Raw genomic sequence first — 132,388 nt, 5'->3', positions numbered from 1 at the left:
CGAAAAGGCTGCATCTTTCGAGAATAACTCATACACCACATACATCACATATACACCATATACATCACAGAACACACCATGTACACAGATACACCAAATACAGAGTAACCACAACATAACAGCGTATATAGACCATATACATCACAGAACACACCATGTACACAGATACACCAAATACAGAGTAACCACAACATAACAGCGTATATAGACCATATACATCACAGAACACACCATGTACACAGATACACCAAATACAGAGTAACCACAACATAACAGCGTATATAGACCATATACATCACAGAACACACCATGTACACAGATACACCAAATACAGAGTAACCACAACATAACAGCGTATATAGACCATATACATCACAGAACACACCATGTACACAGATACACCAAATACAGAGTAACCACAACATAACAGCGTATATAGACCATATACATCACAGAACACACCATGTACACAGATACACCAAATACAGAGTAACCACAACATAACAGCGTATATAGACCATATACATCACAGAACACACCATGTACACAGATACACCAAATACAGAGTAACCACAACATAACAGCGTATATAGACCATATACATCACAGATCACACCATGTACACAGATACACCAAATACAGAGTAACCACAACATAACAGCGTATATAGACCATATACATCACAGAACACACCATGTACACAGATACACCAAATACAGAGTAACCATAACATAACAGCATATATACACCATATACATCACACATAGACCATATACATCACATATAGACCATATACATAGCATATACACTATATACATCACATATACACTATATACATCCCATATAGACCATATACATCGCATATACTCCATATACCACACATAGACCATAGACATCGCATACACACGATATACATCACATATAGACAATATGCATCACAAATACACGATATACATCACATACAGAGCATGTACATCACATATGCACCATACACATCACATATAGACCATATACGTCACACATACACCATACACATGACATGTACACCACACACATCACATATACATCATATACATCACATATACAGAAACACAGGTATCACTAACACAGTTGTTGTACCCCATTAACAAGCATAGAATTAGCATCACATACTAGTACTTCTTTGAGCAATACAACATACAGTTACAACACAATGATTTTACGTAATCATGATTCTCAAATACGTATTGTATTGTAAGCGGGGTCTTGCGTTGGTTGGTTGGATTTACAGTTTTAGGGCGACATGAGCCTGTAAGAGGCCTATTTGCGCCCAACACATTGACTTGATTTAGTTAAAAATAATATGTTATCTCATAATATCTCTCGATCCATTTGCACCATCTTTTATAGCTTTAATTGCTGTCATGGAATTTGTAAAGATAATTACTTCATGTTCATCTACCCATCTCAATGCTTGCTAAATGAACAAAAGTTCATCTGCAAAAAAAACCAGAAAAATAATCAGGAACTCTGAACACCTAAGTGATCGATAAATAGGGTTTCCGAAAAGCACCTACAGTACGATCATTGGATGTGTATATATGTGCATCAGTGTGTATATGTGTGAAATTAGAATATGTTTCAGAAAGAAAGTCTTGAGTTATCACTTTAATCATGTTTTGGTCCATTCCCTTACTCACTATTAAATTCAATCCAGACTTCAGGCCTCACGGTGGTATGACAGGCGGAGCAGAAGGGTCAACTAGGTTACAGTTGTAGAGACCATGTTGGTCAGCTAATCTCTGTATATTTAAGCCAAAGGGTAATTTGCCATGAGTCCAGTCATACAGTCATTAACGATCTCAGTGACTACATGGTGTTTGTTCCTGGTTTTCAAGAAAACTAAGGCCACGTGGTACAGGAAATCAACACGACACGACACGACCGACACGACCGACACGACACGACACGACACGACACGACACGACACAACACACAAATATGGCAAAAACAAGCCATTATGTGACCCTGGGTAACCGACAGACACTTAATTCAATGACAGTTCAGAGTTATAAGCAAAACGCAGTAATGAATAATACATTCTAAACCCAACACAGACGGCTGACAAGCACGCGCGACCCTGTCAAGTCTAAGGCCCCAGGGTATTGCACTATCATCCACAGCTGTGTCCCTTTGGCGTCACAAGGAAAGAGTGACTGAGTGAGTTTAGTTTTACGCCACACTCAGCAATATTCAAGCTATATGTCGGGGCGGTCTGTAAATAATCGAATCTGGACCAGACAATCCACTGATCAACAGCATGAGCATCGATCTGCACATTTGGGAACCGATGACATGTGTCAGCAAATGGGATGCGATGACATCTTTGCGATGACATCAACCCAGTCAATGAGTCTGACCACCCAGTTCCGTTAGTCGCCTCTTACTACGAGCATATATCGCATACACACCAATTCCAGTTCTGATCCCTATCATCGCAGCTAAGTACTAGTGATGGTGGTGGTTTGTGGTGCTGGTGGTAGTTATTTGTACTTTGTTTTTGATCACCTGCAAGCAGAGCACATGTCCCATTTATGATTTGAGCATACTCTTTAAGCACGAAGACCTTCCAGTTTTGTCAACCCGAGCTGACATGATACTGTTGGAAGTGGCATAAAATCACTCCGTCTCCCCTTCGTCGTTAGAGGGATTGTTAGCTTTATTCGTTTAATGGCGCACAGGGCGATCAGTCGCCACTACTACTACTACTACTACCACTACTGCTGCTGCTGCTGCTGCTGCTGTAGCCATGCTTGTAGTAGTAGTAGTAGTAGTAGTAGTAGTAGTAGTAGTAGTAGTAGTAGTAGTAGTAGTAAGAAATAGTTATGTACGTTTAAATCACCAGCAATTAGAGTACATTTATAGTCAATGTCAGAGCCAGATGATCTGAACCTATGTAAACACCTGTACCTGCGGGTCTCCCATTCCTGGTCCCACCACCTGGGCTGACTCTGATACTGACCCACCCCCACATCTCTGACTGCATACAACCTGCAGCTGCACATTCACTAATGACTTTAAATAGATGACTTACAGCCCCATCAATGTCAGGTTCTCCACAAATACGTTTTGTAGCTACTGGTTTTAGTTGCTGATATATACTTGACCTAAGTGTGGTTTCCACTTGAATCTATCCCATGGTCCCAACTGCTGTCCTGTCGTATTGTGACAGTCTAAAGTAAACGTACATGGCGATGGTAGGTGGTCATGTTCTGGCATGGCACGTATGTTAAAGGCAGAGACGCTTTTGTTCAAACTCGTGGGAACGAAGACAAAGGCATTGGCACTCTTCCAGTGTGTGAAAGAACTGTCCAGTTTCCATCTTTAACGTTTCCTGTTCGACCGTATAGCATACGTAAACCCATCACTCGACGTAACGATAATAGTGATCGTCCAAATGAATTCACTGTATTGTCTTTAGACTCTGTACGTAAGGTCATCATCGACAATAAAAATCAAGCTCGAATCTGGCCCAAGCATTCAAGTCGCTTTTAACAACGAACTGGACGTTGCCACTACATTAAATATGATCTCTATTTGTCTCCTCGGGCTCTCGTTTACAGTTCTATAGTAAGTGGAGTTTACTGGAGGCATGTAGCTGAAGAACATCACTGTGCTTGAATCAAATGTATGAGTATTCTCATCAAGTGTCAGGAATATAGCCCATTTCTTACATATTTACATATACAAAATGGACCTGAACATTTTCACAACCATTAAACAACTGACAACCATTATCGGTAAAATTGCTCCTATTGCAGACTGCTATGTGAGGTTTCAGAAATTGCCTTCAACCGTGTTGCCCAGTTACACCGACGAGGAACAGTTCACTACATGCTCTCAAAACAGAGTCGTCATTAGATTGTTCGAATCTCCGGAAATGTGGTCGTCAAATTTAGTACAACTCCATTGTTATTAATGCGCAGTTTATTGCATTGTACTCTGATGTACATTGTACGCATATATGTAATCTCAAACGTCCACGCACACACTCAATCACTCACACAATCACTCACTCACTCACACACACACAAATGCACTCGCGCCTGCACGCACTCATGTGCGATCGGGTTTGTAAACAAATTCATTGTATGTGCTCTGTTACATCACATTATATCAATATGGGAACCGAATGATATGGCCGTGAACAGGAGTACGAACAGTGTGAGTAGGCAAACAGTCAGTTTGTGAGGTGACTTAACTAGAATCAATAGGTCAATGTTAATGTGAGATGGTTTTGTCAATTAACATTTGTGTCTGCAGAAACCTGATTATTGACTGATACTGATCATACCGGTTACTCGCTGAGTTCTACCAACGTAATTCGATAAATCAATCAATCAGTCAATAAAACAATTCACCAATAGATAAATCAATGAATTCACAAATAATTGACATCTTAGAGTTCGAAGAAAAGTACAAACGTAACTGATAGTACGTTAAGATACTCTGAAGAGATCAAGGAGCATGTACCTGCATGTACATGAAAGTTTGACCACTGCATCATTATGTGCACACCCATGTCTTCTTTACGTTGTAGACAACCCATTCCCTGGTCCAATATTTACAGAAACAAAAACAAACAACAAACACCAAAAACAAAACAAAAACAAAAACCCAAAACAACCAAACAATAGAAACATACCATTTAATTACGTATGTCAAGAATATGACATGTGTCAAATTTACAAGACTACGAAACAAGACAAACACAAACAGTGGGAAAACATCTTAGCAAAAGCCATGAAACTGTCACAAAGGAAATAACTTTTGTATAAATCTTGAAGCTGCCTGTCAGAAAGGACCTCAAAAATAGTAAATAACAAAGCATACGTTCATGCACACTCGATATTAGAGCAACATTTTAAAAAAGAAGTCAAATGAGACGAAACTACTACTCCAAATACAATTTTGACAAGATTGTCGTGTTGCTCTACAACGTTGTCCATAGAACGAGCATATTATGAGCGCTGGCGTGACCTATAAACCACGACTCGCTCACCCTCCTGACACTCGCAAAGGTTTCAGTCATTACTTCGTCTCGAACTCCTGACTAAGAATTATCAGTCCAGCGCTCTACTAATTCAGCCACAGAGTGCCCCTTCTCAATATTCTCCAGGGTATACGCTACGATAGGTCTCCACTATACCCTAGTTGCCTCCCTTTGCGCACAGTATAGCCAACTAGCTTAGCCACCGTTACAGCTTACCAGTATCAACAAAGATAGCAATGGCAGCCGGAAAGGTTTGTTTGTTTTGGTGGAAATCAAACAGACAAACTGACAAGAGCTCCTTCTACTCTTTTCAGAGTCCCTCTGCTTCAATTGTGTTGCCAAGTTTAATCGTTTAGATAATTTAAGAAGCGAAAGTGAGTTGTGATTGGTCCGCTCAACTTCCCAGCGTAGACATCTGATTGGATAAAGAGCCACCCAAGGGAGGTAATAAAATCATCGGTTCGAGCCTCTTCTACTACTGACTCAGTGCGTATATAACTACAAACGCCACTGACATTATGTTTTGATACTTCACATACATTATGGAGCTTCTACCTGCAAGCACATCAAGTTCTGTCTCAATATCAACAACCCCTGCATCATTACAAAACCCTGTCCTCTGATCACACGCTACACAATCCCCACTGCATGTATGCTGACAGTGACTCCCGTATGCCCCGTCCTTACACCCACGACTACAGCTACCGTCTACATCACATACACCATCCAAACACGACCCACAAGCCTTATCACATCTCTCTCCGAACCACCCATCACTACACGCTGAACACCGTCCATGGTGGTCACACACATTGTCTCTACAATGGAAACATTTCTTGTGGCAGTGTTTTCCACTGTACCCAGGAACACAGCCCTCCACACACGATCCATCATGGCCGTAACACAGGGATGACTTGCAGGAGGCACTACACGGGGTCTTACAGTGTGGTCCGTGCCACCCAGTCGCACATCCTTCTAGACAAACTGCAGTATCCCTGTTACAGTGCTTGTGTCCATCTCTTCCTGTGTAGCACTTCTCGGGGCACGTGCTACTGCAGTGGTGTCCATGGTAACCAGGTTGACACTGTTCACATACCCCAGTTTCCCTGTCACAGCCTGTGGTCCAGCAATGAGGACATCTGACCTCACACTTCTGTCCATAGAAACCTGCTTCACATCCAAGTAGACAGTACCCGGTGTTGCTGCACCTTCCCATCAGACAGTTGTCACATGACATGTTACAGAAGTCCCCTGCCCATCTTCCATTACACCCATCAAGACAATGTCCTGTATGTTTCTGACAGACTGATGATTTGCATTTGTCAGGACATCGTTCATCACAGTGTGACCCAGTCCATCCTCCACCACAAGATTCAGAACAAGCACCTGTATGTCGGTCACAGTAGACAGCGCCACCTACCGTACTACCGGAACATCGTGGTGGACAAGGTTTGTCACATTGTCGTCCGTAGAACCCCGGCCTACATCTGAAACATTCTCCAGTGTACCTGTCACATCCGTCTCCATCACAATGTCCATGACAAGTAGAACTGCAGTTTGATCCGTGACACCCGGTGTTACATGACTGACATCTAAGAAGACCATTTCCATGTCTGCACCCATTTGTGCTACATGAGTCTTGACTTGGATGTTCTGAAAAACAAGTATATTTCCTGTTGTTTTACGATAAGTTAGGAGTGTCAGACACAAATATACGGCATTGTTGTCAAGAATCTACATGAATTTGACTTTCCTTTAATGTTTAATCCAGTAACCATGGTGAATATAATTTCATTGTAAAATTATATACGTGTGTTTACCAAGAGAGTATGTCAGCGGCAATAGGGCAGGAAACAGCACCACAAGAGTCAGGGTCTTTCCGCTGTTCATTGTTCCTGGGAGTACGTGGTCTAGTGATGAAAACAGGTATGTACGAATTAAAAGATAAGTGGATAAGCTGAAGACAAAGCAAGTTCCTAGCAAGCAATAGTAGTGGAGAAGAACGCTACACTAGAAGCTCCAGCTACATAAGCAAACGTCACTTATGTAAACATGGTTTATCATGTCTACACGGAGGTGATGAAATAGAAGTCGGAATACAAACTTGATAACGGTGTGAAAAAAGTAGTATATGTTAGTAACAGACTCTTAGAAAGGAATGTCATGGTCGGGGACAAATGCTGATCCCATATAAACATCAATCATCGGGGTGCTAGAATCGATCACTGCATACTTATCGCACTGCGTGAACTGTACCGAAGTTAATGCATGCACGTTACTTTTCTAAAAGTAAACATTTGGCAAGAGAAATAAGAAAATACCGATTAAAGATCACATATACTCTAGGGGTGCAAATACATAAATCACTCATTGGCATCGTTTAAATGAAACCCCGTCTTTAAAACTACTCATTTCGATCTTTAAATCCACCTTTTTGACAACAGTGCACAGTTCTCCGCAGCGAGCGAAATTTCAACCAATCAGAGCGGAGCGTCTCCGTGACGTAATATGAGGGCCTGTGCGGAATTCATCTACATTTCAGGGGGTAAACTATTTCGTTTACAGGTTTGTACAAACCTGAAATCGCGACAGCTGTTGTGAAAAATAAAAGCTATATGTTCTCACAATCTACATTCATTTATTTTTGTCCCCTGCTTTGCCTAGTTTTCGAGTTACAACCCTTGTTTTCATAGACGCTTCTGTCAAAATCGCTTGTTGTCGCGAGGTTGTACTCCGTGTTAGGTGGTTTTAAACCTACACGTTATTTGTCATCGTTCACTTGATGATGCTCAGTTAAAGGTGTAATTAGTGGTAATGCCACTTAGATTATCCGACAAAGGTCCCCAATCGTCATTTCTTGTGTCTGGATCGACCAAAGGTTTAACCGATAAGACGCTGTACACAGATAGCAATGGGAAAACCCATACCAAAGTTGCTGACAAATCAATCATTGTGAAATGAGTCATGGTTTGTATGTTTGACACGATCAACATATCACTGGTTTGCTTGTTGAGACTATATGTAGGCGTATCCGTCGAGTCTATTTACGTGTGTGCCTGCCTTGCCGATCTATATGCCTCGACACATAGACTGTTACTGGGGACACTTAAACAGGCACGGCGGACACACAGACAGTCACGCTGGACATGCAGATTGTCACGGCGGACATGCAGACTGTCACGGTGAGCACACGGGCAGGCACGGCGGACACACAGACAGGCAAGGCGGACACGCAGGCAGACACGGTGGACACGTGACAGTGGCGGTGCGCCGTGCTTGCCTGTCTGTCTGTCTGTCTGTCTGTGTATGTGCATGTGCATGTGTACGACAGTGTTCACAGGGGCAGAAGCAAGGATTTAGAAAGACTCCATTGATATGCCTGCCTCTACAAAGCACGGTTCGATGTGTAAACCACTCCAGTCTGTCAAATGGCAAAACATTGTAGAAAAGGAAAAATCACGAAAATGCGAGAAAAAGCTTACATTTTCTCTTGTGCAATGTGTTCTTTCGAATGTAGGACAAAAACCCTGTGAACAAAAGCTTCCTGGGACATTAAGTACTTGGACAAAAGCCCCCTAGGACAAAAACGCATAAGGACAAAAAAACACAAACAAAAACAACAACAAAAACGAAAACGAAATGAAGACCTCTGGACAAAACCCCCAAATCTGTTCTTAACACCAACAAAAAATGAGCTTGTTGTCGCGAGGTTGTACTCCGTGTTAGGTGGTTTTAAACCTACACGTTATTTGTCATCGTTCACTTGATGATGCTCAGTTAAAGGTGTAATTAGTGGTAATGCCACTTAGATTATCCGACAAAGGTCCCCAATCGTCATTTCTTGTGTCTGGATCGACCAAAGGTTTAACCGATAAGACGCTGTACACAGATAGCAATGGGAAAACCCATACCAAAGTTGCTGACAAATCAATCATTGTGAAATGAGTCATGGTTTGTATGTTTGACACGATCAACATATCACTGGTTTGCTTGTTGAGACTATATGTAGGCGTATCCGTCGAGTCTATTTACGTGTGTGCCTGCCTTGCCGATCTATATGCCTCGACACATAGACTGTTACTGGGGACACTTAAACAGGCACGGCGGACACACAGACAGTCACGCTGGACATGCAGATTGTCACGGCGGACATGCAGACTGTCACGGTGAGCACACGGGCAGGCACGGCGGACACACAGACAGGCAAGGCGGACACGCAGGCAGACACGGTGGACACGTGACAGTGGCGGTGCGCCGTGCTTGCCTGTCTGTCTGTCTGTCTGTCTGTGTATGTGCATGTGCATGTGTACGACAGTGTTCACAGGGGCAGAAGCAAGGATTTAGAAAGACTCCATTGATATGCCTGCCTCTACAAAGCACGGTTCGATGTGTAAACCACTCCAGTCTGTCAAATGGCAAAACATTGTAGAAAAGGAAAAATCACGAAAATGCGAGAAAAAGCTTACATTTTCTCTTGTGCAATGTGTTCTTTCGAATGTAGGACAAAAACCCTGTGAACAAAAGCTTCCTGGGACATTAAGTACTTGGACAAAAGCCCCCTAGGACAAAAACGCATAAGGACAAAAAAACACAAACAAAAACAACAACAAAAACGAAAACGAAATGAAGACCTCTGGACAAAACCCCCAAATCTGTTCTTAACACCAACAAAAAATGAGATTGGGGACTTCTAATAATGGGATACTCACCATTCAGTTGAACTGAATATTCACCAGATTCTGTTCATAAACCGGTGTCCACAACTCAAATACAAAGAGTGAAACAACTTATCGAGTGTACTAAAAGGGGGCATGAATTGTTCATAATGGTGACGTAATACATATACATATATCAACACAGATGTCAACACTACACATTAATAAGGCTTATCTCTGACAAATGGGATAAAACATAAGCGAGAAATCTTACCACTTGCACTTGGAAGGTGACCTAAGGTACATACAGTGCTATATTTTATCAGAGTGGCACTCAGAGTACACCGAGTTGCTATGAAAAAGGTAGATACAAGAATGATGGAAAATACCACCATAACAACTGATCTTGCTGTCGGATCAACAAAACAGGGTATTATAGCTTATACTAAGGTAATGGGGGAGTGTTACGCAAGAACAAACAAATTCATGTACATGAATATGAAGAAAAATGTGGCGTCATAAAGTATCACTTAATGCAGGACTATCTCTTTACATGCGAGGTCATACATTGCTGACATATCACATGCGTTTGAACATAGCAGTTTTATACCCTGAACACAGAGCAGCCTTACAGTTATGTTTGAACATTTCATCACGAAATAAAGTCTCCAAAGAATGTTTGCTTTGTAACAAGCACGCTAATGACTATGGCTACCATGTGATACTACATTGTGAAAAAATATTATCTCTCCGAAATAAGACCTTCTGAAATCTGATTGATCTACTTGATGTTGAAACCTACCCCTTCCTCCCTCTCTCTCTCTCTCCCCCTCACTCTCTCTCTCTCTCTCTCTCTCTCTCTCTCTCTCTCTCTCTCTCCCGCACTTGATAAAGCGTACACAACCCGAAAACAAAAATTTGACCAAGGTTATCATGCCATAACTATCATATACCGATCAAAAGTATAAATGTGGCCATTATTCCAGCATATGAAAAAAGAACCGGATTCCAACTGTAATCGACGCAGCTGACCTTGCTGTAGCATGTTCCTAAACATACAAGTGCAAGCCAGATACAAAAGCGAGACAGGTCTAAATACCGTGTGTCTGCTAACTTGGAAAAACCATCAGTGTGTCAGAAATCGCACAACGCAATGCTTATGAAAACAAAAAGCTCAGTGCAAAATTGCTTCGTGGTGATAAGTCAACATGTTACAGATTTTGAGATAGCTGTTCTCACACACACACGCCGTATACATACCACACAAATCTCATGTACACCACACACATCAAATATACACCATATACATCACATACACACCATGCAGTCACACATACACCATACACATCACATATACGCCACACACATTACATATACACCAAACACACATATATATATATATATATATCTCATATACACCACACATATCACATATACACAACACACCACATATACACCACACACATCACATATAGAGCAAAACAGATGTACACCATATACATCACATACACACCATACAGTCACACATACACCATACACATCACATATACGCCACACACATTACATATACACCAAACACATCACATATATACCTTACACATCACATACACACCACAAACATCACATATATATAATACACATCACATATACACCACACATATCACATATACACAACACACCACATATACACCACACACATCACATATAGAGCAAAACAGATGTCACTAACACAATTGTTGTACCACCACCCCTGACTAGTATAGAATTAGCATCACATACGACATATGTAACTCCACTGCAGTTTCAAAGGGAATCGTTTTAATTAAAATAAAAGAAACGTCAACATTATTAAATTAATTTGGATAGATAAATACACATATCGAGTAACTTCTGCTTAGTGTTACAGATTAAAAACCTTAAGTAACCACTCCCATTTTTGAAACATGAGATACTTATTCATAAAAAAGGCAGTAGGTTCAGATTACAGGGAGTTAAAATGTTTCAAAACCGTAGAACTACATCTGTCTAAGCCATTCGAAAGTCTGTCTAAGATGACATCATATTTTCCAGATGACGAGACATAATATAAAACTGCCCGTTGCACAGACCGATACATGATATTTTTTGGCCCTAAACTGTTTTTAATGAAAATACATCATCAACCTCAAGTACGGCACTTCTGAGATTATGTCTTACGTTATGTCAAGAGCGGGCATTTAGACAATGTTCGATATTTTCAGGCGTCTGCAAATTGCAATGGCCACATTTAGAAGAGACCGTCTTATCTATAATACTCTTGTAAGGATTTAGCCCACAGCGTCCAAGCCTGAGACGTGAAGCAATAAACTCATCCAACCTTTTACGTCGACCAATTTTATGACCAGCTTTTAAAGATGATCTAAGTTTGTACATATGTCGTACGGTAGTACCTGTATCCCACATCTGTTGCCCACTCCTTGTAACAGATTTCGTCTGCCCATCTCAATGCTTGCAAAATGGACAAAAGTTCAGCTGCAAAAACAGAAAGATAATCAGGGAATCTGAAAACCTTAGCGATCGATGAATTGGGTATCCGAAAAGCCCCAGCAGTACCATCGTTGGATGCCTGTTTCGATGCATCAGTCAATACGTGCGTGAAATTAGAATAATGTTCAGAAAGAAAGTCATGAGTCATATCTTTTATTATGTTTTGGTCCATTCTCTTACTCACTATTGAATTCAACCCACGCTTCTGCAGGAGTCACGTTGGTATGACAGACGAAGGAGAAGGGTCAACTAAGTTACAGTTGTAAAGACCATGCTGATCAGCTAATCTCTGTATATTTAAGCCAAAGGGTAATTTGCCATGAGCCCAGTCATACATGACATATTCAACACAGTCATTAACAATCTCAGTGACTGCACGGTGTTTGTTCCTGGTTTTCAAGAAAACTAAGGCCACGTGGTACGGGAAATCAACACGACACGACAAGACACAACACACAAATATGGCCAAACAAGCCATTATTTGACCCTAGGTAACCGACAGACACTTACTTCTATGACAACAGACAGTATGACAATACAGAAGTATAAGCAAAACGCAGTAATGAATAACACATTCTAAACCCAACACAGGCCCTTACAGTGGTGCGGCTGACAAGCACGTCCGACCCTGACAACAGTCTAAGGTCCCGGGGTATTGCACTATCATCCACAACTGTGTCCCTTTGGTGTCACAAGGAAAGAGTGACTTAGTGAGTTTAGTTTTACGCCACACTCGGCAATATTCAAGCTATATGTAAATAATCGAGTCTGGACCAGACAATCCACTGACCACTGATATCGAATACACACCAATTCCAGTTCTGATCCCTATCTGACGACCCGATCAGTCTCCATTTACTACTGCTGCTGCTGCTGCTGCTACTACTACTACTACTACTACTGCTGCTGCTGCTACGGCTGCTACTACAACTACTACTGTTGCTACTGCGGCTGCTACTTGTACTACCACCACGCTTGTAGTAGTGGTGGTGGTGGTAATAGTAGTTAGAACTAGTCTTTTACGTTTGAATCACTGGCATGTACGGTACATTTATAGTCAGCGTCAGAGCCAGATGATCTGAACACATGTATCTGCGGGTCTCACATTCCTGGTCCTATACCACCTGGGCTGACTCTGCCCCACACCCCACACCTCTGAGGGACATACATTTTAAACTTGTTATGAAAGGGGAACGAGTATCCTGTCTATTACCCACGTTCTAAATAATGAAAATATCGTTAAAATAAAGCAAAATTTTCCTTTCTATATGGAACCGTATAACGCGGATTAATACATCATATTTGTGATTGGAATGTCAACCGCTTCACTCCAGGAAAACGTACGTTGCGTAGAGGTAATGTAGTTCCTATAACTAATCAAGAAAGAAAAATTAAGACAGAATAAAGTCGGAATCAAATTTAATTCTTTTCAATTGAGGATTGGGTTTCATACGCAATAGCCTAATTCATTAAAACACTTGTGAGGAGTAAATATTCCCACAGACTTTATACAGACTCTGGGGAGGCATGTATGGCAATGCAACATGTTGTGGGGGAGGACGCAAATGGATGCGGCCGACAGTGGCAGTGATCGAGATGCAAGAGCGCCGCTCATCTCTTGATGTTGTGAGTTACTGTGCAGTCCTGACAACATAGACGCTGAAAGTATTCAATCTCCTGAATATATTCACAACTCTTCCAACCAATTGTCCGTCAATTTCGACCAAATCAATAACTTTTACTGGCGATGTCATATTCGTTTACACTGACGACAGACCTACTAGACGTATTTGTTTACACATTTAGATTGTTTTATTTTCTTATTAAGATTGTTTTATTTTGTTCTTATTACAGAAACCACAGTTATTATAGGATTGAAAATAATGCTTGTAACCTCATTAAATGAAATATTTTTGTTATTCAGTTCCGTAGTAGTGTTTTCACTTTACAGGCTCTCAGAAGGTGTGAAAACTTCTAAATGAAAATCATGAATAGAATGAGTGATGAAAGTAGTTCAAAGTTCACGTATTAGCCATTCACATCACTGGAAAGTTTTATGATACATAACAGTTTGTTATAAAACCTCTTTACGAATTACCACGTGGGTAATGAGTCCCTTTTCGATCTTCCCTGTTGCGTGGTTATATTTACAAACAGACGTAACAGGCCACTAAATCATGCGACCTTCCAGACAACCAGTCAAGTAAAGGGCGTATCACTAACAACGCACCATGAGCCCCTCTTTTAGCCCACTGAGTAAATCATACTTATCCAGCTCAGCCTGTCATACCACCGTGACTCCTGCTGAAGTCTGGATTGAATTTAATTGTGAGTAAGAGAATGGACCAAAACATAATAAACGTTATGACTCAAGACTTGTTGACCGTCAACGGCAGCTCTTCCAACAGTACAACCCCATCCCCACAGTGGACTGACTACCTGGCCAATAACAACATCAATACCCTCTCCTGACCCTCTAGATCCCCGGATCTAAACCCAATCGAACACCTTTGGTATCAGATGGATAGACGAGTACGTCAACGTCGTAATCCACCACAGAATCCACAACAGCTGTTCCACATGCTACAGGAGGAATGGAGAAGGATTCCACAACAAAATATCCAACGACTGATTCGATCTGTGTCCAGGAGGTGTCGGGCAGTGGCAGCCGCTGGAGGTGGTCATACGAGGTACTGACTTCAACACCACCTGGTGGACAGCAGTAATGAATGTTATTCTCATGCCATATGGACAAGAGAGCAATGCATTGCGCCACAAAATTTCATTCATGTATCTTTGTTTTTCGCTGATCTACACGTCCTTAAACAACACAACATTTTCATTGATATTTCGGTTTTGCGTTTCTTTTCTTTTCTTTTTTATTTTTTGAAGAGTGTAGTAATGCAACTCTCATGTTCCTTCTTTCTTACAGTGAAGGTAACTCTTATTCGCTCAGCATTTTGTTGACATATCCTGGTGTCCTGGATTTATAGTCACTTGTGAGATCGTGAACAATGATTAACGACACCGGACTACGTAGGATTTAGTCCCATTTTTTGCAGTGAGATTATCACACCTTTCAATTAGTCCTGCGTTTTGTCCCATATCTGGTAGTGTGCTGTTCATACCGTTTAACTGACAGCTAATAAATTGCTAACTGGACTTGAGTAGACTACTTTCATCGATTAACGTAATCGATCAATGATACCTTACCAACCCCCTAATTACGTCAAGTAGAGACTGCCAAATTTGGGACTAAACCTTACGAAGACAGGGCAACCATCAGCCATGATCCCATCAGAGTTTCTGAATATGGTATATATTAACAGGGTTCATAAATGATAATGAATGATTGAAGTAGTGCTCAAAATTTACGATCTTTTTATCACGCACACAGACTTCAAACAGTGGCAAAGGAAGTTTCAAACTTCAGAACTAAAGTATTACTAAATGCAAAACCCAAACCCACTACTAAATACAAAACACACACACGCGCGCGCGCGCACGCACACACGCACACACCTAACACTGCGAACACTTCTAAGGACAGTCAATAACAAGAAAACCTTCAAAACAAAAAAATAAAAATAGATAAATCATCAGGCATATTTCTTATTGAAATCGGTCATGGCGTTCCAGGTCGCATATAACCCGACATAACAAGCTAAATAAAACATATAACAACAAAACAAGCGACAAACAAACCATTTGATTCGCAACCCACCCACCCCACATTTACCAACACGGCCAACATCCAACACATATACATCACAAACACGTCGCATACAACACAGCTTTGGTGAGAATCCACAATGACAAGTTTGTCAATACGGGCCAGATATTATATAAGTGTCGCTTTGACACCGGCATGGTGAGGGATCCATATACATGTTACCTTTATGGCTAAGACTAGATATATTCCAGCTATATGGCGGCTGTCTGTAAATAATCTAGCCTGGACCAGACAGTCCAGTGATCAACAGCGTGGTACTGGTGATTGTGGTGGTTTGTGGTGCTGGTGGTAGTGACGGGGTACGGATTGGTACTTGTTTTTTTTATCACCTGCAAGCAGAGTGCATGTCTCATACCCTTTCAGCTCGAAACCTTCGGGTTTTGTCACCAACCCCGAGCCGGCATAATAGTGTTGGAAGTGGCATAAATCACTCCGTCTCCCTTTAATCGTTTAGAATGATTGTTAGCTTTACTCGTTTAATGGCGCACAGAGCAATACTCCAGCCATATGACGGTAGTCTGTAGATATTCGTGCCTGGACCAGGCAAGCCGGTGATTGACATCATGAACATCGATCTAATCAGTTAATGACACATGTCAACCAAACTAGCGACCCTGACGACCCGATCAGTCTCCATTTACTACTACTACTACTGCTACTGCTGCTGCTGCAGCTGCTCGTTCTACAACCATGTTTGTAGTAGTAGTGGTGGTGGTAGTAGTCGTTAGAAATAGTCATGTACGTTTAAATCACGAGCAGTTAGAGTACATTTATAGTCAATGTCAGAGCCAGTTGATCTGAACCTACGTAAACACCTGTGTCTGCGGGTCTCACATTCCTGGTCCCACCACCTGGGCTGACTCTGATACTGACCCACCCTTACATCTCTGCTGCATACAGCCTGCAGCTGTACATTCACTAATGACTTTAGATAGACTGTTTTGTCACGTCAATGTCAGGTTCTCCACAAATACGTTTTGTAGCTACTGATTTTACTTGCTGGTATATACTTGAATTGAATAAGTGTGGCTTCCTCTTGAATCTATTCCATGGTCCCAAGTGCTGTCCTGTCGTATTGCGTAGTTTGACCTGATAGCGTGAAGTAAATGTGCATGGGGATGGTAGGTGGTCAGGTCCAGGCATTGTAAGTATATTAAACTCAGAGATGCTTTTTCTACAAACTCGTGGGTCGAAGACAAAGGCAGCGACACTCTTCCAGTGTGTGAAGGAACTGTCCAATTTCCATATTTGTCACTTCCTGATCGACCGCACAGCATATGTAAACCCATCACTCGACAAAACGATAATAGTGATCGTCCAAATGAATTCACTATATTGTCTTGAGACTCTCCAGGTAATGTTCTCATCGACAATGAAATCCCGCTCGAGTCTGGCCCAAACATTCAAGTCGCTTTTAACAACAAACTGGACGTTGTCACTACATTAAACATGATGATCTCTACTTGGCTCCTCGTGCTGTCTGCACCATTTGTCTCGTTTACAGTTCTATAATAAGTGGAGTTTACGGGAGGGTATTCTGATCAAGCTGTAGGATTATATGATTTACATATTCTCTCAAAGAACTGGGCCTGGATATTTTCACAACCATAAAACAACTGACAACCATTATCGGTAAAATTACTCATATTGCAGATTGCCATGCAAGGCTTCGGAAATTGCCTTCAATTGTGTTGCCCAGTACATCGACGCGGAACAGTTCACTATACGCTGTCAAAATAGCGTCGTCATCAGACTGTTCAAATCTCCGGAAATGTGGTCATGAAATTAAATACAATTTGATCATCATTGTTATTAATGCACAGTTTATTGCTTTGTTCTCTGATGTACACTGTACGCATATATGTAATCTCAAACGTCCACACACAGACGCACTCACGCATGCACACACTCGCGTGATAGGATTTGTAAACAAATTCATTGTATGTGCTCTAATACATCACATTATATCAATATGGAAACCGAATGATATGGTCGTTAACAGGAGTACGAACAGCCCTTGAAGAGAAAGTGTGAACAGGCAAACAATCAGAGTGTGTGGTGACTTAACTAGAACCAACAGGTCAATGTTAATTTGAATAAACAAATAAATTTCATTTTAGAGTTCGAAAAAAAGTGCAAACATGACTGACAGTACGTAAAGATACTCTGAATAGATCAAGGAGCATGTACATCCATGTATATGAAAGGTTGACCACAGTATCATTATGTACAAACCTGTGTCCTCTGATCACACACCACACAACCGCCTCTTCATTACGTTGTACCACTGGGAACTACCATTCCCAAGTTCAATACAGTCGCACCCCGTTTACTCGGACCACACATATCCGGAAACCCCGCCTTCCGGACGATTTTTATGTGAAACGAAACTTACGTTCATTAATTGTGCTCGGTTAACCCGGACCCAGCGCTTCCGGACCTGGACTGCGAATTTTCAAACCATTCCCATAGATTTCCATTGAAAAATGATCCAGTTATCCGGACGGAGAGATGTGTGCAACGTGCATGTGTATGTGTCAAGTCGATACCGTTTACCGCACGACTATGTGATTTAATTCTTAATCTATCGCAAAGCATTTGGTGTGAATTGATTAATTAGCCATCAAAACACTAGTGACGCGTGTCACTCATTAGGATTTGGCGCGTGTGAGAACATCGTATAAGTAACGAAAACACATGTTAAGTAGGATTAAGGTAAACTACACTGTAATTGTATTGTATATAACACTTATAAATCGACGCCTGCACGACGTCTGTCGTGATGCAAGTTAAAAATAGTCTCCCACATGATCTAAGTCATGTGATCCCGTCCGGAAGTTAATTTTCTGAGATGCCATATCCCAGTGTATTTATAGAAACAAAAACACATACAAAAAAAACCCAAAACAATACAAACATAACATTTACTTACGTGTGTCAAAAATATGACAAGTGCAAAATTTACAAGATGACGAAAGCGTTTTGTCGACAAATAAGATTCAGGAGGCATCTGAGACTGGTTTCTGATAACTTTGCACTACCGTGCTTGGACAATTTGGTCGGAGAGGCTGGAGGTAAATATAGGGCCGAAGTTAACATGTCTAAGTAACGAGTGGTGACAGGTTAAAACATTGTTGATTTGACGCACAAAATTAACCAGTAAAAGTGTTTTACGGGTTCACTATGCGGATACGTACGTGTTTCATTAGTTTCTGGACTCTTGTTCAGTTATGACCAAGACAATATACTTTGGACAACGTCATCAATATCCCCTACAATGGCAAACTACTCTCATGAATATGTCTGCTAGTAATCATGTGACAAATTAGGTGAAGAAATATTGAAATGTTTTTAAGTTTTGCTCCGGAAAGGAACACTATCACCAATTTGAGTCATAAGTCAAACTTGTTGCCATAGAAACGCTAAAAATATTTGATATTCAGAATACCAAAACTACCAAAAGGCACCAGTACATCAGCAGAGCTACATATGAGCAAAGTGTGGTGAAGAATGGTTGAAACATTGAATGGTTTTAGAGTTCTGCTCCTGAAAAAAAACACTACCATCAATTTGAGTCAAAGTCAAACTTGTTTCCATGGAAAAGCCAAAAATATTTGATTCAGAGTTCCATGGAAAAAATACTAAATATGTGTATTTACAATTATTATTCACATCTTTGAGTCAGCAGTAGTAATAGAAGTGTACATTTTGGACCAGGTTCCCTCTAAGGCTTATTTGTTTCAAAACTACCTGTTCCTAAAGGTTTTGTTAAAATCAAGTTAACTGGTTTTCCTGAATGGGACAGCTTAAGGTGCCCAGAAACATTTCAAGGCCTACGCCAAGAATACCACCACCAGACTGGTGGATTTACCAAATGCCATCCAGCGATACCAAGACTCTTAACAATACGCCTAATCGAAAGTCGACTACGTGTTCGGCGTTGGGGCGGGCATTAAACGTTAGGCATCAACCACGATATCAACGTGAGTCACGTCGAACCACCCAAACGTACTGATGAAACGTGAATCATGGCGCTACCCACGACATCGGAAGTCGTTAACCCACGACAGCAGCAGTCTCAGCCTCCATACATGCAGGCAAACAATCAGCAACATGTCGGTCGTACACCGGTGGTAGTGGGTGGGTTGTGCCTCATTTGGTTAAACATTCCAGAACAATATTTGGATCCTGTCAATCAAGGTTGTGTCCTCGTTCAAGACTCGATTGATGGTCACCGGCACGCGGATGATCTGGGATCGAAGCGCTTCTTGGTTGGAGGCAGCGGCTTCCAGTCTGGTCAGTCGCTCATCTTCAAAGTGATGAAGCCTTTCCTTATTGCGGCATCCGCTGATCTCGTTGTCGTCCGCTTGTTCGAGTAAGGTGATGTGACCATCAATTTCGTTGAGTTTACCCATGTTGTTCACGCGTTGTTTCAAGACTTTGTCGAGGCTACAAAGTTCCTTGATGGGAAATTGGAGACTACGCAAGGGCTTGTCCCAGTACGTGCCCAATATTTTTTCGATGCTGTCCAGTGCTGGCACGTTGGGGTACGTGGTCGCTCGATACAACCGACAAATGAACGCTCCTGCGATCTTCCGAGGTCCCAATGCAGCTTAAAGATTTCTCACGTCCTTACAACAAGAAGAGAATGCCATCAGGGAAAAGCTGTACACCAATGTAACCATACTCGTGACCTCGGACGATTGGTGAGCTCACAACACATGTGCGATGAACCCTGGAACGGAGACGTCGTGTGCAACCCCAGGCTTAAAATCAATCCCGAAACCATCAAAATTCATTGGTGTTTCACAACCATCGCGGGTTCGATGCTTACCTGATTATGCAGGCCATCGTAATGGCAACCTCATGTGCAGCTATTACATCATGAAAAAGAACATTCTAAGATTTCAATTTCAAATTGGCAAAGTAAAATTACGAGGATTCGCAATCTTCATTTCACTTTACTTGAGTTACGTTTTGTTTAAGTTGAAATTCATCAGTACGTTTTCACCACAAACAGACCATAGCGACAAGCGACTTTGACAAAACCTGTACAAGGTGATTGATGAACAACTTGATGTTGGCAAGACGATGGAGAATCTGAGAAAAAAAGGGTCAACGTCAAATTTGTCCGATCTCACAAGGAAAACAAAATGAGAAAACTCATAGTGAGTCCGGTTCTGAGCCTTTTCGAGCACGATTTGGCAGCGCTGCACATGTCTAAAAGCCATATCAAGGTCAACCGACCGGTCTACGTCGGGATGTGTATTCTCGACTTATCCAAAGCGTTGATGTACCACTTCTACTATTGGTAATTGAAACTACAGTACGGCAACAGGTGTGAACTCTTGTACACCGACTCATTGTTATTTAATATACAAACTGAGGACGTGTACGAGGACATGCTCATCATAGCCATTTGTGTGACACCAGAGACTACCCGAAAGAGCATCCTTTACACAGTCCAGTCTACAAAAAAGCGCTCAGCAAGAAGACCAACTGTGCGGGGACACTGATAGTGGAATACATCAAGAAACATCCCACCGGCAATATCAGGAAGGCAACAGGCGTTAAAAACAACAGGACCTACGGGATCACTATCGACAATACGTCACTGTTGCCCATGTACACAAAACGATGGATTGTCATCGATGGTGTCCACACTTACGCGTACGAACACCGTTATATTAAAATAAAGAACCTAAGTACATGAAATGCATGGACAAAAAGAATTACAGGCCATACGGATACAGAAAAGGTGCGGTCACCATCCCGAAACTGGAAGGGCCTCTCGAGAGAAAGCCAGAGCCTGGCTTCAAAGACAAGCTCTGTGGCAAGTTGACCAGACTGTGGCTCAGACCATTCGCAGGAAAAAATGCGACATTACGACACCGAATCACTTCCATCAAACCAACCTCCTGTTTCAACCACACGACAGGGTCAGGTGTAAAAGATACAGGTATGCCCTGACAGTCGCCAGTCGCTACAAGGAAAGCCGAACAGTGCACAACCAAAGATCGAACGAAGTCGTCAAAGCCTTCGAACGTATCTCCAAATGCACTCGTTTGACCTGGCATGCCGTCTTGCAAATCGATCCCAATTGCAAGTTCATGGCAGCCAAGTCGCAGCTGCTGACTGAGCACCAAGTCCAGGAGAGGCTGAGAGAGAGGAGATTTTTCAGTTGCACCCTAGCCGAACGTCTGTTCTCGCATCCGTACCCGCAGAAAGCCATTCGAAATCGGCTGCGAGCTGCCAATCTCCTTTTTCGACGTCCATATCGTGGGTCAATATTGACGCCGTTTCATCAACGTCAAAGTTTGCTGTGGCTCCAGAGAGACTGGAATCGAGTTGTCTTTAGCGATGAATCCAGGTTTACCCTCAGATTCGCGGACGGCAGGCATAGACGTCGTGAATGGTATGCCCAATGTTGTGTACAGGAAGTCGACAGATTCGGGGGCGAAAGTGTGGTGCTTTCCGTGGGAACAACTGTTCCCGACTTCTGGTCATCCGTGGAAACGTCACAGCTATCGCTTACCGCGACAAGGTGTTCACCCCTGAAATCGTTCCTTTCCTGGCGGCTCATGGCCCAAATCTACAGTTCCAGCATGATAATGCTCGACCGCAATGTTGACACGAAATTTCCTTCAATACGCTGGAATCAACGTCATGGACTGGCCATCGATGCCCCCTGACCTTAATCCAATAGAGCACTTGGGAGAAGGCTTCGTGGTCTTAGGAACCAACCTCAGAATTTGCAGGAATTTAAAATTGGCGCAATGGCGCAGAATCCCCAACCACGTTTTCACAAGCATCAGGCAGTCGATGAGGAGACGGTGTTTGGCAGTGGTGAGTGCGCGGGACCTCCATGCTCAATATTGGAGTGAGAAATTTCGACTTGGCATACTGTATACCCATGTTTTGGAATGGCGGCGTAGCCTAATGGAACTAATTGTGACACTGTCAGTGTATCGAGTACATCACACAGATCTCAGCAATGAAATAATAACAGTTTGACTATCTTACCATCTCTTGTTCCTTTATAACACCAGGAAGAAAGAACGTGAAGTTTCTTTTTTGACTCAGTATAGCTATTTTCGTTTTAATCACCAGCATGTAGAGAACAATGTCAGAGTCAGATGATATTAACTGATTTAAACACATTTCTCACGCTGGCGAGTCTCAACTCCCTGGTCCCACCTCTTTGCCCGACGCTGATACTGCCCCACAGTTCACAGCTCTGCATCTGCACACTCACATATGACTTTAGATTGCTTACAGCCTCATTAATGTCATAATTAGCCAGGTTCTCCACAAAAATGTTTTGTAGCTACTGATTGTACCTGCTAGCTTGCAGTCTGGTGTCAACTTGAGTCTGTCCTATGGTCTCAACTGCTGTCCTCGGTGTTGTTACCGCTAAGGTTTTGTACCTCGACGCCCTGTTTCTTTGTGAAGTTTGACCATTCAGATGTGCCTGCCAATGGTAGGTGGTTAGATCTGTCACGGCAAGTATGTTATGAAGTCTGACACACTTTCTTTACAAACTCAGATTAGGAGATTAGGGCATAGGCAATGACACATTTCCAGAGCGTTAAAAAACGCAAAATTTCCACATTTATGGTTTCCTGTTCGACCTCTTAGCATATGTAAACCCATCATTCGACGTAACGATAATAGTGGCCGTCCAAATGAATTCACTTCATTGTCTTTAGACTCTTTTAATGTTAAAGGAGTCACCGTCATTTTCAACATCCGGGCAGGTAATGTCATCATCGACAATAAAACTCCCGCTCGAGTCTGGCCCAAGCATTCAAGTCGCTTTTAACAACGAACTGGACGTTGCCAGTACATTAAATATGATGATCTCTATTTGGCTCTTCGAGCTCTCTGCGCCATTTGTCTCGCTTACATTTCTGTGATAAGAGGAGTTTACTGAAGGTATTTAGCGAAGAACATTACTGTGCTCGTATCAAATGTATGGGTATTCTCATCAAGCAGCAGGAATATGCCATCTACATATTCTCTTAAAGAAATGAATATTTTCACAACCATAAAAACAACTGATAACCATAATCGGTAAAATTGCTCCTATTGCAGGTTGCCATGCAAGGGTTCGGAAATTGCCTTCAAATTTGTTACCCAGTTACATCGACGTGGAACAATTCACTATACGCTGTCAAAATAGCGTCGTCATCGGATTGTTCGAATCTCCGGAAATGTGGTCATGGAAATAAGTACAACTCGATCATCATTGTTATTAATGCACAGTTTATTGCGTTGCTCTCTGATGTACATTGTACACCTATATGTAATCTCATACGTCAAACGTCCACACACACACACACGCGATCGGGTTTGTAAACAAATTCATTGTATGTGCTCTATTACATCACATTATATCAATATGGACACCGAATGATATAGTCGTGAACAAGAGTGCGAACAGAGAAAGTGTCAGAGTGTGAGGTGACTTAAGTAGAATCAACAGGTCAATGTTAATGTGAGAGGGTTTTGTCAATTAACGTTTGTGTCTGCAGAAACCTGATTATTAACTGATACTGATCATACCGGTTACTCGCTGAGTTCTAGCAATGTAATTAGATAAATGAATCAATCAGTCAATAAAACAATTCACCAATACATAAATCAATGAATTAGCAAATAAATTACATCTTAGAGTGTGAAGAAAAGTACAAACGTAACTGATAGTACTTTAATATACTCTGAATACACGTACCTGCATGTATATGAAAGTTTGACCAAAGTATCATTATGTACATATGTACAAACCCCTGTCCTCTTAGCATACACTACACAAACGCCTCTTCATTACGTTGTAGACGACCCATTCCCTAGTTCAATATTTACAGAAACAAAAATAAATCAAACACACACACACACACACACACACAAGAAAAAGAAAAAAAAACAAACAAACCAAAACAATACAAACATAACAATTACTTACATGTGTCGAGAATATGACGTGTCAAAGTTTAAAAGATGACGAAACAATATACTAGGGGGAATCTGCCCTCCCCTAAAAAATGCCAACCAAATCATCGGTCCGAGCCTGTACTACTACTGACTGAGTGCGTATATAACTACAAACGCCACTGACATGATGTTTTGGTACTTTGGATACATTAAGGAGCTTGTACCAGCAAGCATATCAAGTTTGATCACGGCGTCAACAACCCCTACGTCATTACAAGCCCCTGTCATCTGATCACACGCTACACAATCCCCGCTGCATGTATGCTGACAGTAACTCCCGTATGCCCCGTCCTTACACCCACGACTACAACTACCGTCTACATCACATACACCATCCAAACACGACCCACAAACCACATCACATCTCTCTCCGAACCACCCATCACTACACGCTGAACACCGTCCATGATGGTCACACCCATTGTCTCTACAATGGAGACATTTCCTGTGGCAGTGTTTGCCATAGTACCCAGGAACACAACCCTCCACACACGATCCATCATGGCCGTAACACAGGGATGACTTGCAGGAGGCACTACACGGGGTCTTACAGTGTGGTCCGTGCCACCCAGTCGCACACCCTTCTACACAAACTGCAGTATCCCTGTTGCAATGCTTGTGCCCATCTCTTCCTGTGTAGCACTTCTCGGGGCACGTGTTACTGCAGCGGTGTCCATGGTAACCTGGTTGACACTGTTCACATACCCCAGTTTCCCTGTCACAGCCTGTGGTCCAGCAATGAGGACATCTGATCTCACACTTCTGTCCATAGAAACCTGCTTCACACCCAAGTAGACAGTACCCGGTGTTGCTTCACCTTCCCATCAGACAGCTGTCACATGACATGTTACAGAAGTCCCCTGCCCATCTTCCATCACACCCATCAAGACAATGTCCTGTATCTTTGTGACAGACTGATGCTTTGCAGTTGTCAGGACATCGTTGATGACAGTCTGACCCAGTCCATCCTCCACCACAAGATTCAGAACAAGCACCCGTATATCGGTCACAGTAGACAGCGCCACCTACCGTACTTCTGGAACATCGTGGTGGACAGGGTGTGTCGCAGTATCGTCTGTAGAACCCCGGCCTACATCTGAAACATTCTCCAGTGTACCTGTCACATCCGTCTCCATCACAATGTCCTTGGCATGAAGAGCTGCAGTCTGATCCGTGACACCCGGTGTTACATGATTGACATCTAAGAAGACCATTTCCATGTCTGCACCCATTTGTGCTACATGAGTCTTGACTTGGGTTCGCTGAAAAACAAGTATATTTTCTGTTGTTTTACGATAATTGTTAGACACAAATATACGGCATTGTTTTCAAGAATCTATACATGAATTTGACTTTCCTTTAAAGTTTAATCCAGTAACCATGGTGAATATAATTTCATTGTACGATTATATACGTGTGTTTACCAAGAGAGTATGTCAGCGGCAACAGGGCAGGAAACAGCACCACAAGAGTCAGGGTCTTTCTGCTGTTCATTGTTCCTGGGAGTACGTGGTCTACTGCTGAAAACAGATATATACGGATTAAAAAATAAGTGGATAAGCTGAAGACAAAGCAAGTACTTGTAGTGGAGAAGAACGCTACATTAGAAGCTCCAGCTACATAAGCAAACGTCACTTATGTAAACATGGTTTGTCACATCTACACGGAAGTGATGAAATAGGTCGGAGTACAAACTTGATAACGGTGTGAAAAAAGTAGTATATGTTAGTAACAGACTCTTAGAAAGGAATCGCATGGTCGGGGACAGATGCTGATCCCATATAAACATCAATCATCGGGGTGCTAGAATCGATCACTGCATACTTATCGAACTGCGTGAACTGTACTCAAGTTAATGCATGCACGTTACTTTTCTAAAAGTAAACATTTGGCAAGAGAAATAAGAAAATACCGATTAAAGATCACATATACTCTAGGGGGTACAAATACATAAATCACTCATTGGCATCGTTATAAATGAAACCCCGTCTTTAAAACTGCTCATTTCGACCTTTAAATCGACCTCTTTGACAACAGTGCACAATTCTCCGCAGCGAGCGAAATTTCAACCAATCAAAGCGGAGCGTCTCCTTGACGTAATATGAAGGCCTGTGCGAAATTCATCTACATTTCAGGTGGTAAACTATTTCGTTTATAGGTTTGTACAAACCTGAAATCGCGACAGCTGTTGTGAAAAATGAAAGCTATATGTTCTCACAATCTTCATTCATTTATTTTTGTCTCCTGCTTTGCCTAGTTTTCGAGTTACAACCCTTGTTTTCATAGACGCTTCTGTCAAAACCGCTTGTTGTCGCTAGGTTGTAATCCGTGTTAGGTGGTTTAAACCTACACGTTATTTGTCATCGTTCACTTGATGATGCTCAGTTAATGAATTTATAACAGGTATAATTAGTGGTAACGCCACTTCGATTATCCGACAAAAGTCCCCAGTTGTCATTTCTTATGTCTGGATCGGTCAAAGGTTTAACCGAAAACACGCTGTACACAGATAGCAATGGGAAAACGTATACCAAAATTGATGACAAACCAGTCATTATGCAATGGGTCATGGTTAGTATGTTTGACATGATCAATATACTGGCCTGCTTGTGGTGGCTATATAATACATTAACGTGCCTGCCCGTCTCTCTCTCTGTCTGTCTGTCTGTCTGTCTGTCTGTCTGTCTGTCTGTCTGTCTGTCTGTCTGTCTGTCTGTCTGTCTGTCTGTCTGTCTGCCTGCCTGCCTGCCTGCCTGCCTGTCTGTCTGTCTGTCTGTCTGTCTGTCTGTCTGTCTGTCTCCACGATTGAAGATTACAGGTTATTGAAAAACATTAAATATGGACACAAATATGATTTATATAGCAGCAAGAGGTATGCACATGATATCTACACGATGAAGTGAGGTTGCAAGAGATGATATAATGTCTTAAAAAGCGTGCTGTAAGGAACATACAGTCTCTCCACGTTTCAAATGGAGCATCCGAGAAACACTCAGGTACACATCCGATCATGAAAGACATAATGACATCGTCATCATTAGACCACCAGTCAACAAACGTATTCACATCAATGACATCACACATGTTGTCAAATAGATCGTTTCGTTCATGCATTGTGATAGGACAGAACATAAGGATGTGCTTGACAATGTCATTTTCTATTCTTCCACACTTACATCCACCAGATTTGATTTTGCTGACACCAAGTTTTGCAACTGTTGATAAGTCTCTGATTCTATCGGGAGCATATGTAGCTAGTTTCCATATACTCAGTGTACCATGTCCGGTCAATGAATATCTACTCAAATCCTGTCTGACAGATATTTGCCTCTGTAATGACTTAGTCTCCACTTGCTTTATCCGCTCAGTGATGAAGCGATTCGTAGCTAGTTTTGATGGTATGACAGAATAATCAATGTAGTTGTCCAGCAGGTCACGCATATCATATTTCTAAATGAGTCGGAGCATATTGAAGAGTGGAGATTTTTTATTTTACATTTAGTGTTGTCCGTGCGATCACTTTGATACTGAACAAGACGATATGTGAATAACTTCTTAATATACATGTCACAGTGCGATCTACAGAGTTTTCCAAACATAAGCAGAGCCTGCTTATCTATGTAGCCTTGCACAGACAGGCACGTCTGTAGGTTTAAGGGCCGCACACACGTCGGACACGCAGATTGTCACGGCGGACACGCAGACTGTCCTGGTGAACACACGGGCAGGCACGGCGGACACACAGACAGGCAAGGTGGACACGCAGGCAGACACGGCGGACACGTGACAGTGGCGGTACGCCGTGCTTGTCTGTCTGTCTGTCTGTCTGTCTGTCTGTCTGTCTGTCTGTCTGTGTATGTGCATGTGCATGTGCATGTGTACGACAGTGTTCACAGGGTTGTAGAAGCAAGGATTTAGAAAGACGCCATTGATATGCCTGCCTCTACAAAGCACGGTTCGATGTGTAAAACACCCCAAGTCGACGTGAAACCTCTAAAGGAACTAAGAAACATTATTCCTTGAATGTAACGCAATTATGTTCACTGGCATAGAGAGAATATAGTATTATACATAGCGATTAAATTATGTTACTGTGACGCAAAATTGCGACAGTTTATCTCATAGTATGATATTATTAATTTCATTACCTAAATAGGAGAAAATAACTTGAACGTTTCTCACCTGTAAGGAAAAGTCCTCCCCAACACGACCGTTCATGCGGAAGTGGAATGCAAGTGAAGAAAGGAGCTCTAAAAAGTATTACCAAAGATGAAGGGCATACTGACACCAGGGCGCACCATGACAAAATAAATATCAGGTCTAACGGACTCACTCAACGATCTGTCAGCAATACCTCTAATAATAAACCAGTAATTTAAAAAACGATATACTCATGAGCACCCGGGAAAGAGTCGTGATTTATCATAGTAATAAAATGGATGCTTAAATGGATCCCTCGCCATGTCAGTGTCAAACTGAAACTTGAACACCCAGACATACCTTGAGTACCCGCTAAAAGCCCCTCGATAATTTGAGCACCCCCGCTTCTTGTATTTCATAAATAGAGATTGACTGAATGTTGTGAAGTTTGTATTTAGGAAATGTACACAGTGCCATCATCAACAATGAAAGCAAGACCGACATCACCTGCGAGACAGGAACAATTATTGTAGAACTCTTGTAGTTATCCGTTCTACTGAGGACATTTTTTTCTGCCAAAGCCTATCTATTCTATATTTTATTTCTGGTACTGAAAGGCCACAGGCCTGTAGTACAACACATTTAAAAATCACTATTTACACACACATGTAATATACATAAAGAAAGGGAAATAGTCAGCTCTCGATTACAATGTGTTTTGACATATATTCTGTCCTATACAACATAGCATGATCGGTAAACATGGACAAGTTTTGCAGTATAGTGTGGTTTGTGTTATTCAACAATGCAAAGAATTTATAGAGGTTTGGATGGACTTGATAATATTTCTTAATATACAACTTTCTGATGGAATTATATGCTGGGCAAATTAAAAGAAAATGATATTCATCTTCTATTTGGTTAAGATCACATAGCTTGCAAGTTCTGTTTTCTTTCGTTGACATTTTTAAATCTTCCACTTTCGATAAGTAAATCATGTGAAGAACATCTCAGTCTGCTTAAGGCTATCCTATACTTTTTTACGTTTAGACACGAAAGATACGTTTCGGCGACAAAAGTACATTTAAACATCTTATAATACAAACATTTACTGGAAAGGGACATCTTTTCAGACCATTCTTGCAAATAGATATCTTTTGTACGAACTAATGCATTCTAATTCTTTATCTTTATACAACCATTTCTCGGTTTTTGACAAACGTCCCCCCTTTTTAAAGACTATTGCTTTCGTTTTATTTCTGTTTACAGTTAATTTGTATTTGTCGCAATAACTCTCAAGTTCTTGTATGATTTTCTGAAGACCCGCAACGGTGCTTGAAAATAGCACGATGTCGTCTGCAAAAAGCAGGAGGAATATATGTACTAGGTCCGGGTGCAGTTGTATTCCATACTCACAATTGCTTTCAATTTGGGTTGCTAATTCATTTATGAAAAATGAGAATAAAAATGGGCTAAGTCTGCAGCCTTGTCTTACCCCAAGTTGTAGTTCAAAAGAATCTGACAATTCATCGTTATTTTTAACACAAGCTTTGACATTTTCGTACATATTATGAAGCATTTTTTTCATTTTAGGACTTAGGCCGTGGCTATTGAAAATAGACCATAATTTTTGTCTGTCGACTGAATCAAATGCTTTTTCGAAATCCACAAAAAGTGTACACAGTTTACCCCCTTTGGTATTAATATATCTCTGTATAATACTTTGTAATATAAACATATTGTCGGTAGTCGTATAACCATGTCTAAATCCTGCCTGAGATTCAGTTATTTTATTCAATGCCTCTTCCCATATTACTAATCTTCTGTTGACGATAGAAGTAAAAACCTTGCTAAAACTACTCAAAAGTGTAATGCCTCTGTAATTGTTTGGATTACTGATACTGCCTTGTTTATGCAGCGGGACAATAATACCGATTGTCCAACTATTTGGAAATATACCATTTTCTAATATTACATTGAACAATAATTCTAAATATGGTGCTAAAATATCCGCCGAATTCTTAATTAACTCGGGTGTTATGTCATCGATGCCTGGTGATTTATTGGCTTGTAAACATTTAATGCTGTCCAAAATCTCCTGCCTACTAATAGGAGAATCTAACATATCTTTTGTCAGCTCAAGATTAGAGTCAGGTGATGTTGATCAATTTGCACCGTCAGCAAAGTTATCAGTGTTATCATCCGTTTCTAAATTGAAAACATTTCTAAAATGTCGATGCCAATCATTCACACTAATATTGTTTTTTGCTACGGTAGAAGTGTTCAAGGTTTTCAGTTTCAGCCAAAACATTTTTGGGTCTGATATGCTATTTTCTATGTCTACCCGCTTTTCTTTAAAGTAATCAAGTCGCTATTGTTTACACACTGCATTATACTTGTTTCTTATCTGACAATATTCTTCTAATGCCTTCTTATCTTTCGATTTTCTAAATTTATTTAACAGCTTATACCGTTTAGTTTTAAGGTTCTCACATGCCCTATTATACCATTTGTTTGATATTTTCTTTGATGCACAAATCTTTCTTTTCATATTTCCCGCAGCTAAACAGAGAGCATTAGTGACGTATTTAATGCTGTCATCAATATTTGTGAATGCGCTATCAACGGATTTATCAACTGTGGACTGAACATGATCTGACAACAGATTCTCTCTAAATCGTTCTGCTTTATCATTTTCCCAGAAAAACTTATAAGCATTATTTAGATTTTCGTCAAACCCTTCAGAATATCTAACATGACCTGTCTTTATTGACAGTGTTATTGGTAAATGGTCTGACTCGATACGAGATGGTATAGTGAAATCACCAACAAAATCAAATAGTATTGATGATGAAATAATATAGTCTATTAGGCCACATCGCCCATTCATTATATGGATATTCAAAGTAGAACATAACTCTAGTAAAGTTTTACCGAAATTTACCAAAGCCTATCAAAATCTTAGAAATTTATCATTACCTTTTAACAGGAGTAACATATGCAACAGATATTCAGACTGTGTTGCCTGTTGTGTCACGTGTATTTGATCACAACGCAACAGACGAACTAATGGTTTGTATTTACACACGCCATAAACTTCACATTTCACGCACGCGCGCACACACACACACACACACACACACACACACACACACACACACACACACACACACGTGAATCAGTCAATTTCGAGACCCGTCTGTCAAATGGAAAAAAACATGGTATACTTGCAAAATCACTAAAAATGGGAGGAAAGCTTACATTTATTTCTGTGCCATGCATTCTTTCGGTTGTAGGGCAAAACCCCTGGGACAAAAACCCCGTGGACAAAAGCACCAAAACCCCTAATGAAGACCTGTGGACAAAACCCGAAACATGTTTTAACTACTGAGTGATTGGCTTAAGTGACATGTTTTGCTTATGCTTTGGTGTAGAGCCCACAACCTTTGTTAGACTTTGAATGGCTGTTCTGCAAGCTGTTAAGAGTGTTTTAGGTGAGCATGTGATCTCTCAGGGCTGTATTTATCACCAGAAACAAAGTACTTATCGCAAAGTACAAGACTTTGGTCTGGTTCATTCTTACAAAGAAGATAGCATTGTTTTTGTTTGTTTGGGTTTTTTTTTTTCATTTTTCGTGGAACATATTTTTATTCCAGCACAAGAGGGTACAAGAAGTGCATACATAGCTAATGGATAAACAAGAGCGGTGAATGACCATCTCTGAGTTCAAACAATCAAGGGTGATGTTCTTATATAAAAGGACGTTAACACCGTAGGCCTTGCAAAAAAGATAAAGTTAAGATTGGCAAACCAATCACTGTCAAGGGTTATGAATAATAATACAGGGATATGCATTATGTGTTCTAAGTGAATGATACAGACATCGTGGAATGAAAGTAAGATTTACTTAAAATGTTTTGAAAGATAAAGTCAAGAGACTCCTCATACATATCTGCCAGAGGAAGCTATGGGGTTTTTCTCAAAAGCAGTCACATTATTATTCTTGCGGGCAATGAATTTTTCAATAGAGTGTGTCTGTTGGATTTTTCTTTTTTACATTTTCAACTGAAAGGGTTGTGTTTTTAAGACTGATTAAAATAACATGTCTTTTACAAAAGAAAATGTCGCTAGTGTCCATATTTGTTCTAAACATACTCTCGTTTAGTTTCAAGAAGAATTTTCCTCTCTATGTCCATTATTACTCAGTAGTGATGTATTGAATTTCCAGTAGCCCTTTCCTCTAGTCTTACATTGAGAGTTAGAAAGGGTTGGTGTGATGGCTGAATGATCAGATTTGTGTCCTGGAAAGATGACAGAGGACACAGTAAGATTTACAGTATCTCTAGAAACTAGGAAATAACAGAGAGTCTTGATTGTTGTCTAGGATGTTTGTTCGACCAAGTACATTTCTTGGAAGAGGGATTACGTTCTCTCAAGACATCCACTAAGTCGGCCATCCCAACATTGTGTTATGTGGTGAGTATATCTGGTGTAATTGGAATTTACTTGAGGTGAGGGGCCTTCACTTATGTAACTTAAGGTACACGTTGGGATGTGATGAAGTAAGCTTTTGTCAGTTGATTGAATGTGGCCAGCCAGCTTATAGGGCGAAGCTGAGTTTTGCGCTAGACTGGCTGGGACGTTGTTTGGGGACTGGACATTATTGCCGGTTGATAGTATACCCGTGATGTGAATGCTCAGCGTTGATTCATGAACTTGTACCCACGTGGGGACTGGACATTATTGCCGGTTGATAGTATACCCGTGATGTGAATGCTCAGCGTTGATTCATGAACTTGTACCCACGTGGGGACTATGACAACGTGAAACTAGGAAGTCATGATGTATACAGTTTTGGAAGGATTTAATAATGAGGTGACTATGCCGTATTGCTTGCACAGAATATGATTGCTAAGAGTATGCCCTGTACACTTGTTGAACTTGTAAAGTAGAATCAGCCTCCCTTCTGTGTTAGGATGGTATTAATAAATCATCTCCTAGATTAGTCAGACTGTTGTGTGATCCATTTCCTTGCACGAGTGTATCTGTTATAAACCACTTTATCACACTTTCACTCGTGACAATTGTCAAGTACTTCCTTACGGGCTTTAGGGTTATTGGTGGATTTATAGTTCTCAGTCATAACATACCAACGTTGATATGAGATATGGCGCGTGTGTAGAGCCCTTAAACGACTTAAGACCTGAAGAGGGTGAGTTGACAGAAGCCAGAGTGAGATGAGTGGATTAATTGGTGGAAGCCAGGGTGGGTTGAGTGGATAAATTAAGACTGGGGGCCAGAGTGGGTTGAGTGGATTAATTAGTGTTAATGATGCAGTTGAATGCCGGAGAGACAAAGACGCCTTGATCCCTGTTGATTGTTGGGTTGTGTCTGCGGATTTGTACTGCTTCGGCAAGTTTGCGTTGTTTGAAGTCATGTTTGTTGCTAGCAAGTGTTGTGACAGTGTCCCAGTTGATGTTGTGGTCAGGAAATTTGGTGATGTGTTCCGAAATGGCTGATTTTGTGTCACCTTTGTTTGTGGAGGTTTTGTGTTCTTTAATGCGTATGTTGAGTGGTCTGGATGTTTCCCCAATGTAGTTGCTGCCGCAGCTGCAGCTGATGTTGTAGATGACGCCTTTAGGGTGTTGTTGTTGTGTACTGTGTTTCCTACCGTTAGCCTTAATGATTGTTTTGAGGGGTGTTCCTGTTGTAAAGTAGGTGTCAATGCCTGCTTGTTGCTTGAGTAGACGACTGATGTGGTGTGATGTTTTGCCGGTGTATGGTAGTGAGATGCGTATGGGAGCGGGATCAGGCTTGGTAGTAGTGGGTTTGGGAGGTGGGTTGACAGTGGAGTTAATGACACGGTTAACAAGTTGGGGAGGGTAGTTGTTTAGTTGGGTGAAGACATGCTTGAGATGGTTTAGTTCGGGTTGAGGAGAGACAGAGGATAGGTTTAGGGCACGGCGGGTGAGGGTAGAGATGATGCCCGTTTTAGTTCGGAGTGAGTGGTTTGAGTCAAAGTGGAGGTATTGGTCAGTGTGAGTGGGTTTACGATAGAAAGAGGTTTGGATGGTGTTGTCAGTAGTGCGGGTGACGAGAACGTCAAGGAAGGGGAGTTGTGAGTTGCTTTCAGTCTCAAACGTGAACTGAATGCGGGGGTGTTGCTGGTTAAGGTGCTGAAGGAGAGCGGAGGGGTCGTTAGCTTGGGGCAGAATGACAAAGGTGTCGTCAACCTTCCTGAACCAGCAGGTTGGTTTAATTAGTGAGGAACTGAGGGCTTGGTGCTCAAAGGAGGTCATGTAGATTTCAGAGAGGATGGGAGAGAGAGGGGATCCCATGGGCAGACATGACTTCAAACAACGCAAACTTGCCGAAGCAGTACAAATCCGCAGACACAACCCAACAATCAACAGGGATCAAGGCGTCTTTGTCTCTCCGGCATTCAACTGCATCATTAACACTAATTAATCCACTCAACCCACTCTGGCCCCCAGTCTTAATTTATCCACTCAACTCACCCTGGCTTCCACCAATTAATCCACTCATCTCACTCTGGCTTCTGTCAACTCACCCTCTTACCCCCCCCCAGCTGGCTTCAGTCCTTAATCAGCTTACCTCAACACTTCTCTAATGTATTGTTACCTCAAATAGTTATTGTTAATCCTGTTATTGTTGTATTGTCATCACATGCTCATCTCTGCTGTATATATATTGTACTCCCCCTGCCATTCCCCACACGCTTGAAAACGGTATAAGAATCTATACCGAAACGTCGCTACCCTGGAATAAAGAAGTTGATCATCCATAAAAATTCTTGTCATCTGAATTGAAAAGATCAATATTCATCAGAACCTGTTCATAAACCGGTGTACATAAACCGGAGTGGTATAACAGTATGGCCCAGTTTGTACACCCTTAAAAGGCTTATTAAGGATAAGACTTGCACAACAGAACTGAGTGTAAGGTCAACTGACATCTCTGATAATAATGGGAGAATTCACATATCAGTATGATGAAAAATTGTTCAAGTCATCAAGGCCTGTACATACATAGGCGTGCACCAGCCAAATACACAGCGAGACAATTCTTCTCCCCTGCACTGGAAAAGTGACGCATCTTACTTACAATACGAGAAGAATGTCACAATGGCGCACACTATACAGTGAATTGGATATCGAGAGCACTTACCCCGTACAAAATTGCTTGAAGATGTTACCAGCACGATCGGCATGTTTGCGGGACCAACACAACTTAATACGGCCTATATCTGGTAATAAAACGATTCATACAGCCAGCATGAATGGAAAAGGTTTATAACAGAGTGGTCTACACCTACAAAGTACATAATCGAGACATTTTACCACTTGCACTTGGAATGTGGCCTAAGTTACATACAATGATATATTTTATCAGGGGGACACTCAGAGTACACTTAGTTGCTATAAAAAGCAGGTACAACATTGATGGAAAATACCCCCAACACAACTGACCTTGTTGTCGGATCAACAAAACAGGGTACTATCGCTTATACTAAGGTAATGGGGAGTGTTAAGCATGAAAGTAATTGAAATGAGGATATAGTCAGCATAAACAAACACATACATGAACGTGAAGAAAAGTGTGGCGTCATAAAGTATCGCTTAATGCATGACTATCTCGTTACATGCGAGCTCATATATTACTGACATATCACATGCTTTTGAACTTAGCATCTTTATGCCCTGAACACAGAGCAGCCTTACAATTATGTTTGAAAATTTCATAACGAAGTCTCAAAAGAATGTTTGCTTTGTAACAAGCACGCTTATGACTATGACGACCATGTGATACTCCACTGTGAAAAATATTACCTCTCCGAATAAGTTTTTCTCATCTCTGATGTGCTTGATGTTGAACCTATGTAAAGTTTGAAATGTTGGAAGACGACGAAATGTTGTCAACACTCCGATACACAGTTCACACGATCCCTCGTCCGGGACACAGATCATGTTGTCAACATTCCAAGGTGCCGATACACAGTTCACACGATCCCTTGTCCTAGAATCATATCGTACTGTAATGATAAACTTTGCAGCATATGTCTACCATTTGAAACCATATCTTGAGTTTGTATTTTAAAGTGTGCTATATGTCTGACTGAATTCATGTATCAATAATCTTCGGATTGATTTCTGGAGGAAAAGGAAATAATAACCTGGATTAAAATCTGGTAAAAAGTTGCAGCCTCTTCATAAACATACAATCGCAAGCCAGATAAAAAAAGGAGACAAGTCTAAATACCGTGCACCTGCTATCTTTGAAAACAAATAGCTGAGTGTAAAATTGCTTCGTGGTGATAAGTCAACATGTTCCAGACTTTGATGGCTGTTGTGACACACGCATCACATATATACCACACACATAACATATACACCACACACATCACATATACACCATACACATCACATACATACCACACACATCACATGCACACCATACACATCACATATATACCACACACATACACCACACACATCACATGTATACACCATACACATCACATACACACCACACATATCACATGTACACCATAAACATCACATATATACCACTCATATAGACCGCACACGTCACATACACACCATACACATCACATATACACATCACATATACACATTACATGTATACCTCACACATCACATATACACCATACACATCACACACACACCATACACATCACATATACACATCACATATACATCGCACACATCACATATACACCATACACATCGCATATACACATCACATATACATCGCACACATCACATATACACCATACACATCACATATACACATCACATATACATCGCACACATCACATGTACACCACACACATCGCATGTACAGATATCACAGATATCATTAACACAATTTTTGTACCCCTCTGACAAATATAGAATTCGGTTTACATACTTCATTGAGCAATACAACATACAGCTGCAGCACATAAATCTTACGTAATCATGATTTTCAAATACATATTCTATATTAGGCGCATTACATTGTTTGGGTTGGTTGGTTTTACAGTTTTAGGGCGACATGAGCCAGTAAGAGGCCTATTTGCGCCCTAATTTTGACTTGATTTAATTAACAATCATATGTAATTTCATTACAATTTCAAAGGGAATCGTTTAATTAGAATAAAAGAAACGACGATTTTGGAATTCATACTGCTTTATTTTTCAACATAGTCCCCTTCGAACTTCACACACTTCTCCCATCTGGTTTGCCAATTGCTGATTCCTGATGTGAAGAACTCCACATCTTGGTCCCCTAAAAAACCCTCCACAGCGGCGATAAGCTCATCATCATCCTGACATTTCTGGCCCCGGATGTGTTTTTTCAGTCGAGAAAAGAGGTGGAAGGGGGCTAGGTCTGGTGAATAGGAGGGGTGAGGTAAAATTTCGTACCCGCACTCGCTCGCAGTTTTCATTGCAGCTCGACTAGTGTGGACTGGCGCATTGTCCTGGTGAAGAAGAATCCCTCGCCGGATCTTTCCTCGCCGCTTCACGTTAAGTATTCTGACTGCTTCGGAAGGTTAGCATAGTACTCTCCATTTATTGTCGTACCATGAGGCAAGTAGTCGATGTGGAAGACACCTTTACTGTCCCAAAAATAGTAGCCATAACCTTCTTTGGGGACCTGGTCGATTTGAACTTCTTTGTCCTTGGAGAGGTGACATGTTTCCATTCCATTGACTCCTGCTTGCTCTCAGGGTCATAATGATGAAGCCAGGTTTCATCATAGGCTACAATTCCAAAGTGAAAATCTTCTGGGTTGGCATGGTAACGAGTCAGCATCGCGCCACTGATGTTGACCCGAGAAAGCTTCACGTCATCAGAAAGCATTCTTGGGACCCGTCTTGCATACACCTTGGACATGTGGAGATTGTCATGGAGTATGCTGTGAATGGATCCATATGAGAGCCCGGTTGCATCTTCTAACTCGTGCAGGGTGATACAACGATTTCCCATCACTAGTTGATGCACAGTGTCAATGTTTTCCTGGGTGGTACTGGTTGAGGGTCGTCCTGGACGGGGGTCATCATCTAAGCTCTCTCTTCCTCGCTGAAACTCTTTCACCCAACGTTTGATGGTTGCAACAAAACGGGAAAACTCCTTGTAAACAGCAATGAGTCGCCCTTCAACCTGCATAGGTATAAAGTACGGATGGCAGTCACAAATCAGGGAGGTGGTTGTCTATTAAATTTTACCTATTGTATTACGATGTTAATGCTGTACTGTTTTGTAACTATGTACTTTGTAGATTGTGAAAACGCCATCTGGCTTGTTGTGTAGAGTATTTAACAATGACATAGCGTTGTATACGTTTGAATGTGTGTCGTGTTTAATATAGTATGTATAACGAATCAACGTATGATGCTTTTATTCTTTGAAAGCTGATTGATCGCTATAATAATTGTACCCATACTATTTTCGAATGATTATGTAACAGACTATCCTGCGACTGCTGTGTATTAAACTCCTTGTTTGTTTTATTCAGGTGTTGTGTTGTGTGTGGGTTGGTATAGTAGAAGCGAGCAATTCCCCAATCTCGCGATTTAACAGAATTAACAATAGCAACGGCTTCATCTTCATCATAATGAATCTTTACTGCGTTAGCCTCATACACTGATAGACCCGTGAAGGTCCCGGGGTAGAATAGGCCTTCAGCAACCCATGCTTGCCATAAAAGGTGACTATGCTTGTCGTAAGAGCCGACTAACGGGATCGGGTGGTCAGACTAGCTGACTTGGTTGACACATGTCATCGGTTCCCAATTGCGCAGATCGATGCTCATGTTGTTGATCACTGGATTGTTTGGTCCAGACTTGATTATTTACAGACCGTCGCCATATAGCTGGAATATTGCTAAGTGCGACGTAAAACTAAACTCACTCACTCACTCATACACTGATACGACAAATCAGTCTTCATAAATATAGCACAACCACCTCTTCGAGAATTTAGTATTCGGATTGCTGGTTAGTCTGCCCTGACGGAGACCAAGGTAGCCATTAATTCTAAAATGAATCTCTGGCCAAAGAAATCTTTCCTGTTCACAAATAGTATATGGCCGGTGACCTATTTAACAGAAAATGGTATAAATTATACCCATGGACAATAACACTATGTGCATTCCATTGCATTATGGTCAGGAATACTAAAGCCTCATCCATCATTCATCTCAACAAATCACTAGGAACATCGATGTGAAGATGTATTTTTGGCGCCGACATAAGACGATTCATCTGTTCCTCCTTGGTTGTTGCATTAAAGCATCCTGAAACCACTTCGAAGAAGACACTAAAATGTTTGAGAAGAAGCTCTAATGAATGGATAGGCTACCTGTCAAGAGCTAACTTGAGTTATATCCTGTGTATTTGATACACCCGGGTTTAAATCTGTCTCTCTTGACAGAGCTTTACAATTCAGTTAGGGTCGGACCCAGATCTAGGTGTAAAAGGACGGATTTCAACTGTTGATTTCGAGACTTGTACAGACACAGTTCGGGATATCTGAGCGGCGGTTACAGAAGCTGCATCAAACTGAGGTGAAGTGGACTTGACTATTCGAGTTGCTTCAGCATAAGACAGTTTACTCTCTACTCGTACCCTTTGCACAGATACAGCCTCCTAGTATTTCTCACATCCCTTGTAAGCAACGCTGTGGCTACCACCACAACTGTAAGACTTGGATACTTTTTCTGAACAGTTTTCTACTTTGTGCACCTTGGACCTTTTACTTTTACATCCGGTTGAAACATAGCCAAACTTCAGACAATTTTAGCATCTAACAGCTGGTGGGATATACAGACGCCCACGAAACGACTGATAATGCATCCTAACACGTTCAGGTAAATATGGGGGTTGAGATAGTAAGTACGGTGGCTGATAAGGGCCATCGCTTTCTCGCGCAGTGATATCGCTTTCTCGTCTCGCGTCATCGCTTTCTCGTCTTGAGCTATCGCTTTCTCGTCTCGCGATATTGCTTTCTCGCCTCCAGAATGTAAGACGAGAAAGGGATGGCCCTAATCAGCCACCATAAGTAAGAAGTAGTTAGTCCTTTTCTTTACCACGCACAAATCTTGGGCACATTTTACCTTTTGACTCTTCTGTTGTTCAACTATCTCATCCTCAGGTACGTCTGTGTATACATTGTATATACATAACTCCCTTGGATTCATTAAGAGACTTTGGGACAGAACTCTGAGCACGAACGTCGCAGATACACGCTACATTCATTGCAAGGTTAAGTTGCTTAGCAGTCCTACACTAAATCTCCCCTTTCCGGGTTTTTCATATGCTCCACATCGTATTGTTTTTAATGAATAACCAGAGGCAAAGCAATTGAAGTTTGTCAAACGTCATCTTGGGTCAACAGAAGTGAAAATGACAAATTTAAACAACTTTAATTACATTTAGTGATTAACACTAAATGCGGTTATCAAAACCATTCTTCCCCGGCTTTCGCATTTACTTCCCTGTTCTCATGTTTATTTCCGCATTCTGTTATATGCCGCCAAATCACTTCGCTTGGTTACCAGTGACGTCATATATTATACGCGCGCCGTTTACGTCACTTTCTGAATGTCATTCGCGCCGGTATCATCGTACGGTAAACATCATCCTGTTAAATCGGCCTGTTCTCCATCTCATCATGCTCGGGAAAAGAAAGACTGTTATCAATCACCAGCAGGTGAGGACGGGGAAGGGTTCCAAGCAGCCCAAGAAGAAACCAGGTGTTGCTGTGGCTTCAAACAATAAGGATTCGGAGAACGGTGAGTCTTTCCATAATTATCTTAATCCATTGCCCCGATCTGCATCGGTGGAGATTTTGGATTTCACATCACCGGCGCCCAACGCAATTCCTGGTATTTCTGGTCAGCTAGAGGCAATTCTGAAATTGCTTTCGAATAAAGGTAACGTGCAGAACCAAGTTGTGTCTTCCCGTCGTGAATGACAATTCAGTCACCTATCCCGCCCCTCCACCATTAATGGATGACGCTCAGGAAGGACGCTCAGGACGCTTGGAGCACACGTGAAGCAAGCCACCCGTGAAAAAAATCTACAACGGTGAGTACGTTGATCATTCAACTTTGCTTCCTAATGTGAATTCGGGTATTGAGAACCAAGCAAAAATGGAACTAGTTGCTGATAGAGACGGTAGAGTCGCTCTCACTTCCCGCCAGGGTAAGCCAATCACTCTTGGTGCATGGACACCGGCATTTCATATCTTTATGTCGATTTACATGTCAAAACATTCTTCACCTAGTGTGTTACAGGGAATGTTGTCCTACACTGAGTCCATACGCAATACTGCCTGGCGCTTCGGCGGAGATGGTTGGAGGGCGTATGATCAACAATTCCGTCATAGAATGGCAAGTGATCCCACTCGACAGTTGGGATGCGTCGACGGTGAGCTCTGGTTACAGCACATGCTTACACCCCAACAGATCAAATCCCGCACCAATACTGGGGTAAGTTTTTCCAAGAATATTCCTCCCGATTCACCATTCAATATCTTTTTGGATTTCAACAAAGGGAACTGTCAGCGTCAATTCGGTAAATACCCCCACAAGTGTGGAAACTGGAGAGCCTGGTCACAGCGACCAGAGTTCTGTCCATTCGTCCGTCAGAACGTCAGCTGCCACCGGTACAAATTACCAGCCCCGTTCATCCCAGCAATGTAGACAAAACGTCTCGAGCACCAACCCCCCCTCAGCGTAAGTAACATGTTGGAGTCTCTTCATTCGTATTCATTGGTTAACCCCGCGGATGCACATTCATTGTATGATGGCTTTCTGCATAGTTTTAAGCTTAAGTTTCAGGGAACCCGGGTCTTCAGAGTGTCGAAAAATCTGTCATCAGCGACAGACACGATGAGTGAGGAGGCTGTTATTGAAAAACTGAAAAAGAGGTCTACCTAGGTTGAATGGCTGGTCCCTTTGATAATCCACCGTTTCCTGCATTATAGGTATCACCGATCGAACTACTACTTTGATAAATATCTACCATTTGGGTGCTCTATTTCATGCGCTATTTTTGAAAGATGCAGCACGTTTTTGCAATGGTGCATTCTCCACAATCTCCCAAACAGTTGATGCATTACCTGGACGACTTCCTCACAGGGGGCGTTGCCGGCACCAGTGACTGTGCCCATAATTTGCAATCTTGTATGCAAGTACTGAATCACTTCAATGCTGCAGTGGCACCTGAGAAAACTGTTCAACCTACGACTAAAATTACTTTTCTGGGCCGGGAGCTGGACACAGTTGTCAGACATGTTCGAATCCCACAAGACAAAATTGTTGAGACGACCACGCAGATCAGAGGGTGGCTGAGTGCGGATCGTAAGAAGGTAACCAAACGGGACCTCCAGTCTTTTGTGGGTAAACTCAATTTCATGTGCCGTGCCATTCCCAGGGGACGGGCATTTTGTCGACGGCTCATTGACGAGACGTGCAAGTTGAAGTCTCCATTTCACAGATGCCGACTCACGACGGGCATCAAGGACGACTTGGCATTATGGTTACAGTTTCTTGAACATTTTAATGGAATATCCTTTTTTCAGAGTCCAGTGTGGACATCAAACACGGCCATGCAGCTTATCACTGACGCAGCAGGCGGTGTAGGTTTTGGTGCTTACAACGAGGGCAAGTGGACATGTGGGCATTGGCCGCAGCAGTGGGTAGAGGAAGGTGTGACGAAAGATATGACGCTGTTGGAGTTGTTCCCTATTGTACTGTCAGTCCAAATTTGGGGTGAGTCGTTGTCCAACAAACAGATACTTTTTAACTGCGACAATCAAGCGGTCGTTCATATTATCAATAAACAGTCTTGCCGTGTCCCTCGTACCATGTCACTTGTACGTCGCTTAGTTCTGTATTGCCTGCAGTATATAATATCGCATTCAAAGCTGTATATATCAGTTCCCATGACAACGTTATAGCTGACTCTCTGTCGAGATTTCAGTGGGACCAGTTCCGCAAATGTGCACCAGCCGCGGACCTGACACCAACACGTGTGTACGATGTGTTACCTTTTCGCAAGTTAGACTGTTATTTATTTACCAGCTTGGAATATTGTTCTTTTATGTGGATATTAATGGATACATTCCTGAACAAGGTAGTATCCTGACATTGTTGCTATAGAATTAGTCTGTTTTGCATTCATTATTTGCATTTTGTTTTAATTTATTTGTTGTAGCTTTCAGCATAATCTATATGACAGAAAACACACACACTAGATCGCGTATGTGTGTGAAACAGGATCCACATTGGCAGTCTCTTTTGCATTCATTATTTGCATTTTGTTTTAATTCATTTGTTGTAGCTTTCAGCAGAATCTATATGACAGAAACATACACTAGATCGCGTATGTGTGTGAAATAGGATCCACATTGGCACTCTATGCAATGTTTAAATGTTACAGTCATGTTGGAAATTTACTATAAGTATAAGTCGACCCTGTGTTCTTTTATCAATTTTCAAAATCATACAAATATGATAATAAACTAATTAAGATTATGAGACAAAATATAGGGACGTACACTGGCTTCGTTATTTTTCCATCCTAATATTTGTTACCATTTCTACCACTGGCAGATGATTAACCTTCAAAGTGTTTCATTTGTTTTCATAATACATTTGTAATGAAGTAAAAATGATTTCACCTTAGTTGATCTGTCTATATGGTTACTGCAAAACACTTGACTACAATAGTCACATTCTGACAGAGGACGTGGTCTCTTCACATCATCCTCCCATTTCCTTTTAAGTTCGGGTATTCCAGGAGGGCCGACTTGGGACTTTTCGGGACACCAGTTTCGCCTGTGTTTTTCCAAATCAGAAGGATCTTGAAACATGAGTCCGCAGTCATCACAAGATGGCATGACTGAGAACGGTTCTTCTCACGTCTGCTCACGATGAACGTCGAAGTCTGACTGAATCGTCCTAGCTTGGAGGTTTCCTTTTAAACTGAACGCATTAGGACAAAGTCGCAAATGGGGAGGTGTTTGGGGTTTTAGATCAACCAGCAAGTGTCCATAAGGCTTCTGGGTAGCCCTTTGAAACTGGTCCATAAAATGGCCGGTGTTACCCGGATACATTTGCCTCGCCAAAGTCATGATGGGTTGTGTATCAATAGGATTATTGAACAGAAGTAGACAATGACAATTTCTTCGTTGTGTGGGATCCTTACTGTAATACAAGTTTTGGTTCAAGGCAATGACTGAGAGGTTACGATGATGACTTCCTTCCGTAAACAGATCGGTAGTGCGTGGATCTTTACTCGCTGTGGACATTAAATCGTCAAGCACAACGACATTCACCACATGAGGGTTCAGAAACTCATCCCTTTCCAGGTCAGTAGGAATGCCTTGATGAAATTCAACGTAGGGATAAACACGACTTTGAATGATATTATACAAGGGCTGCCAACGTTTGTAGAGCCATAAAATACGTTCGGGATAAGGTTTAATGTTCAATCTTTCTAGAAGCTGCTTCACCAAGTAGGTTTTTCCACAGGAGGTCGGCCCAGAAACAATCATGGTAAAGGGGTGTAAGAGTCTAAATTCTTCCTGGGTATTACTTTCCGATGAATGTGGTTGCACTGGTGATGGCAATTGCGGCGACGGCGCTGGCTGCTGCTGCTGCTGCTGCTGCTGCTGCTGAACGGGAGCAACTTGAGGTGATGTGTCACTGTCACTGGTCCACGACTAAATGAAGCAAGATTGTCCTCGTGGTGATTTATACCCATGGCTTGGTATGGTATCATTGTTAGTCATATGAAGCCATACTATTGAATAACCAGGCATTTTGAATGGTCTCATCTCTAAGTGCATTGACAAACTGTGGTTTCAAAACAAATGCTACGATAGGCATGTTACTGGAGAAAAGACTCTTCCAAAAGCTGTGTGTCGTCCATAGAGGGTGAACTAATCTTCGTAACACGGCTAGATAGTTATTTCTATCATTTTTCCTTAGGAAAGGACGTCTTTCATATCAAGTCACGGGTAATCTTCCTTTTAATAACCTATTGATAATACCATTGACGTCAAGAATCTGTTCTCTGTTCATGTCTAAGATGTCGTGTCGAATTTCCTCAACGTCTTGAAATATTAATATGGACCTTAAAAATGCGTAATGTTTCAACACGTACCTGGCCATCATTCTAGTCTGATGTCTGATCTCAATGAGTAAACCTCTATTTATACGCAGACAACAAATATACTCTCATATTCATTTATTCTCAGACAGTATTTTACATTACAAAGCCACATGACTACCCCAACGGACCATCTCTGTCCGAGGGACTCCCACCAGGGTCAAATAGGGACAGTCTGGAGACCACTTTTCATGTTCGACCCAGGGATCATCATCGACTTCCCAGTTCTGGAGAATGACACCACACTGAACACACTTGCAAGCGTCTCCTCTGAGCAAGTATACAAATCCTGCCTGGGCCATGTGACTAGGACTCTGTTTCATCTGCACTGGCCAAGACTGAAAAGAATTCAGCCGTTCTTGGAACCGAGGTTTGAGAGGGATACTGTCCATACATAGGTACCCATCATCATATTCGGTCTTGTCTGTCTCAAGTCCCAGTAATGTTAGGGCCTGTATCTCCCCGCATTCCTCTAGGGCTTTACAAAACAGGGTGTATGCTTGAGGCCCTCGTCTAGGTAACATTTGGAGTAACTCTCTGGCCCGGTCAAAGGACAGTTTCTCCATAATCTCCGCTTTCATGAGGCAGGTAAGGACGTTAAACTGCACGAGTTTGTCGACCACCTCTTCTACACGCTGTATAGCCTGCACGAGGCCAGAACAATTCTTCCTTAGGGTCTCCCGGTGAACCGTTTCCATTTTCTGTCTTCAAAGTAAACAGCTACCAGAACCAGTAGAGTCAAGAACATAGACTGGAGAGGTTACGTTCTCTTTGGCAAGTGAAGTCGGAATGATCTGGAAGGCTGTTTGGGGGACCTTATGTTACCCAGCTGAATCTAAAAATAAGCTGTGGGGAATTCCATGTGACTCATACTCTAAATATAGACACACCTTGTGTTGACACAATAGATCTCAATATACAATAGAGAGGAGTGACTCATGGTCTAAAAATACACACACCAGGTGTCCAGGTGTCGAAATCCAAGATGGCGGATCTGGTCCTCCAACAACATCTATTAAAACAAATCCCCAAGCCGTAGCTGTGCGACTTTACAAATTGCATTTACGCTTTGTTCATTGTATATTCCACCTTCATCCACTGTCCAGTTAACTGATCTACAAGCTCTTTACAGTGAACTTCCTGAACCTTGTACAATCAAGGGCGATTTAAATGGCCACAGCCCACTCTGGTGTGGTACGACTACGAACACCAAAGGTAAATTACTTGAGGATTTTCTTTCAAATAATGATCTCCGTCTACACAATGACGGGTTACATACATATTTACGTCCTGGCACAGGAACATATTCAGCTCTTGATTTATCAGTTATTGACTTTAATCTGTTAAATGAATGGTTGGTTCTCGATGACCTGTGTGGGAGCGACCATTTCTCTACAACACTAAAGCCTGTGACACTATATGATGTACCTCCATCATCACGATGGAATTTTGAAAGGCCAACTGGACTCTATATGAATCTCTCTGTACTGGCAAACTTAATCCCGAACGTTTTATTACTGTTCTTGATGCTATTGAATGTTTTCAAGATGTAGTCAGTGACATTGCTGACGATTGTATCCCAAAGTCTCCTGCAGTTCCACACATAAGAAAACCATGGTTCACTGATGGATGCAAACAGGCTAGGAAGGCAAGGAAAAAAAGCAGAACATTATTTCCGTCGCCATCCTATTGTGCATAATTTAAATTTCCTTCTTCATGGCGGTACGCAATAGTAGTGGTACCAATACCCAAACCTGGACGTGACCATGCGGATCCTTCCAATTACCGACCAATTTCATTAACTAGCTATGTTTGCAAGGCCACGGAACGCATAATAAATTATCGACTTGTTTGGTACTTGGAAACAAATAATCTCATAACAGACATACAGTGTGGTTTCCGTAAAAACAGAAGCACAGTCGACCACGTAGTGTGTTTAGAATCCTTTGTTAAAAACGCACTAATTAATAAACAACACGCTGTGTCTATCTTTTTTGATCTAGAAAAAGCATATGACACAACCTGGAAATATGGCATTTTAAGAGACTTACATGACTTCGGCTTGCGAGGTCGTTTGCCTCAATTTACAGCCAACTTTTTAAATGAGTTTCAAGTTCGAGTGGGTTCTACCCTGTCTGATCATTACAATGAGGATCAGGGTGTTCCACAAGACAGTATTTTGTCTGTCACACTTTTAGCATAAAGATAAACAGTTTATCAAAAGTTTTAAACAATTCATTTCATGGATCGTTATTTGTGTTTGATTTTAATATTTCTTGTCGTGGGAAAATATGCATACCATTGAACGACAACTGCAAATGGTGTCTGGAAAACGGGTTTACATTTTCTAAATCTAAATCTTTTTGTCGTAAATACAAACTACATAAAGACCCTGAACTATCTCTTGATGGCACGCCAGTTAAAGTTGTGAAGGAAGGTATGTTCTTGAGTCTAATCTTTGATTCCCACTTAACGTTTTTAGCGCATATTAAATCCCTTGAAACTAAAATCCTGAAAGCAGCCCCAGTCCAGATTTGAAGATGTTATTTTACGACGATGTCGTATTGGCGACGTGTTAAAGGGTGAGGATCCTCCGTTTTGTATCCCTGATGAGAGAGTCACGGTCAAGCATATTCTGCTTGACTGTGTTGAATTCTCCATCACAAGGGATAAGTATTTTACAGTTAAAACAATAAAAGATATTTTCCACTGTTAGTTCTCATTTAATTATTGTTTTTGGTTGAATTTTGACTGGTGTGCTCTGTGGATGGATGTATTTTAATGATTGGTAGTTTTGATTAGTAACTTGAATTGTTGGTGGCTGTACCTTCAAAAGCGGTTGAAGTATTGTAAAAGTATTGTCCTCCTGGGAGGGTACGTAAGTCCAAAAACTTGCAGGTCTGTGTGAACTTACCAGCCTTTTTAAAAGTAGAATTCCTGTTGTTTTATTTTGGCTAACTTTTCCTGCAATCGCCAGCAGGCGAAGGGATGGTGTCAATCCAACTGCGGTCCATGTAGGTAGTAGAGGTACTGTAAGTCCTCATGGTCCCTAGTATGGTGATCTACCTTCTGTTGTTGGAGATCTACCTCCAGTCTTTATATTGTACTGTCCAAAGAGTGATACTATTATTTTTTATGTTTCCGCGCTCTAGTTTTAATACTAACTGTGACAGTCATGTGGTTTTACTTTCCTTCGTCGACAGGTTCTTCATAATATGAATATATGTTTCTTTTTTTATGTCGTTCTCGTCATAATATGACTGCAATATTGCCGATGTGACGTTAAATATTAACTCACTCACTGTCTATTATTTTAGTTTAGAATTTTTTGGTGCTTACTAAGCTAATTTTTTAAGTCTTAAATGATCTTTGTTCGCTACTTCAGTCATTCATTATCATTTATATACCCTATTATATCATATTCACAAACACTGATGATTTCATGGCTGATATGTGTCCTGTCATCGTAGGGTATAGTCCCAAAATTGGCAGTCTCAAGATGACGTGATTAGGGAGGTGGTAAGGTTTAATTGATCAAAGTAGTCTACTCAAGTCCAGTTAGTAATTTATTGTCTATCAATTAAGAGGTGTGAACAGCACACTACCAGAAATGGGACAAAAAGCAGGGCCAATTAAAAGGTGTGATAATCTCACTGCCCGAAATGGGACTAAATCCTTCGTAGTCCAACGTCGTTAATCCTTGTTCTCGATCTCACTATAAATCCATGACACCAGGATCTATCACCAAGATACTGAGCGAATTAGAGCACCTTCACTGCAATAAAGAAGAGAGAGCATCAGACTTTAAAAAAAGGTCATTATTATAGAGGGTATACTACCAGTCAGCCAATACCGACAAGGAAACAAGGCTGACAGACACGAGGGACACCACCAACATCGCTGAAAGATCCGCCTGCCACAAGACGGCAGCTTTCCAGCTACCCTGTAACACTCAGTGATAAGGGAACCATTCTCTTTATTATTCTCCCATTGAAGATATAACTGCTTAATAATTTTACAGTGTTATTTTGTTTCGCTTGTTCGATACCAGACCATTCACTCGTCTCATAAATATAGTATTACACGGGACATCGGATCGTGTACTGTTCTATGTGTTGGGTGGTGGTGGGGGTGGTGGTGTAGTCAACTAGGCAAAAACTCATACGGGCCAAAATGAAAATTCGAAAGGACCGAAAGTCTGATGGTATGGTCCTTGTTCTTGAGGACATGTTCTAGCAGTAAACGCGGGTCTTGAATTCACGGTCTGTGAATTGATTGTAGGGAGGCATCTAAGAAGGGAAATTGGTGGTCGGTCTCTGTTTTCATGGTGAACTTGATTCTAGGATGCTGAGCGTTGACATGTTGTAGCAGGTGGTTGGGGTCGTTATGGCGAGCAATGGTGATGAGGCTGGGATGGGGCAGTTGAGATAACTCATTCTTCAAAGGATATCATGAAGATCTCTGTGATGAGGGGAGGCAGAGGGGAACGCATGGAGAGTCCGTGAATCTGTTTGTAGCACTTTTCACCTGATGAAGGAGCAAGCATACGCCCCAAAACGTGGTGTTATCCACAATAAAGAAGTTGACATCCATAAATCTGGCTTTTCTCATGTTGTTTTTGTTGGTGTAAATTTTTAATTCAAATTTGATTAAGACATAGGAGGTTTGGGGGTCTTATTTTTTGTTGTAAGTTTTTAATCCAAACGTGATTAAAACATGGGGTGTTGTTCTTGTTGTTGAAAGTTTTTAACCCAAGCCTAAACATAACCACAGCCATACAGCAGAGGTAGGCAAACTTGTTTCAGTCCAGGTAAGAGCTCAGATGAGTGGTACGTCCCATTGATTCCTAATTAGAAGTATTCAAATTGTTAGCTGAACTTCCTGATTTGTTATTTGGAGATCGAATTGGTTCTTAATTAATCATTGTTATAGGCGAAGACTTTGCTGCGCACTTGGCTATTAGCATTACAATACTATTAACGTTGTAATGATATTATGTTTCAGGGTTATATGTGTCAATAAATAATGGAAAACCTTTCTAGATTTTTTTTCTGTTCGGCCCATATAGAAACAAGGCCCTTTTGACTTTTTGTCACGGCCTGTTTGACTTTCACCTCGGCCCTTCTGACGTTTTCCATCAGAAGTTTTCCATTCCATCGTTTTCCAGCCCCTTTGACTTAATTAAAACTTTCCGGCCCTTTCGTCCTTCCCTGGACTAACAGCTAGTCTCTGAAATGAACATATTTCACTGAAAAAACGTTCATAGCGAAAAAAAATAATATAATGAAATGGAGCCCTGAGACTTTCTTCATTTTCAGAGACTAAACAAATCTGCAGAGCAATAATTTCTTGGAATTTCTCAACACATGCAAAGATTCTTATCACCCATTACTGACACGCCACTGAAGGTGTATGTGACAGGACTTTTTATTGCCCCCAACATCACCCTACCCAGTACGACCCCTACTCCCTCTCAGTGTGGTGTGGGCAGCTCAGGGGAAGTATCAAGTGTCGCAACCACATAGCTTAGGGGTAACATCTCTTGAGACTAACGCAATGGCTGGAAAACTGGATGTATCCAAAACTCCAACAAAGATATCAAATATAATTTTTCTGTCAAATCAAAATACTATGTCTGCATTATATACGGCAGTTTGATTGAAACCACCTGGAATAGGAGAAAACTGTTTATTGGAAGTAGTAAGACAGAGCCATATCTTTGATTGAAATGTTTTACAAGTAACAGTTAACAGGAAATGTTCAACACACACAGTGTGTAGAAAATGTTCACATGACGTCACTCATATGGACAATACTTTGTGCCGTCTTGTAAAACCCTTTGAAAAGACTGTCATCTATTTGTACCAGTCCTGTGGAACTGAAGTCACAAAACAACTGATCAATGATATGCGATGTTGTACAGATCCTGAAGCAAATATATCCAAGAAAGCCCATGCAAGTCTAGAGAGTAAGGCAAGTCTAGATTCCCTTAGCTTCTGAAAGTGAAGAAAGTCTCAGTCTACATTTTATCATGTTATTCTTATTTCTTTTACAATGACCTGTTCCCAGTGAAATATGTTCATTTCAGGTAGTAGTTGTTAGTCTGTCGAAGACATTGTGAGTCGAGGGACTCGCTCAGGAAGTCAGTATTCCAGGAAGGAAGATCGGGAATCTTGGATAAAACCTGATACATGTTGCCTCCTGGTGAGAGGACAGGGCAGGAGGTCTTAACCAAGTGTGGGGCCATGGGGGAGCTGTAGGGGAGCCTACCCATGAATTTATACTAAACACCAGTGACAGTCTAGAGATCAACTGATAATTACTAGCCATATACTGGCTATGGATTCAGCAGATTGGTACAGACCCTGAAGCTAGGGAAAGCTAGACTTGCCACATTTTCTAGACTTGCGTGGGCTTTCTTGGATATATATACTTCAGGGTCTGTACGACAGATTAGTCCTTCCCCTACACGAATAATGAATCAGATTCAGATCCATCACTGGGCTGTGTGGTCCAGACTACTCTTGTTACTATATGTTATATATTATTAGGCTTATGTTATTGAGTGCAAATTAATTTGTTGAGAAACAGGGTGCCATAACAATCCGTGATCATTTTACGCAATCAAAATTCATTTGTTATTTTCGTTTAGTCCGTAATCGTAATTCGTTTTAGTGCATACTTTTACACTAGTCAAGATGGCGACCCTAGTGAAATGCATCTTTGGACCGAGACTGTACCGTGTTCACCAGGCGAGCGTAGGAGAGGTAATACTGTGTGATTTGACAAGCAGACTCATTTTTTTGCATTTGTATTTTGTTTCTTGAAAAAATAGCCTATTACTTTTGCCGAAAGTTAGAAGCCAAGACGTTTCCTCGTCGCGATTCCTTTGCCTCAGTTTTCGTGCACTACGAGTTTGCTTTAGGTTATGTATAACTGGTTTGTTTTGACAACGCGTTTTTTGGCTGTTTCATTTTTTATGACAACAAGATCAACGATCAACTATCATGTTTCATTATGTTTATGTTTACTTCGTATTGCTGTCAACCGATGCAGTCTCGTTCGAATGTGTATACGATAAGAGAGACGTGTAATTATCGAGTCTTGGATAAGGTTATTCGCTTAGCCATGGAAACTTACATAATATTGTGATATGATTATTATGAGACCGTTAAAGCAGCTGCTGATTTAATTTATGTCAAATACTCAATCGTTTACTTTCATAATGCCTCTGACGGACATAGAATATTTGTATATGTTCACCAACAAGGCTGAAAAAGAAAGAAAGAGAAATAGAGAAAAGGGAAAATAAGGTGGTGAACACATTCTGTATTTGCATACACCTGCATGTTCCATTCAGTCATCATGATCATATTAATTTATATTGATGGATCTGCAGTCTTGACTCTACTCAACATGAATCCAGTATTGATTCACTATGTATGTATGTATGTATGTATGTATGTATGTATGTATGTATGTATGTATGTATGTATGTATGTATGTATGTATGTATGTATGTATACCATAAACATTCCTTAAGACTGGATATTTATTTGATTCTAACCATAGAACTACTTGTTATATTATACTTATAAATTATCAAATGGAAATAACAGTGCAACTTTCTGTTGGGCCTACCTTTAGCATGTTTAGAATACAGGACCACAAATTTTACGTGTGACGTAAGTTGTGACACTTTCCTGGCAGTGAACTGACAGTGAACTGATTGCTTGTCCTAAAGTCTTGTGACCTATGACAGAGACTGTCAGCAAAAGAAGTGTTTATTCTAAATGTGCTCCCTCTGTCTCTCTGTGTGTGTGTGTGTGCACATGTGTGTGTGTGTGAGAGAGAGAGACTGTTTTTAGCAACCCATGCTTGTCATAAGACATAACTAACAGTAATCGGTAGGTCATTGTATCCCAACTGGATAGATCAGTGTAGATGATGTTGATCACTGGATTGAGTCTACCAAACTTGATTATTTACAGACTGCTACCATATAGCTGAAATATTTCTGAGTGTGGTGCTAAACATCAAACAAACAATGATATTAAACTGTCCAATGTTGTCATCAGAAACAGAGCATAAAATTCTCAAAACCCTATGCAAACTGTAATATGACAAAAGACAGCCTGAGAAGAGTGGTTTCCATCTGTTCAACATGTACATATTGTTTTCGCAAATGTTCAGTTCATATTCAAAGCACTTATTTTTCAGTCAAACTGTTACTTCCTTCTATTCATCCATTTTTTCTGGTACAAACTTGCACCTGTGCATCTGTGGTCATTCAGTTATGTGTAGGATATGACATGACCTGCAGGCATTATAGAAAAGTAAATGCCCAAGGGCCGAAGGCCAAGCTAGTAAGCGAAAAGATGCGGGTTCAGAACTGGGTGTTGGAAGTACTTGTTGGATATTGTCAACAGTGTCATATTTTGTAATCATATTCAGAGATGGCAAGACAAAGTCTTATCAGTTTTCAAAACAAGTATGGTCCAACTACCGAAACCATGTATTATCATGGGAGATTTAAATGGGCCCAACTTACTCTGGGGTGGTGCCACTACAAACACTATATTTAGGCTACTGGAGGATTTTGTCCAGATAATGATTTATGTATTTGTAATGATGGTTCGAAATCTCCGACTCACTCTTAATGTTTCTGCCTCATATTAAGTCACTTCAAACTAAATGCCTGAAGGCTCTTGACTTGTGGAAAGTGGGGAGGTGGTCATGATACCCTCTTACACCTATATTGATCACTGGTCCATTCAAAACTTGATTATGGCTCCATCGTATATGGTGGAACCTTCAAAAGCATCCTTAAACTTCTTGATTCTGTCCACCACCAAGGTTTAAGACTTTGTCTTGGGTCTTCACCGTATTGACAGTCTCTACATTGAGGCCGATGAAGCATCTCTTACACAAAGTCGTACAAAATTGTCTTGACAATACATTACTAAATTATACTCAAATGAATCTGACCCTGCCTACAACTCTGTCTTCAATCCCTTTTATGAGGATTAGTACATCAAGAAGTCCTCTCTTGTTCCACCTCTAGAGCATAGAATTAAACCATTTATTTCTTCTGCCAGCATTGAGCTGGAAAGTATATTGCCCTCCTGTCTTCATTCTTCTTTTCCTTGGCAATTGGTTAGGCCACAAGTTGGCCTAACATTAGCCACATTTAAAAGGTCAGAAATGAATGACTTACACAGTATGAGCAAGAATAGAATCAATTAAAAAACAAATAGAACAATTACAAATCCTCATTTACAGATGGGGCCAAGGCCGGTGGTGCAGTAGCTTGTGCCACGGTCACTGGATCCAAAAAATATCTGCTAGACTACTAGATTGCAGCTCTATTTTCACAGTGGATTCAAGTGCCATATTAACAGCTCCTAGATATATTCAAAGACGGCTCTAGGACAATTCCCACCCAGATAATTCCCACTCGGACAATTCCCATCTAGGGCAATTCCTACCTAGGGCAGTTCCCACCCAGACAATTCCCACCCCAAAATAAAAGTAGCATGAAGAACATAGTTCAGTTCCATATGTTATTCATTTTAACATATGTACCATATAACAATATTCCATATAAAACAAACGTGAACTATTGCCTTCTTCTTGACATACTGATATTATGTTTGCCATGTTTGCCATGATATTGCCATGTTTGCAGGTAGCGTGGCCTCAAGTTCTCTACATTGTAATATTGTGGGCAACACTTCACAAGAAGTCTAGACACCGTCTGTTGGGGTACTCTGTGGTGATTGACTGCAGACACTGCTGGCAGGCGCGATTCCGTTTCCTCGATCGGGCAATGTTCTAGCCAGATTGCATCTGGGTTATGACCTGGTCGTTGAGGGCCTGCTCTCGCCTGAGAACATCCAGGAACCTCCAGAGGGGTGACAGCCTGACATGTTGGTCAACAGGCGGCGATGCCACCCCTCCAGATGGTTATTAGTTCTGGGCAGGCCATCCAATGTCCTCTGGTATTGGTTCCAGGATCCAGTGGGGAACATTGGAGGGCGTCGACCTCAGTGTTGTGGACAACCGATGTAGATGCCTTCAAAGTAGTCGATGACAGGCTGTAGTCCTTCAGGCAGATGCTCTGTCAGCGCCTCAAATGCGTCCACAACCTCGTCTTCTGGGATGAACGCTAAGGCTGGAATCATTCTTGACAGAGTTTGGAGTTCAGTTGATGTTGAATACTCTGCTTGCAGATGCAGATCCATCTGTAGACATTCTGGCTCAAATGGTTAAAACATCCCTTGATGTCAACATTCGGAAACTCTGTGACAGCTGCATTCCAGATGACTCTCTCATAGTCCAGCAAGAACAAAATAGGAGTACAATCCCTCAGGTCCTTCACTCGGGAAAACACTTCCCTGTACGTCACCTCCTGCTTGTTTGGCAAAAGCGCAAACACACATGGTATAACAGTATCAGCTGTCAGGCAGTGGATCGTGAAGAGCTGATAATACAATTCAGGTACAGTCTCTGACGTCATACATTCCGACGCAGTTCAGGTACAGCTGACATCATGGCACTGGCACCGTCTGATGTTGACATGGCTGCTGCAGTCAGGATCTGTTGTGCAGTTTCCTCTGAAGTCTCTGCCTTCTCCTTGATGAACGCCCTGGTTTTCTGCACCTAAAATAACAAAATGATAAAGTATAACTGTATTGTAAATGTAAATTCCATGAAAAATTGAAGATGTGTGTATTTTATTTATTTATTTTATTTATTTTTTATCACTTAGGTGTGTGTGTACACAATACAATACACTGATAAGATCTGGTCAGGCGTGTGTGTGTGTGTTCATGCAGGACACCAACGCACTGGTCGTTGAGAACTTTGATGGACACACTGCACTGTCCATTCTGTCTCAGCTCACAGTGGTAGGTGACAACTCCATTCTTCACAACTTTGTGTCTCATGTATCAATACCCCCTGAAATGAACCTTCTTGACACCTCTCTGCAACATAATATACTCTACTTGGTTATCCATGGTGGAAGTGAGGTGCATGTGGAATGCAGACCATTTTATGTACAACTCTCTAATTTACTACAAACACTACTAAATTAGTTGCTGAAAAACAAAAGGATAAAACCTGTAGAATGCTACTGTTTTTCTAGCAAAGTATGTATGCTCACCTTATAAGAACATTCACGCTAAGATTCATCTGAAAATATGTATACTTAAAACAGTATCACCCAAGCTCAAATAAATTGGTTTTGTAAACACTTGATCTGCCAAGCACTTGCTCACAATACACATTTCTCAATGTTATTTTAATAAATAGGTCTTCTTTTGGCATCTTCTCAGAATATGTAAATTGTACTAAAATAGCACCCAAGCTCAAGTAAACTGGTTTTATAGACACTTGATCTGCCATGCACTTGCTCACAAGTGGGAATTGTTCAGGTGGGAATTGTCCTGCTTCCTTCAAAGACACCTTAACCATAAACAATACACAATCTATTCAGACTCTCTTTCTTGTCTTCAAGTGATTAAACATCTTTCTTGCAAACGGACACTTTTAACTGAAATTATTGAACTGTACAATGATCTTGCTACTGGCCAATACGACATCGTCCTCGGTAGGTTCCCCAGCTATGTTGGCATTTCTGGGAATACAAAACAATCAAACAAATCTGTGACAAAATTTCTTAGTCCTTATTCTTACTACAAAACTAGCATTAAAGCTTACACCCATGATCTGATGCAAAAGAAGTGGAACACCCAAGTATATAAATAAACTACATGAAATAAAACCTTACATCGGTTGTACCTACAGAGGAACATCTAGGTGTTAGGTGCATATTTGGAATTAACATATTTTGGCCAAAAGTCATGAATAATAATAATACGTGTATTGATTGTCCATTGTTGTCTCATCCAGTAAAGACAGATGTTTAAAGACACATATACTGTCAACTGAATGTAGTGTGTGAGTATCAGTGAGTAAGTATGATTTTTATGCCGCTTTTAGCAATATTCTAGCAATATATGGTTAGGGACACCAGAAATGGGCTTCACACATTATCATGATTATACCTATTGCCGGTTTTAGGCGGTTTTTAACGATTTGCTCCATTATTTCTTGTCTTGATGATAGATCAGCTATTCACCGATGTTTTCTGCTTGTTTACAGTTGCTGGTCGTGTTTCTCTGAAACATGGTCAACAGGGAGTGTATATTGTGCTTTCCCAACAACTAACAAAACCAATTATCGGCATTTCTGAATGTTTTTTGTTATTCACCTAATTTGACATAAACTTGGATATAAAACTATTGTTTCAAACCTTGACATATTGAAGAAATTTCATAATTGAAATTTTTTTTTAAAAAAGAAATTAAAAAGAATAGAACTCGCTCTCACTGTGAAAGTTGATGGATGCTGATATAAACTGATGGGAATATGTAGATGTCACCACTGGGTTGAACATATGAAAGCTGACATGTCGAGTAGTAATTTGCAATTTTCACAATGTTTGTTTTCTCGGGGAAAAACAAAAAGAAAAGGTGAAAATTGACAGTTATATTTTGTCAGTATCATCTGCATGGTATCTGTCTAGTCCATAAAACAGAGATGGAAATGTGGGTCAATTAAAAGTGATTGAATGTTGGCATTATGGGTATGTTCAGACAAATGAAAATCTGCACTTTTTATGGACTGAGTTGCCAAGTCATAGATTCACAACACAGCCTGGATGATTTTCATTCAGTTCTCATCGTTTATGAAATTTCAGATCAACACACTAATGATCACGTGACATACCCCTGACGTGTTTGGGTCTCGTCTTCCAAGGGATTCATATCTGTAATGTGTACAACGTAAAATACTCACAGTAATTTTAGCCATTCTAACCAATCGGTTTTTGGGGATGTGTCAATGTGTGAAATACTACAGAAGTACAAGTAAAGTTGTCTGCACAAGCGCTACAGTCAGGTGTTGGCGATAACTGAACTGCAGCGATAACTGGTTGCTAGCCAATATGGGTAATCGAACCTGAGTCTTCGTCGTGACAAGTGAAAGCTTTAACAACTAGACTACCCCACTGCTCCTAGAACACCTGACAGAAACTTACATAAGTTGAGAGACAAACACCCTTAAAAATATCCTGAAACACTAAGTGTTATATAAAACAGAATAAAATAGAAATAGATTGTTACAAAGACATGGGACACTGGACATTATTCTTTATCTTGTATCATGTGCATCAGAGGCATCATATGTATGGGATATTGGACCTTTACGTAGATGTCAATGGATACATTTCTGGAACAAGGCATATGCATATTTTGCATAGATTTGTGACATTTGTCTGTTGCATGTGGACTCAGCAAATGGACATGCTGTTAAACTGTTGCTGTATGTGCTTGGATGTTTTTACCTTTCAGCCTGGGCGCCTTTATCGGCCTGGCTTCATCGAGGCTGGCGGGGACAAGTTTATCAAAGTGGTGGGTATCATTCTTCATTAACAGTCAGCACATTGTGTATATTTATAGCATGTAGATGAAAAAATCATAGTGTTGACATGCAGTAAAACTAATTTTTTTATGGGAATGAAGATTTTTATGGATATCAACTTCTTTTCGGAGTTAATGCTTACTCCTTCATCATTCACCTGATGAAGGAGTAAGCATTAACTCCGAAACGTTGTGTTCTCATAATAAAGAGGTTGATATCCATAAAAATCTTCATTCTTATCTATTTCACTTCTAAATACCCTTCCAAGACCTACTTTTTTTATGGTTTATTTACAGCATATATGTCACAACTGACATAAGCAGTGTTTGTTAAAGGTTGTTTTTACTTGATACTTGAGAGTTTAGAGGGCTTATCTTACACCACACTGAGCCACGTGGTTGCTACTTTAACAAGGGACTTTGTTCAGATTTATTCAGAATGTCAGTTTGAACTTTGGAAAAAGACCCCTTAATTTTCATGCTCAATTTTAACACTGGTTAAAATCAGTGTGTTTTCAACCAATCACTGAATTATCTTCATGATATATACATGATTTCCAAATTTATTAAAATTATGCGCTTTTGATTGACTACATGCATATTAGGCCTGGCAAAGGAGTAGTGAAAAAGTTTGATAAGAAAATGATTTCGCATGCTGCCCATTAGTGATTGATTTTAGCTAATTGATGGCTTATTTTTCCATAGATCATCTTCCAGATCTTGGGTTCAACAGTGTTCTTATCATTAAGATCAGTTAGACGTGGTTAACATATTTGTATATGATTGGATACTGTTTTACAGTGTCAGACATTTTCAGATGTCATTATTCTTGCTATTCAGTGCAGGTTGTGATATGCCGATGTTGTATATTAACATTTTGATGATTGCTAGTGTTTCATGTACAGATGCATGTTTTGCAATTGGCTATGTGCTAATAAACTTTATCTTTGACATAGCAACAAATTTGCTTAAAAATCTGAAGAACCCATAACACTAGGATACTAGTAAAGTTGGTTCTGAATTCAAAATCTGTGATGATCTGGGTTTGAATTGATCTTCAGTAACCCACACTTGTCATAAGACCTGAATAATTTGATTGGATGGTAAGATAAGCTAACTTGGTTGACACATGTCATCATTTTCCAGTTGCATAGATCAATGCTCTGGTCCAAATTCAATAATTTACTGACCATCCCATATATGTGGTATACCTGGAATAGTGCTGAGGCTTTCTGTAAAAGTAAACTCACTCACCTGAGCAGAGCAAGGGAGTAATGCAATCAACATGCCACCCCACCACCCCTTAAGGTCACATGCAACCAAAAAATCAAACATAATTAAAACACAGTTATCACTTATTCATGATTAAAAAATGCATTGCTGATTAAGAAAAAACAAAATAAACAAAATTACGAGCGTCTAATTGTAAATCAAGTGAGGTACTTGGGTTTACCTCACTCTAAACGAAGCAGCCACGACACCAAACCCATTCAGAGCCGGTGGGTGTGCAATCAAGTAAAATGAAGCCTTTTCATTTGGCATTGGCCATTTGCCAATATGCATAGCAGCTCTTTTTTTTTGGCTTATTAGCCTGATAGGTGTTAATTTCAAATTGCATGTGGTCACTGATTGAAGTTGTGAATTGCATATTGTCATTAGCAGACAGACAGGCAGATATATAGGTGTCAATAAACCAGACATTGCATTATCTCTGTAACAGGGTCTGCTTACCACAATCAACATGTGACTTTATGTAACATGTGGATTATTTACTTGTTTATGTACACAACCAAGATTAGACTACTGCTCATGACCTCATAGTCCAAGCAGGCATACTGTTTCAAGCTCCATGATCCTATTCACTGCACATGTGTTAGGAACACAGCACAGCATAGCTGTTGAAACCACTTTTTCCCCGAGAGCTGGGGGAAATTTAGTGAATTTGCTTGAACTCCAATTTAGTGGGCATTTTTTCATCTCATTTGTTTTTTTGGTTTTTTTTCAACTTTATAGGTTGAATTGGCATTTTTGAAGATTTCTTTCAGTAAGTGCATTCTGAAAATGTATCAGAATCTGCAAAGTTGTGTTTTACATTGCATGTGACCTTTAAATACTCGTAAGAATGTGCAGCAAGACCTCTGCTGTTTCAGATCCACTTCTGCTGGTCCCTCTCCTACTGGACGTCCCCAGTGCTGCTGACTGTACTATACAGAAGAGGTGGGTCACACTGTAGTCAGCGTATGTTGGTTGTGTAGAGTTGCCTCCCTTAGCACCAACCAGCTCACATTGTATCAACATAACTGACTTGGTTGACACGTGTCAATGTATCCCAGTAGCATAGACTGATGCTTGTGTTGTGGATCACTGGATTGTCTGGTCCAGACTCTGTTGTTTACAGACCATTGCCTTATATGGCTTAAAACTGAACACCTTCAATCAAAGAAGCAGTAGTTTGTTATAAAACAGCATTTACTCATTGATTGTTGTCCATGTTTTTCAGGGAACTTGTAGTTGTAGGTGTTGTTTGACATAAAACAACATTTACACAATGGTTGTGGGCCATGTTGTTCAGGGTACCCGCACCTGTTGTTTGACATAAAACAATATTTCTCATTGATTGTTATTCCCTGCAACGTGTTTTGCGGGGAGTATTAATATGCACAACATCTGTCTGTCCGTCAGTGCATCCGGAACTGTAAAACCATTCCTTAGTTCTTCACCATATCTTGACACATAGTTTGGTGTGGTGGTGCACTGGTACCTTTTGGTAGACTTTGATTTCTGAATAAGATATTTTTGGCCTTTCCATGGCAACAATTTTGACTTTGTCTGCAATTGATGATAGTGCCCTTTTCCAAAGCAGAACTCAGTTGTTCACTATTTCTTCACCAAACTTGACACATAGATAGGTCTGGTGGTGTACTGGTGCTTTTTGTTAGTTTTGGAATTCTGAATAAACCCCCTGAGCATTTCCAAGGCAACAGGTATGACTTTGACTAAAATTGGTGGTAGAGCTCTTTTCTGGAACAGCACTCTAAAACTGTTAACTATTTCTCCACCAACTAGGCACATAGATCTGGTGGTGTACTAGTGCCTTTTGGTAATTTGGGAAATTTAAAAAATTTGAAAACCTTTCATTACTTTCCTTCCACTTTTCTATATACACTCAAAACATTTGTCATAATCATAACTTGTAGACATATTCATGAAGGATATTTTGTCTTAGCAGGGGATATTGATGACTTTGTCTTCTTGTTTTCCACATTTTTCAGGGTACTTCAGCACAGAGGGGTTGACAGCCATCGCCAAGTTCCTCATCTCTATCGGGATCATCTATGCTGTGTCCTTCTTTACCAGAGGTATATGTTGTCATTCAGTCGTCATCCAGGAGTATGGATGACACAATATTCTCAGGTGCTGCAATCCATTGGCGTAATGTACCTGTGAAGATTCGGGATAGAATTAATCTTCATTAACCCTTGCTTGTTGTAAGAAGCTGCAGGATTGGGGGTTCAGGCTTGCTGACTTGGTTTACACATGTCATTTTATCCCAGTTGCGTAGGTCGATGCTCAGGTGTTGATCACTGGATTGTACGGTGCAGACTTGATTATTTGAGTTTGATCTTTAAGAAGTGATTTTGAGAACCTTTTGAAAGGTTGTTGTATTTAAAAGGTGCTACAATTCTGTGATTCTCTGTCCAGGTATTGGGCGTTTTTCTAACCCAGACTATGTGACCTTCATTTCAACGTTGATGACGTGTGAGAGATCCCTCACAGAGGCCAACAGGGTGAGTTATCTAAAATAAGATAAAGAAGCATACAACATTGTGGATCCTTGACTAATTGAATCCTTAAGAAAAGGAGAGGAGAGGCAATTTCTTTTTGCATGTTCACTGTATGAAAGCCATGCATTACTTTCTCATTTTGCATTTTGCATGTGAGTCCATTGCTCTCATACAGAAATGAACAATTCTGCGGATTGAAAAAGTAATTGCTTAGTGAAAATTCAATTCAACACATGTTTAGACCCTCCCAATTATTGCTTTCAATGCTCTTGCAACTGAGGAACTAAAGTGTCGTCTGCCAACTTCCCGCCATTTTGTTCCAAATGAAACTAGTGTGACATAAACATAATTTGACAGTTAGTTAGCCTTTGAAAGTAGACTTTTGTATTGAGAATCACCATGCCACTATTACAATGGTAGTATTGAGATTTTGATTTCTACGTGGAAATTCATTTAGTAAATGTCATTCAAGATCATCTGTTCACTGCTGCCTGATTTCTAAAGGTCTGTTTACTCTCCTCTGCAGAAGCTATTGAACAGTCTTCACCATTAAAAGCTTTATTTGAATATACCTCATAGTGATATATTGCTCTACAGTATTGTTTGAATATGGCTGCTGTTTTGTATTTCTCAGCGAGCATTGTGGCGTTATGACTATGAGTTCTGGGCGTGGCCAGTTGATTTCCGCTGGGCTGATGTCAATCAAGGGTAAGTTTCTCTTAAAAATGAATGCCAGTCTTTTAACAAATGTGTAGTAATTCAGCATCACCCAACTTGTTTTGAGTTCAAAGACCCGAGTTGAAAATGTCGTGAAAGAATACAGTTATGGCCCTTGCTTGACCTTTTGGACATTGTATAGAGGTAACAGTCATCCCATCCTTTCAGTGGGAGAAGTGGGGACATTCTTAACTGCTACATACACAGGTGCTTTTGTATATTTGTAAGGCCAAATTATTTATAAAGTTTTGAAAATTCAGCATCGCAAAATTATAATTGAAAATGCGCATAGATGGATTTTCATGACAGAATATTTCTGTACGCTTTGGTTTAAGTAATGCCAGTAGATTATATAAAGTGATTATGACGTTTTGCTTAAAGGATATGAAATCACTCAAATTGTTGTCTGTTGAATTGTTGTGAGACTTGAAGCTCGTATAATATGGGATATGTAAAAACACTGAGTTGCAAGAACAGCGATGTGCAGTAAACTTGGACAAAGTACTGTGACGATGTGTCCCAGTCTACCCAGCTGTGAATGGGTACCTTGTTAAGATGGGAAAGCCTCATTAGGGAAAAACTAGGCCCCTGTGAGTTCCAGACTATAACATATACCCAACTGACCGTGTTGTGCTAAAGCAACATCTGTTTACTTGCGTATTCACAGAGATGTGAAGAAGGCCAAGGTTCAGATTCCACGGTCATCTCGCGTCCAGCCCGCCAGTGCCATCTCCACACTGCCATGCAGCATACTCAGGTTGGTACATCCGTGGCCGACATAGTTTTTTGTCAATTTAGGAGGGGCTCTGTTGTGTAGCACTGTATTTGTTGATGAAACCAGTGTATGAAATAAGGCTCGTCCAATGACCTGAGACAGGTTAGATTTCTGACAGACCATCTAAATTTTCAACCAGACAATCTGGTGCAAATTTTGCTCCATACATCTGAGTGAACTCTTGGTGTCTGGCGTGGTTGAATCCATTTTGAAGTTACCATCCCCAATGTCTTGCTGGGTTTGGGGCTTATTTCATACCCTGATGAAACATTCATGTCAAGTCGGTCAATAACTTGCACCTTACTTATTGGTCATCACAGTAACACAAACAGTCTTTCCTAGATCATTCATTGCGTTACACTAGTGCCCGATGGTTTAAATGTTTTTAAGTGTATGCTCTGTTTCTGGTTTCAGTTACATTGCCATTCACACTTTTGGGCGCAGGATGGTCTACCCTGGTACAACCTCCCTCATGAAGACATTGATCAGTAAGTTCTGAAGGATCATCCTCGTTTATCAGGGAATTCTAAAGGGATTAATACCCTGGAGAGTGGTTGTGACACCAGCACATAATGAACTTTATCTTACCTCACATGTAAGTGTTGTTTTCTGATTGGCTGAATGCTCTTCTATTATTTTCTATGAACTCCACTTACAAGCAAGGAACATTTCTGTGTACCCAGGTGGGAATGATAAAGTCATTTGGTACTTCGTGGTAGTAATTCTTTATCTCTAATAACATTGAATCACGTGTGATGTACAGTAATTACCTATGTTTTACGGAATCAATGGAAGGGAGATAACTCTAAATCTGTTTTTTTTTCACCTACAAACTCTATTCTGTTTACTGTAACATTTGTACCTGTGATTCAAACAATTCAGAATTAACATTGAGGAGTTCTGTGAGATAAATACATTGTTTACCGGTCCTCTCGTACCCAGTGAACAACTTATAATGTAACACAGTGTCGCCACTTTAAACACACAAGTCTGTTCTTATAACAAGTAAAGACACAGTGTCCCAGTCACAGTGTCCCTGTCATCTCAGGTGATGCAATTGGTTTCAGAGTTCTATCACTTGGTAACAAAATCTATGATTATGGGTTCAAATCCCACATTGCCATGATCAAGTTTTGTAATACCATATCTGTGGTTACACCTAAATGGAAGATTTCCAAGCCCTGCATCTATTTCAAAATACATTTAAATAGACAAATGTCATAACACCACAATTGATTAATGGAACAGAGCCCTATTTTAGAATTGGCTCACCACCTGAACTTCTCTTGACCCTGAGAGGCCAGGCTCAGTGACTTGGCCGATACCATGCCATGATGCCCCAAATGCATGGATCATTGTTATGAGTCACTGGATTGTCTGGTCCAGACTTAGCCATGTACAGGCTTCTCTTTTGTTGCCGAAACATTGATGAATGCCACAGGAAACAGTAAAGAGTTTTTAAGAAACAAATTCATGTACTTGTTTATGAGTGGAATGAAAGAAAAATGACATGTTGCAGGGGCAGATACAAGTTTTTTAGAATGTGCGGGTGAACAGTTTATTTTCACCTGTTTTCACAAGTGTTTCAATGGTCTTTTAACAAACTTTCAGGAGTAAGGAGAGGATGTGCACACTTGCACCCTCCCAATCGATCTGCCAATGTGTTGTAAGACTGAACATTATTGCTATTTGTTGTAGGTGACACTCTTATACAGAACAGAGCCAAGCTGATAGAAGAGGTAGGTATTTTATAACTGCTTCACCGTGTGTAAATGACTTGTTTACTCATGTCACCATAAAGGAGTTCCGTCCTTCAGAAATCATTCATTGTTCTTTGAATCCCAGAACGGTCCTTGTTATGTCTCTAAGCTCATCAAGATAATGAGTCTTAGACTGGCATCACATCAAACCAAGAAGGTGTTATACAACTGAAATACTTCTCAGATGCAGCCCAGGTCACACACTCTTACAGCTTGTTCAGCTTGACCTGAGCTATTCTACATATGCATGACCCAGGAGGTCAAATGGCACAAACGTCTGGTCGAGTTAACTTCATTAAATAGGGGAGCTGGGTATGTTGTTATTGTTGTGTTTGTGCGAAACATGCATACATGGATTCGTTACAGAACTTGTCCCTTGAAACAACTCTTCTAAAACGACGATCATTTCACATTTTAATTGTATTTTGTTTACAGTCATAATCCATCTAGTTTGGTTTACTAACTTACAAAGTCAGTTACATTCAGAATCAGATTCACTGCTGCTGCTCGCTGCCTAAATGCCTGAATAGGAAACATTAAGCCATCTGTAGCTAATTGTTTTAAGAAAGTTAAGACATTGTTGACGATTTCTCGACTCTGAGAGGTCAAACAGCTGTTCGGACATGTTGACAATCACCTATCAAAGGCGCATCCCTTCACAATATATGTAATAGACCCAACAAATTGTGATACAGTCACACAATGCATTAGCATTCAGGTCAAGCTTCACAATATATGTAATAGACCCGACAAATTGTGATACAGTCACACAATGCATTAGCATTCAGGTCAAGCTTCACAATATATGTAATAGACCCGACAAATTGTGATACAGTCACACAGTGCATTAGCATTCAGGTCAAGCTTCACAATATATGTAATAGACCCAACAAATTGTGATACAGTCACACAATGCATTAGCATTCAGGTCAAGCTTCACAATATATGTAATAGACCCGACAAATTGTGATACAGTCACACAATGCATTAGCATTCAGGTCAAGCTTCACAATATATGTAATAGACCCAACAAATTGTGATACAGTCACACAATGCATTAGCATTCAGGTCAAGCTTCACAATATATGTAATAGACCCGACAAATTGTGATACAGTCACACAATGCATTAGCATTCAGGTCAAGCTTCACAATATATGTAATAGACCCGACAAATTGTGATACAGTCACACAATGCATTAGCATTCAGGTCAAGCTTCACAATATATGTAATAGACCCAACAAATTGTGATACAGTCACACAATGCATTAGCATTCAGGTCAAGCTTCACAATATATGTAATAGACCCAACAAATTGTGATACAGTCACACAATGCATTAGCATTCAGGTCAAGCTTCACAATATATGTAATAGACCCGACAAATTGTGATACAGTCACACAATGCATTAGCATTCAGGTCAAGCTTCACAATATATGTAATAGACCCGACAAATTGTGATACAGTCACACAATGCATTAGCATTCAGGTCAAGCTTCACAATATATGTAATAGACCTAACAAATTGTGATACAGTCACACAATGCATTAGCATTCAGGTCAAGCTTCACAATATATGTAATAGACCAGACAAATTGTGATACAGTCACACAATGCATTAGCATTCAGGTCAAGCTTCACAATATATGTAATAGACCCGACAAATTGTGATGCAGTCACACAATGCATTAGCATTCAGGTCAAGCTTCACAATATATGTAATAGACCCAACAAATTGTGATACAGTCACACAATGCATTAGCATTCAGGTCAAGCTTCACAATATATGTAATAGACCCGACAAATTGTGATACAGTCACACAATGCATTAGCATTCAGGTCAAGCTTCACAATATATGTAATAGACCCAACAAATTGTGATACAGTCACACAATGCATTAGCATTCAGGTCAAGCTTCACAATATATGTAATAGACCCAACAAATTGTGATACAGTCACACAATGCATTAGCATTCAGGTCAAGCTTCACAATATATGTAATAGACCCAACAAATTGTGATACAGTCACACAATGCATTAGCATTCAGGTCAAGCTTCACAATATATGTAATAGACCCGACAAATTGTGATACAGTCACACAATGCATTAGCATTCAGATCAAGCTGAACAACCTGTAAGGAATGAGAGGGAGAGTTTGGTTTCACAGTGGGAACACCAGAACTGGGTTTCAAACATTGTACAACCTTTATCTGTACTTACATGGGGACAGTAAGATAATGTGTGGTTGAATTTTAGTGTTTCCTCCAGATGGTTTTAGAAGGGTGCTGCACCCTGCGCTTTTCTTCTGGCACCTTGCCCTTTTTTACTGCGCCCTGCCTGGTACTTGCTAGTTGTGACGGAGCACAGGAACAGACTGAAAGTCAGCAACTGTAACAAGCATCTTATGATCAGCCTAAACACTGTTGTGGAAACTGTTGTGAAAAGCTTCCTGACAAAAAAGCAAAGGAGACTGTAGGTTAATAATACATGAGGCTCGATCTGATCATTTTGTTTTGGTTTTTATTGTGGTTTGTGCCCTTTTCAAACTAGGGTGCCCTTTTCTGTAGAAACTTCACCCTGCCCTTTTTGTGGTCTGGAGGAAACACTAAATGTGTTATGGCAGAAGGTTATTTTACTTACTTCATGGTATGTATTTCTCTTGACTCTGAAGTGGAAACTTTGCTTGGGTGAAAATTGAGTTCAAATGCTACAGAGTAACACTGAGCACCCCTTGAAAACTTGTACATCTGTACTTACAGAAAAAGGGAGTGCGAGCAAAGGTAGTAACAGAGGACAACAATGAGATTGACACCATGTTCTTGGACCGACGCAGTGTCAAGTCAGGAAATGGCAACACCCTGGTAGGTTGAGGATTGACATTTGAACATCCTTTGTGCTGCATTGACAAATGCAATAACTGCATTCTCCAACATGCTCACAATATACTACCTGGAAATGTTCAGAGAGTGAAGATACATGTTGCATCAGTGTGAATTGAGATCTATACCATGTTTGGAAATGTTGATGAACAACAACAAATTCAGTTAAGGCCAGGTTAAAATTTATCTTCATCAACTCGTGCTTGTTCTAAGAGGTGACTAAGGGGATCAGTCAAGTCGCTGGCTTGGTTGACACGTCCATCATATCTCTTATCACTGGATTGTCTGGTTCTGACTTGAATATGTACAGAGCTGGAATTTTACTGATGTGGTGGTGTTAAACAAACAAACAAACAAACAAACAAAGCAAGACCAGGTCATGTACATCCAAACAAACCTGATCCCATCACTGACTCATTGTCGTCAACTGCACCAGCTTCATCCAGTTTGCTGATCAGGGGAGCCTTTGGCATGTGCTACAGGTTTAAACCTTAATGAAGGCTGTGTTTGTAAAGTTTGATGATGAGATTCCAATCTGAGATAACACACTGGCAGGTCACTTATGCACACTAATGTGTTCTCCAGGTGATCTGCTGTGAGGGCAATGCTGGCTTCTATGAGATTGGCTGCTGTGGTACTCCCATGGACCTCAACTACTCCATACTGGGATGGAACCACCCCGGATTTGGCGGAAGCTCTGTAAGTGCTGACATAAGTCTTAACTGTGTTGAAACACCATTTGCTTTCTCTTTGTCATCCCCATCCTCATGAAAAAAAACAGTACATCTGGATAACAACTTCATTATTTATTATGATGCGAAATTTCGGGATAGCTTCTCATATCATTGCAAGCTTGACTAAAAGTTGGGTATTATCTCATGTTCTCTAGATCTCACATCTCATCTCCTGGCCTCACCTCGTGTTGTTGTTGTGATGTGGGTGTTTCCCAACGTTGTTCTTTCTTGATTGTTTGGGTATTTGGGGAGTTTGCCAGTCCCTTGGCTTTCATCTCCTTTATTCTCCATATTTGAGCCGTCTCTTTTTCTTTATGGCATATTTTGTTGTTTTTTTTATAGCACATGTTGCTAGCAGTGTGGGGGCAGCCATCTTTGTTTGTCTTGCTCAGCTGTTTTGCATAATGGGGCGTGCCTATTGTACACGCAGGGGCGTTTTGCTACACTTTTGTAAGGTTAGTGTTTGTGCTCACCAGTGTTTGACTCGCCAGTTTTGCACGATTTGTAAGTTGTGAAATCGGCTACGGACCCACATCCCTGGTGTCCCGATTGTGCGTTGTTTGTTTGCACTTTGGATCACCGTTGCCTTCACTGTGCACCGTTGTCTACCATCGAGTTCAAGACCTTCTTGGCAGTTAGGAGGATACGCTTCTTGTAGCATTGGCGAAACATGTCCTCCCCAGCTTCTTCATTGGGATCACATTTTTCGTTGATGGATATTCAACAAGAATCAGCAATGCCTGTGACATGGTTGCCGGATCATCAACCTAGTAACGTCGTCGTAGACTTATCAAGGCCGGATACACTCTCCCATCCTGAGGTGCAGAAACTAATACGCTCCCTAATGTCAATCCAACACCCACGACAGTGCCGATGCCTACTTTGGTGTCTGACCCAACTTTGCTGTCGCCGGTCCCTCCCCCTACTGTTCCAGCACCAACTATGTTGCTTCAGTCATCGTGTCTTCATTGCCGGTGCCGGTACTTCCCCTGCTACTGCTACGGTGATCTTCTTGTTGGATCAAGCGCTGGTGCAAGCACCGATGTCTCCACTGTCTGCTCTGACCCCGTCAACAACATCGATGCCATCGCTGACTTTGCTTCAGCCATCGTGTCTTAAGCGCCAGCGTCTGTAGACCAGCGCCAATGTCTCCACTATGTACGCCGATGTCTGCGCCGACCCTGATACCAGCGCTGACCCATGCTTCACCTGTTGTGTCTTAAGCGCCGGCGCCTGTACATCTCTTGCTATTAGGGGGGTGAACTTGTTGGATCCAGTGCCGGTACCAGTGTCAATGACTCTACCTACACCACACCGATGCCTACACTGTCTGCCTATCAGAGCTTGGGCTACCGCATACCTGGTGTGTCTTCATTTCATCCCCTCTCTTGGGAGGAAGACTTACAGCGCCAGCTTGCGGAAGAATGTGCTCGGTGTGTAGGAGCCAAACGCTTCCGGTGTTCCAGGACATCCCGATCCAGCTCGCCCAGGCCCTGTTGGTCTTGGAGTCCTCGTCGTGGCCATCACTGCTGCTCGAGGTCCAAATCACTCTACAGATAAAGAGAGGCGTTCTATGTCCCTCACAGGTGGGAAGCGCCTTCATAAATCCAGATCTAGATCTCCCTGGCGCTCACCTCACCTTCGTCGCTCACATTCTCCAGATTGTTCATACAACGTTAGGGAAGACAGTCAACCGGCTTCGGTACCTCAACGTTCAGCGACTGCCTGTCCTGGGACGACTCTGAAGAGCAGTTTTTTCTCTTCGGATTATAGTGAAGACAAGCTGGAAGATATGGGTGACAGGGGTACCTACCTCCCCTTCTCTCTTCTGCCATTTATGAGTGGATTGCGGACAGACTGCCAGATTGACCGTCACCTTCAGCTGACACTATGACTCCGAGTGTTATTAAGCTTTCCGGAGTGTTTCTGCTTCCCCCCTCATTCTGTGGTGGCGCATGCTATAACATCAGCGGATGCCGATTTCTGCAAGTTGTCACTCAATCCAACAATCAAGCTCCAAAGTCGCGCAAGTACGAATACAAGGTTCACAGTCTAGACCCTACCGACAGTGGGGCTGCTCATGATGGGTCCCTCAAGCGTTTGTTGAGTTTGTTCCAGTGGTCTTACAGGGTTTAGACTCTTGTTGCTTGCAACAGATACTGAGCTGGAAAGAACATAAAAGACTATTTCTGTGTTAGCTTCAGCTATCTCAGTGGCTGTGCAGAATCTCATGGAGGATATCTCGTCAAGGATTGACCACTTTGCATTTTTATTCCAGTGGCAAGGGAAGGTGCTACATGACCTGCTGGCTCATTTGCATGCGGTGTTGACTATGATAAGGTGCGCCGCTCAGGATTTTTGAACTTTTGCTCATGGCAGGTAGAATTCAAGTGACACTTGTCACCAGCTCTTTTTCACCCCTCTAACATTTGATCGCCATGCAGGGCCTTTGCTTTATAGCTCCTGTATTAGATGACCATGATGTTATCTTCTGTGGAAGATCACTGATGCAAGACCTGAAGTTCAGTCAACATACTTCAGTATTAAGCGGCAGAAGAATTTGCACGCTTTTTACTGAGTCTTCTTTACTTATGCTCACTCGTGTTTTTCTGCTACAAGCTGAACAGTGATGAAGTTCGGGTAAAATTTAATTGCTAGCGGGGGAATCACCGACACCATAAGATTTCACGATGATCTGTTAGCTCCTACACCGGTGACATACGATGTGATTGGTCCTTGAAGTCAACATCCTGCGGAGAATGCTGCTAGTGCTCTGTTGTCAGGGAGTCATCTACAGATGTATACAATCCTTTCAACATTGGATAGGCTGCATGATAAACACAGTCTAAAGTGGCATTTGATTGTCTTCCCGAGGCGAAGAGGTCTTCTACAGCTGTTTCAGCGTTGTACATGTTTCTGGGTGTCGACAGCATCATAGTTATGACAGTTTCTACCACAACAGCCAGTCAGCTGTAAGAAGACTTCACATGAAGGACAGCTCACTCACATCTTACTATGTTGACGATCTGATGACAAAGCATTTCAGGTACTAACATCTTCATTATAGATAAGGCATGTACCTGTTCATATTACCTCTTCATGAAAATTCAGCTGATTGAAACTTTCTGTGACTTTCTGTGGCCATTCAAGGGAATGGTGAATCAACAACTGTCTGATCTTGTTCAGCGAAGCTTGAGGTAATATGCCTAAGACCTATGGTAAGGTAAGTATTTAAATATCTAAAATATTTAGATTTTAATATATTATTAATGTTAGTGAAGTGTTGTATTGTACAAATTGGAGACTTTGTATGGTACAACCATGAGACTTGATATGATCAGTTTGTTTCTTGTGTTTACAGGGAATTCCATTCCCTGACCAGGAACAGAACGCCATTGATGCCGTCATGCAGTATGCCATTCACAAGCTGGGATTTCAACCACAGAACATCATCATATTTGCCTGGTCTATCGGCGGGTACTCTGCTAGTTGGGCTGCCATGAACTATCCTGACATTAAATACATGGTAGGTTGCTCCTGAAATGTGTTGTCATGCTGTGTTGCTATGGATACACCATTTTGGGGCATAGTGATGGAGGTGGACTCCTGTTCTGAAATGAAGAGTATTCTTATGCAACCATGGCAATGCTCAGTACATTCTTGAGCACTAAAGGGCCCCAGTGAGTGAGTGAGTTCAGTTTTACCCTGCACTCAGCAATATTCCAGCTATATGGCTGCAGTCAGTAAATAATCAAGTCTGGAGCAGACACTCCTGTGATCCACAGCATGAGCATCGATCTACGTAGTTGGGAACTGATGACATGTCAACCAAGTCAGCGAGCATGACCATCCAATCCCATTAGTCTTACAACAAGCAATGGTTACTGAAGGCCAATATTCTAATCCAGACATTCTCGGACATGAGGAAGAGTTGACAAGAATGCAATGCCTAGGGTTTGGATACATGGTATGCTGACCAGGGCTTTTACTAAAGTTTGTGAAACAGGAGGGTATTTTTAGTTTTGTATCACAAGGCCTAGATTTTCCAAACTCTCTTAGCGGTAAGACAGTTGTAATTGCCATACATTATCATTAACTTAGGACCATCTTAACACTAAGAGAGATTTGAAAATCTAGACCAAGGGCTTATAACTATTCATTTTGCTTGATTCAAACTTATGTATATCTGTGGCATGTGTTTTCCAAAGTTTACCTGATAAATATTACCTGTAGTTATTTCCTTACTATTTCAGGTATTAGATGCAACATTCGATGACATTGTCCCTCTTGCTGTTTCTAAGATGCCAGAAGTATTAAGTAAGAAAATTTGAACTGTAGCCATTCATTGATAGTTGAATTTGTGTGTGTGTGAGTAGATCTCATTACATTAAAACAGACTCGACATAACCTTAAGAAGTGTTTTGATTTGCACACCACTGTCATTCTCGCAGGCCCAAAATGAGTCTATAATAATCTCTATACTAGCAACATGTCCTTGAAGACTTAAGCTATATCCTGAAGCTGGCAACTCCAGCATCATATCATCTGAGTTATTATTATCCCCTGCTGCGCATTTAGGGAATATAGTATTAGGATCCTAGGCTCCATCTGTCCATACAAACGTACATCCGTCTGTCTGTACAAAATGGAATTAGTAAAGAACGGTTGCCAACATTCTTTTGATATGTGGTATCTAGGTTCATCACAGTATGAGAAAGGTGCTGGTCAGGTTTGGTGACCTTGTCCTTCATTTCAAGGCCACAGGGCGACTTGAACATTTTACCCTTGTCACTGAGATATCTCAAGAACTGGTGGCTGGATTTGTTTTCATATTTGACACCAAGCTTTATCTAGGGATGGCATAGGGCCCAGTTGATTTTGGTGACCTTCACATCATTTCCAAGGTCACACTGAACTTTGAAGGTTTCAGCACAAAGTATGATTTGATAATGTCCAGCGGGGGATTATGTCACCTTCGTGGCAATGCTTGTTTATGTTGTTATGACAAAGGTCTTGATTTAAAGCACTATTTTACACCACACTTCTCTAAAAATAAATGATGCATTTCTTTCAGTTATGCTAACTATCAGCAGTTAGGGAAGTTGCCATATAATTTATTCCAAAACTAATTATGCATTTAGATTACAGCATAAAATGCAAATGTTCAAATGAATTAATGCAAAAGTACATTAAACAGACTCTCAAGCCCTCTACCGACTGAACATTATTTCAGACGAGCCCAACAGAGTCATATGATTCAGGGATCCATGCCAGTTTCGGATCTCAGCTGAAGTCTTCAGTCTTTGAACAGCATATTAACATGGTTGCAAGGTGGCATGAATATGAGCTTGCATTTTGCAATTTCAGGTGCAAGTCCCAAGTCTTAAATCGAGCCCTATGCCAGGGCAGTTTTGTAGAGTGTGTGGAAAAATTATAAATCATTTGTGTTTCACCTAATCTTATACTGATATGGTTAGTAACTCTGTATAATGTTATTTTCAGAGAGCATAGTAACATTTGCTCTACGGAACTACATGGACCTGAACATAGCAGAGCAGGTTGTCAAGTAAGTAGACAGGTCCCATCCAGGTCATTTCTATTGTCAATATTAAAATTGTCTTCAAACCCTGGTGTCCAGGAACTAGGTTTTCGAAGCTCTTTTAGTGCTAAAATCGTCATAACTTACTGTTAATGCATGACACTTACCACTATCTTAGTGCTGAGTGAACTTCGAAAATCTAGACTCAGAGTGCTGATGTACAAAGCGATCTTAGCGTTAAGATGACCATATCTCCCATATCTTCATATAGAGTGAAGGTGGTCTTAGCACTGAGGTGATCATATATCCCATACCTTAATATAGAGTGAAGGTAGTCTTAGCGCTAAGATGACCATATCTCCCATACCTTAATATAGAGTGAAGGTGGTCTTCGCACTGAGGTGACCATATCTCCCATACCTTAATATAGAGTGAAGGTAGTCTTCGCATTGAGATGACCATATCTCCCATACCTTAATATAGAGTGAAGGTAGTCTTAGCACTGAGGTGACCATATCTCCCATACCTTAATATAGAGTGAAGGTAGTCTTCACACTGAGATGACCATATCTTAATATAGAGTGAGGGTAGTCTTAGCACTGAGATGACCATATCTTAATATAGAGTGATGGTAGTCTTCGCACTAAGATGACCATATCTCCCATACCTTAATATAGAGTGAAGGTGGTCTTCGCACTGAGGTGACCATATCTCCAATACCTTAATATAGAGTGAAGGTAGTCTTCGCACTAAGATGACCATATCTCCATACCTTAATATACAGTGAAGGTAGTCTTCGCACTAAGATGACCATATCTCCCATACCTTAATATAGAGTGAAGGTAGTCTTAGCGCTAAGATGACCATATCTCCCATACCTTAATATAGATTGAAGGTAGTCTTCGCACTAAGATGACCATATCTCCCATACCTTAATATAGAGTGAAGGTAGTCTTCGCACTAATATGACCATATCTCCCATATCTTAATATACAGTGAAGGTGGTCTTAGCGCTAAGATGACCACATCTCCCATACCTTAATATAGAGTGAAGGTGGTCTTCGCACTAAGATGACCATATCTCCCATACCTTAATATAGAGTGAAGGTGGTCTTCGCACTGAGGTGACCATATCTCCCATACCTTAATATAGAGTGAAGGCAGTCTTAGCGCTAAGATGACCATATCTCCCATACCTTAATATAGAGTGAAGGTGGTCTTCGCACTGAGGTGACCATATCTCCCATACCTTAATATAGAGTGAAGGTAGTCTTCGCGCTAAGATGACCATATCTCCCATACCTTAATATAGAGTGAAGGTAGTCTTAGCACTGAGGTGACCATATCTCCCATACCTTAATATAGAGTGAAGGTAGTCTTAGCGCTAAGATGACCATGTCTCCCATACCTTAATATAGAGTGAAGGTGGTCTTCGCACTGAGGTGACCATATCTCCATACCTTAATATACAGTGAAGGTAGTCTTAGCGCTAAGATGACCATATCTCCCATGTCTTAATATAGATTGAAGGTAGTCTTAGCACTAAAGTTGCTCTGTCCAATAGAATCCAGAGCACTAAAGGGACTTAGACAGACATAGCGGCAGGCCTCTTGGGATTATTGTATTTATGGTAGATTATTAAAATGTGCATGCATCTATACAGTCAAGTGAAATGTTTAGTGACTCTCAAGCTCTTGGTTTAGTCTGATCTGTCCTTTTCGTAGTGTTCACATTTGATGTGAATAGTGGTTGTTTTGTGACAAACCCTGATATGTTTTAATTGTTTTTGTTTATGTCTGCAGATTCCCAGGACAAGTCCTGTTGATACGAAGATCTAAGGATGAAATAATCACTACAGAGTAATGTTCTAAATTCGAATCCTTTTTGTGAATGCATAGATTCAGCTTTGTTAATGCATAGGCTCAGTTTTGTTTGCATATTGGTTCAGTTTTGTTTGCATACTGGTTCAGTTGCACACAGAATTATCGTTACAAAATTAAAGGAATTGTTTTTTCTTTCAAATGTAATGATTTATGATTTCAGAAGCCATGACTTTAACCACTACAGTGAATGTCTTGCCACTTGTTGCATATCTTGTATTCTTCTGACAAGTATTTTTTCATGTGAAAAACTGTTTAAATGAACGTAACATCTGGCACACAATGGAAACTTTGCATGGAGACATGACATATGACAGTTGTCACAGACTGTTTGTTGGGTTTCTTACAGGGTAAATCCTGGCCTTCCTCCGCAGGTTCGAAGTAACCGTGGGAACATGCTTCTTGCCAAACTATTGCAGTATAGGTAAGTTGGTCATGTTTCTTGCCAAACTATTGCAGTATAAGTGAGTCGGTAATTAACAATTCAGACATTGTCTTCATGTATAATTACAGATATACAAACAACCTAGATATTTGTACATATTTGTAAATATGGATTTGTCAGTCCTATATACTTTAAACAGGAGGCCAAGTCCATGTTCATTAAACTCCTGTGTGGTAGATATTATTTGCAAATTGAAATATTCTGCTGGATGGATTTTTTAGGTACATGACAGCTGGTTAGTTTGGTGTGGTAGCCTAGTGGTTAAAACGTTTCATCATGCCGAAGACCTGGGTTCTATTCTTACAAGGGTAAAATGTGTGATGTTGCCAAAATATTGCTAAAAGCGACATAAAGCTAACACTGTTACACTCTTTTAACTCCAGTTGCTCACTCAGCATGCTTATTTGCTCCTTTGAAACTATTTTCCAGATATCCAAAAATAGTTGATGCAAGTACAGCAGCTGTGCTTGAAATGTGGCTGTCAAAAGAGAGAGCCGAGCAAGGTAAGTCAGTGATTTGTCACATGTTGAACTGTTTGACGTAACAAGTGACTAACAGGATCAGGTGGTCAGCCCCGCTGCCTTGGTTGACACATGTCATTGTTTCCCTGTTGAGTAGATTGATGCTCATGCTTTTGATCACTGGATTGCCAGGTCCAGATTTGATTAATTACAGACTGCCGCCATGCAGCTGGACACTACAACAAACCAATCAAGTCATTGAGTGAGTTTAGTTTTGTGCCATATTCCATCCATATGGTGGGGTAGATTAATCTACTGGTTGTAATTTTCAGCAAAATGTACAATGTGATCTGACTCGATCATATGGATGATGTATGCAGTGAGTGAGTGAGTTTTACGCGGCACTCAGCAATATTCCAGCTGTCTGTAAATAATCGAGGTTGGACTAGACAGTCGTGTGATCAACAGCATGAGCACAATCTAGGTGACTGGGAACCGATGACATGTGCCATCCAAGTCAGTGAGTCTGACCACCTGATCCCGTTACTCCCCTCATACAACAAGCATGGGTTACTGAAAATCAATTCTAACCCTGATCTTCACGGGTACAAACTAATGAATCATAACTGGTACTGCTCATGGATGAACACATGGAATCAAACATTGATCCACAACCAAGCATCAACACTGACCTGTGTCCAGCATGTATGTATCTGTGTGTATTGTTTACTTCAGCTGTGATGTGGTCGGAGTACAATGTTGATGCTGACTGGTGTTTAGCCACGATACGATCTTACACAGAGGAGAACTCACATTCCTTTCCTTGTCATTTAGGTGAGTAGGTTCTCCTCGCCTTTCATAAGTGCCGGTAACTGATATGGTTTAACACATTCAGGGAAAACTTCTGAACAGTTCCACACACAAGCAGTGTTCGAAATAATTGCCAGCCCAGAGGCCCAGCGTCAGTTGCCATTCTATCAGGCCAGCAGTTTCAAAACATTTGCAGGCCCCTGTTTCCATCAGTAAATTATGTCACCATCAGTAAATTATGTCATTTTTTATCAACTATAATCTTTTGCATAATTTGTTTGCTCTATTATTGTCTGGGAATCATCCATGTTCCTTCATGTTACAATGACTTTTTACTTTCTGGTATTTCAGCACTTTGCATATAGGAATGTCAACACCAATCTGTAACAGATAATAACTTCTCTGTATGCCATAGGCTTCACTAATTGATTTTGTAGAAACACTCAGTGTACAGTGTTGTTTTGTTTTTATTTTCTTAACAAAATGGGCGTGCAGATTTCAAGGCCTGTAGATTTTAAACCTGTGGGCCCTGATGGCCAGCTGGCAAATTAAAGTATTTCAAGCTCTGCAGACAACAGCCTCTGTTCTGGGGAGTATTCCAACATTTTTTAAGTACATGTTCTTGACCAAAGAGAAACAGGCAGGGTGCAGTGTCTAATTTTCAGGACTCTTACTTGAATATTCATTGGAACTTAAAAGTAAACATAGGTTAAACGAAGTCCAGGTTGGATAAAGACACAACACAGAGTAACCCATCAAATAATTTGAGAAATGATCAATAATCAAATCAGATATGTTCGTATTGATGAGATCTTGACATTTAATTGGGTATACTGTGTCAAATCTCCTGATTTAAGAGGTTTATGGGTGCTGTAAGTGTTAAAAGTGAGCGAGTTTTCAAACCAGGCTAGACTTCCAAAGAGATGTAAATGAACACTGTAAAAACATATTGCATAATATTCATTTTAGGTCACAGACTTAAAATTGGATTGAGGTTTGAAAAATCAGACACATTTTGTCCATGCTTGTCAATCTGAACATATCAGACATCCAGAATGTGCAAATAAGGCTGGTTGTTGCCATGTAACATGTCTGATTTCTCCAAATTTAAGTTTCGAGGAATTTCCTCCAAATGGACTTTGTCATCCTTACACAAATGGGAAATTTGAAGGAACATCAAGACAAAGCTGTCTTGGTAACACAGTCGCAGAGGAATTCCATGTCAAACATTGTATAATTTCATGGCATTATTACCCAATTCTGCTGTAATACTACATTTTAGATTTAACGGAATTGGTCTAAAATGATTTTCTATTTTGTTTATGTCCCTTTGGGGATTATAGTGTTATGTTTTATCTTTTCAGGAGAAGATTTTGATCAAGTGAAGAAAAATCAATTAGTTTTATTCTTGGTAAGTTATTGTTGTGCATGTTATATTTGAGATTATGCTTTCTGAGTAAAGTGCAGTTCAAGTATTTTTGTTGGGTTGAGTCCATCCAGAATTCGAATCCCACATCCTCAGAGATTGGCAGGTATTATTTTCAGCAGACAAAGTTGGCCATCTTAGCGACTGTGACTTCCACAAAAATGGATGTTGGATATCTAGTAGTCTAGACCAGGGACTTTGTGTACCCCTCTGATAAGAGTGAATTGGTTCGGCTCCCACAACCGAAAGCTATGAATGCACATTTGATTATGTTTTTTGTTTTGTTAGAAATTCTGTTCAGAATCAGTGTTAAATGGTCTCATTATTCACTCCCTCTTGCAGGAAACAGACTGTTTATTGATTACACTGGAGGACTAAACCGTTTTCTGTGTCAAATATTAGGGTAGTGAAAGTGATGATATCTGTAGAAAATGTTTATGAATTAGCAGGTTTAAGGTTTATACAGGAGCTTGCCTTATGCGTGGGTTTGTTTTGTAGCTAGCATATGAAAGCTGACTTCACATGGCTACAACGCTACAGATTGGTTGTATGTATTTATGAGAGATGTAGCAAAAATCTGCGTCTGAACCTTTGAAGTGTTTGTGATGTGTTTTGGTAACCATACAACAGTTTGTGTTGTTGCACAAACAACAATTCATTGACTCGATTAACCGGTACAAGGGAATAGGCGATGTACATTAACATTAATGATACTGTTTTGCGGTGTCCGTTGAGCGACATTTGAATGTAATGTTGAGGGTGGTGGATTTCACAATGCATGAAAGATTTATGTATAAGATATGACACTCATTCTTGTTGGATACCAATTTTATGAACCACATGCACTCAAATTTGACCTCGCTCTCACTTTGTCAGACACAATGTGAAGTTTGCTTGCTTGGTAAAACTCACATCTAATGAGAACCTGTGTTGTATTCTCTCTGTATCCTAACCTATGTATTATCACTGTACGTTTCTGCTAACCATTCATGACTGTGTGCAATGTTTCAGGCTTCCAAGTACATGGAGGATTTCGACTCAACTCACTGTACACCGTTGGCACATAATTTCTTCCACAAACCATGGTCCCCTCACGACTGATGACAGGCATAGACTAGGAGAAAATCAATTGTTATCATGTGACAATATTTATTTCCTATGTTTTACATAAAACAGTGTGTGCACAAGGGGAGATAACAGCGTGTTTTCTGTCATCTTTCCTTATCTGTTTTTATAGTGTATATATTGCTGTCATATTTCTCAGAATTCATATCTTTTTTCATAAACATGTAGCACCTATAATAAATTTAGAAAATATTTTTCATAACTATTTTTTTTTAACATGTGTGTTTATAGAATTCTGTTCCTTATATTTGTTGAATGTGATAATCATTGCTTTGCATCAGGACTGTTCAAGTTGTCACTGATGAAAGTGACTGATAGTGATCTGAGGAGGATTAGCATGTTGAGATTTGAATACTCAAATATACCCCTCATTGTGGTAAATTTTATCCAATCTTGACAACTGTCTGTAGCAAGTGGCCTATTGACCCAGTTTTGACTCAGAGAATGTCTAAACCGGGCATGGTAAATACTACATAGCGTTAATTGAAATGCTCAGATGATAAGATTTAAAATTAAGATTTTTGTATAGTCATTCTAAGTGATTGGTCATGGCTTAACTGAAATATTACCTTGATGTTTGGATGACTTTGTACTCAGACTTCATCTCTTCTCCCTGGGAAGTATATAACCCAAACTGCATTATGAACCATTTCAATATTTGTTGTGACATGAAGATCTCATTCCACCGGGTACCCATTCACTGCTTGGTGGACACGCCACATGTGATATATGTTTCAGTATTTTTATCAGAATTATAGAGTCCCCATTCCAGGACATGCAGCAGACTATTATTCGTAAACTATTCAGCTTCGTCCTCTTAGAAAGATATCAGAGATCCTACTTTAACATATTTCAGCATGTATGGATTAAAAAGGTTAAAAGTAAAGTGATCATAAAGCTACAATAGACCCGTGAAGGTCCGGGGTAGCAACCCATGCTTGCCATAAAGGCGACAATGCTTGTTGTAAGAGGCGACTAACGTGATTGGTTGACACATGTCATCGATTCCCAATTGTGCAGATCAATGTTCATGCTGTTGATCACTGGATTGTCTGGTCCAGACTCAATTATGTACAGACCGGCACCATATAGGTGGAATATTGCTGAGTGCAATGCAAAACTAAACTCACCCACTTCACTAACTGGCTCACTCACTAAAGCTGCAATATATTGTTAGGTGTGCAAACCACTTGTGACCACAAAAAGATAATTAAACTACCAGTAACACCTCTACAATAATAGATTTCTTATGTCACTATTAACACACAAAACTGTGCACCCATGAAGACCTGGGTTAGGATTGGTCTTTGGTAACCCATGCTAGTCATTAGAGGCAACTAATGGGATAGGGTGGTCAGGCTTGCTGACACATGTCATCTTTTCCCAATTGATATATGCTCATGATGTCAATCACCTGATTGTCTGGACCAGACTCAATTATGTACAAACCGCCACCATATAGATGTAGTAAAACTAAACTCGGTTTTTCAATGAATAACAGAAAACTGTACAAATGACTTGACAAGCCCTGCATATTATTTTCTCAGAAAATCAAGTAATGGTACATATTAGCACACAGCCATTAAGCAGTTTGTTAGGGAATAACATTAAGGTACTAATATAACCAGTTGTTAATCATACAACAGGTTTTTGCACACAAAATGTGATTGATTTCTTGATATTGTGGATACCTTGAAATTAAAGTAAATTTGTGGCATCATTCCATTGTGTGCTCGTTCCAGTACTTTTCAGGAATGGAGTGATGTGTCCCAGTTTCAAATTAAAGACTTCATTTTGTCATTTTGACATTTAATTTTGATAACAGAAATGTTTCCTATACTTTGAATGTAATTTAAATAGGGTAATATACTCATAACTACTTTTCTTAAAAATAATGTACCTCAGGCCCTCCAGAGCCTCAGTTCCATTATTTTTAAGAAAGGAAGTGTTACTAAGACATTACTCACTTCATAATGTCTTGTTTTACAGATCATCCATTAAGCTACACATAATAATGTCCCTTGAACAAGCCAGTTTCTTGGTTTGTGGGCACCACAACTTTGCTATGGGATTCACCAAAGGGATACATGAAAACAGCATTACTGGAGGTGGTAAACCATATTACTGGAATACTAGTCTAAGCAGTGTCAAACTCAAGTAACTCACTCACTCTTATTTTCTTACAGAGTTATCTTCCTTTTTTTATTCTTCAATTATTGATTAAAAAATTGAATATATGCATCTCCAAAAAGTATCCAAGACGTCCATTGAATACTAGCTGGTATTGTATCCCAAACATGCCATCTGATGTCCAAGAAAGGATTAGGTAGGTCAGCCCACAGAGGTTACTGGTTCAATGTGTTGTACCTGTCTGGTTTTCTGAATGTAAATAAAACGTTGTGTGTAAATTTTTGGAGAAGAGAAGTGTCTTGCTCATGACTGTATGATTATTTGACAAGATTGAACCTATCATGAACTTGACACGACAATAAACAGTGTGTCTAGATAAAAATGTCTTGCTTTGTCATTGGAAACGAACACTCCCAGCTTTCTCAATATCTTCAAACTTTCTTTCATTTTGGCATGTGTGGGTGTGAACATTTGAGGGTAAGCATGTTGATTTTGTTTATCTATTAAGCAATGATCCAGCTACATGACAGAACTCTGTTCATGATCACATCTGGACCAAAGAATCCAGTGGTCATGACCATCAGCCCAAATACAAAATGATATTATCACTCATCAAAACCCTGGACTGAGTGAGTTTTGCGCTGCTTCTAGCAATGTACCAGCAATATCACGGCAAGGGACAGCTGAAATGGGCTTCACACATTGTACCCATGTGAGGAATCGAACCTGGGTATTCCGCATGACGAGCAAATGCTTTAACCACAAGGCTAACCCACTGCCCCACACAAAGCCTTGAACCTGAACACACTGTTCCTTTGAACATGGACACCCAATGCAGATACCCTACAATAAGGGTAGATTTTCTACCCATGAGTATCAGAAGGCACATGACCCAGCCCTCCTACAGGGTACCCATTCACTGATGGATGAAGAGATTCATCTGTCACTTCATAAGCAGGTGCCTTGTAACATTTGTTTACATAGAACGGACTTGAGTCTATTTTTGAGTCTGGACTGTTTTAAGATTTATGGCTGAGGGGATGGCTGATTATCATCTTTATGAAGAAGCATGTACAATGCTTATTGAAACTGTTTCACTTCAGAGATGAATAGTCTGAAAGAAAACGTGTTTTAATTATACTTTGTACACCTTTGGGAAAAGGTAATGTCATAACATAATGTCAAATCTTAGTCTACAAGCACTGCTAAATCAACTATTTAATCTAACTCATCTAATTTACATGTATAATGTTTATCGTTAGGCAGATGGAGTATCATAAACAATACACTGTAAATCCACTTAAGTTATTTAAATTTCAAAAATTCAGATAAATAGGAAAATGGAAAGCCATTGACGAATTATCATTGCATTGTGCATAGCTCTGTATGCGCAGGGGCTGTATGGTAGCTTAGTGGTTACAGCGTTCGCTAGTCACGGTTACTCCCGCATGGGTTCAGTGAGTGAATGAATTTATTTGGGATAAATACGGTAAACGGTTTGACTAACGCAGCAAGTTGAGTTACACGTGAAAGTGGTGTTACGAAGTCACGTGAGAGAGGTTTCTTGGCGTCTGAAGAGGAATATACTATCATTCGAAATCTTTCCATTGTGCAGGTGAGCAGCTTTCTCCATTACGTGTTTCGTAATGGATCAGCAGGCAGTATTTCATCCTTCTAGCCCCCAAGAATCGGACAAACAACCAATTGGAACACAAAAGGACAGAGTAGAAGGATATGGAACATTTCAGTTGTTTAAAGACTATGTGGATCTGAAATTAATAACTTTTCAACGAGGGATTATTGAAGAGGCGGAACAAAGATCAATATCTGCATTTAAAAGATGTTATAAGGATTCTGAAATTCCCTTTTCCGGTTCAAAGGAATCCCCTACAGTACAAGTTAAGTTTTGGTCTTTTGGAGAAGATAGATACATCCTTCAGAATCATTAAAACAGAGGGTTTAGAGTCTCTGCAATTACTTTCTGCTGACATTCACAAGCGCAACAAAACTAAATAAATTTATTAGCAGGGAGCCCATATAGAGAACCACTCCTTTGGACCCAGAGGACAGTATCAGAATGCGTCAGCTACCGTGTCTTCTAGCAATGATGTGAACGTTAACCCATCAAGTTTATACCCTATGCAGAACCCACCCTTTCGTTCTTTCAAACGAAGCCCTTCCCCTAACCAACGATATTTCTACTGCGGTAGATTTGGGCACTGGAGGGGGTCTTGAACTCATGCAGCTTCACAACGAGCAGCCCAGACAGCAAGGTCAACCGACGTGAGCAGACTACAGAAACACTCAAGAAGTAGGGCTTCGTCAGATCCTCTTACAAGTTTGTCGAACCCTACACTGGCACATGATCAAAACAGATTCAGTTTGGACAAAGGAACAGTCAAGTGCAAGGAAGTGGACCAGTTGGTCGAAATAGTACACTGTCAGACATTGACGGTCATTTTGCTAAAAATAGCCTCGGCTTGTTTGCAAGAGTTCAGAACGTATGAGTTCGAATCCAGACTTTCAGCTATTGTCAAAGGTACACTAAAGAGGCATTTATTGTTTGGGGTTGGCATCGGTGCTCCAAAGTTTGTCACTGATACTATTTGTGATGTTTGCATCGGTCCTGTTATAGAAAGTCCGGCTAAACATTTTGCTAAGAATAATCTATCGACTATCGAGAATGCAGAGTTCGTTGCTGATGCCATTCAGTATCATTTAGTTAAACATTTCACCCCATGTTGTCAGTTCTCCATCGGTTTCCATACAAGGCTCAGGAAAAAAGACTCATTCTAGACTTGAGATTTGTAAATCAGCTTGTGTGGACGGAAAAGATTGTCTTTGAAAGTTATAAAACCGCCTTAGATGTTGTCAAAGAGACTGGTTTCATGTTTGCATTCGATTTAAAATCATGTTACCATCAACTGATATTCACCCAGTAGCAGTTTGGGGGTTTTGCTTGGAAGCTGAATGTTTTTGTAAAATATTTCTGCTTTATAGCACTGCCTTTTGGCCTCTACTGCCCCGTACATTTTTACAAAGCGTTTACGGTCTCTAGTTAAGCACTGGAGGAAACATTCAGTCAACATTGTGGTATATTTTGATGGTTTTGGATACGATGACTCAACATTTTCAGCATTCTGATATGGTAAAGGGTACATTGCATAATTTTTTTTTGTACATAATGGTGACAAATCAGTGTGGGTTCCCAAAACAAAATTGGAATGGTTGGGATTTATTTGGGATATAGATCAAGGTGTAATTGCGTTTCGTAGAAGATACAAGATGTACTTTTGAAGGCGTTGCTGCTTTACCTAGACTTTCAGAGAGACCTTTGGCGAGTTTGACAGGCAAGATGCTATATCGTTGACTCCAGTATTTGATGATGCATGTCGTCTGCTTTCTAGGCAGATGCATGTACAGATTCAGAAGGCGCCATCTTGGGACAAAAGCATTAAAATGAGTGATCCAGAATGTGTGAAATTACTTCAGGTTCAGAGGAACAGTGTGGGTTAGAGAAAGCGGAGACGAAAGCTTTGCGCAAATGTTATGCTCCCTCCTTTAGACCCTGAGGAAAGCATCAGAATGTGTCCGCTACTGTCTTCTCCTAGCCATGATGTTAATGTTAACCCATCGAGTTTATACCTTATGCAGAACCAGCCCTTTCGTCTGGAGAGACAATTTTCAGTCCTTAAAGCCAAGATTGTTGACAATGAGTTATATGCCTATGATTGATGTTTTCCTGGCGCAAGTGATATCGGTTGTGAAAGTCATACTGCAAACTCTGAGCATGTTTTTCAGAGTACGTGGGACTCGGAACATCCTGCATTAAGTTCAGCTTGGAGGGAAATGAAGGTTGGCGAATTAACTTTGAATGCTTTTGTAAATCTGTTGAGCGGCAAATGTGTGAAATGGTTCACAGACAGTAAACCTTGCTGTTATATTGCTTCATGCGGAAATTTCGAAACACTTACAAAAACCGGCTATGTTAGTCTGTTACAGCTAGTCTTCACAGAATAAGTTTAAAGTTCGCCTGGATTCCAAGATCGGAGAACGTGGAGGCTAATGCTTTGAGCAGGTTTTAAAAGTCTGATGACTGGAATATAACTGATTTGGTATAGATTCCTGGATAAAAGGTGGGGCCCGCATTCCATTGACCGTTTTGCAAATCACAATAACACCAAGTTAGTGATGTTCAATTCCAGAGTTTGGGTTCCTGATACAGAAACGGTAGACGCGTTCACACAGCAGTAGACGAGAGATAACTGGGCTGTGCCCCCGGTAAACCTTATACCCACGACTTTTCGGTTTGTTTTGAATTGCAAAGCACAAACAACTCTAATTGTTCCTATGTGGACTTCTGCCCCGTATTGGCTAATGTGGTTTTCGAAGGACGAACCTATATACACTTTATTGCAGATATGATACAGCTTAGCGCTAACATTCCATTACAAGTGGCAGCAAGAAAGGCCTATTTGATAAATCCAGTGGGCGTATTATTACTGCCAAGAGAATTACCTCTTTGTTGAATTTTTCAGATTTGTTTTCGGTTGGCATATGGAAGCAGCAGGAATCTTTGGTCCATGAAGATTTAATCAATCTGTCAAAGGAAAATGCCTCATTGTTTGCAAATCAAAAGCAACGTTCACACTTCACAAATACAAAAGAGCTTTTAAATTATGGCGTAAGTGGCCATCAATGTTTGCTGAAGTGAGGAAATCATTTTCATGTCGGATTGTCTTACTTTCCTTAATTATTCAACAAGGTAGACATTCACCGGCTGTAGTTGAAGCTATATAAGGTATAAGCTGGGCTCACAGAATGGCGGGTTTGCAAGATCCGTGCCGGAATCTTATCAAGAACATCAGAGAAGCAGTTATGAGAAGACATTACAGAAGAAAGAGCCCATTGACACTAATATACTGCGTAAGGTTGTGTGTGAGTTTGGTAACGATTGTTCACTGTTAGACTTAAGGTTTCTAGCAGCGTCACATATTTCGTATGCAGTTTTTTTTCAGATTGAAATTGTTAGTATAAGAAGGTCAGATGTAACTTTCCATAAACGATACATGCGCATTTTCACATTAAAAAAGCCAGACTGACGTATATAGAAATGATAAATGTTTTGATTTTAGCCCCTGGATCCGATCTGTCCTGTTTCTGTGCTACGTTGTTGCATAGTGACAGCTGGAATTTGTGAACATTCTCAGGAATACCTATTTAGAAAGTTAAGTTTTTGCCAGAAACGTGGATGCCACACTGAGGAGAGAGGCTCATATTTCATCCTCCAGAGCCAGAGATATTTATTGAAAAATTCAGACTTGTAGGGGAAGTAGTCTAGTTTTACGCCACACTCAGCAATATTCTAGCTACATGACAGCGGTCTCTAAATAATCGAGTCTGAACTAGGCAATCAACTGGTCAACAGCATGAGCATCAATCTGTGCAACTGGAAACCGATGGCATGTGTCAACCAAGTCAGCAAGCCTGACCACCAGGTCCCCTTAGTCGCCTCATGTGACAAGCAAGTCGCTTTTTTTGGCAAGCATTGGTTGCTGAAGGCCTGTTCTACCCCGGACCTTCACGGGTCTATAGGGGAAGATGTTAAGAAAATTGGTCTGCATAGTTTTCGTTCTGGCGGAGCTACTACTACCAGCGCAAGTGTATCAGATCGTCTGTTCAAACGACATGGCCGTTGGACCTCTGAAAAAAACACACACACAAAAGACGGCTGTGTCAAAGATAATGTAAAAGAATTGTTGAGTGTTACATGGTTGTTGGGTTTGTAAGAAGAAAATGCGAGAACACATCGACCTGTTTTAATTTCGAGCTGCGGTAGACATAACCCATGCTGCATGTTTGTTATGCAAAATATTTCATGATCGGTTGATCGGAGAGAATTGGAACATAAATGAATTTGTTTGGGGTAAATACGGTAAAGGTTTGAGTGACGCAGCAGGTTGAGTTGCACGTGAAAGTGGTGTCACGTCGGAGGTTTTTGGGTGCCTGAAGAGGACTATTGTGCTATTCGATTCGGTTCGGGATCTTCGCACTAAGCAGGCGAGCAACTTTCTCCCTTAAATCAACTGATTGAAGAGCTCCGCATGGAAGTTGTTTATGTTTGGTAGTTGTATGTTGAAGTGTTTGGGAAGAGAGAGGTTTGTATGCAGCTGTGAGATGGCGAGTCGACCTGTACATAACGAACGGCGGGTCAGACCAGTCGCAGACAGTGTCCTGGAACTATCACATATAAGAATGTACGTTCTGACGTATTGCGAAAACACCACGGAACATATTATTATGTTATATACCTGCTCGCGTGTAACCTGCGGTAGGCCTAACCCATCCTGTGTGTTTGTTATACAAAATAAATATTTTGTGTTAGGTTGATCGAAGAAAATTGGAACAAAAGCCCTTTTCTGTCTGGCCCAGACTATTATTTACAGACCGCCTTCATATAGCTGGAAGATTACTGGGTGCGGCGTAAAACTAAACTCACTCATATTTCATCTGTCATATATCAACATTACGCTTTTTTAAAGGACTTTTTATTTTTTTACAGGACGTTTCACAGCTAATTCCTCCATCACGTGACTGCTGAGTCTGTGCATAAATTGAATTAATGGATTATTATAACCTGTTTACTCCTCGCAGGCAAGAGAATTTTCAAAGATAATATAACTGCGTTGTGTGTGTCATGTTCGTCGAAATTCTAAATGCCTTTCAAGAAATTTTATATATTACATCACATTCTATGAAATACGCACAGCCGTGTCGTTTTCATCAAGTTGAATGTTTCATTCGTAGAAACATTCCTGAAACACAATCGCCTTGATCAGCTGTACTGAATGTTAAATTCATGGATGCAGGTAATCTGCCCATTCATTGTCCATTCAAGTGCAGATATCCAGTGTTATTTGCTGTGTCACTATCATGCGCCTCAACAAGGCAAACTAACAACCTCTGCGTCACGAAGGTTAACGATGTCACTTGTTCTGAAGCGGGGACTGCGATCGCACAAGATTTGGTCATGTGATTGGGTCATGTGTGTACTCACGTGATGTTCAACATGGTGGTTCACTGTATTTGGACGTAGGATCAGTAAGTACGTGTTTGATTTCCTAGTTGCTCTCACGGTAAGATAACACGCGGTAAAGTCAGTGAGTGAGATACAGCTTAAGCCATGAATCACGAATAGTATTAGAAAATGTTTTGGTTTCAGTTTATGTAAAAGAAAGGCGAGTGTACGAAGGGAACGAGAGGTTATATAACTTTTTTTATTATGAACGTTTATTACTATTGCCAGGGGTTACATCTAGTTGAAATGTTATAAATATGGGATAAATTTCTAAATTTCACGGACCTATATACTTCGACATAGAATTATTACAAACAACTACGGAGGGTACGGGCGGAAATCTCTCCAATAGATCTTTGTATGCTCTCCTACGTGAATTCCCCGGCAGTTTCGTTTTAGCCCCACTCATTGTAGCTAAATTAGTTTGTCATACAGACCTTGAAACAGTTTTATTCAAGAAATCCCATGCAAATTTAGAAGTCTCTGTGCTTTTTATTAGGCTACTTTATGATTATTTTCTTATAAACAATATTTCGCAGTAAAATATACTCATTTCAGAGACTAGGTGTTAGTGTAGCTAAATCTATAGTTCAATTATTGGACAATTAACTAAGGACAGTATTTTTCATTGTCATATTCTTTTTTAGCAATTTATATACACTTGATCACTAGCATCTATTGAGATAAAGAAGTTGGTGTGATTATAGAATGTTTGCCACTTTCTTTTATGACTATTTTACCATTTTTTTTACCAATAATCCTTTCCTCTGATACTAAAGGATAGGTTAGGGTTTTAGGGTTACGGCGCTAGAGTTAGGGTTAGGTTAAAGTTTGGGTTTGGGTAAACCTTTCTTTTTCTGCCTGGGTGGCGAACATATCCTATGGTAACTCCAAGAAGTTGTCAGTCCATGAGACCTCTGTTCCTCTGCTTGTGCTTGGTTTATAGAGATGGTTAATGATAAAGTTTAGGACAGGTGATTGATATTATGTGGATTGACAGTCCACACCTAAATACCTGTTCCATTTATGAAACCTGGTCACACTTTACACACAGCACAGGGACTGTGCATAATGGTTATATTAACATTTCCACTGGAATCAAATTCATTAAAGATAATGATCACAAGTACTGGGAGCATATTGACTTGTGTTCCCAAATGTGTAGACCGATGCTCATGCTGTTGATCACTGGATTGTCTGGTCCAGATGCTATATTATTTACAGACTGCCGCCATATAGCTGTAATATTCAATTTTATTGGCATATTAGAAGTTGATGGATAATAGAAAAGTATAATACTTCTTGAATAACTTCTTTATTTCTATGATGCAACGGTATAGCTTATTATACCGTTATCAAGCAAGAGTGAATATTGCAGAGTGCAGCATAACTCACTCATTCACTTATCAACTGGTGTAAGAATGTCCAACAGCGTGGAGGGTAGAAAAAATATATGGAAAATGAAAAATGTTATTACCACCATATATGGGAGGAAAACAAAACAGAAACACACCTTCCATCAATCCCTGTTGGACTAGCCAATGGTCAGCGACTCCATATCAGTCATCTTGTTTCTTGAACCATGTGACAATGTTGTCCCCACTACACATGTACCTTTGTACCCATTCAAGTACATACTGTGTCATGGTGGATCATAGGTAGCCATGGTAACCCATGCTAATCATTAGAGCGGACTCAGATGAGGATAAAGGCCCTGGTCCAAAAACTGTTATTCTAACAACACTAAGATTGCCTGAATCAGGGTGGCATGTTAGGATAGCAGATTAGCTTGTATGGGTTGCTGATTGGGGTTGTTGATTTGGAGGCTTGTCAACAAATGATTACATACAGACACTGATAAAATATATATATAAATTTGTGTCATGTGAATGTATGTCAAAAATGGAAGTGGTAAAATAAGATTGTAAAATACAAACACCAGGACAGATGGCCAACAAGACACTAGACAATATGTGTATGGAAAGTGTGAAATATAAGTTTAAACATAAAGGAGTATCGGACAGATTGGACCCTCATCCCCACCCCCCACCCCCCGACACACACACACACCTCTATTTGTAAGAGGAATGTAACTTGTTTTTTTTTTTGTGGTATATGAATGTGACAACACTATATCCTCAAGATACGTTATATTCGTATTTTGTAATGCATCCTGAGATCAGTTTGGAGGGATTTTGTGTTCAGAAAACCAAAGTGCAGAGGGTGAAAAAAGAGTCACCAGTCAAACTGATAATCCTCCTAAATATTAAAAGTGTTTCATCTGACAATTTATGAAGTGCATATGGCTCAAAACAGTCAAAAATATAATTTTCTCGCAAGGCCAGACCAATTTTATTGCTTGTTTTACAGATCCGCTTGCTGTATTTTTTCAAGATTTAGAAAACCAAACATAAATGTTTTCATTGGCCAAAAATGTAAACTGACAAGAAAATCTTTTTTTTCAGATTGTATTTCGCTCCATATACACTTCATAAATTGTCAAAAGTGAAATACTTTGAGTACTCAGATTGAATATTACTTTGATTGGTGATTTTATTTTTATTTGTTTTCCTTCCTGCCTTTTACGGATTTTTGTCTTCAGAAAACCTAAACAAGAAATAAGGCTGGTGTGGCCTAAGTTTACATTTTTGGCCTATGGAAGCATAAGGATTTAATTTTTTGAGAGAAAAAAATTAATTTATATTTTTTTTCTTCTTGCAAAAAAACTATGACGAGTGAATCCATAAAACAAGAAATAAAATTGCTCTGGCCCCAGGTTGTTATTTGAATAGGTGTCACAAATGATTACATACAACTGTTGGGTGATGATGTTTGTGAGTTAGTGAGTAATCGAGGTAGTTTAGTTTTACGCCACTCTCAACAATAATCCAGCCATATGGCGTCGTTCTGTAAATAATGTCTGGACCAGAAAATCCAATGATCAGCAACATGAGCATCGATCTGTGCAAGTGGGAACCTATGACATGTGTCAACCGTGTCGGCCAGCCTGGCCACCCGATCCCGTTAGTCGCCTCTTACAACAAGCATGGATTACTGAAGGCCAATATTTTAACCCGGACTTTCACTGGTATGATGATGTTTGTGTGAATGGATGTATGTGCATCAGCCTGAAACAATGAAATTATGACATGAGCCAGTTAGGAGAAAAAACATCATGTGTTTGCCAATTTCCGGGTGTTATTGAGCATTTGAAACACGGGAATTCATTTGGAACTGACATCTGCCAGAAGTTTGAGATGAAGATATTCCTGTGCTTCACATACTCACTAACATCCAGAAAGTGGCCAACACATGTTTATCGACATTGTAAAGACAAAAGTAAACCAAAAGGCTCACATGCGTTTTACTGTCTGCACTCATTGACAGAGTACAGGTACAGCAATGACGTGCCATCAGCTGGCCGTTTCACATGGTTCCCATGGTAGCATCTGGAAGTGCTCAATTGTGACATCATTCTGATGTTATGTCACAATATGACTTGAATGACATCACCATTGCTGACGACACACCCAATTATACAGCTAGTCATCCAAAATGTTTATGAGAATATTAGATTGTTTTCAAACTACCTGGTAAGGTAGGGGACCAGGAGACGTGCATGATGTATTAATTGTGTAACCCATTGAAAAATTGTCTTGAACGGTATGTTTATATGGATGAGAACTGAACTTTGTTCTTTTAAATACTTGTGTTTAGTTGCATAAGTCTGAAACAATGAGATGACACCATCAGCCAATATGAAACAAAGTCCAATAGATATAAACATGGTCCCCAGTTATTCATGAAGGTATTAAGTGTACATATCACTTGCATTATTTAACAACATTCGTCCAGATATTAGTATCTTAACAACATATCAAAGCATATGAACCTTATACAGTAGTGCGTTTATATAATGATATAATGATATAATGATTCACATATTGTATGTAATGTAGGGAATAGTTACAGTTCAGAATACATATTGAATATGTGATAAGATATTTCATAACGTATTGATGGGTCTCATACTCCGCAACCTCTATGATAGACTATGGTATGTGAACACAGAACAGCCGTTACCAGTCTCCAGTCTCACATGAATGAATAAATATGTATGCAGGAAACTATTCTCCTTACTACTGATATCATATAATGATTTTTTTATTTTAACCATGCTAGGTACACTTGCAACCTATAACAAAGATCACCGTTTTACATTTGCAGGGGTGGTTGGGTAGTCTCCAGGGGTGGAAATAACCCATTGCCCGATATCCCAGTCTAGTGTGTTTTTCTGTCAGGCACGCTAATTTGTATATCATGCTGTACCGGTGTCCATTCGACTTTCCATTGTTAATTATGTTGTTTATTTAAATAATCAACAACAAAATCAGCTAGTATAGTGGAAAACTTATCACGGCAAGTAATTTTACAAGTGCCACTGTACCGGGGTACATTAGCAATACATGAATTAGCTCTATCGTTGAGCCTGTTGGTTAAAGCTTTTGCTCATCATGCCAAAGACCCAGGGTAAATGGGTACAGTGAGTGACGTGATATTGCTGGAATATTGCTAAAAGTGGCCTAGAAGCAAACATACTCATTACATTTGCACTTACAAAGATATAGTCTGGTTCATAATTATTGAGAATTTTTCTTCTTACTTTGAGCTATCCTAACACCTCAACTGATTCACTGATACTTAAAACTAAGTAATGATATAAGGGAGGTAACTCATCTTGGCCTACTGAGTATAGTACAATTAGAGTTACCTCCCCTGAATTTGTAGCAGACGTCATTTTCCTCAGCACTGTCAACAATGTCTGCTGAAGATAAAAGAAGGTTGATTTTTGAGTTGTGTAATCAAGGAATTGATGATGTAAATACATTGGCAGAGAGAACAGGAACTCCTCTTTCTACTGTGTATAGGATTAGGAAGAATTTTAAAGAGGGAAAGGATTTTGGGCACCAGAAAGGAGCAGGGAGACCCAGAAAATTGGACTTCTCAGATCGCGTCCGGCTGGGAATTTTAGCGTCTAAAAAGCAAAGGGCAAGCATCTCCAACATCAGGTATGAAATGATAGAAAGGGGATCAACAGTTGTATCAAAATCTACAGTTAGAAGAAATTTGATTGATCTTGGATGGGAGAAAAAGACTGGAATTCCTTCTCCTCTCATGAAACAAGAACATAAAGACAGGCGTGTTGAGTGGTGTTTGGCACATGAAAACTTTGACTGGGAAAATGTGATTTTTACTGATGAAAGCTCAGTATGGGTATATCCCAATAATGTGAAAATATGGACAAAGTCTGCGTCAGCACCGTTGTATTGACGACCTAAATACAGCCCAAAGTTTCATGTATGGGGAGGGATATCCTTATTAGGAACGACCCCGCTGTGTGTGTTTGAGGGAAATCTGACAAGTCAACGCTACACTAACATATTAGATAATTTTCTCCTTCCAAGTGCACATGTGGTTTATGGAAATGACTGGATTTTGCAGCAAGATAATGATCCTAAACACACCGCAAAACATGCCAAGCAGTGGTTTCAGGAGAAAAATGTGACTGCATTACCATTTCCTGCATATAGTCCTGACTTAAATCCCATTGAGAACATTTGGGGGATGATGAAGGAATGTGTGAATCAAAAGGGGTTGACAAAAATTGAAGACATGAAGAGAGAAGTGGTCCGATACTGGGACAGCATAACTCACGAGACACTAACCTCTCTGATAGGAAGTATGCCTACCCGTCTTAGACTGTGCCGTGAAGCTCAAGGAGACTTGATAAAATATTAAATTGTTACCTACACAACATGAAAAGGTCAGTTCACTTTTACAATACATTCAATTTTATCTGATTTGTTCTCGTTTAATAATATGAAATGCTTTAGCTATTCTCAATAATTTTGAACCATACTGTACATCAGTCTCCTGTATCAAATATACAAGCATACATTTACTTGCCAACAATGTTCAGATATGAATAGGTTATAACAGAATGTATTATTTGATAAATTATTTAATGTAAATTAAGGTTAGAGTTCAATAGATTATTCAAATAACTCCCTGAACTGTGAGTACATCACATGGCCAGAGCCATTTTCTCTCTAAAGACACGATGGAAAAAAAATATAAAAATAAAATCACCAGTCAAAGTAATATTGCTTCTAATAACAAAAAATATTTTACTTCTGGCAATCTATGAAGTGTATATGGGCAAAAAACAGTCCCCCCAAAATATCAAGTTTACATTTTTGTTCAGTAAAATCAATGATTTTTTTAGCAGAAAAAAAAAATTGTATTCTTGAACATGGATCCATAAAACAAGAAATAAAATTGGTCTACCGTAATGCTCATAACAGTACATACTGTAACTAATCATGATATACTGGAAATAATCCATATATAAAGTACGATCAATTAAACTCAAGGATGTCCATCCAAATCCTGTCATAAGGTCAGTGACTGAAGATCAGCAACACTTACATGAGCAACAGATATGTCCTTCCTTAAGAAGTAAACTAGAAACAGTTTCTGAAACCATCAAAAAAAACCACCCAGCATGCCCACGGGGCTGATAACTACAAAATGTTGCAGGACTTAGAGCTATTTGTAACCAACTCATAAAATTGGATAGGTGTTAAAATGACTATCATTTGCAACCTTTGGGTGATCTTGTCCTTTGTCAACGGCGGACAATGAAGATATATGATTGTTACATACTATTAGAAAAGAACAACATTGTTCGTTGGCATTCTCTAGACCTACCACATTTAATGTTAAATAAATGTGTAGCCTGATATGTGGAAGTTACTGATCATGACCTATACAGACGTCTAGCTACCACAAATGTAAATTATTTTCGATATATTTCCAGTAGTCCGTGACATGGTCAGTTATGTACCCTTGGAAAATGGATTGTCCCTCAGGGCTGCCTATAAGATAAAGTAGTAAGCCCACCATGTAACTAACAAGCATCGGGCCATCAGGCAGACGCTATTTCATACACTGCCAGAAACTGATGTTAAAATGTATGTGATCTACCCTTTGAATGTGTCAACTTTGGCCAGCTTGGCCTGCCAGCAATACAGTAGACCAGGTGGAAGTAAGTACATACAGGTTTATGCTGCATTCAGAATTATTTCAGTTACATGACATGCCCCCTTTCACAAAGCACCAAGGTGATCATAAGTCACTGAGGTAACCTCAGAGCAATGTTAAAGAATGGGAGTCAAGGTTAGCCTTAGTAAAGGTTGCTTCAGGAAAGGAGCCTCTGGTCTGTAATGATCAAGTCTAGGCGGGAGGATGTTGGACAAAACATGCTGTTAGTCAAAAACATACAGTGGGCCAACTAGCTGTGGTTAAAATAAGATAAAGCTTACTGTACCGAGCTATGAAATGAATGTTTTAAGATGTGAAATTCTTAAGTAAATCACATAATCAATATTTATATAGACTGTATCTCAGAAAGCTTTCCTCACTGTGCTGTTCCAGATCCTTCTGGGCGGCATTATTCTTCCAATTGGATATGTCGTTTGTACATGGTTAGTGCCAAACAGTAAGTGTTGACCTTTGCTGGTGATATAGACTCATTAGGGAGTCCCAAGTTTCTGAATTAGGTGTAAAATTGAAACTGATGACTCTTGCCAAACATTCATCTTACTTCTCCCGCAATTATCTCACTCCATCGCAATTGATGTTACATTATATAACAACAAGCCAATATTCAATGAATGATTAAGCCAAAAGTACAGTCTTATCACTGCTTGCACATTGGCAGTGAAGGTTCTCATACGACTGCCATATTGAAAAATGAGTAAACTGATTAGAATTATGGTAGTGAATCTATTATTTGAGATAATACGGAAAAAATTACCGGGATCTGACAGTAATGGGGAAACCGACGTTAATGGTACGTCTGATTGGTGTCTCTCCCGGGAAGATGACATTTGGTATCGCAGTGAAAATCCTTTGATGTTTCGCCAAGGTGGACTTATGTTTTTTCAATGGATTAGTGAGGTGGGTTATGCCATAAACTGAACTGCATAATGAAATCGGTGTTCATTTACAATATCAACTCACTGATAATTGATTGACATTGATCGATTTGAACTCACTACTGACTGACTGCTTTTGACACTGATTCTAATTCGCTAATTATTTGTTGATGTTTACACACTAATTATTATGGGTATATATCCTGATTATCCGTAGTCCAGAGCGTCACTTTCGAAATGGCAAATCAGCAGTTAGAGTTCAAGTTCATTCCATCTTCAAGTCATACCTTGTAAACTGGAACCATAAGTGTCATGGTATATGCAGATGCAATATCGTACCTAATGAAGCTCCCGTAGAATGTGTTATGTTTACAGTGATAAATGCTTCTTGATTGTGGAAAGTGCACAAACAATTGTAGTGTTATTGTTTATAATTTACATCTATATAATTAATTCATTCATGTTATTGAAAACGTATATCTACGTATTTTGAATGTATTCAGTACTGTGGACAGCATTCAATGCTGTCTTGTAAAAATAAACTTTCTATTAGAATAATGACATTCAGTGTACATAAAAATTATCGATAAAATGGTATTATCCTTGTAAAATCACTTAGAGCCTCTATTGTTCACCAGGGGGAGTCGACTTGAAAAGCATACCCCGACACCTCAGGTAGCACATGCTTCACTGGTTTGTGTTTAAAACATCACAGTTGTCGTCTCCCAGGAATCTGTAATCATCTGATTTCCTAGCTTCTTCACTCCTAAGAGCCTTGCAGTATTATTTAGGTATACCTTGAAACCAAGTGTTGTGTCCAGGATCTGAGTGAGTGAGTTTCATGCCGCACTCGACAATGTCCCAGCTATATGGTGGCAGTCTGTAAATAATCGAGTCTGGACCAGACAATCCAGGGATCAAAAACATGAGCATCGATCTGCGCAACTGGGAACCGATGACGTGTCAACCAAGTCAGCAAGCCTGACCACCCGCTCCCATTAGTTGCCTCTTACGACAAGCATAGTCACCTTTTATGGCAAGCATGGGTTGCTGAAGGCCTATTCTACCCCCGGACCTTCACGGGTCCCAGGATCTGAGGGTCATTGGGACTCATGCTCTTAAATTTCAGGGGTCTTGGACTACAAAATGTAGGTCCCAGACACATAAATCTGGTTATTAACACTGTGATGTACTGGGGATATTTTTGTAATATTATGTTATAATATTGTTGCAGTTCAGTCACTTATATTCTGTTGTGTAGCATTTCATTGCTGCAGTAATTAAATGGCAAATGATACCATAACCCAGCTAGTAACACACTCATTGATAACTTATTGTTACTTGATCAACATTTTACAAAAAAAATATTTGCATTTATTGTGCGTCCTGCAAATAAATGTCATTGTGTGCGTTATCAATTTTGAAGGAATGCACGTCCTGTAAATCCCTGCATGATCTTGATACACCAAGACGAATAAAGAGAAATATATGTGTAATTTTTAAGGATCACATTTTTGCAATAAATTCAGTATTGAAGTTACAGTTAAAACACTTCTTAATTTAGGAAAGCAAGATTTTAAACAATTTACATTTTGAAACAAAATACAATGTTGCCCCAGTTTGCCTGCCAAAGACACTAACAATAGAATCCTTGGTACTTCCCAGAACTCCAAACAACTGGCATGAATTAGCTTTGATGTATTTACTGTCATTATAATTATTATTCATTGCTTGTTTCCATCTGATACAGTGTAGTCAGTTTATCCATGCTTTGATAATTAGTGGATTCTGTTATGGTGACTTGTTTGTTGTTTATTACTTGACAGAATTTTCCTGATCTGCCAGCTGTTGCACGCACAAGTCACTGTCAGCCTGCACAATGGAAGAAGGTAGGATGTTGATGCTACTGATAGGGAAATGTGTTTAATTATTGGCTATTGGGCAACTGTATGTATTGCAGTTAGAGGACAGTGTTACATTGTCACCTACTAGACATGTGGCAGATGAATCTCCTCACCCATCAGTGAATGGGTACTCCTTACAATCCAATGATTTGCATCATGAGGACTGCTCTATACCATGAACCAAATCAGCACGTCACAACACCTGGTAGTATCAGGTACCAGTAGATGACTTTTATGGCAAGCATGAGTGACTGAAGATCAGTTTTAACAATGGTGGAATGATTGTGGTTACCTCCCCTGCTTGTAGGTCAGCAATGGTGGAATAAATGTGGTTGTCTCCCCTGTTTATAGGTCAGCGATGGTGGAAGGATGTGCGTCCATACAGTGTTTACGTCCTGGTGTTGGTACTCCTGGCCTACCTCCTCAACCAGCTTGACCGATACATGCTGGCCATCACGGCCAAACCAATGGCCCAGGAGATTCACTATGGCGACCAGGCCTGCATGGTCAACACATCATACTCGACCATGGAAGCTGCAGGGGTCAAGTGCAATGGAACTACATCAGAAGAGTGAGTCACAGCTATGTTTGGGCAAATTAATTTCAGTTTTTTTGTTGTAAGGTCCTCTTAAAGAAACATTAATGAACAATATGCTTCATTCACCTGTTCCCCAGAATCTGCTTACACACACTAGCTAATTATTCACAAACAACCCCACTTGCCTGCTCACTCAGGCATCCATCCACCCATCCATCTGTAAACACTCTTCTCCTGCTCACCTATCAAGAAAGAAAACACCTAACACCCACCATCTTGTCAATACCCACCTACTGACTCTATGAACCATCCAGTAACACACAGACACATTCACCCACCCACCTGGTGTCCCATCCCCTAGCCCATCCACTCACCCATCTGCTGACCATGTAATGATGTGCTACCATCTTTTGTCAGTTGCACATCGATACACAGTGAGAACGGGTCAGCAGTGTGCAAGTGGGACTACAACGGACAGGGCTATGAGTATCAGCTAGTGGCGGGGCCCATCTTCATCCTCATCTACACCTTCATGGGTATCTTCATCGGCTTCGCTGCTGACTTGTACAACAGGAAAATCCTCCTGGCCATCTGCCTCATCTTCTGGTCTTTGATGACCCTCCTCACTGGTGCTATCAATGAGTACTGGCAGCTGGCCATTCTCAGATTCGGACTGGGCATGGGGTGAGCTGTACGATGATGTTTTCAGTGACTTGCATGATTCACCCTCAGTGGAATCTAGTGCCTTTTGATACATAATATAACACTTTGCAGTGACAGTGAGTGTTAATTAATCTCCATCCTGAAGCAAATTTTCACTGTGTAGCAAAGAGGTATTTTCCTCTGATAACTGGTTCCACATTTGATCAACCTTGTGTTTAGTTAACTACTTCAATTTTATTTGGTTCTATAGTAACTTAAATTTATTGATTAGGCCTTGAGAAGGCCCTAGGTGTTTACTTAGAGGGCTGAGAATCATACAAACCTGAATAAGTTATGAGAAGAGTGTAACCATGGTGATCTGTTGTCTAGGGAGGCTGGATGTACCCCTTTCGCTGCCTCCCTCCTGACTGACTACTTCTCGGCATCAGTTCGGGGCCTAGCTCTGGGCATCTATAACTGGGGCATCTACATGGGCTACAGTCTATCCTACGCTATTGGCAACTTCATCACACTAGCCAACATCAACGGACAGGTAGACACTTCTCAGTCTCATAAAAACAGCATTTGCCAATCTGCAAGAGAGGCGCTATGTGCAGTTTTACGGGACCAAGCAATTTTTTTTCCCTGAGGCCTGTTGTACACATGAAAATACTTACAATGGTTGGTTAGCACAAGCATGTTTGCATTTAGACAGTGCATGGTATGTAAACATGGCATTCTGAAGAAGCTGGCTACCTATTCTTGAAACGTTCATAACCCTACAAGCCTATTCTTAACACACTGGCTACGATCAAAGTCACGAATTCTTAGGGCTACGAATGGTCACGAGAGTCCTGGACATTTTCAGTTGACTTTGGTATTCAGAATTTTTAAAATGTGGGAAGCTATATACATCTCGACAAGATGTAGTGTATTTTCGAAACTATAAAAGTTTGTTTTTGGAAATGTTGAAAACAGTTTCTGTATGAACTGGGTTTAATTTCACATAATTGTCTCTGTATTTGGCTTATTTGGTTTTTTTTCATTTTATGTTTATTTTCATAACCTTAAATGCCTTGCATTATTATCAACATCTGTACCATGTTTTGTTGTTTCTATTTGATAAATAACACTTGTAGAGACAACCTTTGAAGATCCGGGTTAGAATTGATCTTCAGTAACCCATGCTTGTCGTAAGAGGCGGCTAACAGGATCGGATGGTCAGGCTCACTGACGTAAGTGGCATATGTCAATATCCCAATTGTGTAGATCAAAGTTCATGCTGTTGATCACAGGATTGTCTGGTCTAGACTCAGTTATTTACACACTATCACCCTACAGCTGCAATATTGCTGACTGTGGCATAAAACAAGTAACCAAAGCAAGACTTGTTTATGCTTCATGCAGAAATCTTTGGTCCATTGACAGGTTGCTATGCAGATAAATGTCATCTATATATTTGTTATTGGGATATTTGTTCCTTAACTGCTATCATGACAGATACAATGTAGGAATGTCAAGTATCATTCAAATAGAAAATATCTCTATAAAATCATAAAATATGATGTCATAAATTCTTGTCTGAAATTGAAGGGAGATAACTCATTTCTTTTTCTGTTCACCACCAGTTTGTTTCCATTGTACCAGCCAACACACATTTTGAGGAAATGAAAATGAAAAAGTTAAAACATTCATTTACTCAATTTGAAGCTTAATCCATAATTTCATGGAATTTGAAGGGTATTTTTTATAAGTGTGACCTTTGAAATCATATCTTGAAATAATTTGATCTGCAATGTTGATAACATTCCACTCATATTCAGGGTGAGATTGTAAGACTTGATGTTTCTACTAGTGTAAGTGATAGTGTTATCTGATTGTCTTTATTCAGTTATGGCCCCATTGTCTGCAACAGATGAACGTGTATCCAAACTGTAGATCAGTGTTCATGATGACAATAACTTAATTGTCTGGTTCATACTCATTATTTTGGACTACCATCATATCATGTAAACTGATCCTGTTTTTGTTTTGGTTTGTCAATGGTTATGTTTCATTTAAAATTTGGTATTAATTTTGGGAATGTCTCACACTCATGTGGCATCACCATCTTGTAAATGTCATGAAGCTGGAATTAAAGTATGGACCAAGCTCTATCAGTTTTGTGTGGAGCATTAAACAACAATTATCATTCTGCAGAAGCAAGAAACAACTCCAAAAGTCGCATCAACAGGCATTTATTTAAGTTACATTTTTCGGTAGTCACTGTCAAGTCAACGCATATCAATGCTGACATGAATCGATCCAGTAATTAAGAAAATTTGTGTTGGTGTACAGACAGGTATGCAGACAGCCAAGTGACCATGGATAGCACAGTGAATCAGACTTTGCATGATAATTTTGTGTACAGGTTAGGTCATGTGATCAAGACAGTGTTGTGTTTCAGGGGTGGCGATGGGCGTTCTACATCTCTGGCATCCCAGGGCTCATTCTAGGTGTACTCATCATCTTCACCCTCAAGGAACCAGCCCGTCACGCGGTGCAGCAACCTAATGAGCAAGAAGGCTTCATTCAAACAGAGAAAATCAGCATTTGTCAGAGGCTTGGAAGAATACTCAGGCCATTTCTCAGTCCTTCACTCATCATGCTGTGTGTGGCTGGCTCCATTAGGAATGCAGGTAGGGATCTACATGGTATGATCCACTTACTGATCCTTTAGGAATCCAGGTAGGGATCCACATGGTACAATCCACTTATGGATTCTTTAGGAATGCAGGTAGGGATCCACATGGTACAGTCCACTTATGGATCCTTTAGGAATGCAGGAGGGGATCCACATAGTATGATCCTCACATGGATCTATTAGGAATGCAGTTAGGGATCCACACTGTATGGTCCTGATGTGGATCTATTAGGAATGTGGGCCAGTTTGTGATTGACTTATTTTAATCCTTGTATATACATTAGAATCATGTAGGGATCCATCCAGTTTGCCCATTTTCGTCTGACTCTATTTGAACTGATCCGTTAAAGTCCGGGGTAGAATAGGCCTTCAGCAACCCATGCTTGTCATGAAAGGTGACTATGCTTGTCATAAGAGGCAACAAACAGGATCAGATGGTCAGGCTCACTGACTTGGTTGATGCATGTCATTGGTTTCCATTTGCGCATACCGATGCTCATGCTTTTGATCACTGGATTGTCAGGTCCAGACTCGGTTATTTACAGACCACCACCATATAGCTGGAATATTGCTGAGTGCAGTGTAAAACTCAACTCACGCAATCACTCCATTTGAACACCTACCCCCCCACACACACACACCCCTCACCCACCCAACCACCAACCTAAATGTTTGTACAAAGTTGATGACCAGTCCCCATATATTTTAAGGGTAAGTTATTAATAAATTTTGTGTACCAAATTACTGCCCCTATTCCCTCTCTCTCAACATATTTTATGAAGATAATTTAGAAAAAAATGTCCTTGATAAAATAGTATCTTTTTAAAGACGAGAAGTTTTTTCTACATAAAACCATGCTCATCATTAAATTGTTTCAGGAACCATGATGTGTCGATTCTGTCTGATTGGCTAACTAGTGTCATATGGTTGTTTGATATTTATTTCTGATTACAGCGGGCTATGTCTGGGCGTACAATACTCAGCCCTACTTTATCATGATTGGACAGACGAAGGAGCAGATTGGAACGTACATGTCGTGGATCCCGCTCGTCAGTGGCAGTATAGGCGTTGTCGTTGGTGGCTTCATCTCCGACCGCGTGGTGAAGAAACGTGGACTGTATGCTAGGGTTCTTATACTTGTGGCCAGTCAGGTATGTAAGTCATTTCTTTTATTTGTTCTGTTGGTTATTGGTATGAATTTTAATGTGATGGCTCATAAAAATGATAAATATCTCCCAGCTTACAAGATTATACTGCTACTCAAGAATGAAAACCAACTTCAAGGTCAGACAGTCATGGAAGTATGAATATAAAATGGTACAGAAAAATATCATTTCTTTTGCAAGAATAAAGATTTTTATAGATATTATAAGTTGTTCACTGGTTCCATCAATTTGCATTTGTAAAATATCAGTTATTTCCATACATCAAATGTGATTCACTGTTATTTGAGATAAAGAATGTAGTACCAGATAAGTTCAGCATCCCCACCTGCGTACAAAGAAATGTTCCTTGCTTGTAAGCGGGGTACATTGAAAATAATAGAAGAGCACTCATTCAATCAGAAAGTGACATTTATGTATGAGGTAAAATAATTTTCAATATCCCTCCACATGAATATATATATATGGCCAAAGTGGCAATTTTACGTAACCTTAGTGATAAGGAGATTAATAGGTTGTTTGTGTACCTTCCTGTCCATGAACACAACTCACTTTGGCAATCTAGAAAGCTCTTAAGAAGGGATGTGCAGTTAGCATGGAAAACACTTGTCAAATATCATCCGTACTGAACAATGCCCCTTCGATCTGAAGTTAACTGATTATACTTCCTCACTGCACATAGAGATAGGAAGGGTTGTGTGAGGTTAATAGGAAAATCAGTGTTCAGCACCTCTCACGTACATGACAAATGTCTGTAAATAATCAAGGCGAGACAATCCAGTGATTGACATCATGAGCAGTGAACTATGCAATGGAGATATGTTGACATGCTTACGTGTTTACCTAAACTAGTTTGTTGCCCCTTATGACAAGCACATGTTAATGAAGACTGGCTTTGCCAAAATATTATGAAAAAAGCCTAAAGCAGAAAAATTGTGCTCATTTAGTGCTGCATTTGAATATAAAGGTATTTGGTGTAAAGTTAACTTTGGAACTGCACCTTGACAAATGGACTTATCAAATGCAGCCTTTGGCTGTCAGAGTTATCTCCCTTACACAATGTTTTGGGCTCTTCTGACTATTTTACCACAACCATACAGGGACACAATTTACCAAACACTTTCCCTGTAAATAATGGACATTTCATGGACACTTCATGGACAGACTGATCCTCCTACAAGATCCTTTTATTGTCTGTGTACAGGAGTAAGTTTGTATATAGTCAAGATGGTCTCTTTGTTCGTAGTTCCATTTCAGACTTCCATTGCAGATTTTAGCCGCACCATTTGCAGCAGGTGCTCTGTTCCTGAACCCACCTGGTGCCTTTATCAGCCAGATACCGACATACATTATTGGTAAGTCCGAGTTCATGCGAGGGGACATTTGTGTGCCTTCAGTCTTTCTGTGTAACTTTCTCTCTATAGAAATCTCTCCTGATGCCATGAGACGTTCTAAGCGGACATTTTATGGAGAAGATGTTGGTGTTAGTGTCTCTAAAAGTTGCTAGACTATCTAGAGAAACTTGGGGATTTAGGGATTTTTAAAGAAATTTCATTGACAAATGTAACCATCTCATGTACCCATTGGACATTATTAGTTTACTTGTTGACTTGCAGACATTATTTTCAGTGCAACGTATTTAGCTGAATTTATGACGAACTTCAAAGTACCGGTAGTTTTACTATGATGATGATGGTTAATATATGTTTATATGAGGAAGTGGAGACCCATAGTGTTAATAACTGGGCGTATCAGGTAAAGAATGTTTTATCAAGCATTGGTGTCAGTGAATTATGACTGAGACAAGAAGAGTTCAGGGTTAGGGAAATTTAGTAATTTGTCTGAATCTGGATCTGGATCTGTGTCTGGATCTGGATCTGGATCTGTACCTGTGTCTGAATCTAGATCTGTACCTGTGTCTGTGTCTGAATCTGGATCTGGATCTGAATCTCTGTGTGTGTCTGTATCTGAATCTGAATCTGAATCTGAATCTGAATCTACACACTTGCAGGAGAAATGTGGGTGGGTGTGGCCCTGGCAGTGCTGGTTGAGCTGGTTCCTAGTACTGTGAGATCTGGTGCTGTGGCCGTCTACCTCTTCATCATCAGCAACGTGGGGGGCAACGTTCCCTTGTTGGTACCCTATATTCAGTCCAGCTTCGAAGCCAGAGGATTCACAAAAGTGCAGTCTCTTAGAGGTGAGTGATATTGTCAGACATTATATGATGTTGTTAATTCCAAGGTCACATGATACCGATGTGATCATTTATGAGAGGTTATACCATTTCATCCCTCATCTTCTCCCAGATGCTTGCCATGAAAGGCAACTATGCTTGTCATAAGAGGCAACTAACAGGATCAGGTGGTCAAACTCGCTGACATGGTTGACACATGTCATTGTGCAGATCGATGCTGATGCTGTTGATCACTGGATTGTCTGGTGCACACTCTATTATTTACAGACCGCCGCCATAAAGCTGGAATATTTGCTGAGTGGGGTGTAAAACTAAACTCACTCACTCACTCACTCCCACAGTTACCCATCAATCCATCAACTATCACTCTACATCTTATATCTGGGGTTACTCACTCTCCCATGTTACAGGATCACTCTACATCTTTATCTAGGGTCACTGACTACACACTCCCATGTTACAGGATCACTCTACATTTTTATCTAGGGTCACTGACTACACACTTCCATGTTACAGGATCACTCTACATCTTGTACCCAGGACTGTACGTGCTGGGATCACTGCTGTTTCTGCTCACAATGTTTGTCGTAAAGCGTGATCAACGTCGAGTCCAGGGATATGAAGTACTGGATGGCACCAACTCTGCCAAGGAATCATAGATAACAATGAATATAGGGATACCATCATCAACGAATCCAATTAATGTGGAATGAAGGATGCAAACCATGTTAACAGAACTCAATGGGGAAATACCTCCATATTCAGAGACTGCATCCAAATATACCAAAACATTATTGAAGATTTACAACCAACTTCTCCACACAAAACATACAGCTGTATGGCGAAAAACAGTATAAAAGCTGTAATTGTTTGTAATGTTCACATGAATATTTACAGAATGTTGTCACACTGCTAGAAAATTTACTATTTAAGACCAGATGAATTTTATTTCATGTTTTATGGATTTTGTCCTCAGAAAACCGACACACAGGAGGGAAAATTTTTTTTTTTTAAATTACCAATCAAAGTCATAGTCCTTTGAAATACTAAAAATATTTTACTTTGGGCAATTTATGAAGTGTATTTGGGACAAAAAAAACAATCTACAGAATGTTTCCTATATGTTAACATTTTTGGCTAATAAAAACGTAAGGGTTTTTACTATTTGAATGCAGAAAAGTCATTTATTTATTTTTCTTATCCTTGAAGACAAGAAATAAAATGGGTCTGGCCTCAAAGAAGTAAAACAACTGATTTCAGATATTACTGAAGTAAATTTGTCATAGCCATGATTTTAAACTTCTCTTACCTCAAATAGTGCACACTTTCCAGTTTTCTTTCAACAATGTTGTTCCAGATGGTGCAACTCCATACTTGCAAGAACAAGGGAAAGATAAGATAAGGGTTGGGTATATATATATATACAAATTATTATAGTTGAAAATTTATATTTTCTTGTGATTAGTTGTATACATGAGTGACACACAAGATGATACATTCTGTGAATAGTTATCAACGTTACATATCCTCAGCAACCTCAATGTTTAGTTTTGACAATCTCATCTATTTTGACTGAGAAACATTTCATTGTAACAAGAGGTATGCTGTGTTTTTGTAATACTTTAATATCATTGCTCTCAAGACCTCTGTTATATGCGATGATTATTTTCACATATAGTTGTGGAGAGACTGGGTTTAGTTGTCAATGCATTTACTGGTACATCTTTTATTACACAGTTATCTCCCTTTGTAGAGATCAGTCACCCATTCAAATGTGATACTCATAAACTGTAGTCGTATAGTGTGCCAATATATGATATATGTGGAAAGTTTATTGTATTTTAATCTGGATTTCCATATTTTTTTTTTAGGGTGAATTTCTTATTTGTATACAATTGATTGATCATATATGTTTTACTGCACAAAATTGTATTTTAATCTGGATTTCTGTATTTTTTAGATGTGGGAATTTCTTTTTGCACATAATTATTTAATTATATTGGTTCTTATATACAAAAAATGTTAAAGAACGCACAATACTTTTGTTTTACTAACTCATCTGGAATTGCAGCTTACCTATGGAAGTATGAAAGAATTCTATATTCTTTTACTAATTTTGAGTAGCATGTTTGATTTGTATGTATGTTTTTGATGTACAAATTGTATATATTTCTCAAGTTTTCAAGTTTCAAAATGCCACAAAAAATGTTATCAAAGAAGAACAGACATTTTAAATCTCAAATGAGTATTATCAGTATTAAGGGATTTACATTAACTAGTTTTGTCACTTCGTTTACAGTAAAAAACACTGGGCAAGAAATATTTGAAAAAGTGCAAAAATTTTCTTTCCACTTACTTCATATTTATATCACATGACCGTTGTGCATGCAATATTTTTTAGGCTGATTTGGGTAGCATCTCACAATTGTTCGACATCCAGTCAAATTCCACACTTCTTGTTTTTTTGTTTAACTCACACACTCAAAAACGCTCTGCACCAGAACCGTCTACACCAGAACCGTTGTGAGCCATCACAAATATACAACCTAATCTGTAGCTTTTGGACTTGACCACCACTCATGCACAGAAACCCATATACTGAGGGAAACAAATAAGTGTTCTTTATTCTTTTCCAGGATTTTTCTCAAGCTTTGCATTGCACTGTGGCTGAGAATCTGAGATCAAATAGAGGAACACTGCAATGAAGTGGTGTTACCTTATTTGTTTCCTTCAGTATATTTTCCAGGAAAAAATAATTTTTTACATTCTTGATATTTGTCAGAATCATTGATGTCGAGCTTGGATGAGGCAGAGACTTTGAATGTAATTTCATGCTCAGGTCAGAAATATATGATACTATATATATTATGTTTTTATAGAATGGATATATGATGCACTGATTTTCTCGGTTGAATCTATAAAAAAAAAGAGTTAGGTACTAAGTCATAGGATGTGTATTTCGTCTCATTTAATTGTTCGTGAGTGGTACAAAAACTTGTTAAGAGTATTCATCTCGTTTTAAATACTCTGATGGCACGTTAACATGTTACGATGTATCATCTGTATTAGTGATAGGTTGACCTTGACCCTTGTGTAAGGTCAGTAAGTTAGAAGATGAAGGTTTTCTGTTTTCATTTGTGCGGTCCTATAGCTGCTGTTGATTTAAGACCGATAAAAGTCATTTAAAGCTAAACCTGTTAGCCGATGTCTGATTCAAATGACATGTTTGTTTACCAACAATAGGGTCAGCGAGTGCTATGTATTCATACGCATGTAAGGTGGTCTATGTGTAATTAGCGGTCCTTTGATTCAGGTTAAAGGACAGTCATGTGCAACAATCAACCAATCAGAACGAGTATCCCACCATGTTGTGCTAAAATTTCCATTAAACGTGTTACAAATTAAAGTACTCCACACATTAGAGTGATAATCTCATTTTAAGTTTAACTGTTATTTGTTTTGTGCACAATATCCACACTTTGATATTATTTATTAAGTGAATATGTTTTCTCACATCACAGAGAAATAAGTTTGCCATTGATATAAACTGTTTTGTCCTTGTTTAAACAACAAAGATGACTATACCAATACAGTCCATCACAGCTGATAGTCACAACAAGATTTAGAAAAATATTCAGAGGTAAGAATATATCCCAAACCAGGATTTAAATAAATTTGATCGCTACATACCTTAAACTGTTTAAGAACACTGAGTATTAATAAACTTGAACTCTAACAATCTCATTATGCATGTTTTTTAAACTAATTTATTAGTGTTTGTTTTATCCTTTGTACTTACAAATCAAATACAATTTTGTGTGCTGAACAGAAAAAATGATTGAAAATGAAGTAATATAACAATTAAAAATCCATTTAGTGCACTCAGATCTACAAAGAACTGTTGAGCCATCTTCTTGCCGGAGCTTGCAGGTCTAATTTTCTGATTTTCACAGAACTAAAGTGATAATATTGCTGATTAGTTTGTGACACTGAATGTTTCTCAAGTCTTATGAACTGATGCTGTTTCATCACAACTCTCAAAATGATATGGATGTGACAAGTGGCTTCTGGAATAATCTCATTTAAAAAAACACTCCACAGTTTGGGTTTATACAAATGATGGGTTATGCTGAAAAAGCGGACTTCAGATACTACAAACATTAAAAATGTTATGCCAAGTTCAAACTTTCATTCCTGAATGATATGTTCATTTGGGGACAGAAAAGATTCTTGTATGCTATATGTATCTAATGCTCAAAAGAAGTTATAGTTGTGCATATATACTACCCATCAAATGTTTAGACTCACTTAAAGTACTCTCTATATGTTATGCATATGTTTATGGTTACATCGAAGGTGGATTTCTTTACTAGCATAAGGCACCAACTGCAAACCCTGTGCAGATGAATTGCATGAGAATCATGCATCAAATTGCTAAAAAAACATGCAAATATCACAATTGTGAACAGCTATGTTTTGGTGTAAAATTCTGTTAAGAATTCAACAATTTCCATGAAGTTTCATTTTTTATACATCTCGTGACAAAAATCTTTAAAACATTATGAATTTGTTTAACAACATTGGTTCGTGTGTAAACAGTACCTTAAACAGTATGGAATGTATTGCAAAATCTAATTTAGAACTGTTGACTTACATAAGTAGCAACATTTTCACTAGTGTGTCCAAACTTTTGATATATTAATTATATAAAATGTATTAATTTCAGCTAAAGTGTTCAGTTGATGGAATATTTAGAACAGTTGACTGAAGTAAGTGGCTACATTTATACAAATGAGTCTAAATGTTTGATGGGTAGTATAGTTGGAGTGAGTGATTGAGTGAGTGATTGAGTGAGTGAGGAGTTGTTTAGTCCATGCCTGCAGTCAGGCCTTGATCTACTGTGCATTGTAAAGTGGTCGATAAATTATTTTGAAGGAAGGCCTAACAAATTTATTAAATTTACAAGTGTTGGATTATTTTTATGTGCCACATACAATGAATCAGAAATGATCAAACTCAGCAGTTTGATATAAGTCTCATCAATATTTTTCTTGTATTGTAATTCATCCATTCTTAGTTTGAACTGGTTCCCAGAAACCAATGCTGGTTGTTGGATGTAGGTAAATGGATGAGCTTGGTGGTGAGGCCGTTGGTTTGGTAAAGAGGATGTCTACCTGGCTTTGTCAATCACTGGATTATGAAGCATTTGTTTATTTAAAGGCCACTGTCATAAAACTGTAATGTAGTTAAAAAGCAAATATACAGTTGATTATGTTGTATGATAGTTCATGACATTTGTCTTATATGTGTGATATGTGATACCTGTATATATTCCACTTTAGTGTAAGACGTCTGTTAAATTGCTGTTGTAACACATTACTTTTGACATGTATTGGTTGGTTGGTCTTAACACAATATTTCAGCTATATGGCTGCGGTCTGTATATAGTCTGGACAAGACAATCCAGTGATTAACAGCATGAGCATCAATCTATGCAACTGCGACATGATATGTGTCAGTCAAGTCAGCGAACCTGACCACCTGATCTGATCTCTAACAGCACTGTTACTGACAACGCATCTTCTCAGGTCATTAAGACATGTGTATAGTAATATCCTGTTATGTGAACAGGTCATATTTAAATATGAATTTTACATGTATGTATTATCCAGTGTTTTCTTAATAAAGAATGTTAAGCATAATTGTGTCTTTTTGTCAAAACTTGATTCAGCTGATTTGGATCAATTATGGAACAGTTTAGTTTCCTGAAATTGACTCTTTAATAACTTAAAGTTGCCAATACCCTTATGAAAAGCATGTTTCATTCTCTGGTACAAATCCGATAGCCCATCCTCGATATCTCCAGGGTATACGTTCCGAAAAATCTCCACTATACCCTGGACGCATCTACGGGTCGGCCCGATAATTTTTTTACCTCCCTTTGCTTATTGGAACGTATACCCTGGAGATATCGAGGATGCCGATAGCCAACTTGCAGAGTTTCTTCCCTTAGATGTATCTGGATCCATTAATCAGAAGATTGAAATCCTCACCCTCAGGGTTAAAACTGAAAGTCCATCTGTAGTGACATCTCTCTCTGTCTCTCTCTCTCTCCTTGATGTCATGAACAATCTTTCTATCATTGTGTTCCATTTCTTGAGCAATCATTCCCGTAAATTCGCTAATGGCTTATATTAATAGATACACTGTCTTGATAACAGTATAAGAAGCTATACTGAAACGATGCATCATGAAAATAAAGAAGTTGTTATCCATAAAATAAATTAATTTTCTATTATCCATCAACTTCTAAAAGGACAATCAAACAGATGATCCGCTTATAATAATGATATTAATCTTATATTGCTGAATCTTTGAGTGGGATTTGAGGATTTCACGTCTTTGAGTGGGATTTGAGAAGTTGGGTAGTACAATGTGACAAACATTGTGGGTAACACTTCTTTGTCGCTGGTTTCTATACAGATTTTTGTACGGTAGTCAACTAGTGTTAACATGAAGCTGACAACGGTACAAGAATGGTACATTCACGAAATAAACAAGTTGTAATGCATAAAGTTTGTCTACGTTGAAAATCCCGTTGAACGTGCGAAAGCTATCATGAGACATGCCCGTTTCTAGGACGTGTGAAGAGTGTCGTCTTCAACAGACGAGGGGCGCTGGGGTAGCCTAGTGGTTAAAGCGTTCGCTCATCACACCAAACACCCGGCTTCGATTCCCCACAAGGATACAATGTGTGAACCCCGTCTCTGGTGTCCCCCCGCCATGATATTACTGGAATATAAAAAAAACTCACTCTCCGTTGAGGCACTCGACACTGCATATTACGGACAATTGTGTTTGGAATACATAGCTTGTTCAGATTGACCTGAGCTACTCTACATATGGATGACCCGGTAGGTCAGTTGACACAAACGGCAGGTCGAATTAACTTTATCAAATAGGGGAGCACAGAATGTTAAACGGCTCTTCGGACATATTGACAATAAACAGACAAAGGTGCACCCCTTCACAATAATAGACCCAACCAGTTAAGAAACGGTCACGCAATGCATTTAATTTAGTATTCACTTGATCAGGTCAAGCTGAACATGCTGTAAATGGCTCGTTAATGCATGAGATATATTTCACACATGGCTGACATGTCAGGTGACGATGAAGATATAGTGCGTCACTGACAGACCACATTGAACATGGACGCTCTAAGGTTCGAACGCTTCTTCCGCCGAACTGCATTACTCATGTACAATATCAGCACAGAAGATGATACGACAGTCACCTCTCTCTGTGCGTGCGTGCGTGCGTGCGTGCGTGCGTGCGTGCGTGCGTGCGTGCGTGCGTGCGTGCGTGCGTGCGTGCGTGCGTGCGTGCGTGCGTGCGTGCGTGCGTGCGTGCGTGCGTGCGTGCGTGCGTGCGTGCGTGCGTGCGTGCGTGCGTGCGTGCGTGCGTGCGTGCGTGCGTGCGTGCGTGCGTGCGTGCGTGCGTGCGTGCGTGCGTGCGTGCGTGCGTGCGTGCGTGCGTGCGTGCGTGCGTGCGTGCGTGCGTGCGTGCGTGCGTGCGTGCGTGCGTGCGTGCGTGCGTGCGTGCGTGCGTGCGTGCGTGCGTGCGTGCGTGCGTGCGTGCGTGCGTGTCCCTTTACAGTATTTTCGTTCCAAAAACTACAAACGAGCGTATAGTACGAAGAGGCAATATGCGCTATAGTTTGCCTGTGCATTGAATTAGGATGCAATTTGTGTAGTATGTTGTTTTACGCCGCACTCATCAACATTCCATCTATAAGCTAGCAGTCTGTAAATAATCGAGATGGACCAGACAATCCAGTAATTCAACAGAATAAGCATCGATCTATCCAACTAGGATACGATAACATGTCTCAATCAAGTTAGCGAAGCTGACCACCCGATCCCGTTAGTCGCCTTTTAATTTGTCTAACTGTACATCCTGAATTAGAGGAGGTTGTGCACATGAAAACAAAGCGTCCATTGAAAGAAACCCAATATATCAGTGTTGATATTTGAAATGACACTTAGACATGTTTTATCAACGACGAGCCACCTCAAGCTTTAAAATGGAATATGTTTATCTCTAAAATATGGGACACTGTCACGATTTCAATGAAATCTCAGAAAATCGGTTGAAGCGGAAATCGGAGGTTATTTTTGTGCGAACCAATCCTTAGCCTGACATCTTTACATCATATACTGCAGCGTCACTCTGTGTAATCAGAGACCACCTGCTTATTTGTGGTGTATAGCGCGCTTTATCACTCAGTACGATGGCCTCACAACACGAGAACCTTTCTGCCGACTTCTACGACAAACAACTCCCTGCTTGTTACATTGTTGTCTGTCTCACAGTCCCTGGACCACATTAGTTCGCCTGCTGCAAAGCGTTCTCTGCAGTGCTAAAGCCTTAATGAATCAAACTAGATTTCGTCAGATTCTGAATCTCTGGTCTCCCTGGGGCTCCTTTTCAATTTATATGGGTTTGTTTGTTACTGTCAAAATTAAATTTACTCAGAGTCTAAGCATTACTCTATAGTTACCTTGGTATTAGGAAAGGGAAGTCTTCAGTGACCCTTCTTCAGAAGTCTTAGAGAAACAAAGGTTGGTGCACCTCGCTGGGAAACTGGTACTGAGTAAAAACAGACCGGGTCGTAGGTAAAATTTCGCAACAAATTTCTCACGTATCATTTCGTTGAAGATCCACAGTTTTTTCTACCAAGAGGTATTTATCCATGAGTAGGCTTTACTAGACTACCAGTTGCTGATAGGATAGTTTTACTCATAGTTTTTGAATAAAAATTTTATAGAAACAATTTTTTCCTTAAACTGAAAAGTAGCACCAAAGAGATGAGATATTCAGAAACACAGGAAATCTAGGTTTCTTAAGTGTACACTTGTCTGTAAGTACATACGGTAATTATTAACAGTTTATAATTTCTAATAGAAATGTAAATAACAGAATGGTGTCCTTATTTAGACTTGCCTCTTTAAAGGATAGAATTACTATACATGCATGAGCTTAGCATTCAGTACAGCCTCGGGGAAAAGCTACCTTTAGAGGTTTAGCATTATAGAAAGCACTGGGCTGAAGGGAGGATATTATTTTGCGGTTCGGGGAATGTGAGACAGACTACTGGCACCACACCCGCCTTTCTATGCTAATTTGGGTGTAACTGGGTATGGTCAACACCCCCATTTCATTATAACAAAACCGCCCTCGTGGTGTTGAAGTTAGAGCGTCCGCCGAAGAGCGGAAGGACGCGGGTTCGATCCCCGGCCGCGTTATACCAAAGACGTTAAAATATGGTACTTGTTGGTTCTTGGCTGGCGCTCAGCATTAATGGGTACAGCAAGGATTGGTAGGCTCGGAGTCAGTATATCAGTAATATAGCACTATAAACCAGCTTAAATCTGGCCTAATACAAGCAGACACAGGCACATGCATGCACATCGTCATTTGAGCGAAACATTCTTTAATATGACGCTGAATCCCACTGCACCTCATACATACAACTTCATGGTGATGTTGGCCACTGTGCGAAATAGTTTCCAAAATTAATGTTACTGGCCAGCCGGGCTAGCTATGCCAAAAAGTTAATAGCCCATAAAATTATTCACTAGCCCGAAATTTGAATGTTGACACGGGTTTCATCAACCTGCTAATATAATGAACATTTTTATCAAGCCATAATCTTGCCTGATTTAAAAGTGTATTGTAACATAACAAATCGGAGAGAGTGATATATTTAAAGTAATGAATGAATTGCTGGTGCGAATGCATTTTTACTGTACACGAGCCAGCGGACAATTTCGCACACTGATGTCGGCCCACTTTCCCAACGGGGAAAGTCCCGCGCTGCATGGCTTGCTCAAAATAGAGTCCACGGAAAGTATTGTGTAACCCACAGAATTCAGGCTCACTGGTCGTCAAGGTCAAACCCAAGCCAATTTGGCGTGGCTTATATAACTTTATGTAAAAGATTGACTAAAATCACGCGAATGTTAAAGAATAATGGTCCATTTTCATATTGTGAAATCGCACTGTGTACTGTCACAACCAGTCGTGCACGCTGTGACGTAGTTTCGAGGCAACGGTAAATTCTTTTAAATGTCAATAAATCACTCCCACAGGGTTGGGGTTATATAAGATTTTATATCAGATGTAAGTAAGTACCATGACTTTGTCCATTGATTAGCTACGTGTAGTTAATTTTAATTTATCTGAATTATACTGTTTTCACATTTGCATATTACACTTTTGAAAAAATATGGGTGGTTTTGAGACTCATGTAGCTGTGGCAGAAACAATACAAACATTATTATTTTTTAAAGGAATATCACCTTTGTGTCATTGTAAACAGCTTCAGCGCCCAAACGCCGCAATGTTAATTTCCCCATTTTTTAAAACCGTTTGAATAAATATTCACCAAAATGTCACCAAGAAAACACGTTATGCAAGTGCAAGTTAGCAGAAGACATGCAGGATCGATCACTATAAAAATGCGAAGATTTAGTTAATTTTGCCATTTGTGTTTGCCTGGAAAAGAGAAAATCTTCATGCCACGACTGAGTGTCGCCAATCGAAGCATGACCATGGGCCGCCTTCGGGCTGAGGTGTCGACGTCTGTAGTTGGCCAATATTTCATCAGAGCATCATATCTTGCCTTTGGGGTCGTTTCCTGCTGACCAATTCCATCCAAGAAGTTGCCATCCAAGATTTACCACACAAGCCCAGGACTAACATCCATGTTGCTAATTTGTGTCATCGTCTTGCCACAGCCGGAGACTGCACAAAGCATTCCTGGTTTGAGAAGAATTTCCGACCAAACTGTCAGGTTTCGATTGCGTGAATTGGCATACAACCAAGAGGTATAGTTGTCTCCCCTGTTTTCAGAGACTTCTATCGGTGCAATCGCTTGCGCTGGTGTCACGGAGTCCGGCGCTGGGATCTTAGAAACTGGAGGCGAGTCTGGTTCAGTGAAGAATCACGGTTTCTTCTTCATGTCGAGATGAAGACAACGTGTTAACCGTCGAAGAAATGAATGTTTGGTCCCTTATATTCACATGCACAAAAGTTAAGCGCCACTATAAATGTTAAATGACTGAATTAGCCTTCCATAGATTCTTGAACCCAAGATTTTCAAGATATGACAAGGAAAACGTTCTGCACGCGCAACTACATTTTACTACCACCTGAATCTTGAAAATAAAGTTTCACACACTTGGTTTCACCGGTCTGTTTTGCGATTCTTCTTTCACTTTAGAGTCATGGTGAGGAGAAAGCTAACTAACGGTGAGAGATGGCAGGTGATAGGCATGAAAAATGCTGGCATGTCATGTAGGGCCATTGCATTGCATGATGTGTCGTCATCACAGCGTCATGGAAGTGTCAGGGTGTGGGGTGAGATATCCATCACACGATTTGATTTAGTGGTGATGCAGGGGAATTTTGCCAGCCAATCGGAACATCTAAGAAAGTCCTTGCACGTCACATGCGTCCGAATATGGACAAAGGGAGTTGCTCCAGCATGACAACGCTACTTCACACACAGCCCGCATCACGGTCCACTACCTTACAAGTTCTGATGTCAGTGTGGTGCCATGGCCTAACCGATTACCAGACCTACACCCGATGGAACAGCTTTGGGATGAACTCGATCGACGTATACGTCAACGTCAAAACACACTCCCGAAACTGGCCATCGCATTGCAGGAGGAGTTGGGAAGAATTCCGTAAGAGCTCCGCAACGTTGTTTACTTATCCAGTCTCTGCAGCGGGGATGCCTAGCAGTAATTCCTGTCATAGGTGGCCACACAAAGCACTGACTCACGCTATCTTGTGGACAGAAACACAAGAACAAAGCCTCTGAAGTGTGGATGTTCACCTTTTAACCATTGAAATTGATGAACGCTTTGTCAATAGACGTGTGGATGTTCACCTTTTTCCCACTGAAATTGGTGAACTCTTTGTCAATAGACGTGTGGATGTTCACCTTTTTACTATTGAAATTGGTGAACTCTTTGTCAATAGACGTGTCGATGTTCACCTTTTTACCATTTGGAATTTGGTGAACTATTTGTCTATAGACGTGGATGTTCACCTTTTTACCATTGGAATTGGTGAACTCTTTGTCAATAGACGTGTCGATGTTCACCTTTTTACCATTGGAATTTGGTGAACTATTTGTCTATAGACGTGGATGTTCACCTTTTTACCATTGGAATTGGTGAACTCTTTGACAGTAGACGTGTGGATGTTCACCTTTTTACCATTGGAATTTGGTGAACTATTTGTCAATAGACGTGTGGATGTTCACCTTTTTACCATTGGAATTTGGTGAACTATTTGTCTATAGACGTGGATGGTCACCTTTTTACCATTGGAATTGGTGAACTCTTCGTCAGTAGACGTGTGGATGTTCACCTTTTTACCATTGGAATTTGGTGAACTATTTGTCTATAGACGTGGATGTTCACCTTTTTACCATTGGAATTTGGTGAACTATTTGTCTATAGACGTGGATGTTCACCTTTTTACCATTGGAATTTGGTGAACTATTTGTCTATAGACGTGGATGTTCACCTTTTTACCATTGGAATTGGTGAACTCTTTGTCAATAGACGTGTGGATGTTCACCTTTTTACCATTGCAATTTGGTGAACTATTTGTCTATAGACGTGGATGTTCACCTTTTTACCATTGGAATTTGGTGAACTATTTGTCTATAGACGTGGATGTTCACCTTTTTACCATTGGAATTGGTGAACTCTTTGTCAATAGACGTGTCGATGTTCACCTTTTTACCATGATGAGCGTAGATGAATGCTCATTATGTCAAACACTATATTGCATGGTGGCAGAATAATAATAGACCTCCGTCATTTAACTGAAATATTATTCGAATGACGTTTCAAACAAGAAACAAATAACAAACAAACGTACCATATTCTAATAAGATAGGATCATATTATCAATCCGGTTTCAGATCCGCGGAATCGTGCATGCAGATAAGAATGTATCGTCTTTGTCACAACCTTGCCAGACAAGTCACGAGTCACGAGCAACGTGCGACTGGAAATCACGTGTTCATTGAATTCAACGAAGAGAACGTGGCTTGTATATCAAACGTTACAGCAGAAATAACCTAGCAGAAAAAAGACGAAATACAATATAAATCTAATTACAAGACCCAGCGGACGTCATACACAGCCCTTGTGTCAACCTGATGTCTGCTTGGAACCTGATGCGCTGTATTCAGACGAGTTATTGCCCTTGCTTAGTCCGCTCAGACCCCATGGCGCTAAAGTAATTGCTTTATACCTTCACCTAAACTGATTAATAGTTGTACATGTCTAACTGAATTATTTGAGGAGGGGGAGTCTCTCTGGTTTAAGTCTCAGAACAATCAGGTCAACGATAACTAGACATCTTCAATGTTTGTATGGTTTCATTCCGCTTCCTAGCATAATTCCAGCAATATCATAAAAAATTGGCATTATACACTCTACACGTACGGGGAAACGAACCAGGGTCTTTAACCATTAGGCTACCCCACCACCCCAGTGATATACGACTAATATACGACTAACGGGAGCTGGTGGTCAGGCTCGCTGACTTTGTTGATGCTTGTCATCGGATCCCAGCTAGTATGGATGATAGCTCATGGTGCCAATCTCTGTAGACCACCTGGCAGGAACATTTCGGCGGTAAACAAACAGACAAACAAACAATTAAGAAAATCAAGATTTATGGATGTCAAGTTGACCTAATGAAGGAGACGTATACACTCCAAAACGTCTTTTATTCACAATAAAGAAGTTGACATTCATATACCTTGCTTTTCTTAATACGTATTCAACTTCTAAATGCCCTTCAAAGACTTATACAAACAATTGATAGTTCCAGGAGTCGGGTTACACAGACAAACAATACGTTACCCACTCTCGGCGCTGATAATTAAATATTCCGGGCAAAATCCAAAAACAATGGATAAAGTAACAGCAACAAAACTTCCGCTGGATTTCTGAATTAAATTCAATGGAAGTGCTACTCATCGTTATGTATTAATATTGTGCAATGCTTTAAGACATCCATACTACACGTGTTGTACTCTGAAGCTTATGTTATAATAAACCTTTTACAGATTATCTATTAACATGACATTTTCATCTTTAGGAGACACATACATGCTAAAATTCAACATTGTTAGTCATGCATTTGCAAGAGAAGATGCTTTCAGAAGACATGACCATAGATTAGTGGAAATATTTGTAACACTTCGTTTGACTGGGTCTACAGTGGCCACCCATATGCCATCCCTAACGTTAATGGGTGTTGGGGTGGTCTTGTGGTTAAAGTGTCTCTCGTCGTGCCTCGTCTCTCGCAGACCCAGGTTCGATTCCTCACATGGGTAAAATGTATGGGACCCATTTATTGTGCCCCCAGCCGTGAAGTTATTTGCTAAAATTAGCGTAAAATCTCACTCTCCCATAACGTAAGGACTGCCCAATCGTTTCATATTCCAATAATTATTGTGTTATGCCAGGATAAATTAGACATTGCAATATAATGGAAGCAGGTGGTCTTTAGCACTATAGTATTGGGATATACACATATCTCACAATACCCACAAATATGTTTTCGAACCTTTGAACAAATGGAGAGATTAGGCATGTGCAACGCCAGATTCAGTTCTCCAAAGAGATGTCCACATTAAAGGAAATCTATCTTGAGAGAATTTAGTGTATTATGCTGAAAATCTAAAATTTCTCGGAAAACAGAACACTTGATCTGATTTCCACTACCAAGTACATATGCTTCAAATGCTGCCTCACTTGCAACCAAACCGGCCACGATAGACGCCTCTGCTGGGAATTTCTGGACGACATTCAGCAACAGTCAGGGGTGTGTTGGAAAACAAATACATGTTATAGGTGACGCCAGACCTAAGCACAGATTGGACAAGAAAACAAACCTGACGCCACAAACTTACACACATCTGCCAATAGAACCCAACACGCATCTGACAATTGAACCTAACATGGACATGAGAATTTAACAGAACACAACACACATCTGACAACTGAACCCTACATAGGCCTGATGACAGAATCCATCACACATCTGACAACTGACCCCACCATATGCCTGATAACAGCACCCAACACACATCTCACAACTGAACCTAACATAGGTCTGATGACACAACCCAACACACATCTGACAACAGAATCTAACATATGCCTGATAACAGCACCCAACACACATCTGACAACTGAACCTAACATAGGCCTGATGACACAACCCAACACACATCTGACAACAGAATCTAACATATGCCTGATAACAGCACCCAACACACATCTGACAACTGAACCTAGCACAGGCCTGATAACAGCACCCAACACACATCTGACAACTGAACCTAACATAGGCCTGATGACACAACCCAACACACATCTGACAACAGAATCTAACATATGCCTGATAACAGAAAACCCAAATACATCTGACAATACAACCCGACATGACAGCAGAACCAGCAGACACTAACATCTGTCCGTACCACCTTACACAGCGATACAACATCCAGCCATTAAAACATCTTTGAGAAGACAGTGAGTGCAAATGTCCGCCGTAAAGGATCCAGTGCTGGCACTCAGCTCCAATAACCACGACTATCTCACATTGTAGCAGCTCTCTGGAACACTTTGACGTCAATGGCTTAATCTGAGAGAACGGTAAGAGGAATTATGTATTAGGCCGGTATTCGAATTTCGACCTGGGAATTTCAAATAAGGCTCCGAGAGGATCTAGTTCCCATAATAACTTCACTAAAATAGCTCAGCTTTAGTTAATAGTACGCATACTTAATTTCCACACTGTTTTTGGCTCTTCGATATCCGAACTTCATACATCCCTTCATCGTTACGAACTTGTGCTTGGATCACGTACTCTGGCGAGTACTCCAGTTCAACAGCTGTTGATATTAACCTTATTGATTATTGCAGTTATTCTTTCGGTTTGATTATTGAAGCTATTCTTTCTGTTTCCTACAAACCTGCATCATTATTCAGAAATCTATATTTTTCAGTTCTACAAGAATTCACATTTCTTGGATTGAAGCGGGCATTGTGGTAGAATATGGTTCGATAGTCCTCTTGTTTCGCCTTGGGCGCGGGTTCGATCCCGGTCGGAGTGTAGCTAAATGCACCATATAACCATACTCTCTTGTACTGATATGAAAGAGCTTCCACGTAGCCCCGTTTCAGAGTGTTTGTTCTTGACAATGGGCAGTCAATGTTTTCATAAAGATCGAATGTAAGGGAATACCCCGCCTGACCTCACATCGAATACAGCACATTTCGCCCACACCCTTATCAAAACAAATTTAGGGTTGACCGCACATCACATAAATGCTGTTATACCTGTAAAAAAGTAGAATTTCTACTAATGAGGTATTCTTCCATTAACGAAAATAACCTCTTGCAATGACGAATTACACTTTAATAGATCATAATATCAAATGAGTTAACAATGATCAGTTATTCACCATCAGAACACCACCGACCCGTGAAAATCCGGGGTAGAAAAGGTCTTCAGCAGCCCATGCTTGCCATAAAAGGCGACTATACTTTTTCGTAGGAGGCGACTAACGGGATCAGGTGGTTAGAGTCGGTAAACACATGTCATCGGTTCCCATTTGTGCAGAAGATCGTTGCTCATGCTGGATCACTGGATTGTCTGGTCCAGACGCGATTATTTACGGACCGCCGCCATATAGCTGGAATATTGCTGAGTGCGGCGTAAAACAAAACTCACTCACTCAGAACACCACCATCATCAGTGAAACATAATCATCAGCACAGAACAAATACTGTAATTTCCCTAAAGTTCAAATACCAGTATCATCACAATGATCAGTCATAAGCCAGTCATATTCACATTTTACATGCTTCTCCACGCATCAAACCGTGGTCCAAATACTGATACGTATGTAGTGGCGTCCTAATATTGAGGCAGTCGACAACATTCGCCAACAACCAAACCACGCCCCTCACCTACTCTATATGTTGTGTCAAAGACGAATAAAGCCAGTGAGTGAGTATGGTTTTATGCCGCTTTTAGCAAATATTCGAGCAATATCACGGTAAGGGAACCAGAAATCGGCTTCACACATATAACGTCCAGTATGAGGAATCGAACACGTGTCTGAAGCGTGACAAACGGACGCTTTAACCATTAGGCTATTCCACAGCCCCTAAAGACGGCTTCATCCGTTGTCTACCGACGGCCTACAGGAAGCGTTGGAAAGGAGATGAGCATTGTCAATTAACATTTAGCAAATGGCGTCCCGACGGTCTCTTTATACAAAAGCGGTCCCGCGCGATTTTACAACACTAATGAAACTGTATCGATGGAATTACGACGTGAAAGTTGTGGCCAAGTAAACAAATATTCTTTCCTAATTAATAGCCGTATGATGACGCGTGGTTCGCGGGTCTGTGAACAGGCCAGCTAAGAAGTAAATGCAACATTTGATAAAACACGAACATTAAAAGTAATAGTCTGGCTATTTTTGTAAGATTCTCTGTATGATGACACGAGTTTAGGCTCTGTGTGTTTGCACTGGGATTGACCAAGGTGTAAAAATAACTTCTAAAAATTTGAAAGTGATTTCCCGGTGCGGTGTTATGTGGCCGTTTTTGTTAGAATCTTTGCTAGCTGTTTAATGATTCATGCTGGGTGGTGGGTGAGCGTGTGTGTATTGGGATTGGCCAACGTGTAAATATAACATTCATAATACTGAAAAAGCAATAGGATAGGGTCGTGGGACAAATTTTGTTACATTTATTCAAATTTACGTACATTTCATTATACTCAACGCAGATCTTGTCACGACTGAATCTGAACAGGTTTCGGTCGGACCACAAAGAAAATGTTCACGCTGTTAACGAGTAATAGTGTCATTAATCAAACTCGTTTTTAAAGCTTCTTCCTTGCGAAATCAAAGATGCGCGTGGGATTTTCAGGTCACAGAATTTCAGGTTTAAATTTACGCCATCACTGGACAAAGGGGTTTCACGGCAGACTGAAACCCCAGAATGGACTGGTTGTTTCATTTTAATTACCAGAAGAGATTTCAGTGAAATGTGGTTTTCAGATTCAAGAGAGATTTAATAATCTGGAATCCCATCAAGGAGGCGCATGTCCACTGGGAGTTATCCTGGACTGCGGTTCTTGATGTGTCCTGGAATCACTTCTACCTGACAAGAATGGGTTCTGGGTCTTGTTCTGTCCAGGAATCACCCCCGGAGGACAAGAGGGGACTGTGGGTCCTGTTCTGTCCAGAAATCACCCCCGGGGGACAAGAGTGGGCTGAGGGTCCTGTCGTGGTCAGGAATCACCCCCGGAATACAAGAGTGGACTGTGGGTCCTGTTATGTTCAGGAATCACCTCCTGAGGAGAAGAGTGGACTGTGGGTCTTGTTCTGTCCAGGAATCACTTACGGAGGACAAGAGTGGGATGTGGGTCCTGCTATGTCCAGGAATCACCTCCGGAGGACAAGAGTGGACTGTGGGTCCTGTTATGTTCAGAAATCACCTCCGGAGGACAAGAGTGGACTGTGGGTCCTGTTATGTTCAGGAATCACTTCCGGAGGACAAGAGTGGACTGTGGGTCCTGTTCTGTCCAGAAATCACCTCCGGACGACAAGAGTGGACTGTGGGTCCTGTTCTGTCCAGAAATCACCCCCGGAAGACAAGAGGGGACTGTGGGTCCTGTTCTGTCCAGAAATCACCCCCGGGGGACAAGAGTGGGCTGAGGGTCATGTCGTGGTCAGGAATCACCCCCGGAGGACAAGAGTGGACTGTGGGTCCTGTTATGTTCAGGAATCACCTCCTGAGGAGAAGAGTGGACTGTGGGTCTTGTTCTGTCCAGGAATCACTTACGGAGGACAAGAGTGGGATGTGGGTCCTGTTATGTCCAGGAATCACCTCCGGAGGACAAGAGTGGACTGTGGGTCCTGTTATGTTCAGAAATCACCTCCGGAGGACAAGAGTGGACTGTGGATCCTGTTATGTTCAGGAATCACTTCCGGAGGACAAGAGTGGACTGAGGGTCCTGTTATGTTCAGGAATCACTTCCGGAGGACAAGAGTGGACTGTGGGTCCTGTTCTGTCCAGAAATCACCTCCGGACGACAAGAGTGGACTGTGGGTCCTGTTCTGTCCAGAAATCACCCCCGGAAGACAAGAGGGGACTGTGGGTCCTGTTCTGTCCAGGAATCACCCCCGGAAGACAAGAGGGGACTGTGGGTCCTGTTCTGTCCAGAAATCACCCCCGGGGGACAAGAGTGGGCTGAGGGTCATGTCGTGGTCAGGAATCACCCCCGGAGGACAAGAGTGGACTGTGGGTCCTGTTATGTTCAGGAATCACCTCCTGAGGAGAAGAGTGGACTGTGGGTCTTGTTCTGTCCAGGAATCACTTACGGAGGACAAGAGTGGGATGTGGGTCCTGTTATGTCCAGGAATCACCTCCGGAGGACAAGAGTGGACTGTGGGTCCTGTTATGTTCAGAAATCACCTCCGGAGGACAAGAGTGGACTGTGGATCCTGTTATGTTCAGGAATCACTTCCGGAGGACAAGAGTGGACTGAGGGTCCTGTTATGTTCAGGAATTACCTCTGGAGGACAAGAGTGGACTGTGGGTCCTGTTATGTCCAGGAATCACTTCCGGAGGACAAGAGTGGACTGTGGGTCCTGTTCTGTCCAGAAATCATCTCTGCAGGACAAGAGTGGGATGTGGGTCCTGTTCTGTCCAGAAATCATCTCCGGAGGACAAGAGTAGGATGTGGGTCTTGTTGTGTCACGGAATCAGGCGACTCTTTTCTGATCTTAAATCTCCCCAGTCGATCGAGCATACATATCAGAAATATTATGCATGAAATCTGCGACAGAATCATATCGTCACTCAACTAAGCCTCCCCAATCCTCCCCCAACAACTGTTAGTATGGAACCCTTGACCTTTTGCATAAGTGTCCCCAGGGATACCTCGTGTTGGTGGGGCCTTTCCTTTCAAGCAGCAAATACGAAAACAGATTTCACGGTGGGAGTTAAAAAGAGACTTCGATTGGACTTAACAGTGAATGATGAGGGGAGAGGGGGGAGTTGCTTTGATCCAAGATTGAATCCCTCCCAAGAGAGCAGGCCTGGCGAAATCTCCAACGATTTTCGCGAGTAGCCATGCATCGCGCTCCATTCAAGCGCCAACTCTCTTAACGAATATCATTCGAAACACACGTGTTGCTTCAGCGCCTAAAACATATTAACTAGACGCTGCATTTGGGAAAGGAAGCCTTAGGATCCCGCTATAACATTTCATACAACACCAAGCAAACACTTATCTACTTTCAGAAAATACTTTACCTTTCAGTTTTTGTTTGAAAGTGTCAGTTAATATATGACAGACAAAAAAGCAATCATGTTTAGAACAAACATAATCACAGTGAAAATGAAAGCAAAAATATCGATTAATACCTATAACTGAAAAGCCTGTGTGATGGTTTATTTATTTAAATACCGATTAACGGAACGTTGTGACCGGTGAGTGCATTGCTCTCAGTATGACTAAAAGGTATTTTGGAGGCTAAATATTACTGTCATATAAATAACGGAATAAATACATGAACAAGTGACAAGTCTTTGAAGGGCATTTAGAAGTGATATGCATAGGAATGAAGATTTTTATGGATATCAACTTCTTTATTATGAGAACACAACGTTTAGGAGTTAACGCTTACTCCTTCATCAGGTTGTGTTCTCATAATAAAGAAGTTGATATCCATAAAAATCTTCATGCCTGTGAACAAGTGACGTTTCTACTGTGAAGAGTCGTGAAGTACGAAACATTTTAACGACTGGTGGGATTTTTAATTTGGTTTTGTCCTTTCAGAGAAACAAATGAAAAAGTACAGCATTGAGCAGTTTTACGTTAACTCTGACAATTTTGCTGAGAAAATGTTTCAGTTTCAGAAATGCTAAAAATTCCTATTTAAAATCGGCATTCCGTCAAATCTGTTCTTGGGATTAGGGTTAATGGAAGCAATCGGCCAGAAAGATACTGAGAGGTGGGAGGCTGGGTGTGTCTGTTTGTGTGTGATGGTGTTGAAGGGTAGCGTAACTTAATGTGAGGCTTGGGTGTTTTTCTGCTCCTTCAGAGACCGAACTCAATCAAGAAATCTATTTCTGGCTATCGATCTCGCAAAAGATCTGATTTGTGCTGATGCAGCCCTTATACAACAGCAGTGTTTGGGACGTATTAGCCTCCCCTTTCTGTCCCAGCAGACAGCACACCTCGGGTAAACATGTCATACGTAATTTTGAAAACGGAGACGAAATACCCGACAGGCCGCCCCCACTAAGTATGGGGCAAGCATGGCCATTTACTCGCACCTGTTGACTCAGTGGAGGGGCTAAGAGGCTGCTTAGACCCAAAGTGCATAAGCTGAGTCTATTTCTGGAAGCTTACTGACCGAGCGGGGCCCGGATCAGTCTTCCGTCCTTCGATGCGAAAGGAGCAAATTGAATACAGACCGTTCCAACAAATTTTCATTACCGTATCGACAGCCAGTCAACATCATCTCGCGAAAAACAACCATGCATCTGTGACGTCACAGTCCTCTCGCGAGATGAGTCGTCATTTTGACGATATGTCTCGGTTTCGTTGTGTGAGGCATGATCGAACGAAGGCTTAGGGGTTGATTGGGAGCCGTGATTGATGTCATTGATGGGGGCAAATGATCTTGTTTGGTATCGTGAGCAAGAAAGTAAAATCTATTTTCAGACTGATAATTCATTAGGCACGATCCTGTCTATCATTAACCGCGTCAGGGACAGAACAAAAAACGTCACAGGTAAACACCATGAACCACGATGACTTAAGTAATATCGACAACACTGTGACGCATGGTAATTCATCGATCTCTTTTACACTTTGTAACCAGCGCAGATATATTTTTTAAAATTGTTTTTAACTTGATGTATTGATCGAACAAAACACAGCGTACATGTAACAAACCTGACCCTTCAGTTTTCTCATTAACACAGAAGTAAAAAAATAATACAAACACCCCAGAAATATTCTCCCTGTGTGTTTTGGACGAATAGATTCTTATTTACTTAATTTTAAAAAGTACCTTAAAACAATAACATATAAAAAACAAGGAATTTTGAAGCGATTCAGGATTGAAATGAAAATTTCACGCGCATGAGATCTGGACTACATATTGTAATTTTATTTCTGCACGCACTCTTACAAAACCAGCCGCGAACTCTGGCTCATGAGAACAGAATCAGAACTGATCTTCGTAAGGGGTGATCGGCCGACATCGTTGCTTAGATCGATGCTCATGCTATTGATCACTGAACTGTTTGGTCCAGGCTCCATTATTTACAGACCGCCGGTATATGGCTAGAATATTGCTGAATGCTGCGTTCAAATTAACTCACTCATTGTAACACCTACAAAGAATATAGGATAAACACAACTACCGATAAATACCCATAAGAGGCGGGTGGTCAGGCTCATGTCACCCTATACCACTTGCGCAGATAGATGCCCATGGTGTCAATCACTGGACTGTCAAGCCCTTGCTTGATTATTTACAGACTGCCGTCCTGTAGCCGAATTATTGCCGAAAAACAAACAAACAAACATCAAACACACAGAAACGACGTTACGTTCATTGATACAACGCTGCAACTTAAACCAGCCTGGTGCAATTTATATTTTTAGAAATATAATATGACTCACTGATAAAACATCTAACAAAACACTGCACGAAACGCAAGTGCACAATTATTTATGTATAATGACATCTTTTTCTGGTTTGTCTCCCTCATACCTAATCTAAACAACAAAAACGTCTTCATCAGAACACTTTAATATTCGTTTAAATTTACATCCATGCCTAACTACTGTACCACGACGACTGTGACAATGGCTACGTTAGGCAACAACAACAACAACAACAGGAATTGTCATTACAACCACTCTACATTTCACCATTAGATGTTGGGGGCGGATCGCAGACTTTGATTAAGATAAGCACCAACTCACCGTCAAGTCTATTATAGAGTGGCAAGCATTCAACTTACCAATTTGTCTCCTTAACTCCATGGCATCATTAATGCAGCATTGACGTTCGACTGAATCTTTTGGTTCAAAGAGTTGCTATAGATAATTTGCATCCTCCACTGAACAGACCTATTCGTGGACGTCCCTGAACTGACAATTACTTGACGTCACCACTGTGACAGGCCGAAGTGGTTGGAGACAAGAGTTGAACAGAAATGACCGTTTTCCGGAATTTCTGGATATATTTTCACGTTTGAATAGACAGGACGACATATTTCAATAAACAGTTCAAATACAAATACAAATACTATTATGCTACCCATGACTCGCGAATGTTGTTTGTGTCTCCATGATTACTGCCAACGGAATAAAATAATTATCTGTCGATTAAAGGAAATAGACAATACCCTTTCTCAAAGTCGCCGCGGAGAAATTATATTATTAGCTCACGTAGGAAGATGCACGAATTGATTTGTACTTGATATATCAGAGGAAATGTCAGTAAAAGTGCCCAAATTGGAATGAAATAACTGCCAGGTCACGATGTCGTGGTCTTGTAACGACACTAGTGTTTCGGTGATTACAGGACACTATTTAGAAATGAGGCTCTAATGACAAATCTAGAATATCATATTAGTTACATCTAGCGGCCATAAAGTTTTCATCACTCTGCTGGGATTCGAACCAAGCACATTCTAATCCGAAGTCGGACACCTTGTCCATATGACCAAGCTGACAAGGTAAGGATGTCATCGGTAGGATGACTCCACACCCTGTCACAACTGC

The 132,388-nt window shown here is 40.4% G+C and overlaps 4 protein-coding genes and 2 pseudogenes across 5 annotated transcripts; 4 read left to right on the top strand and 2 right to left on the bottom strand.

Annotated features, from left to right (window-relative positions):
* Positions 1–4,668: 4,668 nt before the first annotated feature.
* LOC137272323 (multiple epidermal growth factor-like domains protein 11) lies at positions 4,669–9,770 on the bottom strand. Its single transcript, XM_067804689.1, has 3 exons — positions 9,742–9,770; positions 6,853–6,942; positions 4,669–6,685 (listed from the first exon to the last, which is right to left on the bottom strand). Exons 2-3 carry the CDS (start codon positions 6,920–6,922, stop codon positions 5,508–5,510), a joined length of 1,248 nt encoding a protein of 415 aa, XP_067660790.1. The 5' UTR covers positions 6,923–6,942; positions 9,742–9,770; the 3' UTR covers positions 4,669–5,507.
* A 15,254-nt stretch (positions 9,771–25,024) lies between these two features.
* LOC137271619 (cell death abnormality protein 1-like) lies at positions 25,025–39,273 on the bottom strand (annotated as a pseudogene).
* Positions 39,274–41,778: 2,505 nt separating this feature from the next.
* Positions 41,779–43,048, top strand: LOC137271618 (uncharacterized; annotated as a pseudogene).
* Positions 43,049–43,188: 140 nt separating this feature from the next.
* On the top strand, positions 43,189–45,502 carry LOC137271617 (uncharacterized). The gene is made up of 2 exons (XM_067804057.1): positions 43,189–43,865; positions 45,484–45,502. The coding sequence occupies exons 1-2, from the start codon at positions 43,189–43,191 to the stop codon at positions 45,500–45,502; spliced, it is 696 nt and encodes a 231-aa protein (XP_067660158.1).
* A 7,463-nt stretch (positions 45,503–52,965) lies between these two features.
* Positions 52,966–84,622, top strand: LOC137273362 (phosphatidylserine lipase ABHD16A-like). Its single transcript, XM_067805976.1, has 20 exons — positions 52,966–53,053; positions 59,705–59,764; positions 61,924–61,990; positions 63,046–63,132; positions 63,476–63,561; positions 64,193–64,266; positions 64,943–65,032; positions 65,465–65,538; positions 66,749–66,789; positions 69,571–69,672; positions 70,276–70,389; positions 73,786–73,950; positions 74,678–74,741; positions 75,927–75,990; positions 77,766–77,822; positions 78,193–78,267; positions 78,718–78,791; positions 79,485–79,583; positions 80,924–80,970; positions 81,997–84,622. Exons 1-20 carry the CDS (start codon positions 52,985–52,987, stop codon positions 82,084–82,086), a joined length of 1,599 nt encoding a protein of 532 aa, XP_067662077.1. The 5' UTR covers positions 52,966–52,984; the 3' UTR covers positions 82,087–84,622.
* A 6,675-nt stretch (positions 84,623–91,297) lies between these two features.
* Positions 91,298–109,541, top strand: LOC137273361 (MFS-type efflux pump MSMEG_3705-like). Of its 2 annotated transcripts, none has more exons than XM_067805974.1 (10): positions 91,298–91,345; positions 101,145–101,207; positions 101,574–101,793; positions 102,178–102,444; positions 102,793–102,955; positions 104,849–105,080; positions 106,040–106,236; positions 107,519–107,603; positions 108,260–108,445; positions 108,959–109,541. In XM_067805974.1, exons 2-10 carry the CDS (start codon positions 101,198–101,200, stop codon positions 109,099–109,101), a joined length of 1,503 nt encoding a protein of 500 aa, XP_067662075.1. In that variant the 5' UTR covers positions 91,298–91,345; positions 101,145–101,197; the 3' UTR covers positions 109,102–109,541. The 2 variants fall into 2 exon arrangements, with proteins under 2 accessions (XP_067662075.1, XP_067662076.1); XM_067805975.1 differs by having other exon boundaries at positions 91,313–91,341; positions 108,959–109,181.
* The last annotated feature ends 22,847 nt before the right edge of the window (positions 109,542–132,388 follow it).

The sequence above is a fragment of the Haliotis asinina genome, chromosome 2 (assembly GCF_037392515.1).
Source record: "Haliotis asinina isolate JCU_RB_2024 chromosome 2, JCU_Hal_asi_v2, whole genome shotgun sequence".
In the NCBI taxonomy this organism is placed as follows: domain Eukaryota; kingdom Metazoa; phylum Mollusca; class Gastropoda; order Lepetellida; family Haliotidae; genus Haliotis; species Haliotis asinina.
This window is presented reverse-complemented; position numbering and strand designations above follow the sequence as displayed.

What these genes read in the sequence shown, in the direction of transcription:
- LOC137271617 (XM_067804057.1), top strand. Translation starts at nt 43,189, where the DNA reads ATGGTGCATTCTCCACAATCTCCCAAACAGTTGATGCATTACCTGGAC.
- LOC137273361 (XM_067805974.1), top strand. An exon ending in TAGCCAACATCAACGGACAG is followed by an intron (nt 102,956 to 104,848) that starts GTAGACACTTCT and finishes GTTGTGTTTCAG; the next exon opens with GGGTGGCGATGGGCGTTCTA. An exon ending in TGGCTCCATTAGGAATGCAG is followed by an intron (nt 105,081 to 106,039) that starts GTAGGGATCTAC and finishes TTCTGATTACAG; the next exon opens with CGGGCTATGTCTGGGCGTAC.
- LOC137273362 (XM_067805976.1), top strand. Translation starts at nt 52,985, where the DNA reads ATGGCGACCCTAGTGAAATGCATCTTTGGACCGAGACTGTACCGTGTT. An exon ending in GGGACAAGTTTATCAAAGTG is followed by an intron (nt 59,765 to 61,923) that starts GTGGGTATCATT and finishes CTGCTGTTTCAG; the next exon opens with ATCCACTTCTGCTGGTCCCT. An exon ending in CAGGAAATGGCAACACCCTG is followed by an intron (nt 69,673 to 70,275) that starts GTAGGTTGAGGA and finishes TGTGTTCTCCAG; the next exon opens with GTGATCTGCTGTGAGGGCAA.
- LOC137272323 (XM_067804689.1), bottom strand. Translation starts at nt 6,922, where the DNA reads ATGAACAGCGGAAAGACCCTGACTCTTGTGGTGCTGTTTCCTGCCCTA. An exon ending in GCCGCTGACATACTCTCTTG is followed by an intron (nt 6,686 to 6,852) that starts GTAAACACACGT and finishes CTTGTTTTTCAG; the next exon opens with AACATCCAAGTCAAGACTCA.